This window comes from Capra hircus, chromosome 13 (assembly GCF_001704415.2).
Source record: "Capra hircus breed San Clemente chromosome 13, ASM170441v1, whole genome shotgun sequence".
NCBI lineage: Eukaryota > Metazoa > Chordata > Mammalia > Artiodactyla > Bovidae > Capra > Capra hircus.
In genome coordinates this window covers 76,763,539-76,879,698 of record NC_030820.1, presented here as the reverse complement: position 1 = coordinate 76,879,698, position 116,160 = coordinate 76,763,539, and the positions used below count along the sequence as shown (strand labels likewise).

General features: G+C 43.4%; 2 protein-coding genes across 8 annotated transcripts; one reads left to right on the top strand and one right to left on the bottom strand.

The window, feature by feature from the left end:
* DDX27 (DEAD-box helicase 27) lies at positions 3,244-20,596 on the bottom strand. The gene is made up of 21 exons (XM_005688643.2): positions 20,439-20,596; positions 19,038-19,184; positions 16,979-17,038; positions 16,558-16,723; positions 15,626-15,672; positions 15,404-15,490; positions 14,458-14,563; positions 13,436-13,609; positions 12,622-12,772; positions 11,852-11,951; positions 11,597-11,738; positions 10,601-10,754; positions 9,264-9,345; positions 8,974-9,151; positions 7,301-7,407; positions 7,029-7,131; positions 5,614-5,708; positions 5,394-5,517; positions 4,559-4,646; positions 3,537-3,611; positions 3,244-3,402 (listed from the first exon to the last, which is right to left on the bottom strand). Exons 1-21 carry the CDS (start codon positions 20,529-20,531, stop codon positions 3,384-3,386), a joined length of 2,298 nt encoding a protein of 765 aa, XP_005688700.1. The 5' UTR covers positions 20,532-20,596; the 3' UTR covers positions 3,244-3,383.
* STAU1 (staufen double-stranded RNA binding protein 1) lies at positions 51,707-113,662 on the top strand. Of its 7 annotated transcripts, XR_001919082.1 has the most exons (17): positions 51,707-51,941; positions 61,617-61,687; positions 72,157-72,445; positions 74,098-74,222; positions 77,241-77,397; positions 79,350-79,488; positions 80,713-80,878; positions 92,276-92,374; positions 104,283-104,513; positions 105,627-105,770; positions 107,711-107,857; positions 109,081-109,156; positions 109,357-109,517; positions 109,603-109,676; positions 110,252-110,374; positions 111,145-111,230; positions 112,147-113,662. XR_001919082.1 is itself a non-coding variant. In XM_018058001.1 (16 exons), exons 3-16 carry the CDS (start codon positions 72,241-72,243, stop codon positions 112,160-112,162), a joined length of 2,016 nt encoding a protein of 671 aa, XP_017913490.1. In that variant the 5' UTR covers positions 51,710-51,941; positions 61,617-61,687; positions 72,157-72,240; the 3' UTR covers positions 112,163-113,662. The 7 variants fall into 7 exon arrangements, 6 of the variants coding, with proteins under 6 accessions (XP_017913490.1, XP_017913489.1, XP_017913492.1 ...); XM_018058001.1 differs by having other exon boundaries at positions 51,710-51,941; positions 104,301-104,513; positions 109,357-109,676; XM_018058000.1 differs by having other exon boundaries at positions 51,710-51,941; positions 109,357-109,676.

Genomic DNA, 116,160 nt, shown 5'->3' with positions numbered 1-116,160 from the left:
TGATGGCAAGGCTAATCAGACCTCAGGTTTTCCCCCTGGAATTTCCTGAGCATCCACCCCCTCCCCCCCAAATAAGAATCTGCCTGCTTTTCCACTCTTCTGATATTCTCTGGAAAAAGTCAAATCAGGGCTTTAGTCTGCATTTGAAAGGGATGTTTCAGTTAAAACCCCTCTGATAGCTCTCTAGCTTGCCTAACAGGTTCCCCAGACCTCTTACAGCTTGTGAATTGCTTACAGACCCCCAACCGCGAGAGCCACAAAGCTTGAAAACAATCTTAAAGATACAGAGCCTTTTCTAAAGAGTTTAAAATTATATTGGCAGAGGGTTTTCACTGTTGACTCAATGACTGCTGCCAGGCCTCCATATTCTTTTATCTTTTAGGCACCTGGAAGGATGTTACTCAATGTAAGCAGGATGTAGAAAAAGATACATAGTAGTTTTGATGTTAGCAACACTAGACTTTTGAGTTAATTGCTTCTCTTTTGCTGTAAATAACTGTACTCCCTCTACTTGTTATAAGTTGCTGTATCTTTGCTGTGTAAGAATGTAACTTTATTTAGTACTTTCTGAGAGTGGCACCAGACCTTGGGAAGATCAACACAAATAAGTCTTCTGGTTGACAAACCCTTATCAGAAAAAAGGCTGTAAAATGTTAATTGGCCCTTTTGACTGGAAGATGATGTAAATTACCTAAGACTTGAGTATACAATTAGGTATGCAGAGAAAAGCCTGGTTTTGATAAGAGTCTGGACTGCTAACGCCGCATAACTTTGTGTTACCCATTGATCTCCATGTTTTATCAAAAGTATAAAAGGCCTGAACAATAGAGGACAGAGCCAGTCGCTGGACTGGTTTCCCCCATATCTCTCTCTTTTTCCTCTCTACTTTAACTTCAGGCTGAATTCCCATCTAGGGAATGGAGGCTCACCAAGTCTATTTACCTGCCCTGGCTGTTCAGACCTGCGCGAAAGGGAGCCTAAGGCGAGGCACTCTTAGATATTCAAAAAGCGAGCACCGGTGGCTCGATGTAGATGGTGCAAATTCCTTGTCTGGAATTTTATTGGTCTTCCACGTAATCCAAGTTATTCAGCCCTCTTTCTCCACTTAATTTTCCTACTACACTGTTGTTTCTTAATCTAATCTTTTATCAATAAACAAGTCCTTCCTCGCCAACGCCATCCACCCTTCGAATTCCCTGGATCCACCGGGGCTGGACCCCGGCACATCTATTTCTGCCTTATTGACTATGCCAAAGCCTTTGACTGTGTGGGTCACAATAAACTATGGAAAATTCTGAAAGAGATGGGAATACCAGACCACCTGACCTGCCTCTTGAGAAACCTGTATGCAGGTCAGGAAGCAACAGTTAGAACTGGACATGGAACAACAGACTGGTCCCAAATAGGAAAAGGAGTATGTCAAGGCTGTATATTGTCACCCTGCTTATTTAACTTATATGCCAAGTGCATCATGAGAAAGGCTGGGCTGAAAGAAACAAGCTGGAATCAAGATTGCCAGGAGAAATATGAGTAACCTCAGATATACAGATGACACTACCCTTATGGCAGAAAGTGAAGAGGAACTAAAAAGCCTCTTGAAAGTGAAAGAGGAGAGTGAAAAAGTTGGCTTAAAGCTCAACATTCAGAAAACGAAGATCATGGCATCTGTTCCCATCACTTCATGGGAAATAGATGTGGAAACAGTGTCAGACTTCATTTTTTGGGGCTCCCAAATCACTGCAGATGGTGACTGCAGCCATGAAATTAAGATGCTTACTCCTTGGAAGGAAAGACCAACCTAGATAGATATTCAAAAGCAGAGACATTACTTTGCCAACAAAGGTCCGTCTAGTCAAGGCTATGGTTTTTCTAGTGGTCATGTATGGGAGTTGGACTGTGATGAAAGCTGAGCGCTGAAGAATTGATGCTTTTGAACTGTGGTGTTGGAGAAGACTCTTGAGAGTCCCTTGGACTGCAAGGAGATCAATCCTTGGTGTTCTTTGGAAGGACTGATGCTAAAGCTGAAACTCTAGTACTTCGGCCATCTCATGGGAAGAGTTGACTCATTGGAAAAGACTCTGATGCTGGGAGGGATTGGGGGCAGGAGAAGGGGATGACAGAGGATGAGATGGCTGGATGGCATCACCGACTCGATGGACGTGAGTCTGAGTGAACTCTGGGAGTTGGTGATGGACAGGGAGGCCTGGCGTGCTGCAATTCATGGTGTCAGAGTCGGACACAACTGAGCAACTGAACTGAACAAGCCTTTAAAACGTGCACATTCCTAACAATCTAACTTGGGGTTCTTTCTGTAAGCATGTGAAAACGGTGAGTCTGGGATTTTCCTGGTGGTCCAGTGTTTAAGACTCTGTGCTTCCACTCCATGGGGTCTGGGTTCAATACCTGGTCTCCATCTTGTGTGGGGACCATTATTTACTGAACTGAAACCCTCTGTTGGCAACTTTTAAGTGAAGCCTAAATGAATAGCACTGATCATAATCTAATACTGAGGGTATGTGCTACTGGATAACTAATTATAACTTGAAATTATATATGACAAACTACAATCACAATTTTCCCCTGGCTTCATCTAATTGTCAAAGGGAACTGTGATTCAGAAAAGGAAAAGAACCGTCATTCTACAGGGTACAGGCTGTTTTTTACAACAAAGAGTTAACTTATCTAGTATTCTTTCTGTTCCCCTGAAGCGTTCATCTCTCCAGTACCATTTTCCACATCATTGTAAAGAGTCGGGATATAGGTCCAGATACACCGTGATTTCAAAAACCTGAATTCTCAGCTGGACAATTTTGGGAAGATACTCCATCTTTCTAACCCTCCACTTCTTTATCTACAAAACGGGGATTACAGTACCTGCCTCATAGGAGTGTAGTGAGTTGAATGAGTGCTCTCAGTACATAGAATGCCTGGTGCACAGTTGGGGCTCAATAAATGACATATTTTCATCCTAGGACATTGAAAGAGAACCTCTAGTAAGAGTTTCTCTACTCCACATCCAGCTCCTCTCCAAGCACTGAGATACGTTTAAGTATATATGGCAGTGCCAAGCTAGTAGGTGACATAGACTGTGCTACTGAGGGAAGAAACAGAAAGATGTACAATTAGACTGGTCTCAACGCTTCCCAAAATACTTCCTCCATTTGGTACTTTCTGGAAAGCTAATGAAGAAGGGAGCTGTAAAAAAAAAAAGGGAACCTTGGCTAACAAGGACGCTTAGACCCCTAGCTTTTCCTTTCTTTAATGTACAAATGACAAAGTTTTAAAGAATGTTTTTTACAAAGAGAAGAGAGACCAAGCCAGGATGACTTCCCAGAAGGAAGAGATCTAAGAGCTGCCCGATGAACTTCCTCAGCTCACCACGGCTACTTCCTCCTCTTGTACCTATGAAGAAAATGAGCAGGGTAAATAAATACCAACCCACAAGGCCAGACAGGAAGGAGAAGCTCCTTTCCCAGAAAAGCTTTATTCTCTAACCCCACTTGTAGCCTCCAGCCCTCCAAAACTGTAAACATTACCTGGATTTAGATTTAAAGTTTCCTCCTCGTCTCTGGTGGGGCAAGCCCAATTTTTTTCTTTCTTCAAAGGAGGGGCTGTGAATGAGAAGACAGCAGGATGGTGGACAAGCGGGCAGTGTCTCACCATCCCCCACCACCAGCTCCCACATGGAGCAGCGGCACAACGCAGACACATCTTTAGGGTCCGAGGTTCTAAGTTTGTTTTTCCACCTGATGGTATGTGTTTATCAAAGACAGGACCCAGCTCTAAAGCAAGACTGGAAGAGGCCCTTCCTTCCTGTGTATATAAAAAACTGCTTGCATAACTTAGTCTACCCAGCTGCCAAGCCCAGCCCAGAGGATGTGGGGAGGAACAAAACATTCCAGAGCACACCACAGTCCTCTATTACTCCCCTGAGAGAAGCTATACGTCCAAACCATAATGTGCTATTTTATCTCCAAGGCAGGAGGGCCTTCACACTTCCCTTACTCTCACCCTGGGACACACAGATGAGCTCGGGGAGGGGGTAGATGGGAGCCCTTGAAATTATATATAGGCAGATACTGTGGGTTTGGATTTTTTTTTTTTTTTGGTTTCCCAGTGCATGTAACAGTTAACGTCTATACTATACAAGAATCTACTTAAACTGTGCAATAACATTATGTCTAAAAAACAATGCCCATATCTTAATTTAAAAATACTCTATTGCTGGGAATACCCTAGTGGTGCAGTAATTAGGCCGTGTTGCTTTCACTGCTGGGACCCAGCTTCGATCCTTAGTCAGGGATCTGAGATCCTGCAAGCCATGTGGTGCGGCTAAAAAAACAAATAAAAACTAAATAAAAACAAGAAAACTCTATTGCTAAAAAATAAACGCTAGCCTTCATCTGACGACACAGGGTTGCTGCACTAAGTACAATAAAATGAGGTATGCCTATATTATTAATCTGTAGGTATATGAGAATTAAGAGTGGGGAACAACGGAGAAGATTCATAGCTTTCATCAGAAAACCAAGAGCTCCATGATGACTTAAAACCTTACCCAGCTCGATACTGTTTCAGGGCCTTCTTGCTCGTGTTGGTGAGTTCTTCATCAAATACTGATTTCTTCACCTGCTTCTGCTTCTTTGCTGCACACAGAGAGAATAGGTTAGATAAGGCTTCTTTGTCCCAAGCTCCTAAATCCCCCAATGCTCAAGGTTCGCACTTTAGTGGATGCTCTGGCTTGATGTTTTATTGACATGGAAGTGACACACCAGATCCCAGCAGAAAAGGGAAAAGGAATCAAAATTACCAGGTGTGTGTGGGGGGCGGGGTGGGGGCAGGATGCTTAAGGACTCCAAAGGTGGAATGGACCACCTAAGCATAAAAGTGTCTTCACATCATTCTACCCTGACCCACTCCTCCAACAGCAGCTTGCAGAGATCTAGGCTCCAGAAACAAAAAGTGTTAGTTGGTCAGTAACATCCAACTCTTTGCAGCCCCATGGACTGTAGCCCACCAGGCTCCTCTGTCCATGGGATTCTCCAGGCAAGAATACTAGAGTGGGCTGCCATTCCCTTCTTCAGGGAATCTACCCAGCCCAGGGATCAAACCTGGGTCTCCTGCATTGCAGGTGGATTCTTTACCATCTGAGCCACCAGGGAAGCCCAAGAATGAGAAAGAGTGGGGTTCAAATCCTAGCTGTCCCCACTAACCATGGGGTCACTTCACCACCTGGAGCCAATGAAGGACAGCTGTACATGCAGGCATCTACTCAGTACTCAAAAGATGTGGGCCCTTGTCATCGTCACCCCTCCTGTTTCCTCCCTGACCACAAGCACAGGTTTCAGAGAGATCCCTCCTACCAGCTCCTTCAAGGCTCCCCGCCTACCTACCAGGCGCCCTCACTGGCTCCTCTTCAGGCATTGCTCGGGCCCGCTTGGCTCTGCGGTTCCTCTTGGCCAGCCGCTCTGCAAACATCTGTGCCTTGAGGATTTCAAACTGGGATCTCTCCTCTGCCTGGGGAGAAGGATGACATGTATGTATGGAACAGACGAGGCAGCCCTGACCCAGGTCCCCAGGCAGGGATCAACCTCCAAAAGGGAGGCCACTCACTGTCATCTCCCCCTTTTTTTTGGCTTCCTTCATAAACTTCTTCCTTTTCTTCTTTCCTCTTAAGGCTAAGTCAAACTCCTGCAGAGCCTTGGCAACTAGGATGACAAGAAAGCATGAAATTTCAGGTACTCTTTTATAAAATGTTTTTTTTTTTAAACTCACAGTAAGTAAACATATTTTAAAGTGATACCTTTGAGGGCTTAAAATGAGAAGAACCAACCACTTCTTCTGGTGGTTACCTCCATCTCACTAAATAACATGTTTATTCCACTATTTCTTAATTAATCCACTTGAGACATTCATTATCTATCTGCCTCTTATTATGAAAGACATACACCCCATACCTTCCCACAATACAGTTTTAACCCTATTTATAACAGAGACTTAACATACATACAGACACCTTAATGTTTGGTCCCATCACATAAAGGCAGTGTTTCTTAAATTCCTGGCACAACCTCTTTGGAGGGTAATTGTGCAACCCCTAACAAAATAATAAATACACATACCCTCGGACATACAATTTCACTTCCTAGAACTTACCTTGCAAATCAAATATGCTTGCTTAATTGTGAAATGACATCTCAATAGCTATTCACTTGTTTATAATAGCAAAAGATAGGAAACAATCTCAGTGTCCCTCAGTGGAAAAGTAGTAAACTATAACCCACCCATATGATGGAGAAGACCACAGTCATTAAAAAAAGAAAAGGCGGCTCTGTATGTGCCTATGTAAAATGATCTCTAAACGACAAAATAAGTGGAAAAAACCAAGATGTAGAACAACGTGAATTCATCTGTTTTTAAAAGGGAGAGAGAAAGGAATATATATCTATATATATCTATATATATCTAAATATCCAACTTTTTTTTTTAATTGGGGCAAAATATATATAAACTTTGCCATTTTACCATTCCTTAACGTACAATTCAGTAGGATTAATGACACAATATTGTACAACCATTGCCATCATCTGTTTTTAAAACTTTCATCATCCCAAATGGAACATTAAGGAGCAACTCCTTGCCCACAATGTCTAGTAAGTTCTGTGGCTATGGATTTGCCTCTAGGTACCTCATATAAATGGCATCATAAAGATTTGTCCTTTCATGTCTGGACCACTTCACGTAGCATGTTTTCAAGGTTCATCCTTGCAGCGTGTGCCAGAACTTCATGCTGGCTGAGTAACACCCCACTGTATGCATATACCGCATTTTGTGTACCCACACATCTGCTGATGGACACGGCTGTTTCCACCCTTTGGCCACTGTGAGTAATGCTTCAGTGGGAACACTGGCACACAGGCATCTGTGTGAGCCCGTTTTCAGTTATTTAGGGCGTAGGCCTAGGAGTGGAACCACGGGGCCTGATGGCAACGCCATGTCTGGCTTTTGGAGGAACCTTCCCAACATACTTTTTTCCTTCTTCCTCTCTTCCTTGGTCTGGAACCAGCTCCTCTCAGGCTCAGGGTTTGGGGCCTCCTTCCCTTTCTCCAGGAGCCGCTGTGCTGTGTTGATCTGTGGGGACAGCAGAAGGATGAAACCCACATCTGATAACACAGAACACGGCGACTGCAGGAAGCCACGGCCTGCAAACGCCTGGGGCTGTTGGTACGTTTGGCAGACGCAGCCCGTCGGAAGGCAGACCAGCAGGGGCCTGTGTGGTCTGCTCACTGAGCAGCCTCACCTGGGCTTCGGACTTCTGCATCTCTTTCTCCTCAGCCTCCAACTGCAGAACTGCATACACATCTTTCTCCATTTTCTCAATCTTATCCCGGAATTTGAGGATGACATCTCAAGGGAAAAGAACAAAAAAGATTTTAAAATAAAGATGAATATGGTGTAACTGATTAAAACAATGCAGGGTGGGTATTTAGTGACAAAACTGTGTGACTTCTCTGCCTAATACCTCCCCAAAGGCTTTCTGACGCTCCTGGAATAAAATCTGAATTCCTCAGCATGGCCCTTCCTACCTCTCTGACTTCTGTCTACTGCTTGCTCGCAGGCTCTGGCCCTCTGGCCCTCCTCTTCCACTCACACACCAAGTGTGTCCCTGTCTCTGAGTCTTTGCCCTGGATTTCTCTGCTCGGCACACGCTGTCCCCAGACCACCCCCACCTCATTCTTATCATCCAGGACTCAGCTTAAATGCCATCTGTTCAGAGTCCTTTCCCAACAGCTTTTCAAAAATAGTCACTTCTCCTGATGTTGTCAATCACATCTACTATTGGCTTATTTACTGTGCCTCTTTCTCATCAATGTCAGCTGCTTTGTTTCCTGCTGTATCCCCAATACCTAGAATAAAGAGCAATAGACTGAATGAATCAAGTGAAAAAATTTTTAAATGAAAGGGAAAAAAAAAAGACCCATGAATGGGAAAAAAGGTCTGAAAAGATGTACATCAAATGCTACAAGCAGTAAGCTCTTTCATATGCAATTACATTTTTTAAGACTTTTTTTTTGATGTGGACTATTTTTAAGGTCTATTGAATCTGCTACAATCTTGCTTCTGTTTTATATTTTGGCTTTTGGCTGCAATGCATGTGGGATCCCTGACCAGGGATCAAACTCACACCCCCTACCTTGGAAGGCAGAGTCCTAAGAACTGAACCACTGGGGTGTGTGCGTGTTCAGTCACTTCAGGCATGTCTGACTCTTTGTGATCCATGGACTGCAGCCTGCCAGGCTCCCCTGTCTGTGGAATTCTCCAGTCAAGAATGCTGGAGTGGGTAGCTGTGCCCTCCTCCAGGGGATCTTCCTGACACAAGGATGGAACCTGCGTCTCCTGCATCGCAGGCAGATTCTTTACCACTAAGCCACCTAGGAAGCCTGGACTGCTGGGGAAGTTCTTACAATCACATTTTTACTCTTATTTGATTTACTTTTTTCCAACACTGAATGCGTATTATTTTTGTAACTTAAAAAAAAAATTTGTAAGGATGTACTTTATATGACCCTCACGGATGAGAACAACAAAAAGAATGTTAACTATCCAAAAAGAATGAGTACTGACTTCCTCCTCACTCTCTGGAAGAAGAAGGGACGAAGGGTTAATGGGGGTGGCACCTTAAGAAGAAGCCTTCTCTTCCCAAAGGCTGACAAATGCTGTGAGTAAGCACTTGGGGCACAAGCCTTTCCTCACTCCCTCTCACACACAGAGAGGTGAGTGGAGACCTGCCCAGGACTCCTCAACAACGAAGTGGTGGAGCTAGGATACCGATCTGGCTCCTAACAGCAAAGCACCTGCTCTTACCCATCACCTTCTGTCCCCTGCCGCGCACTCCTCGGTCTGATTGAGGACCCTGCCCGCCCTGCGCCCCACCCTAAGGCATCCTGGGCTGCTGCACCAATGCCTGCTCACCCTGGGGCAGAATGCGGGCCTTCACGGGGGCCTTGGCGGCCTTGACAATTTCCTTCAGCATCTTCCGCTCCTCTTCCCCTACCAGAGAGACCGAGCGCCCGGCCCGGCCAGCACGAGCTGTGCGCCCCACCCGGTGGACGTAATGCTTAATGGTGTTGGGCATGGTGAAGTTGATTACCTGGAAGGCCAAAGCTGAGCATCAGTCAGGTCTGGGAGCTGGCAGGGAGAAGAGGGCACAAGGAGGTAGAAGGATCCCCACCGGAAGCTCAAGGAAAGGGAAGCCTGCTCACCGTTTTGACCCCCTCGATGTCCAGTCCACGGGCTGCTACATCGGTGGCCACAAGGATGTCAATCTGTTCGTCTTTAAAGCGCCTGGAAACAGCCACAAACACATTCCTCTGAATACTCGACCCCAAAGCTCTGCAGGAGCCTGAACCCACAGCGAGAACACAAACCCTTCTGGAGTCAAGCAGCAAAGTACAGACCGTCACGGTGGGGACAGGTCCTAAATGTCAGCCTAACAACACTTATGTGCCCCCCAAACATCCCACAACATACAGCAAACATAGTTTCGTGGATACCACTTTAAACAGAAATTCCTATGAATATGGAAGCTCGGGAACCACAGAGCTAGACTGTAAAAAGTAGCACACGCAATGTCTCAGCATTCAAAGCAGCCTTTAAGAAACAACTCCAGGGCTTCCCTTGTGGTCCGATGGCTAAGACTCTGAGCTCCCAGTGCAGGGGTCCCAGGTTCAATCCTTGGTCAGGGAACTAGATCCCACATGCTGCAATTAAACATAACTGCTGCTGGTAAGTCACTTCAGTCATGTCTGACTCTGTGCAACCCCATAGACGGCAGCCCACCAGGCTCCCCCATCCCTGGGATTCTCCAAGCAAGAACACTGGAGTGGGTTGCCATTTCCTTCTCCAATGCATGAAAGTGGAAAGTGAAAGTGAAGTCGCTCAGTCATGTCCGACTCTTAGTGACCCTATGGACTGCAGCCTACCAGGCTCCTCCACCCATGGGATTTTCCAGGCAAGAGTACTGGAGTGGGGTGCCATTGCCTTCTCTGTAAACATAACTAAGCACAGCCAACTAAGTAAATTAATTTAAAAAAAGAAAAACAACTCTCAACTGCCTATCATAATGAATAGGGACAGGTGGAGTGTTCTAAAGGATACCTCCTTGCCTACCAAGCTGATCCCATTCTGTGGGAATTAAGTAAGAAATCACATGGAAAAGCACAGGGCCTGGCAAAGTAAATGCTCAAGAAATAGCGAATGGATTCGATTCAGGATTTCGCTCTAGCAGACCTGGGGACATCCAGCGCTTTGGAAAGGCTGCAGAGGTCAGAACCTGCTTCTTCCTGAGTCGGAATTTCCTGTGACCCCACTCAGCAGCTCCTAGTTTCTAAGCACTGGGACAAGGGTATCATTTTCTACAAAGTCAAAAGTTCTGATTGTATCTGACACATGACCCTACAATGGTTAGGCTAGAATGTGGGGAACTCTGCTGTGTGCCCTGCCATTACGGTACCATGACCTCTGGGAGTAGTCCCCGACTCTGGAATGAAGACAGCCCTCTCTGAAGGATGGGTGGGAGCCTCAGCCCCGGAGACTTTACCGGAGGGCCTCCAGCCGCTGGGTCTGAGACAGGTTGCCGTGGAGCTCGCCCACCTGCAGCCCCATCAGCCCCAGAAGGATGTGCATGCGGTGGGCCTGCTTCTTGGTCTGGGTGAACAGCATCACATGGTCAGTGAAGGTTCTCATCAACAGAGCTGCCAGGGAGACAAGAGTGAGCCAGCAGCCACCTCCAAGCACGTCCTGCTCCTCGCCCGCAGTGTGGCTGCTGTGCCTGGGGCCACAAAAGCAAGTGAGGGCCCTGCTCTATGGAGCTTCAACTGCAGGACAGAAGCAGGGAAGCCAGCGCCGATTCAGGGCTGGCCTCTCTGAAGAGGTGACGTTAGGCTGAAGGACGGAACAGGGTCATCTACGAGAAGATCTGGGGGAGGATTCCAGGCAGAGGATCAAGAGCAAATGTAAAGGTTCAGTCAAACACAAAAGCTCAGTGGGTTTGTAAAAGCGAAAGCAAGAGGGTATGGCTAGAAAACCATGAGCTAAGGCTCTAAGGCCAGGCAAGCAGGGGCAGGTCCAGAGGATCTTAGAGGACTCGCCAGGGAACATGGATTTCAGATTAAGAGCGATGGGAGACAGCAGAGGGGTTCAAAAGCAAAGGAACTGGGAGAATGCTTGTTAATGATCCCCTTTAATGGTCTGCAGTGTGGAGAAGAGACAGAGTGGAAGCAGACAGCTAGGTAAGAGGCTGCTGCAACAAGCCAGGTGACGTAGTGGCCTGGGCGAAGAGCCAGAGGGACCGCTGGAGGAGGTGTCCAGGAGTTCAGCAGGACATTAGGAAGGCTGGATGGCCGAAGGAAGGTGAAGGGATGAAAGAGAGAGGGGAAGCACGCCTGGTTAAAGTATGGAGCAGACGGCAGGCCCAGGCACAGGACTCGGGGAGACTGGATGGAGGAGGGGGTGCCGCGGGAGAAACCAACCCTTCGGTGTGAAGCTCAGGGGAGCTGAGCACCCCACCCTCCCCAGTCCCACCCCAGGCTTTCACCTGCCACGATGGCTTCCCGGTCCCCTTCCCGGTTAGGCCGGATCCGGATGAACTCCTGCCGCAGGAAGGGGGCCACATCCGTGTTGCTATTCACAAATATCCGGACGGGATTCTTCAAGGAGACAGAGGCCAGATCTTTCACCTGCCAGCCACAAAGACAGGGAGGCTGACTGGTCTGCCAGGGGGCGGGAGGGAGACACTGCCTCAGCCCAGCCCAGGGGCCTCTGTGCTGTCTCTCCATTCCCCACAGCCCACCTCGTCCGTCATTGTGGCTGAGAAAAGCATGGTCTGGCGGTGGTGGGAGCACATTCGGATGATCTCCTTCATCTGCTCCTCAAAGTACTCGTCCAGCATCCTGGCCAACAGGGGAGGGAAGAGGTCAACAAAAATGGGCTGGGCTTGCATCTGTATCGACGAAGCACAGAAAACATAAGACAAGTGATGTTTGCCTATCATTACTAGTTACGTTTCAGGCTCATGTATTTCATTTTATGAGTGTTACTTTATCCTTTTACCAAGATTCACCAAGAATTACCATCTGGCCACATTTGCCTAATCTTTTTTCTTTTGCAGAATCATTTGCTTTTCAGTGGCAGGTATCACAACACTTGACCCCTAAATATTTCAGCACATGTTCCCTAAGGACAAGGATTCTCTCCTATACAGACACAATGAGGCTGCTCGCTGAATCCTCACCAGGCACATGGCACTTTACTGGAGTTACTCCTTGAATCCTCAACACCATGAGGTTGGGTACTTAATCCCCACGTACAAACAAAAAGGATTTGCTTTGAGAATCTAAATAATTGCTTCCCAATCTCAGGAAGTGACAGAACCAGAATCTGACCAGCCTTCCCTCTTAACCATCATGTTACAGAGAGAGAAAGAGAGCCAGATAATCTGGGCGAAGATGGACAAAGGCACAAACATGAACAGCTGAACTGGCGAGAGCCACGTAGGAGCACGTGGAGTGCATGTCCCCATCCAGGGTTGGGGCCCTGGAGACCCTGGCATTTCAGGCGTACCTGTCAGCCTCATCCAAGATGAGCACCTCAATGCTGCTCAGATGGAAGGAAGGACAGTTGTGGAGGTGATCGATGAGCCGGCCTGGTGTGGCGATGAGGATGTCAGGTGCTGCCCGAAGCGCTGCTTCCTGAGACTTCACGTCCAGGCCACCTGCAAAGAGCAGAGCCCACCAGGTGGGCAGCTGAGTCATTACCATAAGGACTCGCTACCTGGAAGGACTGAGCCCTGCCACCCGCCGGGTCTCACGGCAGATGCAGAGCAAAAGGCAGGGAACAAGGCCAGTGGAGGCCCCACCTGCATGGATTTTACAGTACACTGGGAGAGATGGGTTATTTAACTCCAACTGTACTAAATGCAAAAATCAAAAAAAGAGGATGACACAAAGGCACTTCAGAATAAAAGGAACCACAGAATAGAACGAGTCAACCATCAAAGGACTGAGATATGCAGCTGTGAAACCGTCATCTTTCTAAATCACCTGTGACTTCCTACCGCATAAAGAGGGTAAAATGAAGGCTGAGTGACTATCATATAACGTCATCAGAAAAAACCTGCTCCAATTAATATGATTCATTATTCATGTAAGACAAAAATTATATCCCAAATTTGTTGAGTACCAAGAAAAAAAGTGTTCTCAGTATTCTGAAGTTCCATTTTGCAAGGTTCCTCCCTCCCCATCCCCCTCTCTCTACTGTGGCAACGTCAGCAGCCCCATGAAGGTTTTCCTGCACCTGTCACCCTCGGACGGTGGCGCACATCCATTCTTCCCGTGTCAGCCTTCCAGGGGCAAACGGCCCTCAGCCAGACACTCACCCACAGCCAGGCAAGTGGTGATGCTGCAGAACTGAGCCAGCTGCTTGGTGACGGAGTGCACCTGGATGCCCAGTTCTCGGGTGGGAACCAGCACCAGCACGCGGGTCACTGGAGCCTGGCGGGGTTTGTAGATCAGACGCTCCAAGACCGGCAGGGCAAAAGCTGCCGTTTTACCTGGAGAGAAGGGCAGCAGGAACCCAATGAGCAGAAAGATGTGAAATACCTCACAGGTCCAGGTGCTCACCTACGTACAGAGAGCCTACACATCTGCTCAGAGGGAAGTGAAAGAACTTAGTTTTCATAAAACTTTCTCTCTGGTTTTAAAATCACATGGTCAATGTAAAACATCTGGGAAATACAAAAAAAAATTTTTTTAAATCATCCACAGTTCAGCCAACCAGAGGTAAGCACTAACAAAACAGTATCTATATTACCAATCTTTTTTTTAATTAATGGACAGAAATATATATAAAAATACACACTTTAATGCAATAATACTATATATTGTTTAGTAACTTCCCTTTATACATATATTTTCCCATTTCTTTATGTACTCTACTTTTAAATGAGTACATCGTACTCTATTACACAATTATTTCTCCTCTATTCTATGACATGACTATATAATTAACTGCACTAGTCCACAATGTTGTGATAAACATCCCTTTTATAAAATCTTTACTCCGATGACAGGGGCCTATCATGGGAGTGCCAGGAGGTCATGGTCACAGAGACACCCTGCTAGGTTCAAATAAAAATGTCCTTCACCAGAGCCCCTAAAACCTATCACCTGTGACTACCCTATTTGAAAAAAGTAGAGTATTTAAAGAAAGAACAGATATATATAAGCATTGTTTAGAAGGGAAGTTACTATACAGAATATATAGTGTTGTTCCGTTAAAATGTGTGTCTGCATATTTAGCAAAGTGGCCTTGTGGGCAGCCAGCCCCGAGCCTCTTCTCCGTCATGCATCCTCCTCCTGCCTTCCCCTCGCCGCAACCCCAGCTCCCTGCCCTCAGTACCTGTCCCCGTGGCTGCGCAGGCACAGATGTCCTTCCCCAGCAGCCCCACAGGTATGCACGCCTTCTGGATGGGGGTGGGCTGCTTGAAGCCCATGGCTGTGATGGCCTGAAGAAAGAAGGCGGGGCCGGACAGGAGGGGGAGGGGGTCTCAGCGTCAAAGCAACAAGGCAGGTTTCCAGCGGGTTTCAGTCCCTTCCAGCCATTCAGTCCATCGTGCGTGCGTGTGTGTCTGTGTGTGTGTCTGTGTGTGTGTGGCTGTGTCTGTCTATGTGCATGTGTGTGCGTGTCTCTGTGTGTGTGTGTTTCTGTATGTCAATATTCCAGGCACTGAGCACAGAGCAGACAACAAAAGAAACAACCCTGCCCTTAGGAATCTTAGTCTGTGAGAAAAAAACAGGCCCAAACCAAACAGCTGTGATATGAAGAGAAATGCTCTGGGGAAAGCCACAGTGGTCCAGCAGGCCAGGGAGGGCAGCAGGGAAGGGGTGAGAGTGACTTCCAGGAAGGCAGCCAGGGACGGTCTCACTGAGCAGGGTATACTGAGGAGAACCCTGAGAGAAGCGAAGAGCAGCCCAACCAGGTTTTTGGAACCATCTTCCAGGCAGTGGGAACAGCAAGTGCAAAGGCCTTGAGGAAGAAGACGCCTGACCTGTGTGAGGGTCAGTGAGGAGGCCAGCGTGGCCAGAGCAGAATGGCTGCTGGGAAACATCATCAGAGGGGACCAAAAGGGGCAGGGCCGTACGTACAGGCCAGCAGGGGAACCTTTGCGTAAGCGGGCTCTCCAGCAGCCGTGTGGACAAACAGAGTTCAGGGAGGCCACCGACCCAGCTTAGGGCAGAGAGCCCAGTTACGGGGCAACTGGGGAGGCCACTGACCCAGCTTAGGGCAGAGAGCCCAGTTACGGGGCAACCGCAAGAATCCCATGGTTGACGAAAGTAGCCATTACCTTCAGAAGAGGGCGGGAAAGGTTCATGTCCTGGAATGAGAGGTTTTCATCGTACTGAGATGCATCTTCAAAAAATCCTCCTGCTTCCTACACCAGAAAATCAAAAGACAAAGAGAATTCAGCAAAAGGGGCCTAAGAAAACTAAGTGACCTGAAAATCCTTTCAGGATGTAAAATAAGCTCCAAGCTTGTTTTCCAAGGGGTTGTCCAAGCCCATGCTCACCTGTCCTTTCTTCTTTTTCTTCTTCCGCTCCTTTACTTTGAGTGTATCTATGGAGAAAAAGAGAGCAAATAAACAGGGCTCACACCTACTGAACACTCACTCAGCTAGACACTGTCCTAAGTACATTACCTGGACAGACACCTCACTGAAGCCACACAACGACCTGGGGGAGCCGCCATCACCAGCGTCACCTCACAGAAGAGGAGGCTGTGTGGCTGGGAAGGTAAGTCATTCAAACGAAGGAAGCTTACCACGTTCCAAAGACCAGACTCCCAGTCATTGTGCTGTATAATAATGCTTTAGCTTTAGCACCCATTTCTGCAAGAAGTTATTCATGGAGCAGCCACTACATGGGTGGACTCATCTGAGGTGGGAGACCCATCACCCCAAGTAAGTTTGAGTCATAGAAGTGTCAATAGCTGTGTGGGGCTGGAGATGAGGAAAAGAGTGAGCTTGGGACCTCCTTGGCAGCCCAGTGGTTAGAACTCATGCTTTCACTGGGGCCCAGGTTTTATCTCTGATCAGAGAACTAAGATCCTGCCAGCCATGTAGCATGGCCAAAAAAAAAAGAAAAAAAGATTTCCCTGGTGGTCCAGGAATCAAGACTTTGAGCTCTAACCCCCCCTAAAATAATTAATTTTTTTTTTTAAAAAAAGATTGCACTTGCAATACAGAGGGCACAGCTTCCATCTCTGGTCAGGAAAGATCCCACACACCACACGGCATGAGCCAAGAGGGAAAAGGGAGAAGAGTGAGCTCAGTCTGTGAAGTATAGCAGCCCTAATAAAATCCTAAGGAAAAAGAGAAGCTAAAAGAAAGGAGTTCAACATGGAGACATCCTAAATTTAACTGTGCAGAAGGGCACAAAATAATCTACAAAAATTAGGCGAACACTCCGATTTCCTGTCCCCGCTTCTGACAGCACCACCTACCTGCCTTGGTGAGGATGTTCTCATCACCTGATGAGTAGTCAGTCTCTGATTCTTCATCTTCTAAGGCTTCTTCATCTTTTCCTTCAAGGTCTTCCTCCTCCTCTGGTTCAGAGCCCTCCTTTGCTTCTTTCTCCTTCTCTGACTTTCCAGACTTGGCTTCTTTATCCTAGAAAAAGAAACTGTAATAAAGCAAGACGACTACCCACTTTAGGAAAGCAAGAACCTATGAAGAACAAGGTTATGCTCGCCACCCTGGGAGAACACTATGTGGATTCTGAGTGAGTATTAACCACAGACACGTGGAGAAAGCCTGCCTGGACCAGTTGCACTGTGACCTAGGCTCAATGAGAAACAGGGGGGCTGCCCTGAGAGCAACACTCAGGGCTGACCAGCAAAGAGAAATGATGCTTTGCTTACTCACCTCTGTTTTCCTTTTCTTTCGAACTTTCTCAATCTTCTCATCTAATGTTGTGGCAGCCCTCTACAAATAAAAATGAAGAGATAAAAAAGAAACATGCATATGGGAAAGAGACAAAGTAAGCATCTTCCGAGGGTTGGTTTTGAGATGTTTAGTATAAAAAAAGCTTGTCTGTCCTTGGACAGATTGATCAATCTAGATTATTCACAATAAGACAAGCAAACAAAGAAACATTAAATAAATGATCTGTTTGTTTAAAAAAAAAAAACCTTTAAATTACCAGGAACCAATAAAGACATCCACATTCTAGAAACTGTTGACTATTCAGAATGATACAATTACTAAGAGATGTCACATCGTATCTGAATGAAAGCTACTTGGAAAAAACTTTCCCCCTTGCCGACTGAACATAATTTAGCCTATCAAATAAAACACTGAACTCTGAGCCAATTCAGGGAATGATGGATACTGCTAAAACTCTAGAAAGAGTAAGTAATGGCAGGCCCCCCTTTTGCATGCTCAAAGCACCTTAAACTGCTATGGCACTTACCACAACCACAATTAACTGTTCAATTATTTGTCTAGTTATTTTCTATCCTGCTAGAATGTAAGCTCTATAAGACTTAAGAATATAAGTGTTTAATTACATGAATTTCATATGAAAAGAAAAAAAAATCCTTCCAAGATGACTTTGAAAAGGCAATGCTGTTTCATTTCAGTCAGAACAAGGACCAGCAGTTCAGTTCAGTTCAGTCACTCAGTCGTGTCCGACTCTTTGCTACCCCGTGGACTGCAGCACGCCAGGCCTCCCTGTCCATCACCAACTCCCGGGGTTTACTCAAACCTATGTCCATCCAGTGATGCCATCCAACCATTTCATCTCTGTTGTCCCCTTCTCCTCCCACCTTCAATCTTACCCAGGATCAGGGTCTTTTCCAGTCAGTTCTTCACATCAGGAGGCCAAGTATTGGAGTTTCAGCTTTAACATCAGCCCTTCCAATGAATATTCAGGACTGATTTCCTTTAGGATGGACTGGTTAGATCTCTTTTCAGTTCAAGGGACTCTCAAGAGTCTTCTCCAACACCACAGTTCAAAAGCATCAATTCCTTGGCACTCAGCTTTCTTTATAGTCCAACTCTCACATCCATACATGACTACCGGAAAAACCATAGCTTTGACTAGACGGACCTTTGTTGGCAAAGTAGTGTCTCTGCTTTTTAATATGCTATCTAAGTTGGTTATAACTTTTCCTCCAAGGAGCGTCTTTTAATTCCATGGCTGCAGTCGCCATCTGCGGTGATTTTGGAGCCCCAAAAAATAAAGTCTGGCACTGTTTCCATTGTTTCCCCGTCTATTTCCCATGAAGTGATGGGACTGGATGCCATGATCTTAGTTTTCTGAATGTTGAGTTTTAAGCCAATTTTTTCCCTCTCCTCTTTCACTTTCAAGAGGCTCTTTAGTTCTTCTTCACTTTCTGCCACAACGATGGTGTCATCTGCATATCTGAGGTTATTGATATTTCTCCTGGCAGACCAGCAGAGTCTGGATTAAACTGCTCTGAGCAGGCAATAATTCTCTCTGAAGCACATGAAATGGAAAAGAACTTTCAAGCATCTTCTAGCTTGTTAATAACCACATTCAAAGGAAAGCACAGGATTTTGGCAAATAAGCAGATGACAACAACATCTGTGGTGGTTTCGCCTGTGATGTGTGGGAACCAGGAATACTAAACACTAAGGTCACCTGAGATCACCTGACAAGTGACAGAAAGTAACAGTCTCTACGGGACTGCGTCAAGCCTTCAAAAACCCCACTACCAAGGAAATCTGCTGGACTGTTCTTTGTAATAAACTGACATTAAAAAGGTTTCTTTCTAATACTCAAAACAAGGAATGAACATCTAGAAAAGGGACCATTTTAACACAGCTATGTCCATTTTTTAAGTCAATCAATTGATATGTGACATTTGGTATTCCTACAACACTGGACCCTGAAACCCAGTGTCCAACCTTAACTGTGTCTGATTCTCGGCCTGGAACTGCCTATCACTGTCAATCTCACCTTCTTCTTGAGCTGGCTTAGGACATCAGCCATGGCCCAGCTGCCATCGTACATTCCCTCCTTCTCAGTGAAAACAAAGTCAGGGTTGAAATCAGCACTGCGGTTCTTCTGTAAGGCTTTCTGCTTTCTGCCCAACACAATGGGCCCCTGGGAAGAGGGAGAAGAAGGATGACTATGGGACTAAGATGAAAGAACACCAGAAAGAGAAGAAGGAAATGAGGGACTTCCTTGGTGGTCCAGTGGCTAAGACTCCACCCTCCCCATGCAAGGGACCTGGGTTCAATCCCTGGTCAGGGAACTAGATCCCAGATGCAGCAACTAAAAGATCCCTGTGCTATACAGAAGGACCTTTTTGCTTCTCCATCTTATATATATAATAGTTTGCATCTGCTAATCCCAAATTCCTAATCCGTCCTTCCCTGCCACAAGTCTGCTCTCTATATTTGTGTCATATTTTAGATTCCACATGTAAATGATAACTTTTCTCTGACAGTTTTCCATTTGCGAAGTGAAAAGATCATTCTGGCTGCTAAGTGGAAAATACACTGTGGGGGAAGAGGGAGGCAAGAGAAACAGCTAGAGACCAGGTATATTAAGATTGTAGGTAACCAGGTACAAGATGGTAGTGGGCTGGACTAGGGTGGAAGCAGTGCGGACTGAGCCCGGAAGACACTGAAGAGAGACTTCCAAGGTAGCCTACAGAGCACTGGAGGGGAGAGAGGAGAAAGAAGATGCATGACTGCAGGGTTTCTGGTGTGAGATGGAGCAGGTTGGCAGGGTGAGGGAGACCCAAGAGTTCAGCTTTGAAAAAACTGAACCCTTAGAGGCCAAGGGACCCCCAAACGGAGGTGTCAGTAGGCAGATGAAGCCGCAGAGGGGGAAATACTTGAGCTGGATCTTTAAAGGGTGAGCACCTTTCCAGGACACCTATGCCTTTTTAATCGCCATCCTGCCTAAGTCTCTTAACTCCCCATCCATAAGCTTCAGGAGAGCGGTTTCCTTGTCTACCCTGTTCACCGCTACGCCCTGGATGCTCAACACTAGGTGTAGCGCACGTAAATCAGTTCAGTCAGTACTGACTTAATGAATGCATGGTAACACGGCTCCTTGAATAAGAACCAGGACTGACTCCGTCTCTGGATCTCTATGACACAGGCCTGGATTAAACTTCAGTTCAGTGAATGGGTACGAAGCTCATCAAGGCGACACGGAACGGCATGGGCACAGATGAGGAAAGGCTAGTGGCAACCACCGGGGGTCCAGGTGAGGCCCAGGGACACTTGGCAGCCGGGCAGAGGATGCCGAGGACCTGGGGACAGGGACCTGAGGCACGGCGGAGAAGGGAAGCAGTCAAGGACAGCAACTGCCTGCCGCCGCGCTGCCACCCTGATCGGCCCGTACCTCCTCCTCCTCTTCCTCAGAGTCCGTCTCCGGCTCCACATGCACGTCCTCATCTTCACCTATGGTCCCGATGAAGCCCAGTTCCGAGAGCATGGTGCCTCGGCAACCACTTCCGGAAAGCAGCGCGGCGCGCCGGCCGATTCACACACTTCCGCCCCCCTCGGGTCGTCACTGCAAACGTGCTGACGTCACTTCCCCTCGGCCCCCTCCTCTGCCGGTGCCCGCCCAAACTCTGGGAGCGCGCATGCGTTCTTTGCTTGACGAAACGGAGACGCGTAAATTCTGTTTTGTTGGTGCTTGGAAAACGGTGGGGGTGGTTAGAGGCGTGTGTGAGGAGGAAGTCTACAGAGATGCGTGGATAACCCCATATATTTCTGTACAAAGAATTGTGAAAGAAAAGTACGGTAAAACAGCTACTAGTAATTGTCTCTGGGTAGTAGAATTTATAGGTGATTTTTATTTTCGTCTTAGATTTTTTTTTCCCACAATAAGCATTTATTTTCATCAGTTCGGTCGCTCAGTCGTGTCCGACCCTTTGCGACCCCGTGGACTGCTGCACGCCAATCCTCCCTGTCCCTCACCAACTCCAGGAGCTTACTCAAACATGTCTTTTTATTTTCATAAAAAAGAAAAAATTAAGAATAGATCAAATTGCCAACATCCGCTGGATCATGGAAAAAGCAAGAGAGTTCCAGAAAAACATCTATTTCTGCTTTATTGACTATGCCAAAGCCTTTGACTGCGTAGATCACAATAAACTGTGGAAAATTCTGAGAGAGATGGGAATACCAGACCACCTGACCTGCCTCTTGAGAAATCTGTATGCAGGTCAGAAAGCAGCAGTTAGAACTGGACATGGAACAACAGACTGGTTCCAAATAGGAAAAGGAGTATGTCAGGGCTGTATATTGTTACCCTGCTTATTTAACTTATATGCAGAGTACATCATGAGAAACACTGGAGTGGAAGAAGCACAAGCTGGAATGAAGATTGAGGGGAGAAATATCAATAACCTCGGATATGCAGATTACACCACCTTATGGCAGAAAGTGAAGAGGAACTAAAAAGCCTCTTGATGAAAGTGAAAGTGGAGAGTGAAAAAGTTGGCTTAAAGCTCAACATTCAGAAAATGAAGACCATGGCATCCAGTCCCATCACTCCATGGGAAATAGATGGGGAAATAGTGGAAACAGTGTCAGACTTTATTTTGGCGGGCTCCCAAATCACTGCAGATGGTGACTGCAGCCATGAAATTAAAAGCTGCTTACTCCTTGGAAGAAAAGTTATGACCAACCTAGATAGTATATTCAAAAGCAGAGACATTACTTTGTCGACTAAGGTCTGTCTAGTCAAGGCTATGGTTTTTCCTGTGGTCATGTATGGATGTGAGAGTTGGATTGCGAAGAAGGCTGAGCACCGAAGAACTGATGCTTTTGAACTGTGGTGTTGGAGAAGACTCTTGAGAGTCCCCTGGACTGCAAGGAGATCCAACCAATCCATTCTGAAGGAGATCAGCCCTGGGATTTCTTTGGAAGGAATGATGCTAAAGCTGAAGCTCCAGTACTTTGGCCACCTCATGCGAAGAGTTGACTCATTGGAAAAGACTCTGATGCTGGGAGGGATTGGGGGCAGGAGGAGAAGGGGACGACAGAGGATGAGATGGCTGGATGGCTGGAGTCTGAGTGAACTCCGGGAGTTGGTGATGGACAGGGAGGCCTGGCATGCTCTTGATTCATCGGGTCGCAAAGAGTCAGACACAACTGAGCGACTGATCTGAACTGAACACCTATAACATTTACTCTGTACCAAGTACCAATCTAAGCACTTTTACAGGTATCAACTAATCCTCACCACAGTCCTCGAAGAAGGTACAATTACTGTCGCTTTGCCATTTCACAGATGAAGAAACTGAAGGGTCAGAGAGGTTCTCCTCAAGGTCACAGAGCCAGTGAACTAGAGAGCCAGGATTATAATCGAGGCAGGGCTCGAGGGTACTTAGGAAAGAAGATCTCACAATTTACCAAGAAGTTTTCATCTTCTCTGCTTGCGGGTACCTTACTGAATCTTAACTTTACTTAAATACACCTCCTGCATGAAGTCTTCCTGAACTACCCATCCTCCTTCATAGCTATTTGCTGTTTCCATATTAACACTTTCTACTTGCAGCAGAGTAGTAGTTACGGTGTAGAAGTAGGTTCAGTTGTCTTTTTTTTTTTTTTACTTTTTTTTTTTTGGCCACACCTTGTAGCTTGTCAGATCGTAGTTGCTCAACCCAGGATTGAACCCCAGGCCTTCCACCGTGAAAGCATAGGAGTCAACCCACTGGACCACTAGGGAAGTCCTAAGTCCTAAGATTTCCTTCTTTTTAATGGCTGAATAACATTTCATCATGTGTATATACCATGTTTTCTTTCTTCACTCATCCACTGATGGACACTTAGGCTGCTTTCATGTCTTGGCTGTTGTTAATAATGTTGCTATGAATATGGAGGTGCAGATATGGTTTTGAGTTAGTGTTTTCATTTCCTTTGGGTAAATAACTAGAAGTGGAATTGCTGGGTCATACAATTCAGTTCAGTTCAGTCGCTCAGTCATGTCCGACTCTGCAACCCCATGAACTGCAGCAGTTCTGTTTTTAATATTTTGAAGAAACTTCATACTGTTTTCCATAGCAGTTGTACTAATTACATTACCACCAACAGTGAACAAGGATTCCTTATTTTCTCCACAGCTTCACCAACAGTTGTTATTTCTTGCCTTTTTGATGATAGCTATTCTAACAGGTGTGAGGTGATACCACCTTTTGGTTTTGATTTGCATTTTCTTGATGATTAATGATGTTGAACACCTTTTCATGTATGTAACCATTGGCCATCTGTATGTATTCAATGGAAAAAATGTCTATTCAGACCCTCTAACCATTTTAAAATCAGATTTTCTGGGAGTTTGCTATTGAGTTGTGTGAATTCCCTATATACTTTGGGTATTAATTAGACTCTTACTGATATATGATTTGCAAATATTTTCTCCCATTTGGTATGTTGCTTTTTCATTTTGTTGATGGTTTTCTTTGCTGTGCAAAAACTTAAAAAAAAAACACAACTATTTACTTTTGGCTATACTGGGTCTTCATTGCTGCAAGAACTTTTCTCTAGTTTCGGAGAGCAGGGGCTTCTCTTTGTGGTGGTACATGGACTTCTCATCTTCCAGTGAGCTCTCTTATTATGGAGCATGGCCTCTAGGCATGTGGGCTTCAGTAGTTGCAGCCCTCAGCTCCCACACTCTAGAGCACAAGGTCGGTAGTTGTGGCACAGGGGCTTAGTTGCTCCCTGGCATGTGGGATCTTCCTAGACCAGGGATTGAACCCATTTCTCATGAGTTGGCAGGCGGATTATTTAACACTGACCCACCAGGGAAGGCCTGTGCAAATGCTTTTTAAGTTTGATATAGTCCCGCATGTCTGTTTTTGCTTTTACTGTCAAATCTAAAAAATCATCACCAAGACTGATGTCAGGGAGCTTATGGCCTATGTTTTCTTCTGGAGGTTTATGGTTTAGGGTCTTAGATTCAAGCCTTTAATCCATTCTGAGTTAATATTTGTGTGTAGTGTGAGACAGTAGTCCAGTTTCATTATTTTGCAGTTGTTCAGTTTTCTCAATACTATTTATTGAAGAGACTGTCCCTTCCCCATTGTATATTCTTGGCTCCATTGTCATAAAACAATTAACCATATATATTTGTGGCTTTATTTCTGGGCTTTCTATTTGGTTCCATTGATCTATATGTCTTTGTTATATCAATACCATACTGGTTTGGTTACCATAGCTTTGTAATATAATTTTAAAACCAGGAAGCATGATACCTCCAACTTTGTTCTTCTTTCTCAAGATTTCTTTGGCTATTTGGTGGTCTTAAACAATTCTTTATGTTAAATTTTCTGTGTTAAAATAATTAGTATAGTTTCTGTCTTGTAACTGAACTTTGATACATAAGCCTATATATATATAGACAAGTGTACACAATCATGTACATCAGAGTGCTATTTATAAATGTAAAAACTTGTACATGACCCTACTGTGTATCAGTGACAAAATAGTTCACTCAATTGTGGTACATTCTTGCTAAGGAAAACTATAGCCATTAAAAAATATGTCACTCCATTTATGCTAACATAGAATAATACCTAAGATACCATGAGAAAGCAGGTTATAAAACAACATATGTGGTAAGATTCCACGATTAAACAGTTGGTATTTTGTGCTTTTTGCTGCTGGGGATTCACCAGAAGCAGTCAGTGAGATGTTAGGCCCATCAAGGAAGGTTAAATTGAGGAAACTAGAAGAGAAAGCAGCAGAGGTGTGTGGCTTCAAGCTTGTGAGAAGAGTATTGTCTAATGTTTATGTTGGGTTGTAGGTTTTCTAAAACTAGTAAGAGGTGGAAGCTCCTGCTTTGAGTTGAAAATGGACAACTAATCCAATCCCAGAAAGTTGTTTATTGGTCAGTGAAATGATTAAATGTATGTGTCAACTTGAGTGGGCCACAAAATGTCCAGATATTTGATCAAACATTCTAGGTATTTCTGTGAGAGTGTTTTGGGGTGAGATTAACACTTTAATCACTTGATTGAATAAAGCAGATTATCCTCCATAAGGAACCTAATCCAGTCAGTTGAAGGCCTGAATAAAACAAAAGACTGACCCTTCCCTGTTTAAGGTGGAGCTAGTTAGTGGTAAGAACTGGAGATGTCGGTTCCATCCCTGGGTTGGAAAGATCCTCTGGAGTAGGAAATGGCAACCCCACTCCAGAATCCTTACCTGGAAAATTATACGGACAGAGGAGGGCTGCAGTCCATGAGGCTACAAAGACATGACTGAACACCATACCACATCTTAGCGTAAGAGAGAATTCTTCCTGCCTCGGGGCATATGTTGAACTAGAACTGGAATCCTCCTGATTCCAAAACAACTTCCAGCCTTCAGACTCAAACTAGGATATTGGCTCTACAGATTTTGGACTTACTACACATGATTACATGAACCAATTTCTGGTAATCTCTATCTCTCTCCCAGTCTTCTTCTGTCTCTCTATAAAATATCTCTAGATAGATGGATGGATAGATGTATAGGAAGGAAGGAAAGGAAAATATCCTAACCCTTCATCACACCTCTGGAATGCTGCTTCCCTCCCATTGGCCAAAGTTCAGTCTGCTGGCATACCTGCCTGCAAAGAGGCTGGGAAATACAGATTTTATCCTGAGCAACCACATGCCCAACTAAAATTCTGTGGAAGAAATGGACAAGAGTTATTGGGGACAACAGGAAATCTGTCACAGTCAAGAGGTACATACACCCCACTTTATCTCTGGAAGAAGGGTAAAATTACAGGTGAGTTTTAGTTCCTTACAGTTTTTTTGTAATACTTGATGTTTTAATAACTGAACATATATTTATAATTAGAGGAGGGGGGGGAAGCATTGTCACTCTTTTCAGTCTGAGAGTCTGTATTTTATTCAAATACAGTTTGAATAAAAGAAATGGTAGAATGATACCAAGAGGGGCTTACCTAGTGCTCCAGTGGCTTAGACTCCGTGTTCCCAATCTAGGGGGCCCTGGGTTCCATCCCTGGTCAGGGAGCTAGATCCTGTATGCCGCAACTAAGACCCAGCACAGCCAAATAAATAAATGATACCAAGAGCTAAGGCAATCCTTAAAGAAACACATCTGCTTTCAGAAGGTCTTGAGCAGTGTTCCCAAGGCAGTAAAACTTCCCGGGAAATGCCACTTCCTTTAGCAACCCTGTTTGGCTCTCTGTACCTACAGATACTATCTGCATTGACGTGTGTCTTCTTGCCTCTGTCCTGGAAGCATTGTCATCTACACGATCAGATGAGGAAGGCGTGACTCTGGCAGGAAAGAGACCTACCCAGAGTCACGTGGACAAGAAGGGGCGGAAAGTGGGTTTAAAACCAGGTTCTGCTGACTGCTCTCCCCACGCCCTCTGCTGCCTTCATAGAGCTGGAGGGGCTTTTAGAGACCTTCTTGTCCAGTGGTCTCAGCACTGGCAGCACAAGAGAGCCACCTGGAGAATTTAAAATGAAGACACCATTGGGCTTGTCCCTGGCCAGCTAGATGGAGTCTCTGGATGTGGATCTCAAAGTGGGCGGTGGGGGGGGCGGGGGTTCTCCCGGGGTGATTGTGCTATGCAGGTCTCGCTTGTGTCTCTGCACCGCGTATGGTGCCCCCAGGGGCGTAGGCCTCCCTAGATGTGTATTAGCCCAACCCAGGCTGCCTTCACATCTTAATCCCCTGAAATGATTTGCCATGGATAAGATCTGGGTAGATGTGGAAATCTTAACAACCTTGCCCAAGAACGAGCAAGTCCTCTGAAATCCTTGGAAGTCAAAGATTGGCAGTTTGCTGTACTTACCTGTAAAAATCCATCTTGACTCTCACTCCCAACTCTCCCCATCCACACTTAATTTCTTATCTGCTTTCCAAACCAAAGTCTAAGAAGAGCAGACTGGAAAAAGGAAAAAAATTGATTTCTTATTTTTCTCCCTGGGGCTCTAGCATTAGTCCCAGATCTTTCGGTGCATTTAGAAGAACCAAGTGTTTTCTGTCCAATTCAAAGCAGAGAGTTTCCTACCAATGTTATTCTCAGAGAGTTGAAGTGAATGTTCTCAACATTTAGTGTTAAGCAATATTCTACTTCTGAACCGTGGTACCAGCTCAAGATCAGTTTGTTAATGTCATGTTTTTATTAATTCCGCAAGTATTTATTGAGCTCCTGTTTTGCTCTAGCCTCGCTTCTACACACTGGGCACATTGCCCTCTCATTCCTCCTCTCTCCCTCTCATCAGAACCAGCCATTCTCATGAAGTTGAAGTGTAGCCTTCCTAATGGTGCTATCATATCCTCATTGTACAGGTGAAGAAACTGAGACACAGGGAGATGAAAGAAATTGCCCACGGTCACACCCTTGGTAGGTTGTAGAACCAGTTCAGTTCAGTTCAGTCGCTCTGTCCTGTCTGACTCTTTGCAGCCCCATGGACTGCAGCATGCCAGGCCTCCCTGTCCATCACCAACTCCCAGAGTTTACTCAAACTCATGTCCACTGAGTTGGTGATGCCATCCAACCATCTCATCTTCTGTTGTCCCCTTCTCCTTCTGCCTTCAGTCTTTCCCAGCATCAGGGTCTTTTCAAATGAGTCAGCTTTTTGCATCAGGTGGTCAAAGTATTGGAGTTTCAGCTTCAACATCAGTCCTTCCAATGAACATTCAGGACTGATTTCCTCTAGGACGGACTGGTTGGATCGCCTTGCAGTCCAAGGGACTCTCAAGAGTCTTCTCCAACACCACAGTTCAAAAGCATCAATTCTTCAGCACTCAGCTTTCTTTATAGTCCAGTAAAAACAGGTAATAGTAAGATGAAGAAACCAAGGGAGTTTGATAAGGGGACTGTTCCAAAGCATAGAACTGAAGGTGAAGAAAGGCACCAAAAGAAGCTTTATTGGAAATCCTCCCCACACACCCCAGCCCTAGGCACTCACTAGTCTACTCTCTGTCTCTATGAATTTGCCTCTTCTGGAAAATTCATGTAATTGTATAATATTTTGACTGGCTTTTTTCATTAGTTTTTTTTTTTCCCCAGGTTCATCCATGTTGTGGCATGTATCATTACTTCATTCTTTTATACACAGCTCAATAATCCATTGTATAGATATACCAGATTTCATTTATTATCTGTTTTTGTAGGGTGATTTTAATGGTATGTGAATTACATCTCAGTTAAAAATAAAGCAATAGATTATAACCTGTTCAATATAAGAGAAAAATAAATTGAAAGTCTGTATCTGTACAAACTACTGTGCATGAAATAAATTAGGTACAAGGATATATTGTACAGCACAGGGGCTGTAGCCAATATTTTGTAATAACTGTAAATGGAGTATAATTCTGAAACGCTGTGTTTTACACCTGAATCATGAAATATTGTACATCAACTATACCTCAATGAAAAAAATTAAAAAAAAAAAAAAAGTCCGACAAGGAATACAACATTTACCTAACTTCAAAGTGCCTCTCTACAAAATACATGATAAAAAGGAAAAAAGAGTAATTTTACAGATGTGAAGCCCAGCAGATGCTACCTGAATCAAGCGTGCAGAGTGAACACCGTCAGCGAGGCAGCAAATCACAGTGCCATGTCCCCTGGCCAGATGTCGGTGAGAACATTCCATTATTGGTGTTTGATTTTCCTGCCAAAAACCTAGATAGAATCATGAGGAAACCTCAACTAAACCCAGATGGAGGAACGTGTCGCAAAACAGTTCCCCTGCAATCTTCAAATGCGTCAAGGGCAAGAAAGTTGAGGAAAGACTGAAGAACTGTCCCACACTGAAAGAAACAGAACAATCCAAATGCAAAGATCTTCTAGCTGGAAGTTACATTTTTTGGCATATCGGCAAACCTGAAGGGGGTCTGAGGATTAGATGATAGTTCTGTATCATATTAATTTTATTCGGATGTGTGTATCACATAGCAGAAAGTCCTTGTTGTAGGAAATATGCACTAATGTGTTTGGGGATGATGAGGTATCAAGTTATCTTTTACCCTCAGATGGTTCAGGACAAAATATCTGAGCCATATTTGCAACTTTTTCTCTGCAAATCATTGTTTTTAAAAATCCATACACCAGTTTCCACTGACCCTACGTGCCACGACTACTGAAGCCCGGGCACCTAGAGCCCATGTGCTGCAAGCAGAGAAAAGCCCCTGCAGCAGCAAAGACCCAGCGCAGAAAAAGGAAAGGCAAAAATAAATAGATTTTTAAAAAAAGAAGAAAGAAAATCATCCAACCTTACTGTTAAAAAAAATCTGTACACCATTTTCCAATGTGGTTTCATACTCTCTCAATTATTTTAACATTAATCTTCATTTTATAATCTTATATCTCATTGGATATTAATAATATCTACCATTTATGCAGCATTAAATGCTTTATACATGTGTGACAACACGCATGAAAAACCCTATGATTTATCATATCACATAGAGTTCAGAAACCTGCTCTAACTTAAATAAGAAAAGGAATTGACTGGAAGGATGTGAGATATATGGCAGGCTCTGTTGGAAATAGCTCCTCCACTTAATAAAAGTTTGTTGATCTTAGGCAATTGACTTAACTACTCTGTGCCTCAGTTTCAGCATCCATAAAATGGAAGAAATTATAGTACCTACCTCATAAGATTGTTGTCGGGAGTTAATTAGGACATGTAAAGCACTTAAAAGAGTGCCTGACACATAGTGTTCCTCCATAAATATTATTTATTATCATTAGCTGACTTGTCCAAAGAAACCAGTGAATGGCCAGTGCAGGATTTGAACTGAAGTCCATTGGAAACCAAAACCTGAACTTACCAGCGACACCTTGTCCCAACATAACCGAGCTATGATTCCCCCCTCTTCTCCTAAACCTTGATGCAAACTGAAGGATGTTCCTTCTCCCACCCCAGGAGCAGTTACTTCCTTTTGCATTCTCCTAAGCACCTGGAGTAACAGGCAAATTTGGCCTTGGAATGCAGAATGAAGCAGGGCAAAGACTAATAGAGTTTTGCCAAGAAAATTCACTGGTCATAGCAAACACCTTCTTCCAACAACACAAGAGAAGACTCTACACATGGACATCACCAGATGGTCAACACCGAAATCAGATTGATTATATTCTTTGCAGCCAAAGATGGAGACGCTCTATACAGTCAACAAAAACAAGACCAGGAGCGGACTGTGGCTCAGATCATGAACTCCTTATTACCAAATCCAGACTCAAATTGAAGAAAGCAGGGAAAACCGCTAGACCATTCAGGTATGACCTAAATCAAATCCCTTATTATACAGTGGAAGTGAGAAATAGATTTAAGGGCCTAGATCTGATAGAGTGCCTGATGAACTATGGAATGAGGTTCCTGACATTGTACAGGAGACAGGGATCAAGACCATTCCCATGGAAAACAAATGCAAAAAGGCAAAATGGCTGTCTGAGGAGGCCTTACAAATAGCTGTGAAAAGAAGAGAGGCGAAAGACAAAGGAGATAAGGAAAGATATAAGCATTTGAATGCAGAGTTCCAAAGAACAGCAAGAAGAGATAAGAAAGCCTTCTTCAGCGATCAGTGCAAAGAAATAGAGGAAAACAACAGAATGGGAAAGACTAGAGATCTCTTCAAGAAAATTAGAGATTCCAAGGGAACATTTCATGCAAAGATGGGCTCGATAAAGGACAGAAATGGTATGGACCTAACAGAAGCAGAAGATATTAAGAAGAGGTGGCAAGAATACACAGAAGAACTGTACAAAAAAGATCTTCACGACCCGGATAATCACGATGGTGTGATCACTCATCTAGAGCCAGACATCTTGGAATGTGAAGTCAAGTGGGCCTTAGAAAGCATCACTACGAACAAAGCTAGTGGAGGTGATGGAATTCCAGTTGAGCTCTTTCAAATCCTGAAAGATGATGCTGTCAAAGTGCTGCACTCAATAGGCCAGCAAATTTGGAAAACTCAGCGGTGGCCACAGGACTGGAAAAAGTCTGTTTTCATTCCAATCCCAAAGAAAGGCAATGCCAAAGAATGCTCAAACTATCACACAATTGCACTCATCTCACATGCTAGTAAAGTAATGTTCAAAATTCTCCAAGCCAGGCTTCAGCAATACGTGAACTATGAACTTCCTGATGTTCAAGTTGGTTTTAGAAAAGGCAGAGGAACCAGAGATCAAATTGCCAACATCCACTGGATCATGGAAAAAGCAAGAGAGTTCCAGAAAAACATCTATTTCTGCTTTATTGACTATGCCAAAGCCTTTGACTGTGTGGATCACAATAAACTGTGGAAAATTCTGAGAGAGATGGGAATACCAGACCACCTGACCTGCCTCTTGAGAAATCTGTATGCGGGTCAGGAAGCAGCAGTTAGAACTGGACATGGAACAACAGACTGGTTCCAAATAGGAAAAGGAGTATGTCAGGGCTGTATATTGTTACCCTGCTTACTTAACTTCTATGCAGAGTATATCATGAGAAACGCTGGGCTGGAAGAAGCACAAGCTAGAAGATTGCGGGGAGAAATATCAATAACCTCAGATATGCAGATTACACCACCCTTATGGCATAAAGTGAAGAGGAACTAAAAAGCCTCTTGATGAAAGTGAAAGTGGAGAGTGAAACAGTTGGCTTAAAGCTCAACATTCAGAAAACGAAGATCATGGCATCCGGTCCCATCACTCCATGGGAAATAGATGGGGAAACCGTGGAAACAATGTCAGACATTATTTTTTGAGGCTCCCAAATCACTGCAGATGGTGACTGCAGCCATGAAATTAAAAGCTGCTTACTCCTTGGAAGAAAAGTTATGACCAACCTAGATAGTATATTCAAAAGCAGAGACATTACTTTGCCGACTAAGGTCTGTCTAGTCAAGGCTATGGTTTTTCCTGTGGTCATGTATGGATGTGAGAGTTGGACTGTGAAGAAGGCTGAGCACCGAAGAATTGATGCTTTTGAACTGTGGTGTTGGAGAAGACTCTTGAGAGTCCCCTGGACTGCAAGGAGATCCAACCAATCCATTCTGAAGGAGATCAGCCCTGGGATTTCTTTGGAAGGAATGATGCTAAAGCGGAAACTTCAGTACTTTGGCCACCTCATGAGAAGAGCTGACTCATTGGAAAACACTCTGATGCTGGGAGGGATTGGGGGCAGGAGGAGAAGGGGACGACAGAGGATGAGATGGCTGGATGGCATCACTGACTCGATGAACATGAGTCTGAGTGAACTTCGGGAGTTGGTGATGGACAGGGAGGCCTGGCGTGGTGCAATTCATGGTGTCGCAGAGTCGGACAGGACCGAGCGACAGAACTGAACTGAACTGAAGCACTGATAAACAAAAACTTGTCAAGTCAGCTCCACCCTTTCAGAAGGTCTGTCTGTGTCCACACCCTCCAAAAACCTTTGCTTCACTGGTACACTTTGTTTGCCTTGAAAGTGAAAGTGAAGTCATTCTGTCAGGTCTGACTCTGTGACCCCGTGGACTGTAGCCTACCAGGCTCCTCTGTCCATGGGATTCTCCTGGCAAGAATACTGGAGTGGGTTTCCTTCTACAGGGGATCTTCCCGATCCAGGGATCAAACCCAGGTCTCCTGCATTACAGGCAGATGCTTTAACCTCTGAGGCACCAGGGAAGCCTTTGTTTGCCTTGGGTAATGTTATTCTTTTAAGTATGGAGGACATTTAACCTAAGTAATACTGTTCATGATCTTTGATCTAGGCCTGCAACAGTGCAGTGATGAGTAACAAACTTGCTTCATGCAATGTCTGTCTATTACTCTTCCTTCTCATGGGTGTGTGCTAAGTCGCTCCAGTCATGTCTGACTGTCCGCAACCCTGTGGACTGTAGCCCACCAGTCTCCTCTGTCCATGGGATTCTCCAAGCAAGAATACTGGAGAGGGTTGCCATTTCCTCCTCCAGGGAATCTTCCTGATCCAGGGACCAAACCCACAGCCCTTATGTCACCTGAATTGGCAGGTGGGTTTTTTTTACCACTAGCACCACCCAGGAAGCCCCTTCCTGGAAGGTGTAGTATTGATCATGTTTTAAATTTTCTGTATTTTTCTGATGTTTTTATGTCTTAAAAACACGACTTCCTCATGATCCAGGGGTTAACAATCTGCCTGCCAATGTGGGGACATGAGTTCAATCCCTGATCCAGGAAGATCCCATATGGCACAAAGCAACTAAGTCCATGTGCCACAGCTACGGAGCCCGTACTCTAGAGCCTGCAAATGGCAACAGCTGAGTCCATGTGCTGCAGCCAATGAAGCCCTTGAGCCTAGAGCCTGTGCTCTGCAATGAGAGGCCCACACCCTGCAACAGAGTAGTCCCCCCTCACCACAACTAGACAAAGCCTGCACACAGTGAGGAAGACCCAGCATAGCACCCTGCCCCCTCCAAAACAACAACAACAACAACAACAACTTGTTGATAGGGAAGAGACTGCTCCTCCCAGGGCTACTCAATCCTTAGAGATAGCAAAGGTCTCAGCTCAGAGCACATCTTTCATACACAAGCCAATGAACCTCTAGTCTATAACTCTAATCACCTCCTTATCTAACTGGCTTATCAAGTCAATACACTCATCAAACCAATATTTCCCCTACCCTACCTCATCCCAAGCCTAGGTGTAATATTAGGAATGATAGAGAAGTCAATTTTCAAGATCTTTTAATTGACAAAAGCAGTTAGCCAGCCAAAGTGCCTTTCATCTACATGATAATGTGTGGTCTTGCTATAGCAGTAGTTCAAACACAACAGAAGGCGTAAGAACCAAAATTTCTCTGCTTTGTAAATACAATTCTATGATAGGAAAACAATGGTGTGCTTTCTGATAGCTCTAGAGTTTGAGAGCCTGACAATACAGAATTTTTCCCCACCACCAATAGCAAGAAGAAAGAGGAGGAGGGGGAGACAAAGAAAGAGAGAGAAAGGGAAGAAATAAGAGAAAAGTTGGTTCCCCATCTAAGTGTAAGGTTCTAAAGAACAGATTTCCACTCCCCCCATCCCCTCTGCCAGAATAAGACAGAAAAATTCTGTGTTCTGAAGGGACAGTGTTTTCTAACCTGAAGTTCTATACCCAGCCAAATTATCCATGAACTGTGAGGATAGAATGAAGACATTTCCAGACATGTAATCTCTCAAAATCTTCTCTTTCTCAGAAAGTGAATGGAGCATGAGGGAGAGAGCCATGAAAAAAAGGAACTTAGAGAATCCTGGAAACAGGAGACCTAGCTCAGGAAAGAGGCAAAAGGAAGGGCTAGTGCTGCCACTTCTAGCAGGCTAGAGAGGAATCAGTCCCAATCAGAGCAAGAGAACAGAGAAGCATGGGGGAAGTCTCCAAGACAAAGACAAAGAAAAATATTAATAGGCTATCTTATGTATTTTAATCTATTGAGAGGTTTCTACTCCTGTCAGAGACTTTGTGGGTCGACTGGTGATAAGCACATAGAAAACGAAGTGTATCCAATTTGTGGAACAGATGGGACCTCTGAGGTGTAGGCAGGAAAGAAGTTTATTCTTGGATGCAAAGTTTATTCTTCACATCTTCAGATTGTCTCTGGGAAGACAGTTCTTCCCTCATACCCATTTGATAAAGTCTAGGGCAAACCTCACTCTGAGGTAATAAAACTCTCTTCATCACTTAAAACCCCCAAACAGTCTCAGTTCAGTAATTATAATGTCCCCTCTTATGCATTCGGCTGAATCACATGAAATTGTCATTCTTGTGAACATAGGTGGTTGAATACTGGCAGTTTCACTTGATTCACTCTAATGAGTCAAAACTTTCAAATTTATTTAAAATAAAATCATCTCCCCTTCTGTCTCTTTGGACTGGTCACCTGAGGTAAGAAGGGTCAGCCTGGTGGGCTCCTCTGTTTCCCTACCGAGGCCTTCCACCATCCCCCTCCACTCAGGAGTCAGCCTGTGGTGCTTCCAGGAATGAAGAGGGCTGTGGAGGCAAAACAGAAGAGGTGATGTGGCTGCTCTGTGACCTTGGCAGGTGTTCACAAGGAACTCTACCTCTTCCATCTGTGAGGCTCCAGAGACACTCCTCCATCCCACCCACCTACCAGCCTGCACTCTACTCCATGGGTGGGGCCTTGGTCAACCTGAAGACCCCTCGATTTGATGACTGCTTACAATTCTGCCTTTAGCCCCTAGGCATCCAACCTCTTTGGATGGGGTCACCTCACACCACAGGGCAAACCTCTCAAAAAAGATGCAAGCTGGTGTTTCCTCAGCACAGCCCAATCTGGTCCTCAGGACACTGTCCTGCATCCTTGAACACCACTTCCCCATGCCCTCTGCCTCCATCAGAGCAGTCAGCCAGCCTCGGTGCCTTTCGTCTGCGCCTCACAGGCATGAGTCAGACAGCACTCACTGTGTCACCTGGGCTTCCTGAGAGTCATCAAGCTCTTCAAGAGGTCTTACTGAAGTGCCTTTCTTTAGGCTCAAAGAAAAAACATCTTTCTCCTCCCCTCCCCACAAATGAGCAAAAGTATTATCACATCTCATTCTCTCCAAACTTTTTTTTAAAATAACCTCTGGAAATTTCATGCCTCGGTCCTTTCATGCTCTTGAATGGGTAAGGGACCAAAGATAAAAATCAGTTTTTTTTTTTTAATTTAGTAGGTTTAATTTATTATTTTTTTAGAGCAGTTTTAGGTTCACAGTAACATTGATCAAAAGGTAGAGAAATATTCTGTGTATGCTCTGACAGAACAGATACATAGCTTCCTCCACTATCAACGTCTTGTACCAGACTGGTACGTGTGTTACAATCATGAACCTACTTGGGGATTTCCCAGGCAGTCCAGTGGTTAGGACTCTACGCTTCCAATGTAGGAGGCATGGTTCAATCCTAGTTGGGGAACTAAGATCCCTCATGCCACTTGTAGTGACCAAAAATTAACAACAACAAAAACCTACACAGACATTATTATTAAAGTCCATAATTTACATTAGGATTCACTCTTGGTGTTATATATTCTATATAACACCACATGGTATCACATGGTATCTATTTGAAAAGATATATAATGGCATGTATCCACCATTACGGGGCTTCCCTAGTGGCTCAGCTGTAAAGAATCTGCCTGCAATACCGGAGCTGCAGGAGATGTGAGTTCAATCCCTGGGAAGATCCCCTAGAGGAGGTATAGCAATCCACTCCAGTGTTCTTGCCTGGAAAATCCCATAGACAGAAGAGCCTGGTGGGCTACAGTCCATAGTGTCACAAAGAGTCAGACATGGCTGAAGCAACTGAGCACTCGCATCCACCATTATAGTGTCGTGCAGAATAGTTTCACTGCCTGAAAAATCCTCTGTGCTCTTTTTATTCATCCCTCCTTCCCTCCAAGCCCCTGGCAACCATTAATCTTCTTCTAATAGTCTCCATAGTTTTGCATTTTCCAGAATGTCATACAGTTGAAATCTCATAGCATGTAGCTTTTCCAGGTTGGCTTTTTCTCAGTAATTAAGTTTTTGTCATGTCTTTTCATGGATTGATGCCTCATTTCTTGTTAGTGTAGAATAACAGTCCATTGTCTGAATGTACCACAGTTTATCTCTTCACTTACTGGAGGACATGCTTCCACATTTTGGCAATCATGGATAAAGCTGCTGTAACCAGTTTTTAATCACCTCTTTTACAAGTCCCGCCTGGGTGGATTTAACTTTGGAATGGGGAAGCATCAGTTGAAACTGAGACTGAAATAGCTCTCTATTATATCCTGTTACATGAGGAAGTGAAAAATCAAGGCAAATAATAACTTCAGGGAAGGAAATGTATGTAAGAAATGCAATTTAACCATAATACTCTATATAATCAGTGGTGAATACCATTACTTATACAGTCAATAGAAATATTGAGTCAAGAATTATGATAGAAACACATTGGAAGGATGAGAAAAGGAGAAATTTGTGTTGTGGAGTGGGCTGGAATAGGACTAAGAAAACAAAATTCTTTATACCATAGTAAGCAAGCAACAGTAGAAGTCAAACTGAAGAATCAAGAACTCTCTGTACAGGCATGTCATTTAGAAATACAAAGGAAGAGACTTCCCCGGTGGTCCAGTGACTGACGCCACGCTCCCAATGCAGGGGACCAAGATTTAATCCCTGGATGGGAAACCAAATCCTACTTGCCTCAACTAAAAGTCCCGACCACAGCAATGAAAGATCCCAAGTGCCACAACTAAGATCTGGCCCAGCAAAATGAAAGAAAGAAAGAAAGACAAAAGAAGATACCAGAAGAGCTGAAAGAGTTCACAGTGAGTGGGTTGGGGTGTTGTTTCATGATAAGCTTCTTAAAACTATTTGACTCTCAAAACTATGAACATATTACATTGAGTAAGCGATTCAATTTTAAAAACTGTCTGGTAAAGAATCCGCCCGCGACGCGGGAGAGCTAGGTTCAATGCCTGGGTTGGGAAGATCCCCTGGAGAAGGGAAAGGCTACCCACTCCAGTATTTTGGCCTGGAGAATTCAATGGACTACAGTCCATGGGGTTGCAAAGAGTCGGACACAACAGAGCGACTTTCGCTTTCCTTTCAAGTGATTTAATTTTTTTTAAATGGTAATAAAATACAAAAGCTCTCTAGAGACTACGTAATATTTGAGTATAACAAGAGCACTTGTGGGAATCCCCTGGTGGTCCAGTGGTTAAGATTTGGAGCTTTCACTGCCGTGGGCCCAGAGTTCAATCCCTGGTCAGGGAAATAAGATCCCAGAAGTTGAGCATCACAGCCAAAAAGAAAAGTGCCCTTAATGAGAAATTATTTGCACGAAGCCAGAAGTTATTTTGCATGACCAGAAAGCTTTCTAGTGTTACAGAGAAAATTGCTCCCTGTAGCTTTCTGCTTGCAGGATAATATAAAAATACATCATCTTATTTCCAAATAACCTTGAGATAAGCAGTTATCCTACAGGATAACTGTAGGTTCTCCTACAGGATCAATTTAAACTTATATCGTGAGGATCTGTTTTCCCTACTGGATTACTTAATAATAAATCTGAGAGATAAACAGGTTGGCTAAGGCAACAGGGGCTATCTCATTGCCCTAGAAGTAACTCATGATCACTACTTCTCACCTCACTTATCTTGGAGCCCATAACATCCCTATAATGAAACTCAAGCAAGATTTTTTAGGACAGGGACTTCCCTGGAAGTCCAATACTAAGACTCCATGCTCCCAATGCAGAGTTCAGTCCCTGGTCAGAGAATTAGACTCCACACGGTGCAACTAAAAACCCTGCATGCAGCACAGTCAAATAAATAAAAATTTTTTTAAAGATTTTTTAAAAGATTTTTCGGACAACCGGCAAGAGAAAATGACCAAAAGCTGAAAAAGAGAAGTATGTTCTTCATGTAACCTCCATGAGAATAGGGGTCTGTCTTGTTCATTTCAGTATTCTCAGTGTCTGGCTCATAGTTAATGCTCAGTAAATATCTAATTTTGTTTATTTATTTATTGAATAAACAAATCAATGAGTGACCCTACCTCCTCAATTTCCCCAAGGTCTAGGTGCATTGGAAGAAAGTTATATCTACCATAAATCTAGAGAAGTCAACAGGTAAGAGGCCTTAGATAAGGGTACCTCACTGGATGTTTTGTGAAACAGCCAATTACAAGTACTGGAAACGTAAAATCTACCAAGTGCATGAGGAGATACGTGAGGATGTTGACACCAGTATTAGTTATAACAGCAAGAAATGGCACTAACCTAAAAGTCCATCGAGAGAAGCCTGGGTGAATACAAGACGGTATACTCATTTGATGCCTACTCTATAGGAGTGACAATGAACAGAATAAAGCTGTGTGTATAAATATAAATGAACCACTGAAAAATGTAATGCTGAAGGGAAAAAAAGCAACTCATAGGAGAATTCAAAGAGTATGATGCCATTTATATAAGATTTTTAAATATACCCAACAATATTGTTTCCAAAGCCTTCATTTGCAGTGTAAGTATAAAAATGTATGCTGTTGTTGTTTAGTTGCTAAGTCATGTCCAACTCCTTTGTGACCCTGTCGACTGTAGCCTGCCAGGCTCCTCTGCCCATGGGATTTCCCAGGCAAGAATACTAGAGAGGGTTGCCATTTCCTTCTCCAGAGGACCTTCCTGACCTAGGGATCAAACCCCTGTCTCCTGCATTGGCTGGAAGATTCATTACTTCTGAGCCACCATGGAAGCCCCCAAAATGCATGGATATAAGAAATGCTAAATGTTGAGTGAATGAACCTGTGCCCCCTGCTTTCAATTTTATTGATATCTGCTCTTATCTTTGTTATTTCTTTCCTTCTGCTTGCTTTGGGTTTAATTTTATCTTTTTCTACCTTAGGTAGAGACTTAAGAAAGTTTCTTAAGAGACTAGGACTGAGATTTTATGCTGTGCTGAGATAAGCATTCAACACTACAAATTTTCCTCTCAGTTCAGTTCAGTCACTCAGTTGCGTGCGACTCTTTGCGGCCCCGTGGACTGCAGCACGCCAGGCTTCCCTGTCCATCAGCAACTCCCAGAGCCTACTCAAACTCATGTCCATCGAGTCGGTGATGCCATCCAACCATCTCATCCTCTGCTGTCCCTTCTCCTGCCATCAATCTTTCCCAGCATCAGGGTCTTTTCCAATGAGTCAGTTCTTCACATTAGGTGGCCAAAGTATTGGAGTTTCAGCTTCAGCATCAGTCCTTCCAAAGAATATTCAGGACTGATTTCCTTTAGGATGAACTGGTTTGATCTCCTTGCAGTCCAAGAGAACCTCAAGAGTCTTCTCCAACACCACAGTCAAAAGCATCAATTTCTTGGTGCTCAGCTTTCTTTATAGTCCAACTCTCACATCCATACATGACTACTTAGACTAGACGGACCTTTGCTAGCAAAGTAATGTTGGTTTCTTAATACGCTGCCTAGGTTGGTCATAGCTATTCTTCCAAGGAGCAAGCGTCTTTTAATTTCAGGGCTTCAGTCACCATCTGCAGTGATTTTGGAGCTCAAAAAAAACAAAGTCTGTCACTGTTTCCACTGTTTCCACTCTTCCCCCATCTATTTGCCATGAAGCGATGGACCAGATGCCATGATCTTAGTTTTCTGAATGCTGAGTTTTAAGTCAACTTTTTCACTCTCCTCTTTCACTTTCATCAAGAGGCTCTTTAGTTCTTCGCTTTCTGCCATAGGGTGGTCATCTGCATATCTGAAGTTATTGCTCTTTCTCCTGGCAATCTTGATTCCAGCTTGTGCTTCATCCAGCCTGGCATTTTGCATGATGTACTCTGCATATAAGTTAAATAAGCAGGGTGACAATATACAGCCTTGACGTGCTCCTTTCCCAATTTAGAACCAGTCTGTTGTTCCACGTCCAGTTCTAACTTGCTTCTTGACCTGCATACAGATTTCTCAGGAGACAGGTCAGGTGGTCTGGTGTTCCCATCTCTTTAAGAATTTTTCATATTTTGTTGTGATTCACACAGATAGAGTGCCTGAAGAATTTTCCTCTAAGTATTGTTTTAATTGCATTTCCAAATTTTCTGATGTGTTACAATTGCATTTTCATTCAGTTCAAAATACTTTTAGATTTTTCATTCCGATGAGAAACAAATTTACCAACTAGAACGAGTGTTTTTTCTTTTTTCTTTTTAATTTTACTTTAAAGCGAGTGTTTTTATGCAGTTATTTTTGCATTTAACTTTACAGTTACCAGTCCAAACGCCATTTTCCAATGTTATTTAGGTCAGCTGCTTTTTTATCTCACCCCATCCGTGAGATCCATTTGTTATAGTCTTCATCCCATCTTGGAATCTTTGTTGATTTTTAAACATTTCCATATGATAAAGTTCATTCTGTAATGGTTTTTGAAAATGCAGAGTCATCTATCCACCACTCCAGTAGCCTGCAGACGAGTTCAATCACTTAAACACCTAGAAGTTCTTTGCATGTAGCCTTTTGGCCAACTATGTCCTCTTCTCCCAACCCTGGAAACCATTGATCTGTTTTCTGTCCCTATAATTTTGCCTTTCTCGAAATGTCATATGACCGGAAGCAAACATCTGTAGGCTCTTGGGTTTTGTTTTTCTCATCTAAAGAGATACAATTACAATCTAGTTTCATCCTGTTATTTCACACACATGGCTCCTGTTCCTTGTTATTGCTGTGCAGTGTCCCACTGCATGGAGGGACTGCCGTTTGTTTGTCCATTCACCTGCTGAAGGACATCCTGGCTTTACCCAGGATTGACTGTTATGAATAAAGTTACAGTAAACGTTAGTGTAAGGTTTTAATGTCTTTTCAATTCACTTGTATAAATACCTAGAACTAGGATTGCTGGGTTGTATGACAAGTATGTTTAACTTTATAAGAAACTGCAAGCTGTCTTCCCAGTGGCTATACTGTTTTGCATTCCTGTCAGCAATGAATAAGCATTCCTGTTGCTCTGCATTCTTCTATTTGGTGGTGTTGTGCATGTAATAGTATCTCATTGTGTGTGTGTTCTATTTGCATTTCCCTAATGACATATTTTCATGTGTTTATTTGTAGTTCATATGTTTATATGTGTTCATGTGTCCCAGTTCTTTTGACCATTTTTTTCCGCTCGGGTTTATTTTCTTATCATTAAGAGTTCTTATGTATTCTACATACAAATCCTTTATCAGGTATGTGACTTGCAAATACTTTTTTCCATGTCTGTCCTATGTTTTCATTTTCTTTATGGTGTCTTTCATCATTCCTTTTTAAAAAAGAAACCCCTGATTATTATTCCATTGTATAAATTTGTCGTAATTCATTTAGCCAGTCTTTGGTTGATGGACATAGATATTATTTTCAAACTCTTTACATGTTATAAAATTTGCCACACTATGCTGCAACTTATGGGATCTCAGTTCCCCAAACAGGGATGGAATCCAAGCCCTTGGTGTTGAGAGTGCAGTCCTAACCACTGGACCACCAGGGAATTCCTGAAATTCGCCTTTTCTATAATTGAGATGCAGGTCTTTCTTCAGTTTGTCCTTTGCCTTTTTACCTCACATGATTATGTTTTGTATCTTCTTGAAGTCAAATACATTGATCTTTCCCCCTCAGGCTTCTGAATTTTGTGTTATCCTTAAAAGGATCTTCTCCACTTCAAGGTTATAGAAGAATTCTCCCAGGGATTCTGCTGGTATGCACATGGTTTCCTTCTTTTCATTTAAATCTTTGATCCTGGGGATCTCCCTGGTGGTCCAATGGTTAAGAATTAATCCTTCCACTGTAGGGGGCATGGGTTCCATCCCTGGCCTGGGAACTAAGATCCCACATGGGCAAAAACAAAACAAAAATAAACTTTTATCCTTTCAGTGCCAGGTATAAGATGTGAAGTACGGACTTAGTTATTAATATATTTATTTATTTATTCAGCTGCACTGTGTCTTAGTTGTAGCACTCAAGATCTTCAGTTGCGGCATGTGGGATCCAGTTCCCCGTTGCTGTTGTTCAGTCACTAAGTCCTGTCTCTTTGTGACCCCTTAGACTGCAGTGTGCCAGGCTTCCCTATCTTCCACCATCTCCAGGAGTTTGCTCAAATTCATGTCCATTGAGTCAGTATTGCTATCTAACCATCTCATCCTCTGCCGCCTCCACTTCCTCCTGCCTTCAGTCTTTCCCAGCATCAGAGTCTTATCCAATGAGTCGGCTCGTCGCATCAAGTGGCCAAAGTATTGGAGCTTTAGCTTCAAGATCTGTCCTCCCAATGAGTATTCAGAGTTGATTTCTTTTAGGATTGACTAGTTTGATCTCCGTGCAGTCCAAGGGACTCTCAAGAGAGTCTTCTACAGTGTTATAATTTGAAAGAATCAATTCTTCAGCATTCAGCCCTCTTTAAAAAAAATTTTTTTTTTAACTTTTTAATTGGAGGATAATTACTTTACAATACTGTGTTGGTTTCTGCCATACATCAACATGAATCAGCCATAGTATACATATGTCCTCTCCCTCTTGAACCTCCCTCCCATCGGCCTTCTTTGTGGTTCAACTGTCACATTCATACGTGACTACTGGAAAAACGTAGCTTTGACTATATGGACCTTGGCTGGCAAAGTGGTGTCTCTACTTTTTAGTATGCTGTCTAGGTCTGTCATAACTTTCCTTCTAAGGAACAGGTGTCTTCTGATTTAATGTTTGCAGTCACCATCTGCAGTGATTTTGAAGAAAATAAAATCTGTTGCTGCTTCCACTTTTCCCCTTCTATTTGCCGTGAAGTGATGGGACTGGATGCCATGGTCTTCATTTTTTAATGTTCAATTTCAAGCCAGCTTTTTCACTCTCCTCTTTCACCCTCATCAAGAGGTTCTTTAGTTCCTCTTCTCTTTCTGCCATTAGGGTTGTATCATCTGCATATCTGAGGCTGTTGATATTTCTCCTGGCAATCTTGATTCCAGCTTGTGATTCATCCAGCCTGGCATTTCTCATGATGTACTCTGCATAAAAATTAAATAAGAAGGGTGATAATATACAGCCTTGACATACTCCTTTTCCAATTTTGAACCAGTCCCTTGTTCCATGTCCGGTTCTAATGGTTGCTTCTTGACCTGCTTATAGGAGACAGGTAAGGTTGTCTGGTATTCCCGTCTCTTTAAGAATTTTTCAGTTTGTTGTGATCCTCACAGTCAAAGGCTTTAGGATGGTTAATGAAGCAGATGTTTTTTCTGGAATTCTCTTACTTTCTGCATGATCCAGCGAATGTTGGTCATTTTATCTCTGGTTCCTCTGCCTTTCTAAACCCAGCTTGTACATCTATCTGAAAGTTCTCAGTTCACATACTGCTGAAGCCTAACTTGAAGGATTTTGAGCATAACCTTACTAGTATGTGAAATAAGCACAATTGTATGGTAATTTGAACATTCTTTGGCATTACCCATCTTTGGGATTGGAATGAAAACTGACCTTTTCCAGTCCTGTGGCCACTGCTGAGTTTTCCAAAGTTGCTGACATATTGACTGCAGCACTTTAACAACATCATCTTTTAGGATTTGAAATAGCTCAGCTGGAATTCCATCACCTCCACTAACTTTGTTCATACTCATGCTTCCTAAGGCCTATTGGACTTCACAATCCAAGATGTCTGGTTCTAGGTGAATGACCACACCACTGTGGTTATCTGGGTCATTAAGACCTTTTTTGTATAGCTCTGTGTATTTTTGTCACCTCTTTTTAATTGCTTCTGCTTCTGTTAGGTCTTTATCATTCCTGTCCTTTACCCTGCCCATCCTTGCATGAGATGTTCCCTTTATATCTCCAGTTTTCTTGAAGAGATTGCTGGTCTTTCACATTCTATTGTTTTCCTCTATTTCTTTGCATTGTTCACGTAAGAAGGCTTTCTTTTCTCTCCTTGCTGTTCTCTGGAACTCTGTGTTCAGTTGGGTATATCTTTCCCTTTCTCCTTTGCCTTTAGTTTCTCTTCTTTTCTCAGCTATTTGTAAAGCCTCCTCAGATAACACAGGTCAGGTTCCCCAAGTAGGGGTCTGGGTTCTGTCTCCTCACAGTGTGACCTGCCCTTAGCCACCTGACCACCAGGGAAGTCCCTGAAGTATGGATTTAACTCTTTATTTTTTTCTTGAAGACACTACATAGCAGTTTTCTCAAACCACTTGTTGAATGAAATCCATCTTAACCAGTTTGAAATACCACCGTTATTGAATATTAAACACCAACATGAGTTTGGGTCTATCTGGGAATTTCCTTTCTCTTCCACTGATTCATGGAACTTATTAGGTACTAGTACCTAATAGTCTTAATTATAATAATAAAGGCTTTATGATACATTCACTACGTGGTCAGGCATTTTCAGAAATGTTTTCTTGTTGATTTTTCCATAGGAATTTTAGACGTGGTTCATCTAGTTCTAAAACAAAATCCTGTTTGTGTTATTTTGGGGCTCTCATTAAATGTCTATATTATATCTCATTAACCCACTCCAGCGTTCTTGCCTGGAGAATCTCAGGAACGGGGGAGCCTCATGGGCTGCTGTCTATGGGGTCGCACAGAGTCGGACACAACTGAAGCAACTTAGCAGCAGCAGCAACAACCACCCTTATGGCAGAAAGTGAAGAGGAACTAAAGAGCCTCTTGATGTAAGTGAAAGAGGAGAGTGAAAAAGCTGGCCTCAAGCTCAACATTCAGAAAACGAAGATCATGGCATCTGGTCCCATCACTTCATGGGAAATAGATGGGGAAACAGTGGAAACAGTGTCAGACTTTATTTTGGGGGGCTCCAAAATCACTGCAGATGGTGACTGCAGCCATGAAATTAAAAGACATTTACTCCTTGGAAGAAAAGTTATGACCAACCTAGATAGCATATTGAAAAGCAGAGACATTACTTTGCCAACAAAGTTCTGTCTAGTCAAGGCTATGGTTTTTCCAGTGGTCATGTATGGATGTGAGAGTTGAACTGTGAAGAAAGCTGAGTGCTGAAGAATTGATGCTTTTGAACTGTGATGCTGGAGAAGACTCTTGAGAGTCCCTTGGACTGCAAGGAGACGCAACCAGTCCATTTTAAAGGAGATCAGTCCTGGGTATTCTTTGGAAGGACTGATGCTAAAGCTGAAACTCCAGTACTTTGGCCACCTCATGCGAAGAGTTGACTCATTGGAAAAGACTCTGATGCTGGGAGGGATTGGGAGCAAGAGAAGGGGACGACAGAGGATGAGATGGCTGGATGGCATCAGCAACTCGACAGACATGATTTTGAGTAAACTCCGGGAGTTGGTGATGGACAAGGAGGCCTGGCATGCTGCGATTTATGGGGTCACAAAGAGTCGGACATGACTGAGCGACTGAACTGAACTGAACTATCTGATATCTTAATAATGTAGAGTCTTGCTAGCCATGAACATAGCTTATATTTCTATTTGTTGAAGTTTTTCCTGGGTCAGTCTATTAAATTTTTTCCTCACGTAGGTTGTGAATTTTTGTTGTAATGTTTATTCCTAGGAATTAAATAATTCTTGCTTTGGAAATGGGGTCTTTCATTATATCTTTTGTTGCATCCCTCAGCTGTCTGAAATAGCCCTAGGAAATCAGTCTACCATAAATAATCACTCTGACTAGCAAGTAGTTCTCAACCAGTTTCCCCTTGCAACATGTAGTATAGGTGACCTTGACATACGCCATTCAGTCCTACAGGTGTTCCTTGTGTTTTAGAGACTCCAGCAGAGAAAGAAAGACTCTGGTTCTTTAGCAGTTGATGGAAATTTGTATGTATCAGATATTGTGTTGACAGTCAGGGATACCATGGTGACCTAAGTCCCCGCCCTCATGAAAGCGGATCACATGGTCCTAGCCAAACAGAACAAACTCAGAAAATAATTGAATAATTATAAAGGTGCAAAGTTCTGCTAAGGGGCTATAAGATTGGAGCAGTGATAATTGTCAGGTGTTAACATCAATTAACACCCACATTGAAGGCTTCAATTACCTCCCAAATACTGCTCACTCACCTGCCGTGTCTCCAATCCTGACTTTCCTTTAAACTCCATTTCCACTTCTACCTCAGGAGGTAGAGTCTAATTGTCCTAACCCAGTCTGGACTGGCTTGTGTTTTGCTTGTAGCCAATGAGTGCCGAGTGAGTGGGCCAATGAGTGGCCTAAAGCTCAACATTCAGAAAACTAAGATCATGGCATCCAGTCCCATCACTTCATGTCAAATAGATGGGGAAACAGTGGACACAGTGGCTGACTTTATTTTTTGGGGCTCCAAAATCACTCCAGATGGTGATTGCAGCCATAAAATTAAAAGCCGCTTACTCCTTGGAAGGAAAGTTATGACCAACCTAGATAGCATATTAAAAAAACAGAGACATTCCTTTGTCCACAAAGATCCATCTAGTCAAGGCTATGGTTTTTCCAGTAGTCATGTATGAATGTGAGACTTGGACTATAAAGAAAGCTAAGTGCCGAAGAATTGATGCTTTTGAACTGTGATGTTGGAGAAGACTCTTGAGAGTCCCTTGGACTGCAAGGAGATCCAACCAGTCCTTCCTAAAGGAGATCAGTCCTGGGTGATCATTGGAAGGACTGATGTTGAAGCTGAAACTCCAATACTTTGGCCACCTGATGTGAAGAGCTGACTCATTTGAAAAGACCCTGATGCTGGGAAAGATTGAGGGCAGGAGGAGAAGGGGTCGACAGAGGATGAGATGGCTGGATGGCATCACCAACTCAATGGACATGAGTGTGGGTAAATTCCGGGAGTTGGTGATGGACAGGGAGGCCTGGCGTGCTGCGGTTCACAGGGTCACAAAGAGCTGGACACAACTAAGCGACTGAACTGAACTGAATGAGTGCTGAGGAATTGATGCTTTTGAACTGTGGTGCTGGAGAACTCTTGAGAGTTCCTTGGACAGTAAGAAGATCAAACCAGTCAATCCTTAAGAAAACCAACCCTGAATTGGAAAGACTGATGCTGAAGCCGAAGCCCCTATATTTTGGCCACCTGTTGTGAAGAGCCGACTGATTGGAAAAGACTCTGATGCTGGGAAAGATTGAAGGCAGGAGGAGAGGGCAACAACAGAAGATGAGATGGTTGGATGGCATCACTGACTCAGTGGCCATGAATCTGAACAAGCTCTGGGAGATGGTGAAAGACAGGGAAGCCTGGCTTGCTGCAGTCCATGGGGTTGCAAAGAGTCAGACAGGACTAAGCAACTGAACAACAACAAGTGAACTATGGTGGATGTGGTGCTGCGTGCTGTCCAAGGCTCAGCCAGATTAAGAGTGTAGGTCTGCCTTGTTGTTGTTCAGAGCTCTGCCTTGCTCTGTGGGATTCTCTCTCTTTAAGCCTTTAGCTGCCAAGTAAACAGTTTGATCGCCCTGAGGCTGCCATGCTGTGAGGAGCTCAAAGTAGCCCACTGAGAGATCACATGGATGGGCTTTCCAGAGGCCCAGCCGGCACCCAAGCACGGTATCCCCCAGTGGTCCATTCCACACTAGAGATCCCAAATTAGAAGATCCTTGTCAAGCTCTTTCCAAATTCCAGACCCACAGATCTACTAGAGATAAAATGATTGCTGTTCTTTCAAGCTACTAAATTTGGGATCGGTTTGTCTGGCAGCGTAGTAACGGGGCCTGGGCCACGTGTCCCAACACAGGGCTTTGCACATGCTTTCCCTCCTACTTGAAACACTTGCACTGCTTTTGCCTAGTTACCGCCTACGTGTCTCCTTGGATCTTGGTAAAGCTACAACGCTTCTGGAGGCTCCACTCCCCAAACCTTGAAACTGGGATTTCATAATGCCCTCATAACATTGGCACCTGTGGTACTTGTCACAGTTGTACTTAGAGATTCTTTCACTTGTCTTTCTGACAAGTCTTCAGCTCCATAGACCAGCATTCAGTCCATGCAGTTATAATGTCGGCCATGCATTGTAAACTCAAACATCAACAGGAACAGGGGAGTAACAGAAAGGAGAGATGTGGGGAGGGGAGGGGTTGTGGTGAAATGAAAGTACTCATCTCCAGGACACAGTTGCCACTCAGCAGGCTCTGTGCAGCCAAAGCTGCCTCCTTTTTAAAAAATGTATTATTTATTTATTTGGCTGCACTGGGTCTTAGTTGTGACACCTGGAATTTTTAGTTGCAGCATGTAGGATCTAGTTCCTCCACCAGGGATGGAACTTGGGCCCCTGTATATAGTGTGTGGAATTTTAGCCTACTGGACCACTACGGAAGTCCCAAATCTGCCTCATTTTTAAAGAAATGACACAAACCCAGATTATTATGTGAATGTTACAATGACAGCTTCCCTGGTGGCTCAGATGGTAAAGCGTCTGCCTGCAATGCGGGAGACCTGGGTTTGATCCCTGGGTTGGGAAGATTCCCAGGAGAAGGAAATGGCAACCCACTCCAGTACTCTTGCCTGGAATATTCCACAGATGGAGGAGCCCGGTAGGCTACAGTCCACGGGGTTGCAAAGAGTCAGACAGAACTGATCGACTTCACAATGACAGCAACTAATTAAAACTAAAAACCCAGAAGAAAGAAAAGGAGAGAAAAGAAAAACAACAATCACCTGAAGATTTAATACTCCTTATTTTTTTAGAACAACTTTGAACTCTCACTTTGTATAACCAAGGAACTGTATTTAACTGAGGCACAGGTTAGCCGTGGGCTGGCTGGGGTTCAGGAGTAGGTCACTTGGATTTGTTTTTCTCTATTTGTACCTAGAGACTGTCAGTCAAATTCTCTTCCAAGGGCCAGAAGACTTGACTCTTGCCTAACTACTAAAAAAAAAAAATAAAATTATTTTTAGGAATTACTTATTTTTCTTTAGGAAGAAGATGGAAGTGAGGAATTGTGACCATTAAGTTACACTAAATCCTGTGTATTCCTTCCCAGAATTTACATTATATGTATTTGTAATAAGGAATGGGAACTCGCAGAGCTCGTGAAGGTCCTGTGAGAGGTTGATTTTTATCTAAAGATCATATCTATTATTTCACGTATCGGTTAGAAAATAAGAGAAATGAGCTATCAAGCCATGAAAAGATACGGCTTGATATCTTTTCAAGGAATCAAGGAGGATGGAATGCCTGGCCGTCCAGTGGTTATAACTCTGTGCTTTCACTGCAGTGCCCAGGTTCAATCCCTGGCTAGGGAACTAAGATCTCGAAGTCACACAGCACAGCCAAAAAGAAACAAAGAGCAGTTAGTCACCTTCGCTGATCAGAGCAGCATACTTAATTCTTTACAACACTAAGGAGAGTCCTATGAGTCTTTAGATGGGGAAGCTGAGAAAGGGTGTCTTCAAACTACTAATTCTCATGACCCCTAGGTCAAACAGGAACTTGTTCCTATTTAGCTAAGAGGAAAACTGAGGCCCAGCTGTGTTGAGGCCCAAGGCATAGGATAACATCCAAGGACTGCGTTGGGGCTGGGGGATGGGGAAGAGAAATATCCCCCTCAATATACAGAAGGAGGGAAGAAAGCTGAGACTGGAAGTCACGGGCCCATCACCTGGGTCACCAGGGGTGACAGTAAAACGGGTCAAAACGCTACCTTCTACGTTTAAACCTTTGCAGAGATTGTCTGTGCAGAGACCTCAGCACTGGGTTTAGGAAAACCTTTCTGTGCTCCTTTACCCAAGTGAACTATAGGATCCAGATTGCTTGAAAGTTAGCAAGAAAAAAAAAAAATTAACCTTTAGCAGAGGGCTGGACAATATCTCAGTGCTGCTTAGTACTGTCTTACATGGGTACTAAACAGACAGTGAAGTTCCTTTGTTTTCGGTATCCTAAAATTCAGGTTCCTTGTATTTTTTTTTTTAAGACTGCATAAAAGTGCCTTCTTATTTAGCTAATTTATTATTTTATATACAGTTTATAAGTAAGGAAAATAACGAGATAAAAGTCACTTTTTTAGATAAATGGGGAAAAATAATAAAACTTTTAACTCAATATTACTTTCTCATCAACAAGCTGTTATTGCAATTGTTTTTGAATTATTTTCTTTTTTCCCCCTAACTTTAAACTTTTTATTTTGTATTGAGGCATAGCTGATTTAACAATTTTGTGGTAGTTTCAGGCGAACAGCGAAGGGACTCAGCCACATATATACATGTATCCATTCGCCCCCAAACCCTGTCCTCATCCAGGCTGGCAAGTAACATTGAGTAGAATTCCATGTGCTATACATGGAATTCCATACGTAGGTCCTTCCTTGTATTTTATAAGGAGCAAAGTCAGGAGGCTTGCCCCATCCGGAAAAGGGAGTCCTCTATGCCTGGGGCAAGGTCCCAAAGCACTGTTTGGAGCAGCCCCATCAGCCACTTGATATCATGAACTCAGCAAATTAAACTATATTGCCTTGGCAAGAGAGATTGAGCAATAGTTAGATTGAGAGATACTGAGAGAGAGAGAGAAACTATTTTTATTTTTTGAGAAACTATTTTTAAATAGTAAGGACGCAGTCCTAGAATAAGCAAGAGAGAACGTGCCTGGACATCAGCAGTCCCTTCCTTTACTGTTCCCTCAACCTCCAACAACGTGTGCGTGTGCGGTTCTTGACTGCGTCTGATTAAACGTTCCCCATGCGCAAACTTCAACCTCTTATATGTGGGCGGCAAAACACTACTTAGTTCATCTAGAACTCGGCGAAAGAACTAAAAACCCGGCCCTTCTTGCCTTTTAACTCACTATAAAAGTTGGGGCTTTTACTGTGTTTTACTCTCCCTAGAACGTAAGTCCCATGAGGGAAGGGGTTTTTGTCTGATCACCACTATATTCTCAGCCCTCGGAGCAGTGCTCTGCACGTAGCCGGCGTTTCATAAACATTCACGAAACGAGGAATTGAGAGGCGAGAAAGGAGTAACGCAGGTCGGAGGAGACGAAGACGGAAAGGGGAAAAGGGAAGAACGAAGCGGAAGGAGGAAAGAAGGAAGGCCCAGCCTCCGCTCCGCTCCAGCGGACAACCCACGCCTCCCCCCGATCTCCAGAGGACTACAACTCCCAGCAAGGCCCCGGGACCCTGGGGCCGGCCCGGCTCCAGACAGCCCGGCTCCCGTCGTGCCTCACGTGACGGCGGCCGCCGCAGCGCCCGCCGGGACCTGTAGTCTGGGCCGCGGGTGGGGGTGGGGCTGGGCACGGAGACGGGCGGGGGCTGGGAGGGCGGGCGCAGGCCCCTCCCCCGTCACTTCCTGCGGGGCTGCGGGCGCCGGGGCGGCTCTTCAGTGTTTGCGCCGGCGGCGGCCGCGTCTGGTTCGGCTCCCCGCCTCCCTCAGACCCCCCCCCCGGCCCGGCGGCGCCCGCCTCCTTCGCGGCCACTCCGCCTCTCCCAACCCGACGTCCCTTCCTCTGCCCCTTCCTCCTTCCCCTCCTCGCCGCCGCCCAGGACCGCCGGCCGGGGGACGAGCCCGGGGCAGCAGCCAGGTGAGACGGCCGGGCCTGACGGGGCCGCGGGGGCCGGTGGGCCGCGCGCCTGGGGCTTAGGCCGCGGCGGGCCCGCGCGCTCTCGGCCTTGTTCTCCCGCCTCCCCCCGCCCGGGCCTCTTTCTCCCGCCCGCGGGGCCTTCCCGGAGGAGGCGGGCTCTTCCGCGCCCCCCGGCCCCGGGGCTCCCCGCGCGGCCTGGACCCCGGGGCGCCCCCAGCCACTCCGTCCCGCGCTGGGGGGCCCAGAAAACAGGTGCCACGCCACCTTGCCTCATTGCTTTTCCTCGCACGGCGTTGCTGAAGTTATTCTCGAGGCCGGGGCGGGAAGGGTGCGGGGGGGGGTCCCCCTGCTTCCAGTCCCTGGGGGTCCGGGGCACCCAGATCACCTCAGCCGGCTGTGGAGCGTGATGCGAGCGTGGCCCAGGTGTCCGACGCAGGGGGTGGGGGGCAGATCCCAGCACTGTCCCCCTCCCTTCGGCAAGTCGCTGGAAGTCTTTTGTGTTTTGGTTAGTTAAAAAAAGGGGACGAATGCCGTCCCTGCCCTCCGAAGGCTGGTAGGGTTCAGTGAAACGGGGCGTGGGAAGCGCTTATCAGGGTGCCAGACCCACAGCGTGTCCCAATACACCGCCTGCATAGTTTATTAGCGTGATATTAGGGTCTAACTTAATGCGTAGAGATTGGACCAGAGTTGACCTACCTACCCGTTTTGGGTTTCCTTAGAGGCGGAAACGTTTCAGCTTCGTGCCCACCGCCAGCGCCGGGGCATTGTTTTGGGGTGGTCAACTTCTGAAAGGGGCGTCCGTTTCATGGGGACAGTCTGTGAGCCGGCAGTCTGTGAAAGATAAGTGTTGTTATTTCCTTCTCCTCCGCTGAGTCAACTGCAGGATTTTCACCAGTTCCCTCAAGTCTGTGAGCAACCTGTCCTTTTTTTTTTTTTTTTCCTTTGCCCATCATCCGGCTTCTTGTTGTCATTCCATTTCAGGGAAAGTTTCGTTGAGTTTAGCAAACCATTCTGGAGCACTTGCTGTGTTTGTCAGGCTCTGGAGGGAGAGTGTCCGTGTCCGGAGCTGGAAAAATGTCTTGTCTTGTCTTGCCGCTGCATCTCTAACTTTTTTTTTTTCTTACCGCAGCTTTGCTTTTAAGTCCCCTCCGTCCCCGCGGGCCGGCTTTGCTTTTAAGCCCTTGCCCCACCTCCGTGTTGCAGTGTTGCTTCTGTGGACGTTTTCTTCTGTTCGGGCGAAGATGTTTGCTTCCCTCTGTTCTTCCTCTGTTCTCTGGCTGTGGGGACGTTTTTAAGGTCACTCTTGCTCTTCGGCTTGTCGCTTTCATCGTTTAGAGGGTGGTGGAAAAAGAGACCAGATTTTTGGTTGATTTTGGACTTTTCAGGAATCCGTGTGCTTACCAAAGGTAGATTGCACTGCAGCTTGTTGAAGTCAAAACTGAAAATACAATGGGGTGGTGGAGGGAGCTTCAGTCATCCTGGTCACGGGTGGGATTTTTAGTTTTTAATTTTTATTTCTTTTGTTGGTGGTGATTGTTTAGTTGGAGCATAATTGCTTTCCAGCCGTTGTGTTAGTTTGTGCCGTACAACTTTGTGAATCAGCTGTGTGTGTGTATATATCCCTTCCCTCCTTAGCCTCCCTTCCAGCAAGTGGGATTTTTAAAACAGCAGCTTGATTTGAAGATACTGAGTTTTTTAAAATTCTGTTTTCAGTTGTACAGTTGTCCCCTTTATTAAGGAAACTCAGTTTATGGGGGTTCTAACTTAGGGAAGAGTGAGGAAGGTGTGTTTGCTCTGCTGACTGGACCCTCCTATATCATAGGGTTGTTTTAGGTAGTACGTTTCCTTCTGAACTTAAATTCTTTTGATTTACACCCATCTCGCAGTAACACACTGGATGCAAAGTGGCCTCCCGGATTTTGACGTTTTCCTAGAATTTTCCGATAGTCTTACATCCAAGAAATCATTTAAAGTCTTCGGATGACTCTCTAGAAACAAGCTATACAGGCAATACAAAGCATGCTTTCTGCCATATTCAAAATTGTAGTGTTAGGGAAATGACTTTAACCCTGCAGTTGATAATCTAATTAAAAAAACATTTTATTATGGAAAACATACAAAAGTCGAATAGTATAGAGGAGCCCCTGAATTGATCATTCACATTTGATAATTATTAACTCATAGCCAAGGTCAGTCTTGTTTCATGTAGTACCCCCTCCCCCAGACTAGGTTATTTTGAAATAAATCCTGAATATCATACAATTTTACCAGATTGCCCCAGACTGTTAATCTGTCACAAGGTTTACTTTTAGTGGAATCATAGTTCTCATTTGGTTTGTTGGGCTTCTTTATCTCTGTTTATACATGATTACTGTTTATCAGGGGGAAGAAAACTCAACCACCCTCAAAGACCTGTCAGAAATGCTGCCCTGCTAATTTGTGTACAATAGCAACAGTTCTTGAGCTACTAGTGACTGTAATGGAGAAGCAATCATAAATGCATATGTCCCTAATCTTGTTTTGATGGAGTCCTACCTGTTAAACCACTTTTAATGGAGAAAAGCTTTGTGTCAAAAGTTAAAGTACAGTTAATAATTCATTATGAAACCTCCAAAGTTTCTTTACAGTAGTTGTGTAAATATACTGCTATCACCTTAGGTTAAGAATTAAGCAAAGGATATTTTATTTCAAAACTGTTGTGAATTATTTTTTAAAGATGGCCGGCCACTCCCCACAGTCTGCTGTATTTACAAACCAATTTCGTAAGTAAGAATGAGTTCACAGCATGGATATTCATGTTTTTCCTTCTCATCTAAAAAGAGATCTCTCTTAGACTGGAGGTTGACAGGAATATTGTGTTTGTTACTGTTTTGAAATTTCTGGTTATGAACACTTTTCAACTTGTAGACCTGTCATATCATTATTTCAATTGTTCAGATTTACTTTTGAGCTTAATCAGTTAATTTACTTGTTAGTCACTACAACGTGGGAGATGAGCAGGAATATGCCTGCCTCTTAAAATTAGGGAGGGGGGAAAACCCAACCATTTTGCTATCTAAGAAAGGACACAAAATACAGTTTTAAAAAATGCATAGTGCTTCCCAGTAGGCGTTAAGTAAAACTTTTAAATATTTGGAATTGTTAGCGTTTGTTCAGACTAAAGTGCTCGCTTTTAAGATTCGGCCAGAAAGCCTATTTATATACAGATTATCTTAAGTTTAGAAATAAGCGTGACTCATGGAGCTTCCCCCTCCGTGATTCTGAAGTCTAAGCCATTAACAATCTGGATATGATTATTAAACATGAGCTGTAGCATGCTGCTTTATCCAGAGTTTCTCCCAGTAAGACTTGATGATGGGCGGAGGCATAGAGTGGGTCTCAGCTTGTGGGGCAGTTTTCTCTGATGTACTTTGACTGGATGGAGTGAGAAAGAGTGAAATTCACCAGCAGAAAGATGAAACTTTTATGAAAAAGGTATCTTTCTGTAGGATGTCGTATATCAATGCTAGAAGCCTAGTTTATGAATCTCCAAACTGGATCATATTTGATGTTCTACTTAGTAACAAAGAATTGCTCAATTTGGGGAAATATTAATTTCTCTCCCTCAAATGAGAGCTCTTGGAGTTGCTTTATTTCTCTCAGACTAGGATTTGGGGCCTTCGAAATTATTTGGAGAACTTCTGTTTCACTTATGTACGTGTATGTATTATATATGTGTGTTCATTGAATTGTTGTGTAAAATTATTTTTTCAATCAGAAAAGTTCACAAGCAACCGTTGTTATATTGGTGCAGATTCACCTAAAAACAAGTTTAGAGAATTTTATAGCATATTTTTGTTTCACATTAGATCTATAACAGATTGTTTCAGATTAACTTCTTGTGACAGAGACCTTTGTAGTTAAAATGCTTTTGGTGAATTTTCTGTATGGGCTTTTCCTTAAATGCTTGGTTTTGACCAGGTTTTATTTATGCTTTTCCAAAAAATATATACATTTAACCATGAGAAGACATTTTAGTTGCTGTGGTTATTTTTTCCTAACATTTTGTTGTGAAATTTTTCACACATATAACAGAGTTTGAAGAATTTTAGTGTACATCTCTATATTTACCACTTTCTGCCATTACTTTACTATATTTGCTTTATCACGTGCCATTTCTGTCTGTCCATCTCTTTTAATTCATTAATCTGCTTTATTTTCAGTACATTTCCAAGTAAATTATAATATCAGCACACAGCGTGATTATCTACCAGAGTTAATCTTAAATTGAGACAATTCTACAAGGTATTCCTTGATCCTGAAAGCCGAGAGCTTTGCTGACTTCTGTTTCCAACTTTTATTTTAGTTACAGAACTCTTCGCTTTATTTTTTTGGCTGCATCGTGCAGCATGTGCAACTTCCCTGACCAGGGATTGAACCCGTGCCCTCTGCAGTAGAAACCCAGAATCTTAACCTCTGGACCACCAGGAAGTCCCAGAACTTTGCTTTCTACAGGGAATTGTTCTAAGAAATTTTTGCATGAAGATGTGCTTATCCATGTATCAAGTATTATAAAGTTTGAGTAATGTTGATCAGATCCTTTTTTCTCACATAAGGAGATAATAAGATTATAAATATGCAGCTATATTGATCTTAACAAATACTGCCAGATGGATGGCTTGGATATATTTTGCTGACAGCTTCATGCTCTGAACTAAAAAATGCTCTGAACTATCAAAGATAATTATTTATTTTAATAAAATGGTAGAATGAGGAAATTACTGCCAATAGCTTGTTTGTTTTAAATATGTACATTTCCATAGAAGTGAATAAGGCTGATGTAAAGTGATTTGTGTCTCCAGATAAATGGAGGTAGAAGCAAACTCTTCAGACTTAATTATATTTTCTGAAATAACACATGTTCAATTGTTAAAGGAGTATATTCAGGGGACTCCCTCAAAGTATATTTACTGAAAACAAAAGTAGGAAAATCTATCCAAGAATGTATTTGCTTTCAATTAAAAATTGGTCTTCTAAATATTAAATTTGTAGCCCATCTGCTTCTGTTTAAACTGGAATCTAATTTGGAAAAGTGTGATGACTTTGTGAGTTTTTAACGATAATGAAAGCAAAACAGAAAATTGTTTTATCATATAATAGAGGTCATAATTATCCTAGAGGCCTTTTGAAATGTCTGCCGAATTACAAAGTCTAAGAAAACCTATTTAAGTGCCCTGGGGTCTTTTCCCAAAATGAAAATGGTTGCTCATCAGATTGTCTACCTGAGGTATCGGTACAGTTGGTTACCCAGTCAGTGTGGGTTGATTTTAATCAGCATGTTCTCTACTTCCATTTAAATTTTTTTTTTTTACAAGTGGTATGTAATTGTAAGTTTATATTTATAGATGTTTTATGACTGAGGACAGGATCAGTGAATTTGCTGGATAATAATATTTGCTACTATTTATTGAGCTCTTACCATGTGCCAGGTTAGGATTACAGGGAGAGAGTTACTTGATGCAGCAAAGGAATCTGAAAGGTCAGATTGAGTTTATTTAATAATATAAAAGCTGCTCTTCATTGAGCTCTTCTTTTGTGCTAGAAGTTGAAGTGGACATTTTATATTGTATTTCTGATCCTCCTGAGCTGTCTTTGCAGTGAAGGGTTATAATAGCAGAGGTCTGTCCAGGAGGCCCAGTACTGGAGCGGGTCCTGAGCTCTTTCTACTGAGCAACACCGTCTCTAATTCTCAGGTGCTTTTTGTTGAGGATAATTGATTCTGCTGGTCAACAGTGCTGTCTTCCCAATTCTACTCACGGCAGTTAGGATGAATTTTGTTCAGTAAGGCTTTAGACCAATTTGGGAAAAAGTCTGGCTCAGTAATACTCAGTCTTAAATGAATGTTGTGTCATTTCCTTGAAGTAGCTTGGATTTACAGTTTCCTTTTATTTGTTGTGATAGATTGCTCCAGTCAACTTATAAACGGTTAGGCTGATTCAAAGGTTGAGGGTAGGGCTTAGAAGTAAATGGGGAGGAGGAGGTTTCATTAGCCTTTCCCTAAATTATTGCTATAATCTCCCTTCATGAAGTTTATTATAAATGATTGATTAACTGTAGACAAGATTGTTGCTAAGAAAACTAGTTTCTTTAGAGTCATGTTATTCTGCTTTATTGGAAATGAGTTAACTAAGCCTCTAACTTTATAGGGCTGTTGCCCTCTTTGGTTCCCAGCCATTTCTAACATTCATTTCCTGGCTGACGGTACTCAGAATATTTAATGTAACTTTCTATTTGGTATTGGACTGCCTCTTAAACAGTTTCTTTTTCACTTTCTTTGAATCGATGATCCCCTGAATGAGAAGCCTCTTTGGTTCTCCAACTCTGCAGTTGTCATCTCTCACGGCTAGTCTTAAAAGGCTAGATCGGTGAAACTAAGTGTGCCTTTGGTTTTGGGGTTTTAGTGAGATGGTGTTTCCATTCTGTGTTTAATCGCAACCAAGGTGTTGTAAGTGTGTCTCATTAATCAGGAAAAGGTGTTGGAAATAGGTCTTTTCTGGGAAGGGAGTGAGCAGATAATGGTTCTTAAGTGGTTACTGTATTAGCTCCTCTCAGGCAGGAGCTTTGGGATCTACCTAGATCTTGTCTAATTCTCATTATTTTCTTTTTTGAAGTCCATGCTTTCTATAGATTAAAATTAATTGAGGCATGAATTTTCTACCCTTGCGGATTCCATCCTGATACAAATAGGGCCACTGTCTGCCATTGCCTTTGTGGATTTGGTACAAAATGCTAGGTGGTCCTTTCCTCTGTAGCAGAGAATTTATATGTAATAATAAGTCTGATTATTCTTGGAGGCTTATGTTCTTTGTTGTACAATTTAACCTGCTCATTGAAGCTCCATGACACTTTACCTAGATGACAGTCAAATATGGTCAGGTAAATGAGTTTCCTTTTGGTTTGCAGTAGAATGAACCTTTAGAGTCTGGAACAGTTAGAGGATGACTGCTTCAGGGAACTATTTTTCCCTGTTAACTCAGAATTTATTAAACACCAAACAAAAAAGAATAAAAAAATATTTTTTGAAGGGGATGAGGTTGTTTTTAAGTTTGATACAGTCTTTTTTTGCCCTGTTACAAGGGATGTGAGAGCTTAGTTCCCCAACCAGGGATCAAATCCATGCCCCCTGCAGTGAAAGTGTGGACTCTTAACCCCTGGGTCCCCAGGAAAGTCCTATATATTTTTTTCTTTCTCAAATAATGTATCTTAAACATGATTTGTTAGTATTATAATGTTGGTTACTGTGTACCCTAAGAAAATGATGTTTAACAGCTGACTTTGGTGTGACATGTCATCGTTTACAAGCATTTCCCCTACATTACCAGTTAATCTACCGAGGAATAATATGATTATGGTTTATTAATCATATGAAACTGGTGGTAGTAACCCTATCTAACATATTAAAAGGTGGAGCCTACAGAGTTAAGTTGCTCAGGGTGATTCAGCTGAGCACCAAAGTTGGGACCCAGACTCAGATCCCCAGTCAAGAGCTTTCTTGGCCACTCCTTCTGGGTTGGCCTGCCCTCAACGCCTTGAGGATGCACTATCCTTTGTTTACCAAATAAAATTCTGAGCTGTAATCAAGCTGTTAAAAAAAAGTTTTCTGTACCTCACCCAAACAGCCCTGTAATAGCTAGTCCGCCCTTATCCTACAGCAGTGTCTTGCAGCCAAGGTGCCTTTTATGTTTTGTTGTGTCTTCTTTAGTGATGAGGTAATGTGTATTACAAATGATGTTACTACTAATTAAAATGCTACTGTAAATTATTTATTTAAATTTGTGTCGGGTTCAAGGTTGTTCCTATATGAATGTGGAGTCCGTGAGGACAGGAACTTGTGTACTCCTCTCTCCCTGGTGCCCAGAATAGTGCCTACAATGTAGTATAGGTGTTCAGGAATGACTTGTTGAGTGAATACAACAGTGAGTTTAATTCACTCTCTTGCATTCTAGTGTGTTTCTTGAGTGGGAAAGAAAGGGAGTTGGGCTTAACCTATAGTCTTCTCTGCTGCTTCTTGGCGTGAGTGCTATAAACATACACTGATAATAACCATGATGGCTTTGGAAATGGTTGGGGATTTAAAGAAAAAGTTTGCTCATGGAAATGTGAATGTGTCTGTGAATCTCAGCTATCACTTACATGTGTTGAGACATTTGAAATCCAAGTGGTTGTAGACTGCTCCCCCCACCCCCATTTTCCTTGCTGTTAAGTTGTTGGCAGTTGTTTCTCACTGTTTTCTGACTCTATTAATAGCAGGTGTTTTATTCCATTTAAATTTTTAAAAAATTAATTAATTTATTTGGCTGTGCTAAATGTTAGTTGCAGCACGTGGGACCTTTCGTTGAAATGTGTGAATTCCTAGTGAAGGCATGTGGGATCTAGTTCTCCAACCGGGGATCAAACCCAGGGCTCCTGCATTGGGAGCACGGAGTCCCAGCCACTGGACCACCAGGGAAATCCCAAGTTTGGGCTGGAAAACCAAACCTACCAAAAGCATTCAGCATAGATTTAGATGGGCTTGGATCGAGGAAAGCCCCATTGATCAAAGGTGCAGGCTCTGTTAGGTGGGCTCTGCACAGGCCTTTTCAGTTTCCATTCATGCTCGTCTTTGAATGGGCAAGGTTGTGGAACAGTAGGGTTCTAGATTGGAAAATTGTTAGTCTAGTATACTATTTACAGAAAGAACTTGGGTTGTTAAAATGCTGTAGAACATTAGAACTCATGATTGTATTTTTGAAATTAGTTGGACAGCAAAGCTACTTTTTATTGCTTATTAATCACAGCAGTGTGAAATTGAAATGAGCAACATTAAAATTATTTTATTTTGTAAGAATGCAAAAAGCATCTCAAGGTAAGGAATTCTGTTTGTTACTGACTATTGGCCATTTAAAGAGGAGCCGCTAGGTAAATGAGACTTGGGAGTTTGAGAGTTAAACTCTTATGTTACCTGAAATCCAGTTCTAAAGAATGATTATGATTTTAGATTTACTAGAGGTAATGTGTTTTTTCATATTTTGCAGTTTAATATAAGAATACTTGTGTACAGAGTGCCTTTTTGTAAATTTTTCATGTAATTGCATTTGCATCATCAAGCATATGGTAAGGACATTTATGCCCTAAAGTATTTAACCAGTAGTTAAAAGAGGGGGGCTGCAAATTGAAAAATCAGACTTGTGTGGTTGGAAAATATTTTATGTCCAGATCCTTTTTTTCCTTTTCGGCCACACCATGCAGCTTGCAGGATCTTAGATCCCTGGTGAGCAATCGATTGAGCCCGTGCCCTGGGCACTGAAACAGTGGAGCCCCAACTGCCGGACCGCCAGGGAGTTCCCTTGAGTTTCTTTTAAAAAATTAATTTCCGAGGTATTCATAGTTCACTTAGCAGGAAGTAATTAAGACTTGAAAAGGAAATTTCTATTGTCTCTTATGTTTGTGTCTGCAAAGTGCTTTGTACCCAGTTAGTTCCCAGACAGTTGTGTCTCCTAGTAGATGCTACAGTGTGCTGCTGCAAGCCTTGACTTCATGCTTTCAGAAACTTCCCTTCTTGTAAACTTTTAGTCTCCCCCAAACTTCAGCAGTATATATCTTTGTTTTCAGAAAAAGATCGACTCTAGTAAAGTACCATGCTTTCTTATTTTCCAGGAGTTTCCTAACCACGTAACCTCTCAGAACTGAACCAAAACGACATTGTTGCTGAAGCACTTGTTTTTAAGGTATGCATAATTTGGCTCTATAATTTCAGGCTTGTTCATAATCTTTAATGTTTTTGAATTCTTCGGTGATTTATATGGCAAATGGCTTTTACTTCTGGCTATAATATTAGAGAAACAGAAGAAACTTTATGCAGTTTGATTTCTTTTTACTCTTGGGATTTAATTCGAAAGTAAATACAGGGAAAATTGTTGAAATAATGTAAAACCTTCTAGCCAGCCCTACCATATACTTTAAATGTAGAGACATGAAAACTAATCACTGAAGTGGTATTAAACTTAGCATCTTAGTCATAGAAACTTTAGTTTGCCTTTGATTTAAAGATTTATTTAGAGATTTGCCTTTGATTTTTGCTAAACTTGGTTTTCAAGCTGGTGGGACTAATTCCGCATCATTTTCTATTGTGAATGAAAACAAATTCCATTTCTCACTGGCTGCTTTTGATTGTCTCAACCAAAAAAGATTTACAGTAAGTGTGTTCAGGATTTTACAGTCCTTGATCAGTTCAGTCGCTCAGTTGTGTCCGACTCTTTGCGACCCCATGAATCGCAGCACGCCAGACCTCCCTGTCCATCGCCATCTCCCGGAGTTCACTCAGTCTCACGTCCATTGAGTCCGTGATGCCATCCAGCCATCTCATCCTCGGTTGTCCCATTCTTCTCCTGCCCCCAATCCCTCCCAGCATCAGAGTCTTTTCCAGTGAATCAACTCTTTGCATGAGGTGGCCAAAGTACTGGAGCTTCAGCTTTAGCATCATTCCTTCCAAAGAAATCCCAGGGCTGATCTCCTTCAGAATGGATTGGTTGGATCTCCTTGCAGGCCCAGGGACTCTCAACACCACAGTTCAAAAGCATCAATTCTTCGGCGCTCAGCCTTCTTCACAATCCAACTCTCACATCCATACATGGCCACAGGAAAAGCCATAGCCTTGACTAGACGGACCTTAGTTGGCAAAGTAATGTCTCTGCTTTTGAATATACTATCTAGGTTGGTCATAACTTTCCTTCCAAGGAGTAAGCATCTTTTAATTTCATGGCTGCAGCCACCATCTGCAGTGATTTGGGAGCCCCCCAAAATAAAGTCTGACACTGTTTCCCCATCTATTTCCCATGGAGTGATGGGACCAGATGCCATGATCTTCGTTTTCTGAATGTTGAGCTTTAAGCCAACTTTTTCACTCTCCACTTTCACTTTCATCAAGAGGCTTTTTAGCTCCTTTTCACTTTCTGCCATAAGGGTGGTGTAATCTGCATATCTGAGGTTATTGATATTTCTCCCGGCAATCTTGATTCCAGCTTGTGTTTCTTCCACTCCAGTGTTTCTCATGATGTACTCTGCATAGAAGTTAAATAAGCAGGGTGACAATATACAGCCTTAATGTACTCCTTTTCCTATTTGGAACCAGTCTGTTGTTCCATGTCCAGTTCTAACTGTTGCTTCTTGACCTGCATACAGGTTTCTCAAGAGGCAGGTCAGGTGGTCTGGTATTCCCATCTCTCTCAGAATTTTCCACAGTTTATTGTGATCCACACAATCAAAGGCTTTGGCATAGTCAATAAAGCAGAAATAGATGTTTTTCGGGAACTCTCTTGCTTTTTCCATGATCCAGCAGATGTTGGCAATTTGATCTCTGGTTCCTCTGCCTTTTCTAAAACCAGCTTGAACATCAGGAAGTTCACGGTTCATGTATTGCTGCAGCCTGGCTTGGAGAATTTTGAACATTACTAGCATGCGAGATGAGTGCAATTGTGCGATAGTTTGAGCATTCTGTGGCATTGCCTTTCTTTGGAATTGGAATGAAAATGGACCTTTTCCAGTCCTGTGGCCACTGCTGAGTTTTCCAAATTTGCTGGCCTATTGAGTGCAGCACTTTGACAGCATCATCTTTCAGGATTTGAAAGAGCTCCACTGGAATGCCATCACCTCCACTAGCTTTGTTTGTAGTGATGGCTTTCTAAGGCCCACTTGACTTCACATTCCAAGATGTCTGGCTCTAGATGAGTGATCACATCATCATGCTTATCTGGGTCGTGAAGATCTTTTTTGTACAGTTCTTCTGTGTATTCTTGCTACCTCTTAATATCTTCTGCTTCTGTTAGGTCCATACCATTTCTGTCCTTTATCGAGCCCATCTTTGCATGAAATGTTCCCTTGGGATCTCTGATTTTCTTGAAGAGATCTCTAGTCTTTCCCATTCTGTTGTTTTCCTCTATTTCTTTGCACTGATCGCTGAAGAAGGTTTTCTTATCTCTTCTTGCTGTTCTTTGGAACTCTGCATTCAGATGCTTATATCTTTCCTTTTCTCCTTTGCTTTTCGCCTCTCTTCTTTTCACAGCTATTTGTAAGGCCTCCCCAGACAGCCATTTTGCTTTTTTGCATTTCTTTTCCATGGGGATGGTCTTGATCCCTGTCTCCTGTACAATGTCACGAACCTCATTCCATAGTTCATCAGGCACTCTATCTATCAGATCTAGGCCCTTAAATCTATTTCTCACTTCCAGCGTATAATCATAAGGGATTTGATTTAGGTCATACCTGAATGGTCTAGCGGTTTTCCCTATTTTCTTCAATTTAAATCTGGATTTGGTAATAAGGAGTTCATGATCTGAGCCACAGTCAGCTCCTGGTCTTGTTTTTGTTGACTGTATAGACCTTCTCCATCTTTGATCCTTGATCAGGACACTGCAAAACACACTGCAAGCACCGACCCTGCTTGGTGCTCTGTAGCTGTCTCCCTGTAAGAACTGGAAGCCCATCCTCACACCCTCTCTCTGAGGTGGCGATTAGGAGACAAGTGAGCCCTTGCTTTCCTTGGGAATGGGCAAATTGATGCAAAAGAAACTAAGTTATACAAAGCCCAGGGAAAAGGATATATAGGCACTCATCACACTGAATTTGTAAAATGCTTTTCTTTTCAAAGAACTGAGTAACTGTTACAGTGCCTCAGGATTCCTTCAGGGTTGTAGCTTTCAGATCACTACACTGAGGCTTTGTCAAAGAGCCTGTACGTGGTGCTTTGGGCAAACTGAGGCAAGCAAGCAATGGATTGCCAGGAGTTAGACATATAATTGCTGTCTGTAGAACTGAAAGCTACACCTCAAAAGTTTGATCTGATTTAACATTGTTGGTTGCTACTTAGCAGCAAAAGGCTTCCCAGGTGGCTCATTGGTAAAGAATCCACCTACCAATGCAGGTGACGTGGGTTCAATCCCTGGTTGGGAAGGTCCCCTGGAGAAGGAAATGGCAACCCACTCCAGTGTTCTTGCCTGGAAAATTACATGGTCAGAGAAGTCTGGTGGGCTGCAGTCTGTGAAGTTACAAAGAGTTGGACACAGATGAGCACACACTTAACAGCAAGGCTGGTTTCTTAGAAACGTCATGCTTGGCACTGGTCCGTTTTGCCTGAAGATGATGGTAAATGCTGTTGTGTTTCTAGGTAGATGGCACAGGGCTACAGTCTACAATTTCTCTTCTCTGAAAGGAAAAGCCAATTAACAGAGTTGAACCAAGCCCCTTCTTATTCAAGATATGGTACACAGTACTACTCTTAAAAATCTCCGGCGAATCACAGATGGATATTCATTTTGATTTAAAAACATTTCCATTTTGGGAGTGCCCTGGTGGTCCAGTGGTTAGAATTCCTTGCTTTCACTACTGAGGGTCCGGTTCAGTTGCTGGTTGGTGAATTATAGAAGATCCCACAAGTTGCGCTGCATAGCCAAAAAAACATACTGACCTCTCAAACCCACTTCGTATTTACAAAAATAATGTATTTGTGTTATTTTTAAGAGTTTCTTCTAGAAGAAGGGAGATTGGTGGGACGGGGAGCTCTTGATAAGGTTTCAAGCCTAGAAAAGAAAGATTGCAACTTGCTAGGCTGCAGAACAGAGAAGGCAGTGGCACCTGACTCCAGTCCTCTTGCCTGGAAAATCCATGGACGGGGGAGCCTGGTGGGCTGCATTCCATGAGGTCGCTGAGTCAGACACGACTGAGCGACTTCCCTTTCACTTTTCACTTCCATGCGTTGGAGAAGGAAATGGCAACCCACTCCAGTGTTCTTGCCTGGAGAATCCCAGGGACAGGGGAAGCCTGGTGGGCTGCCGTCTATGGGGTCGCACAGAGTCGGACACGACTGAAGCGACTTAGCAGCAGTAGCAGCAGCAGGCTGCAGAAGGAAATCTTTTTTTTTTTTTTTTTTCACTTTAGCATAGGGTATGATGTGCTAGCTTTTCTGTGATAAACAGTTAATAATGAATTCTCTTTTAGGACGTATTTGTTTAAGTGGACTACCCAATGGTTACATTTGTGTGGAAAGAAAGTTGTCCGTTGCCCACGTGGCATCGGGCCAACTGTGTGAGGGACTGCAGTCAGGCTCTTGTATTGGGTGCAGAGGTCTTGACTAGTCTGGGCTTCCAGGCGTTATTTTTGGCTCACTTTATTGTCTTGCAAGTGATTGTGCCTCAGCTTGGCTGTTTGTCCTGTGTCTCTCTCCTGGGCACCAAGTACATTGCCGTCTCTCTTTTTTTCCCCTCTTAAGTAGTTCAGTCATATTTCTTTTGAAGAACCTTTTATTGTTGTGTGATTTGATATATGGGCCTGCTGTTGAACATTATTTGCTTGACATTGACATTGTCTTTTTGGAAATGATTATGTAGGATGGTAATGATTGCCGTGTTTCTGTGCTTCTGGTGCTCTGCCTACGGGTGTTTGGATAACCTTTGGAGTCAGTGAAGTGCTGTGTTTGGGGGGTAGGGGGTGGAGGATGCTTGGGGGGGAGGTGAAGGTAGGGTGAAGTGGTGGTTGGGGGAGTGAGTTCACTTGCAGAAAACTGTATAACCTCATTATAGCTAGAAAGATGTCTGGGAGAAGGATCTTGGAAGTAACATGTTGGATGTAAGGGAATGATGTGGGTATATTAGGTATATTTCAAGACTTTTATAGGAAAAGTGGTTTGTTCCTTAACTTTTTGTTGTTGTTGACAAAGTTTCTCTGAGAGTGAAGCCTCTCAGAAGCTGTGGAGAACAGATTAATAGATGTACAGTTGGTTGCTTAAAGAGCTCTTCTTGTGTCTTTGAGGAAAAGTTTAACAAGTAGTTTCTAGCATTTGAGAATGTACAGTCTGCCATAGAAGAGTTCACATGTAGTAGAGGCTTAATAGATTTTGTTGAATAGTGAATAAATGTATCAAAATTGCTGTTGGTGCTGCTAAAGTTCTGTTATGGTGAAGCACAGATCCTTCATATCTGTGTACCTGTACTGTGTAAGATTTATTAAGTTGGCACAGAAGTAATTGTGGTTTCAGATCATGAATTTTAAATCATTATAACTAGGCTCAAACACATCTTTATTACTCAAAGTAGGGACCATTACAGTCAACATATTTTTGTCAATGAGAAATAAGTTAGTTTATTCCTGTAGCATAAAAATCCTGGCTTCAGGATTCAATGAACTCATGGAAAGCATTTTGTGCCTCCTGGTTGTGGAAGCGTTTTTCCCTGCAAAAAGTTCTCAAGATGCTTGAAGTGGTAATCGTTTGGTGAGAGGTCAGGTGAATATGATGGAGGAGGCAAAACTTTGTAGCCCAATTTGCTCAACTTTTGAAGTGTTGTGCGACATGCGATTGGATGTTGTGGAAAAGAATTGGGCCCTTTGTGTTGACCAATACCAGCTGCGGGCATTGCAGTTTTTGGTGCATCTCATCATTTGCTGAACGTACTTCTCAGATGTAATGATTTTGCCAGGATTCAGAAAGCTATAATGGATCAGCCAGGCAGCAGACCACCAAACGGTGGCCATGACCTTTTCTCTGGTGCAGCTTTGGCTTTGGGAAGTGATGTGGAGCTTCTCAGTCCAGCCACTGAGCTGGTCTTTGCCAGTTGTCATATAAAATGACAACTTTTTTAATGACATTTTTCGTTGCATGTCACAATCTGATCGAGAAATGGTTTGTTGTTGGCGTAGAGCAAGAGAAGGTGACACTTCAGAACGATGATTTTTTTGTGTGATTTCTGGTCAGCCCACAAGGCACCCACTTACTGAATTTTTTCACCCTTCCAATTTGTTTCAAATGCTCAATGGCTGTAGATGGTAGATGTTGGGTTCTTTGCAACCTCTTGTGTAGTTATTAAAGGATCAGCTTTGATGATTGCTCTCAGTTGGTTATTGTCAACTTCTGATGGCCATCCACTACACTCATCTTCAAGGCTCTCATCTCCTTGCAAAACTTCTTGAACTATCACTGCATTGTACGTTCATTAGCAATTCCTGTGCCAAATGCGTTGTTGATGTTGTGAGTTGTCTCCACTGTTTTACAACTCATTTTGAACTTGAATTAAAAACTTACTTGAATTTGTTGTTTGTTTAACATCATTTCCATAGTCTAAATATTAAATAAATAGCAAATAATGTCGTTAGCAAAAAAAAAGTGAGAAATGTGCATTAAAATGATATATTAATACAACATAACCACATTTAAGGATGTATTTCCAGTATCAAATGGCAGAGTTCAACAGGGCAAAATTGCAGTTACGTTTGCACCAACCTAATAATAAAGGCAAGAAGGGGAAATACTTAGTTGCAGTGTTTTGGCTCTTAAAAGCTTGTCCAGAATTGGGATGACTTTTTTCTTTTCTTTTTCTTTCTTTCCTTCCTTTCTTTAAAAAACACATCTTGTTTGGAAACATCACTTACTACAAAGGGGAATGATGTGTTGATTGCACAAAAGTATGGACACTTTATGTTATGTGTTAATCCTGTTGGAAAATGGATATTAGTAATAGAAATGATGTTTCCCCATAATTGCTGAAGTAGGTGTTTCATACTGCAGCAGTTTAGCAGTCTGTTAGTTGAAAGGGATTAGTACTAAGCAGTACTGTAGGTGGTTCTGTAAACTGTTTCTAGAAGGATCTGCCTTTTTGTGTATTGAGTCACTCAGGCTGTGCACTCAGTATGGCCCAGTTTTGGTAGATTCATTGCTGAGTTAGGGATGTGCATTTTGTGCCTGATCACTTTAGCACATCATGTACAATTTTTCAAAATGCTTGTATAATGTGCCCATATTCCCCTTACTGCAACCCATTAAAAAGTACTTGACGCTTGTAAAGTGGAAATTGCCAGGTGAGACTGTTTTTTATGAGATTTTTATGTCGCCAGGCCCAAGTTAGGATCTGGGGGGACTTGGAATTAGGAATTTTTAAAAAGAGGTACCCATAACTCTTGTCATCTCACCACTCACAATGTTGTAGTCCTTTGTTTGCATTCCATAAATTTAGGGTTTGAGAATAGGATGAAAATGGTTTCTTGAGTTGGTATCTCAAGCTCCTCAATTAGGGGAAAAAATCAGGAGATGAACGGTTCTCATCTGTGCTGGAGGCAGGAGGCAAGGAAACAGCACACCACAGGCTTCACGGTCAAGAGTGTTTCCAGCCTCAGGGAAAACTGGAGTCTTTGTGTTTTAAACTTTTCAACCTAATTTTCCTGTGTGTGAAATTCTGTTCTTTTGTAAGAAGACTCTAATAAAGCATTTAAAATCTCTTTTAAGTCCCTAATTTATTTGATGGAAAACAATGCTTAAAGACAAGTGTAAAGGAAAGTGTAAGTTTTCATTTAAGGATTTAATCTCAGGATGGTGTAGTGTTGAGCAAAAGGTTCTTAATTTATGCAGAAATAATATCTCTGAAATTATGTGATTCCCCTTAATGCTTCCATGAACTATATAAATGGCAGTAGTGAAAAGCTTTATTTATAGCTGCCTGACTTTTCTTAGGGGAAGAGCATCTGTTTGGGTAAAATATTAGCATCAGTATTTCAGAGCCTTTTGAGATGAAAAGGGGGTTTTCTTTTCCTCTCTGAGAATATAAGCTCCTTCATACATTAGTAAGATTTTATTCTGTGAATGCACGTATATATGCTAGAAATAGCACCCTTGCTCCTCTACCCACTGGATACCAGTAGGTTCTCCCATTTTCCAGATGCGATGGCCAAATGATGTCTCCAGATATTGTCAGGTGTCCTTGGGGAGCAAAATTGCCTCTTTAAAACTACTTCTTTAGATTATATTTTCAGGCTTAAAGATACATAGAAAAGTTAAATTAGTAAATGACTTAAAATGAGTACTGTGCTGTATTTTTATTGGTCATATTACAAACTAAAAAATTTTAAAATATAGAGCCTTATTGGGGTTTAAAATATTTTCCATCTGCCGTTTTGAACTGCTTATTTCAACCAGTTGTTTGAAAGATATAACTCCTCCAGGTGTACCTGAGGTTAGCATTTTTGGGGCAGTCTTAATTAATATCCTGTTTGTTTCTTATCTCAACTTCTGGCAAACCTATGAATTTATGCCTGTCACTGGAAATGCTGGCAGTGGGCCTACCTTAGAGAAGCTAGCCAACAAAGATCCCTTTGGGCCCCACCCTTTCTAAATTTAGTTCATTCAGTCTCAGACTCTCAAGAGCCACCCAGAGCAGAGTTGGGTTGCTTCCCTGGGTCAGGAAGATGCCCTGGAGAAGGAAATGGCACCCCACTCCATTATTCTTGCCTGGAGAATCCCATGGACAAAGGAGCCTGGTGGGCTGCAGTCCACGGGATCACAAAGAGTCGGACATGACTGAGCGACTTCACTTTCACTTTCTGGGATGCAGATAGACTCTGGAGCAAGCACTGTGCTTTTGGCTTATGTTTGGACCTGTGATCTCTGGTGGTTGTTGTGAAGTTGTGAGTACAACTCTCAGTGGTTTTTTTTTTTTGCAGGGGAGGGTAGAAAAATGCCCTCAGGACAGAGTTGAGAGAGAGGGAGAGAATGAGTAAGAGCAGGAGGGGAAGACTGAAAGAGAAATATTTATATTTTGGCAGCTGATTGAACAATGAAAGGTCATAGCTGCCTTCTAAAAGGTTTTGGACTTGTTGCTTGACACTGGCAACTTGTCTACTAAGACCACTACCCAGATCTTCAGTGGATCTCCTCTGTTATTTTGTTCTGATTTCAAAAGTAGATGGGGAACAACTGTAATGTTGGAGAATTTTGTCGTGTAAGGTAATATTTATACCTGTTACTAACCAAAGTCATAGTTTAGCCAAGGTGCTTTTGTTTCTGATTTTTGCCTTGTTGTGAGTTTTGTAGTCCTTTTTGCTCTCTGCAAAGGGCTTCCCTGGTGGCTTCGATGGTAAAGAGTCTGCCTGCAGTGTGGGAGACCAGGATTTGATCCCTGGGTCAGGAGAAGGAAACGGCAACCCGCTCCAGTATTCTTGCCTGGAAAATCCCACGCACAGGAGCCTGGCAGGCTACAGTCCATGGGGTCATAAAGAGTCGGACATGACGAGCAGCTTCACTTTTTCACTTTGCTCTCCACAAGGGAGGATGTTCCAAGACTTCAAGTAACTTATCTGGTCATTCATCTGTTTGTAGAAGTTTGGCTTTAATTAAAAATCATTTTGAGACTTAAAAAACGAAAGTAACAAATTACTTTATAGTAGAACTTCTAATTTGTTAGTTTGATGGTTTCTGCCTTGCTTGGCTTTTTCTGTTCTTTGTTGCTTAATGGTTATTTTTGAGTAGTTTTGATTTGCTTAAACATTTTCAGCTTTTTGAATGATGGCCATGAAAATGAGCAGAACTGTCCTTATTTTTGACTGGTGAAGAAATTTAAATGTATTTAGAATTAATACCTTTGGAACTTACAAGATACAGTAAAAATCTTCTCTGCTCCCCCCACAAGCCATGCTAGTAAAATCGTCAGCCTGATATCTGTTCCTCTCTTCTGCATCTTCTCCACTTTTGCTTTTAATAATAAACATACTATAGAATGTTCTTTGCTATTCTGAGGATCCATGACCATGGTTGTGGGTGCAACAATTCTTGTTTGGAATCTGTAAATAAAGGAGACTATCTCAAACAAACCTTACAGGAGAACAAAGAGGTCTTTTGTCATCATTAGGAAAAAGAAATGCCAAAAGTGAGGAATTCTTCTCTTTCTTCAGTCAACTTAAAGGAGAGCTCCAAAGGCGCCATTCTGAGCACATGGCCAAAAAAACGGAAGCACTGTTTACATTCACCAGTACTGGTGTTACAGATCCAGTTTACTTTCAGTTTCTTATCATTTTGAGCCCAGAAACCTTTACCATATCCCATATTCAGTGGAAAACCTCTTCATGTTTTTAATTTGATTTTTTAATGTAGGCTATAGTTTATAATTCTTAATATTCAACAATAAGTATTATTATACCTTGCTGATTCTTTTTATAAAATGAACATGCAGGGTATGTGGGTATTGTAAGTATTTTAAAACATTGTGGGGAAAAAAAAACACTGAGAAATTCATAAAGCTAGTGAATCTTACTGTACATCACAGTTACAGACTAAACGGGCTGTTTTCATACTTGAGTAGGTGACACCAGTTTTTGACTGAATATTGGCAATTACATATCTCTTCTATAATTTATCTTTTTATTTTCTTTCCCTTACAACTTTCAGGTAGAACTTTAGACTTCATAGCACTGAATTAACCTGCACTGAAAGCTGTTTACCTGCAGTTGTTCACTTTTGTTGAAAGTGACCATGTCTCAAGTTCAAGTGCAAGTTCAGAACCCATCTGCTGCTCTCTCAGGGAGCCAAATACTGAACAAGAACCAGTCTCTTCTCTCACAGCCTTTGATGAGTATTCCTTCTACTGCTAGCTCTCTGCCCTCTGAAAATGCAGGTAGACCTATTCAAAACTCTGCTTTACCCTCTGCATCTATTACATCCACCAGTGCAGCTGCAGGTAAGCGTATGATCCAAGTGTCTTCTGTTTCAAATGTTTTCTTAGCCTGTTTTCTGACCTGATAAGTAGATTGCAGATACAGGGAGCTCTTGCACATTTACCTTCAAGAAGCAGGAGGAAGTATACCACCCACACTTCTTTATTTATACCAGATATAAAACACACTTGATGATATACTGGCTTGAAAGAGACCTTTTACAGAGTATTTCAAAGTGTAAGGAAGAAAATTAGAAACCAAACTATAAAGCCTACTCTGTTATAAACTGGTAGCTGGCAGAAAAAAAATACCACTTTGGATATTCATTGTTATATGGGAAAATTCTGCTGTTAAAATGATTTCCCAGAACTGATTTGTAGGTGTAAGTACCCTTTTTGGAGGTCTGTAAGATTTATCCCAAGCAAGGGGACTGCCAGATTTTGGGACGCAAAAGAATGTGTTGGCATTTGCTAATTTTTATTTTGACTAAGTAAGTTTAAGTTGCCATCCAGAGGTAGTTGAGAAATCACAGTGAGGGCCAATGAGAAATTGAACCAAGAAGCAGAGATGTTTAAAAAGGAAGCCCTCAAATTTGAATATTAGGAAAACAAAAATGAAAAATATCCATGGGTTAGAAAAGACTTGCAATCCCTGGGGAAATAACCCTTAAAAACAATATTCTGCTCCCCAGTTCTCCCGCTCTCATCCCAAGTTGCAAAGCCAGTTAAAGGGGGTGTCAGCATAGGTGTCTCTGTACTGGAGTCACCTTGTAATAAATGCTTCTCAGCCCTTAGTGCCTGACATCTCCCTTGCATTTCCTCCTCTGTCCTCTCGTTTCCTTTACTTTGTATCTCTCTTCTTAGAGTTTTAGCTTGTCCCACTCAGCTGTGCAGACTCTTATCATGCTGCTACCTCTAGACTTCCTTGGACCAGCTCACCAGATGGCGTTCTTGACTTGTCATAGTCCCCTAGAGGTTCAGTGTTCCCCATATTTGCCGTTTGAATACCATCTTAATAGGAAATGGCACGGACTAGTTCAGTCCTCTGGGATTTAATTGCTTTCTCTTCTAATGTGTTCTTATATCCACATTTTGTTGACTTTATAAAACTCCCATCCTCCAAGACCATTTTATTTTACTTACATAATTATTAAAGATAGGTAAAGTCTGAGGATGGCAGCCTCTGGAGATAAGATGAGAAGATACCCCAGGAAGGAGAAGTTAGCTATTTGGAAAAAGACAGTCGTCGTTTGAGAAATGGTATTGGCATATTGCGTTTTGTGAAATAATGAACAGGGTACAGCTGACAACTGTTGTAGTAACTAATGTGTGTATGTGTCTCTGCTCAAAAGACCTCCTTGTTATTCCCTTGGTTATAATAGCAGTCCTTCATCCGATTTCAAATCCTGCGTGCTTGCCATGGTTTAGTTATTCCTCTGACTTCTATTCTCTCTCTTTTGAAGACACACCCCTTCCTAGGTAACCTGACTTCAACTGGTTCAGAAAAGATCCCAGCTGTGTCTTCAGATATGTGCCCTCAGTGTGGTTTGCAGTTTTGCATCGCTGTTGCTCTAAATCATTAGACGTGGCATTTGTTTTCCCTCTCTTCATAGCCCTGGAGAGCTGCCGTCTCTAACACTGCTAGTTGACGTCAACGCTCTCACATTATTTTTCAGTTCCTCCTAACATGGCACACCCTAAAGAGAAAACCCCAATGTGTCTTGTGAATGAGTTAGCCCGTTTCAACAAGATTCAGCCTGAGTATAAGCTTTTGCGTGAGCAAGGTCCAGCTCACTGTAAGGTAAATATTGTCCATACTGCTTGTGCATTTATAACCCACTAGGAATGTTTTCTTTCTTTTCATACAGTTGCAAGTGGTGCGGTGATTCAAAACACATTTAAACTGCTGAGGTTGTTTTAAAGAGATGCAGAAGTACAGATTTTGGGCGAGTCGCTTCTCTTTTCCATCCTTGCAGAGTGGGTCAAACGAAAGAGATGCTTCTCTGGGGGATATTTGGCTTTTAAAACTTCAGTTAGCATGTGGTTGTTTAGGATTCTGAATCAAGACAAGTCCCAAGCACCTGTGAATGGTTTCCTGTGAGTTTTCTGGGCTCTGGGCCTCCTGGCTGCAGCCTCCGTCTGGCTCCTTTCCTTTTCGTTTGCACGTGCATAGGTACCTTAGGTCTGGGCAGGGCAGGGAGAGGAGGTGAATGGGAAGTCAGTGTTGCTTCTTGTTCAGAATCAGATACAGGGTTTGAATGTGAGAGGTAGAAATTAATCTCCCTGTGAGTGCATGGAATTATCTCTGATTTTAGGTACCCTTGTCACTCTCATCTTAGAGGATGAAAGACTGACTGTAATTTGAATTTTTACTATTTGTTTTTCAGGAGTTCAGACTTTTAAGCTTGCTTGATATCTGTGCTAATGTGCTTGGACCCTAAATGTTTGTGTATCTGGCTTTATCTTTTGCAACTACAGTATGAGAGATAAAGAATTAGGCCTATTTCTGATTCTAGCCTTGAAGTAAGATAATACAGTTTTATAAGGAAGAGTTGTTTGTCTCTTTGTGCCTCAGTTTTCCTGACATGCAAACCTCAAACCTTGAATGATACCAAGTTTCTCTTTTTTCTTGGACTAAAAGTAGCATTGACCGCAATCACGAACAGGCCCCATAGGGGAGTGCATTTTGGTTAGTTGCTTTGGAGTCAGGCAGATCTGGGTTTGAATCTTAGCTTCTTACTAACTTGGTGACCTTGTGTAGGTTACTACTTTTTTTGAAACTCCGTTTCCTCATCTGTAAAATGGAGATAATAGTACTTACCAGATAGGTCTATCGTGAGAATATATGTCAAAGTATGGAGTGCAGTGTCTGGCACGTAGTAAATGCTTGAGAAATGGTAGCTATTACAATTAAGTAATTATACATTTAAGAAAAACAGGAATTTCCCACTCTCATGAAGGTAGTTTTAATATTATTCTAAAGCACAATTATATTTGAAATATTTCTTTACTTTTAGAAGGCAATTAGCCAATTCTCTGGTAACTGTTCTGTTTCTTCTACAGGATGTTTTTTGCAGATCTTAACTTTGGGATTCCCTTTATTAACTGTTTTTGGTATTTTTGGAAATATGTACTGTCTCACTTGAACTTTGGTACCTTTTAGGTAATTTGGCTGTGTGTTCAGTCTGTAGCTGCCTTTTTTTTTTTTTTTTGCCTACAAGTTGTTCAAAGAGAAAAATTTATTCCCTCCTAGATGATTATTAGACTATTTAAAAAGTCAGAGGTCTGGTGTACTTTTAATTCTGTCTGAACCGAGATCTAACTTCACCACTGCCCCTCCGCACAGAAGGCAGCAGCGCCATCGGGACAGTCGTGGAGAAAGGCAAGACTGACCGTGAAATTAACTCTCATCTGTCTTATAGCGTTTTCCCCCTTTGATGTCGTTTCATGAAAGGATCACAAAAATGACTGAGGGGTTGCACAGCGTTGCAGGCTGCTTCTGCTGTCTGACTTCTTGTGCTAGCCAGGGTTTTGCGTTCATGCTATCAGTGCTTTAATGAGTAACTTTATGAACTGCAACATAAATACAGGAGACCCCTAATATTTCAAGGGGGGTGAAGGATTCTTTAATTTTTCGCCCTTTAGTGGAAGTTGTGCACTGAGGGAATCCTGAAGTTAAGACCTACAAGAAAAATCAGCTCTAAAGGCAAGTTGGCCCCATCCCTTGAGGCACCAAATTTAAATGACCTGGACATACTCAAATCACCATTTCTCTTGTGAATTATTTGTAAGTGAAATAAAGTGATAGATTCCGTGATAAAGAAAATCAGAAGAATAAAAACTCCAAAGTAGTGAATCTCAACCATTGAAGTGCATCAGAATGACTTTGGGAGCTTATTAAAAATACACAGGCTCAGGCCTCCCCTCATGCTGTTCTTTTCAGTCAAAACTCCTGGCACGTGTATTTCACCAGGCTTCCTGGGTTAGTCTTCAGATGTACACAAGTGTTAAAGAATCACTGCGCTGTGGTGGGTCCTAGTGTTTTTTTGGATGAATTGTTTGTCCAATTCTGATGGGATTAACATAACCTAACTTTACGAGTAGACACACAAGTTCCCTTTATACTTATAAAGGAAAAAAGAGGCTTATCATTGTCCGCAGTTGTTAAAGGCAAAATTAGCTCTTTTGAATGCTTCCTTAGAATTGAGTTCAGAATGTTGTTAGATCTTTGCTTGCAGTGAATCTCATCTTCTGAAAGGGGGGGGCAGTGTCTGAATAGTACAGTCTTAGGAAAGTAAAAGGTAGCATTGTAATAATGACATTCCCAAATTCATTTGAGGTTTTGGCCTAATGAGGTTGTATTTTCAGACAAGAATCAGTGAACAAATTACAACAAATGCTGTCTTCATTGGTATGAGGTACTATTATGTGTCTAAATTAAGCTTGCTAAACTTCTTCCATGAGAAGAAATGGGAAGACAGTTTTTATTTGGATGGCTTCCAGATAATTAGCATTTAATATTTTAATATATAAGAGAACAGTTTTTAATTTCTGTACTTATACCCATCTTTCAAAAGATGTTTTTTCTTTTTTTTTTTTCAAAAGATGTTTTTTCATGGAGTGCTATGCAGTACAAGTTGACGATGTATGTATCTTTTCATGTTTCTAGAAACAGTGAAAAGGGGGATGAAGGGATAAATTACAGAGATAATGACCAGGCCTTTTAAACCATGACCGTAAATTATGTTCAAGGTCCAAGTGACATATTTTAGTCAACATCAGGTTTCCTGAATTGAGAGCTCACAATTTTCATTTGTAGGTGTTTACAGTACAGCTAACACTTGGAGATCAGCACTGGGAAGCTGAAGGAACTAGTATTAAAAAAGCCCAACACACAGCTGCTGCCAAAGCTTTGGAAGGAACAAAATTTCCTAAACCTATAGTCCGCCCTTTCCGTAGCGAAGGAAGAAATCCAGGTATTATGCGTGGGCCAAGACAGGTTCCTTTCAAAAGTGTGTCTAGAGGTATCCATTTAGTATGTATATGAATTCTTTCTTAACTGACTTGTTGATTTTGAGAGCACAGAGTCTGCACTACCAGTGGCAAATGCTTATCTTTTCGGAATCTTGGCCTTAATCTAAAGCAGTGGTTCCCAATCTACAGCCCCTCGATGCCTGATGATCTGGAGAGGTGGTCACGGGAGGCGGGGCATGTCACCAAACGATTTCGGAGACTTTCAGAAAAGCTTAATGAAAGGAATTTTTTTTTTCTTTTGATAAGGGTTGTATAGATTGTGAGAATGTGGGTTTTATTTAAAATCACTTCAACTTTGTGTGGTAATATTGATTATAACCTGTTGATTGTAACCCCGATTGTCAGTTTTACGTCTCTTGATTGTTAACAAAGATGAGAAAATAGATATTTATTTCTTAAATTCAGATTAATAGATATCTCTTCAGGCAAGGGTCCCAGTTGGGGAGAATACTGTTAAAGAGGAGTGTCCTGTGAAAGCTTGGGGACCACCGACCTGGCAGCTGTAGGTAGTAGTGGCTGTCTAAGGAGAGTCACCTCTCAAGTGTATGAAGTCACCCTGGCCCTTCGCATGCAGGAACGATCTGGGAAGGCCTCGGCCACGCCTTTCTCTTCCTTTCGCTTTCTCTCTGGGATCTTTGCTTCACATTTATACTCTACTGCAGATAAATTTTATGGGTCAGAGCTGCTCTTACTTAAAACACAACTATTTGAATTGTGTAAAAAATATAGTTCATATATTAGCTAAGAAAGAAAAAAAAAGAGCCTAATTATTCATGTGACCCTCTTGACTTGCAGACTCAAAGGTATTCTTATAAGTTTGATTTATGCACTAGATTAGTGAAACCAGTTATGGTACAGAATCAAGGCATTTTTATTTTCCTCTACCTACATCCTAAAGAAGCATTTTCAAGTGGGTTTTTGTGTGCATTTCAATTGAACTTTGCCATTGCTAGTGTTGTTCTGTGTTTGATATGAAGCTGTTGATTGTAAATGTGATTGTGCACTGATGCTAATCTCTCCAGGTCCAATCTTTCCAGGTTGGTTTTCTTTTTAAATGATTTTTAAAGGTTTATGAATCGGATGAACTTAGAGGGGGAAAAAGAGAAGGATGAATGATGAGTATTTTCTAAAATTGATAATTTTGAGGTAACCTAAGATATACCCGTTCCTGTTGTATATGGAAACAGAACTCATTTTTTCTAACAAGTATTACCACGAATCAAATCCCATTATAAATATTAAGAAAGAAAACATCTAAGTATTTTGTGGGTCCCATCTGACTTCTCCAGATAGAATTCACAGTCTTCTCCTCGGCGATTCTGCACCTCCTTACAGCACACGCAGTGTTGTATCAGAGTTCTTGAAGTGTGTCTTGTGTTCTCTGGACTCCTCTGGGACAAGAATTGTGTTTCTCAAGCTCAGCACAGTGCTTTGCCTCCAGATAGTACTGAATAAATGCATTGTCCTATGAAATAATGTGTATGGATGTCCTTCTAAGTGTAAGCCAGTCAGTCAGTACAACCAGTTATATTGGTAGAGTATTGCCAAACAATGAAATGATTTGGACAGTCCTGTGGGATCTTTTAATCATGAAATTTGATGTGTATTGGAACCTGTTTCTGACAACTGATTCTCACTGTTAACATCTTGTGTTACATTGCTGCTCCTCAATAGCCGTTACCGTATATTTTGTGCTGTTGATTGTGTATTAATACCTACAAATCACAGCAGATTCTTGGATTTCCTGACCTGATGCCTAGCAGTGAAGTACTTAGAGCCGTTCATGAAATGCATCATGAGTCCATTAGTAGAAAGCATGCTATTCTTTTTGATTTTAGTGAGTGTCATTCTCATTTCAGGAAGAAAAGTTCTTTGTTTTGATTCTGTGTTGCAGAAAGCATAACCCCTACTGTAGAGCTAAATGCGCTGTGCATGAAACTTGGGAAGAAACCGATGTATAAGCCTGTCGACCCTTACTCTCGGGTGCAGTCCACCTATACCTACAACATGAGAGGAGGTGCTTATCCCCCAAGGTACGTGTCTGTTTTGTTTTAAATCCAGGTGAAAGTATAGTTGCTCTTTCATGTGGAATAGTAAGGTGTATAGATTGTAGAATGCATAATGGTCTGGTCCTCTTTGGCCTGCCAAAGGCCTCCGCCAGTCTGAATTGTCCTGGTGTCACTGGAACTGCATTTTGATGCTCTTCGAACTCCTGTCATTGGAAAGGTCTTGGGCACATTCCTCACAAGCAGTACAGCTCGAGCCCCAAGCAATCTGGTTAAAGACCACCCATGTAACTGCTTTGTGCAGCTGAGTCATATTTGAACATGATTCTTGTGACACCACAATTCTCAGCCCTCAAATTTATTGGTTATTGTTTACTGGGTACTTTCTGACTTTTGAACTTACTTATGTGCTTTGTAAATAGCCTTGGTATACAGGTGCGGAGCAATATTAGTTGAAATCTGAAAGTGCCATGCATTTAAAACCTTCTGCTTGAGGTCTTAAGACACTAGTGGAGAGATTGATGATCAAACTGAAGGTCTTCATTTCCCTGCCCTACGTTGGGGTGGTAGTCAGGTGGAGGCCAAAGCCATTTTAAAAATAGAAACCCGCCTCTGCCAGGCTCTAGGCTGTTGGGATTTCTAGAAATGTGGGTCCAGTCAATTAGTTTAAATATAAATGGATCCAATCGTCTAATTGAAAGACACGAGAGTGGACAACTGAATTTAAAGAAACAAAAGACCCAGCTATATGCAGTCTATAAGAGACTCTGCAGTTTCAGGAGCACACAAACTTTATTCCATACAAATGGAAACTGAAAGAAAGAAGAAATAGCTATATTTATATCAGACAAAATAAAGACTAAAAGACTGGTTAAAAAAGTCCCATTCTTTTCTGGAGACATGAAAGTGTGCATTCCAGGTATGAGAAAGTAGAGCAAGTTAAATTTTCTTTCTTAACCAAAGTCTAATCCATTTTAGATTTTGTAAGTATGGGTTAGCTTTATACATTGAACCCATGTAATTTGTAAGCCAATTTATTTTGTGAAATGTAAACAGTGTTTGCTCATACTGTGTGGCAATTCTAATCGAGCATAAACACATGAAATCTCTGGATGTGCTGATGAGGACTCATTATTGGCGAGCAAACACTGCTGTAATTAGGACCTGTGATGAAGGAAATACCTGGAATTGGTCAGAGATGGTAAGGTGACTTATCTGAGACTAATTTTCCTCATCCCCTTCTATTTTTAGGTACTTTTACCCGTTTCCAGTCCCACCTTTAGTTTATCAAGTTGAACTTTCTGTGGGAGGACAGCAATTTAATGGGAAAGGAAAGACGAGACAGGCTGCAAAACACGATGCTGCTGCGAAAGCCCTGAGGATCCTGCAGAGCGAGCCCCCTCCCGAGAGGCTGGAGGTGAGGTGAAGGCTGAGCTGGGGCCCCTGGAGCTTGGGGTGGAGCGGGAGGGTGGTAGGAAGACATCACTTCAGGTTGGTTTTTCTAAGAGGATGCACGAGAGCTGTGCTTAATGTTTGTTGTTAGATAGCATACAAGCTCTGGTACCCTGAGGGTTTCTTGCCTTTCTTGCCCCTCCACCCACCTGGGAAATTTTAGCAGGAAAGTCAGGTGCCTTCTTGTGCACTCAGCGGCGTGGTTCTGAACATGTTAGAAGGATTGTGACTCACCTGAGTGGTGAAGAGCATGCGATGAACTCTTCGATGCTGAACATTATTCTTGTCATAATCTGTGTTTTATGGTACCAGGTTAGGGGATTTTCTGAAGCCATTTTGACCAGATGTTTTCTTTATTATCTTGAAATGCCTGTTAACCATTTGTGCGTAACGAACTGTCCCAAGACTTCGTGGCTTAAATACCTCCAGGCCTTTATCCTGCTCTCAAGCATGCAGTCCAGGGAGAGCGTGGCATGGAGACCTTATCTCTGCTGCGCACCGCGGTGCTGGAGGGTCTCTTCCAAGGCGGCGCTCTCGCTGGTTGGCTGTGTGTCGTCTGCGATCAAGGAGAGGGCGTTGGTCTTGCAACCTTGGTTCCCCTCCTCTGTGGCCTGAGCACAGACTCTCTATACACTCCTACGGTATGGTGGCTCAGTCCCAGGAGGGCACATTCTGGGAGACAGGAGTTGGAAGCTGCCACCAGTGTCTCAGGGCCCTGGCCTAGAATTCAGCCCAGCACCACTTCTGCCGTATCCTGTAGGTCAAACAGGTGGGGAGCCCTGACTCAAGAAGGAGCTACAGGAGCTCACTTTTATTTATTGATTTAATTTTGTGTTGAGATAAAATTCACATAATTTCATAGTTTTAACTTTTGTAAGTATACAGGTCAGTGACCATTGGTACGTTCACAATGTTGAGAACCCCACCTGTGGATGAGAGGAGTATCAAAGAATTGGGGACTTATTTTTTTTTATTTTTGGTTACAGCGTGCAGCTTGTGGGATTGTTCCCCAACCAGGGATCCAGCCTAGGCCCTGGGCAGTGAGACTCCGGAGCCCCACCCACTGGACCCCCAGGGGACTCCCCTGGGGGCTGTGTTTTAAAATGATCATGATAGGTATAGGATGTTGTGACTAAATAGAAATATATGTTTTAGAACATCACTAAGTCATCACTAAAATGACTCCATGCTATTGCGTGGCCAAAGCATTAGTGGCTGGCTCTGATAAAGCAGTTGGATCACCAAAGGTCCAGGAGAGCCCACTGAGTAGAAAACGTTGTGATTTCATGGTTCTGTTTATCACAGCGTGAAATGCCTCCTGAACATATCCCTTGGAAGCATTTGACTTTTCTTGCTCAAGAAACAAGTTCTCAAACAATCAGAAGATCTTGCACAGAACGTTGGGCCAAATGGGTGATGATAGGTATGAAGCTGGGGGACCTTTCCCAGGGTGCTTGCAGAGGTCTGTTGTGTCCACCTGTTCCCTAGAGTGACCCAGCTCAGGGCAGCACTCTGTGGCTTCATGGCTAGTTGCATGGGAAGGTTTTGTTTTCCTTTTGTTTCGGTGCATTTCCAGCTTGAGTGCAATCACACATTTTAGCAGAGATGTTCTATTTCCAGAGTTCACTGAGGACCAAATGGAAATGGACTATACCTTAGGAGGATTTGCTGAAGTGAAAGGATGAGGTCCTTAGTGGTGAAATTTGTTAAAGTACTGAAAGTAGTGAAATCTGAGTCATTTTTGGAGGCATTGCATTTGTTGGGTTGACTTTGGTGCTAATCTAATTGGAATCAGATGGAGTAGGTATTTCTTGGTTCCTTCCAGCGAGCAGCTGTTAAATGATTACTGAACACTGGTATGTGGGCCGTCTGCTTCGGAATCACTTGAGAACTTAAAAAAAAAAAAAATTCCTTGGCCTAACCCACATGATTCTAGATTCTAATGCAGTAGGCTAAGAGCCATGAATCTGGCTTTTTTTTTTTTTTTCCCCCTGGCCATGCCTCGTGCATTTGGGATCTTAGTTACCTAACCAGGAATTGAACCCATGCTGCCTGCATTGGGAGCACAGAGTCTTAACCACTAAACTGCCAGGAAAGTCTGACTTTTTATGTTTTTATTTTGTTTTTCTTTTCAATGAGCTCTTAGAGTAACTGAAACAGTCAGGGTTTGGGAATCACAGGTCCTAAATATTGTCAGTGCTTCCCAGGCAGTTTTCGGCCTTTGAATCCTCCTTGGAAGTTTGAATGCACTGTATTGCTACAAAGGGAAAGTGCCTGTCAGAGCCTTAGAGTGACCCATTGCCCACTGGAGCAGTTGGTTGCCTCAGGCCTGAGGGCAGAGGCTAGAGCTGCGGACACCCTTTCCTCAGCTCATCTGACTTCTGTAAGCAGCTTGGTTGGGAGTCATGGGCATCATTTGTCCCCTTGTTTCCTCCTCTTTGCCCCTTTTCTAGTTCTGTGTGATTTGAAGTAGAGACAGTTCCCTTAAGAAATGGTGCAAAGACTGGCCCAAACATTGCTTCAGAAATGACATTTTCTTTGAAGTTGTAAGGGAAACACACTTGGCTTTCCACCTGACTGAGCTGTCATTGGTCTACCAGGCCCTCCGGAGAGTGGGCAGCAGGGGAAGAAAGACAGTTTTAAAAGATAGCTTTAATTTTTTGTTCTTAACAAGGAATGCATGTGAACTATAACAATTTTTAACTTCAAAAAAAGAAAAAATAAATTTCCCACTTGAAGGTAGTCACTGTAAACATTTTTGTGGATATCAGGGCATATGTAAGTAAGCACACACATCTATTTCACAAAAATGGGATAATATTGTATGATAACCGCTTTTTCCACCCCCACTGAAGTGCTTATTATGATGTGTTGATGCTATTTACTTAAAATTCCATGGAGGACTCAAATTCAGCATGCCTCTAAGCTACCTTCAACGGCTGCAGAGTGCTCCACTGTGTGAGCATACCAGTTTAGTTTTTCAACAACAGAAGCTTGATTTTTGGGTTGTTTGCAATTTTTCCTGTTACAAAATAGATAGTGAAGAACATCGTTGTCATGAAATCTTTGTGTATGTCTGTGGTTATTTTTGTGAGCCATAGTCCTCAATGTGGAATTGCCTGGTAGTGTATATGGCCAGGTTCCCCACCAGGAAGATGGTACCTCTTTAGGCCTCTGCTAACAGGGCCTGAGGAGCCTGTTTACCCACAGCCTGCCTGCAATTGGAAGTTCTCATTGTAAATAAATTGTCTGTTTTGTTCTTGATAATTTTAGCACTTGTGATTGTGTGGTGAATCAGTTCATCTTCTCTAGAGCATAGCCAATAAAGCCAGCAGTTTCCATCTGTAAGACAGGTGTAGTCTGACCCCTTGACAACAGGCCCTGAGCTCTGCCAGCCCTGCAGGTAAACAGCGCAGTGCCCCTCCCCATGTGGAGCTTGGTTGAATGGAATGTCATCAAAAAGTGCAGCGAATGCTTGGATGAAAGTAGCACGCATCATAAGAGCATAGAGTGTCTTGTTTAGGTTGGAGTACTGATGGTGCCCTGAGGGGCGAGTCATTTAAGCTCAGGATGAAGATGAATAAGAGAACAGGACAAGTACATTCCCAGCAGAGGGAGCAGCTTGTGCAAAGGTCCTGAGTTGGGAAACCAGTTCTTTCTGTTCTGTCTATTCTGTTCTTTTCTTTTCTTTTCTCTTCTATGGTTTGTACTAATAAAAGATGACTTACTCAATGTTGAGGTGTTAGGAGTAAGATCGACATAGCTACAGTGTCTATGGGATAGGGAAAAACAGGAGCTAGCCTCATATGGCCAGTCTTAGGGAAATGGCTAAATATAATAAATGAATACATTTATCCCAGGACTACCAGAGTGTGGTAGATCTGTTTACGTGGACCTGAAAGAAGGCTTATAATCCGTTGAATGGGCGGGGAAGCATGATGCAAAGCTGCTACTGCCAGTGTAGTGCTATTGTTTGAGTTAAGTAAAGGAAGGCGCCAGGTTGGGGGTGGAGTGGGGTGGGGTGGGGTGTGTGTGTGTGTGTGTGTGTGTGTGTGTGTGTGTGTCCATTTGGATGTGCATAGGTTCTATCTTGAAGGTTATATCAAACTTTAAAATTAGTTTTCTCTTGGTGGTAGTGTTAGAAGGCACACTTCTTAAAATTGTAGTGTTTGAAGTTTTCTTTTTTTAAATACTGTGCTGTGCTGTACTTAGTCACTCAGCTGTGTCTGACTCTTTGCGACCCCATGGACTGTCGCCTGCCAGGCTCCTCTGTCCATGGAATTCTCCAGGCAAGAATACTAGAGTGGGTGGCAAGCCCTCCTCCAGGGAATCTCCCCAACCCAGGTCTCCTGTGTTGCAGGCGGATTCTTTACTGTCTGAGCCACCAGGGAAGCCCAAGAATACTGGAGTGGGTAGCCTATCCCTTCTCCAGAGGAACTTCCTGACCCAGCAATCAAACTGGGGTCTCCTGCATTGCAGGCAGATTCTTTACCAACTGAGCTACCAGGGAAGCCCAGTTTTTAAATACTACTTCTGTAAAAATAAATAAATGCAGCTCTTCCTGTTCTTGAGTTCTTATCTTCACTTGAGCCAGGGATGTGTTTAAGTAGGACTAAACTAAAATTGGAGACCTTACTCTTCATTTTACTATCTATACTTCACTATACGCGCAGGGTCCATTGAACCCAATTTTTATTTTTGAGCTTTTTTCTACTTCTGTAAGAATTGATACTACATGACTTTTATTCTTTTTCTAGAGGTTTAAAAGAACAAGGTAAAAATATACTTAATTTTGAAAGTAGAATGATAATTTGTCCTACAATCATGAGGGTCCTTTGGACCCTTTTATAAGTCTTAACATTATGGACTCTTAATTTTCTTGTGTTTTGAAACATTTTGCTGCTTGTCATCCTACATACTATTTCAGCACTATCATATATTCCCAAATCTGTAATAAACAAGACTAAAATAATGAAGAAGTGGAAGAATGATGAAATCCCTCAGTGGATGACACAGGCGTGAACTAACAGTCACTGTTGCCTTGTCTTTAATGTGCTTATTGCATTGCCTAATGCATCCGATTATTTTTCAAGAAAATACAAAAGAAGACTGGAGACACCCGTCTGTTTACTCTGCTTTTAGCTTTTGTTGAACCCTGGTGAGAATTCAGAATTTTTCCATCCCTGCTGGCAAACAAAAGAAAACTGATGGAGGAAGACATTTTCCTTGTTAGACCAATCGGAAGATGAATGCAGAGAGACAGACAGCAGCACTCTGGAATCTCATGGGGACAGGGAGATTGAGTGTGGATGTGACTTGGACTGGGAGGCTTCAGCTGATACCTTAGATAAGTTGGCCCAGACTCAAGAGTCCGCAAGGGTACTGTGTTTCTGTGGTGTATGAAAAAGAGATGTGCATTCTCTCCTGGTCAGTCATTCAACAGGAGGGACTTTTACCACACAGTATTTTATAAGAACTGAACCATCCTGTTTTGACTTCCTAAAAATATTTGTATGACAGACTTCTTGCATATGATTTAGCCACCAGAATTTTCTTGCCACTTAACATCCACAAAATAACTGGATCATGCAGCAGGAGGTGTGTGTGTTGGAAGGAGATTGAAGATACAGTGACAAAAAGATCATTGGGCTGATCCTTCGCTTGGGGTTTATAAACCTGGAAGTGGAAGCAGTTTGTAGTTATGGAGCAAAGGAGATGGCTGTTCTCCCTTCAGCAGTCATGAGTCATTTTCAAAAGTAATATGTTTTGACAATATGACTTCAAGAAGAATCAGAATCATGATAGGCTGGAACCCACGGGAGTGGGTTTGAAGTCTGGCGTCGTTACTGTGGGCTGTGCTCTTAAGTTCAGGCGTGGAGCTGGTGAGCTGTCATTTGTGTTTAGCGTCTTTGCCTGTTTCGGGTTTATTTGCCTTCATTCCTGACTACAAACCTGGAATAAAAAGTTTGTTATTTTAAATTTCTTATTAAAATCTATAATGGAATGATTTTTTTGTTGTGCTTTTATTCTGTATGTTATTTGTAAAATGACTTTATTTAAATATAGAAAAATCTAGAGGGTCCATTGGAGCCAGATGGTAAATGGTGATGATTGTCTTTCCCTGGCATGTTCAGGGTTAAGCATGGTTCAGAGTGTTTTGTTTTCTTTTTTTTTTCTTAATGTTGCCTAGATTTTATTGCTGAGCCATACACTATGGGATTGATGTTAACAGTAATTCCCACTTCCTGAAGGTAAGGCTAAGGGCCTGCTACAGTTTCTTCATCTCACTGGGAATGGTATTTGTGGATTTTTTTTGAGTCATTTGCTGCTTCCCCCATTGCAGCATTTTGTCCAATCCAGATAATATTAAAATTATTTATGTAAAAGAGCAATATAATCTCTCTTCCAGATATATGTATATCTTTGTTTTCTCTTTTGCATTTTTATTTTACTGGCTGCTTTGTCCAATGTGCAGTTCTGTTTGAAGCAGTAGCTTCGAGCTGTGAGTCTCAACTCTGGTCACTAGAGAACTTAAAAAAAAACAAAACAAAACAAAACAAAAAAATATATATATATATATAGAACAGATATCCGGGCCCTACCTGCAGAAATTTGAGTTCACATATCTGGAGCGGGGCTCTGGCATCTGTATTTGTACAGCTCCCAAGTAATTCTGATGCTGCTATGCTTGAGAAACACTGGCTGAGAGTTTAGAATTCAGTAGCAGACTTAGGTAGTTCCCTATAGACTTCGGTGGAACCTCAATATCCTAAATAAAAAAGTAAGTTCATTAGTAGAACTGTCAGTTTGAATTTTAGAGTATTTATAAAGGCAGTCAGTGAAAATGATTTATGTGAATTTTCACAACACCAGATTACCCTATATATTGTTTTTGTCCGTTAACAACAACAAAAAACCCACATGGCTGGGGAAGATCCGGTCCCATTTTAGAGTAGTGGTTAACTTTCCTGTGGGAAGGAGTGTGAGAAGGTCTTCATTGTTTTCCTTATCAAAGGAAAAAAATAATGTCAGTGGTGTTTAGTGTTGCATTTGTTATATCCAGTAGAGTTATGGGTTACATTGTTATTTGTACTTTGCTGTATGAAACAGGTCATAACTAAAAGTAAAAATTAAAAGGAATTGAACTGGTACAATGAACAAACTCAAAATTCTCGAAGCCAGGCTTTAGCAATACGTGAACTATGAACTTCCAGATGTTCAAGCTGGTTTTAGAAAAGGCAGAAGAATCAGAGATCAAATTGCCAACATCGCTGGATCATGGAAAAAGCAAGAGAGTTCCAGAAAAACATCTATTTCTGCTTTATTGACTATGCCAAAGCCTTTGACTGTGTGGATCACAATAAACTGTGGAAAATTCTGAGAGAGATGGGAATACCAGACCACCTGACCTGCCTCTTGAGAAACCTGTATGCAGGTCAGGAAGCAACAGTTAGAACTGGACATGGAACAACAGACTGGTCCCAGATAGGAAAAGGAGTACATCAAGGCTGTATATTGTCACCCTGCTTATTTAACTTATATGCAGAGTACATCATGAAAAATGTTGGGCTGGAAGAAGCACAAGCTGGAATCAAGATTGCCAGGAGAAATATCAGTAACCTCAGATATGCAGATGACACCACCCTTATGGCAGAAAATGAAGAGGAACTAAAGAGCCTCTTGATGAAAGTGAAAAGTGGAGAGTTAAACAGTTGGCTTAATGCTCAACATTCAAAAAACGAAGATCATGGCATCCAGTCCCATCACTTCATGGGAAATAGATGAGGAAACAGTAGAAACAGTGTCAGACTTTATTTTTGGGGGGCTCCCAAATCACTGCAGATGGTAACAGCAGCCATGAAATTAAAAGCTGCTTACTCCTTGGAAGAAAAGTTATGACCAACCTAGACAGCATGTTGAGAAGCAGAGACATTACTTTGCCAACAAAAGTCTGTTTAGTCAAGGCTATGGTTTTTCCAGTGGTCATGTATGGATGTGAGTTGGACTGTGAAGAAAGCTGAGCGCCGAAGAATTGATGCTTTTGAACTGTGGTGTTGGAGAAGACTCTTGAGAGTCCCTTGGACTGCAAGGAGATCCAGCCAGTCCATTCTGAAGATCAGCCCTGGGATTTCTTTGGAAGGACTGATGCTGAAGCTGAAACTCCAATACTTTGGCCACCTCATGTGAAGAGTTGACTCATTGGAAAAGACTCTGATGCTGGGAGGGATTGGGGGCAGGAGAAGGGGACAACAGAGGATGAGATGGCTGGATGGCATCACTGACTCGATGGACGTGAGTCTGAGTGAACTCCGGGAGTTGATGATGGACAGGGAGGTTTGGCGTGCTGCGATTCATGGGGTCACAAAGAGTCAGACACGACTGAGCAACTGAACTGAACTGAACTGAATGAACAAAAGAAAAAGGAAAATTGGGGTTATAAGTCTTGTGTCAACAGCACCTGGTTTATTTCCAGGTTTGGTTCTGGTTGCACCTGAGGAAAACATTCTCATTGACACAGTTATTTATCATGAGAGTATGTAAATAGCTCATGTATTCTTTTAAAAATAGCTCATGTGTTGTAGAAGTCTCTGAACTTTTCAAATAAACAGCTGTCAACAGACGTGGTTGTGCACAAAGAGTTGCCTTAAATACATTCTCGGTGCTGTGTAGCCGTCACCACTGTCTATTTTCAAAACGCTTTCATCACGTCACACACAAACTGCAGGAGTGATGGACACGTTCAGCAGTAACGCTGCCGTTCCCACCCCCTCCCCACCCCTCCACCCCCCGCCGCTGTCTCAGGCCGTGGTAAACCTCTGTCCTGCGTCTGTCTCTGTGCTTACTGTTGTAGATGCCTCGTGTAAGTGTACATTTGTCTTCTGTGTCTGATTTACTTCATTTATCATAATGTTTTCAAGGTTCCTCTGTGTTGTAGCTTGTTTTATAATTCCATTCTCCCCCCCTGCACCCCATTCCTTTTTAAGACTGACCGTTGTATCTGTTTTTTTTGTCCATTCATCTGTTGGTGGATGTTTGTGTGGTTGTCATCTTCTGGCTATTGTGAGTAATACTGCTGTGAACATTGATGTACAAGTATCTGAATGCCTGCTTTTAATTCTTTTGAGTATGGGTTTAGCAGTGAAATTGCTGGATCATATTGTAATCCTATGTTTAAATTTTATAGAAACCCACCATTCTGTTCTCCACAGAGGCCACACCATCTTACATTTTCAATAGAAATGTGCAAAGATTGCAATTTCTGCACAACCTTGACAACACTTACCATTTTCTGTGGCTGTCCTTATGGCTGTGAGGTGTATCTTCTTGTGGTTTTGATTTGCATTTCTCTTTGAGTAGTGATGTTGTGTGTTTGCATATCTCCTTTGGAGAAATGTCTGTTCAAATCCTTTCTCTATTTTGAATTGCATTATTTGTTGTTGTTATAGTTCTTTATGTATTCTGGACATTAATTCTTTATGAAATATGTGATTTGTGAGTATTTTCTTCCATTCTACGGGTTGTCTTTGTTCTCTTGTGTCCTTTCATGTACCAGCGTTTTTTGGTAGTTTTTTTGTACTAAAGTTTTAAACTTTGATGAAGTCAGAATCTACGTATGCTTTTGGTGTTCTATCCAAGAAATCATTCCAAATTCAGTGCATGAAGCTTTGCCCCTGTTTTCTTCTCAAAGTTCTATACTTTTAGCCCTTAAACGTTTAGGTCTTTGACCCATTTTGAGTTAATTTGTGAATGTGGTATGAGGTAAGAGTCCAAGTTCATTTTTTTGTGTGTGTAGATACCTGATTTTCCCAGCACTATTTGTTGAACAGGCTTACTTTTTAAAATGCTTTTTAATAGGTTTGTTTACACCTATTTAAAAAATCAATTTGAAACCAAACCTCTGTGGAAACCTGGAATTCTAAGATACTTTGCTTGGAGATTTATGGCTTTAAAGATTCACTCGTAAAACGGCAGGCCCTCTTTCTCTTTAGGATTTAAACAAGTGTAAAAATGTGTTCAGCTTACCTAAACCATCAGAAATTGCTATGTAAACAGTATATCACCAGGCAGCGAGTGAAATGAAACCGGATGGAAAGAAAATTTTATCACAAAAGGAGAGACAGAATTACATTGTCTGGTTAAATTTATGTTTATAGGAATCTATTCTTAATTTTTAATTTTTTTTTTAATTCAGAGCTTTATTTTATTTATAGCTTGAAATATGGATCCTAGGTTAGGGTTAGACTTTACCTCAGGAAATACACGACAGATCAAATCCGGGATTTTGCTACACATTGCCTGTTCAGTAATTTCATCCACAGGTTCCTGTCATAGAAATTCTGATCTTCAAACTAGGATTTTTACAAGTTCTTTGACTAAAGAATCTCCAGGAATAAGAAAAACACGCGTGCATTGCCCTGTTTTGGGGTCACTGCTGATCTTGTTTTTCACATTATCACCCCTGCACAGTATAGAATCCATGTGGGCCACGTGCACAGAGATCTCTGCCCCTCTCAGTCCAGCCGCTGGAGGACTGCAAATGAACCTTATTACAGAGCTGGAGGCAGCTTTTGTTCAAGGCTAGTGGTGCTAGTGGTAAAGAACCTGCCTGCCTGTGCAGGAGACATAAAAGTCCTGTGTTTGATCCCTGGGCCGGGAAGATCCCTGGGCCGGGAAGACACTGGAGGAGGACATGGCAACCCACCCCAGTATTCTTGCCTGGAGAACCCCATGGACAGAGGAGCCTGGGGGCTGTAGTCCATGGGGTCGCAAAGCGTTGCACACGACTGAAGCGACTGAGCCGGCAGGCAGTTTTGTTGGTTTTCATCTTGTATTTTCGCCAGCAGTAGTGAAGTGTGAGGCCCATAGTGGTTTTATAACTGTTCCACTGCATCTTTTTGTTAAAGTGGTTTCCAGTGACTTTGTCCAAATAAGAAACACACATACCCAGGTGGAGAGACCTCCATTTGTCCTTGCTGTGGCCTACATAGACTGACTGTGCTTGTTTCCAGAGTGTGGCTTGCCTGTCCTCCAGGGGCGGGGGGACAAATCCAGGGGGCTTCGGGAGCCCTGCTCCCTGAGTGGCCGTGGCTCTCAGCATCAGGCTGACTATTTGTAGAGCCCTGTTATGTGTAGATTGTTTATGGTGGATTTATGAGGTACAAACTGACCAAAATTTGATAGGACATTTTTAAACCTTTTAAATCTCACTGACACACGGTGCACATGTGGCTCTGCTCACGGGCTTAGTGCTCAGTCCATAGAGCCTGGGTTCAGTGCTTATAATTTTAAGGGTTAACATCGCAGCTGGGATCTTGACAGCTTTTTAACATGAGTTCACTCTAACCAGTTGTTCTTCCCTTAGGTAAATGGAAGAGAGTCAGAAGAAGAAAATCTCAATAAATCTGAAATAAGCCAAGTGTTTGAGATTGCACTTAAACGGAACTTGCCTGTGAATTTTGAGGTAAGCTTATTTTACGCATCTGTTATACTCTTAGTGTTCATCATCAGAATAGTATTTTTCCTAAACAGTGTTGAAATGACGATCACATACATGCGAATCTTCACATCTAAGATTCAGACTTCATATTAGCAAAACAGTATTTGGTCCTAGGGCAGCCATGAATCTCCAAACAGTCCATAGGTGGCCTCAGTATGTCTGTGAACCTCCTAAAATGGTCTGAAGGGGATCGTGTTTATGTTCCCATGCGTTTTCTTCTGGAGGGAGGGTCCGTTGTCTTCATAAGAGTCTCAGAAGCATATGCTACCCCCCAAATATCATGACTCTGCTTAAGTGTCCAAGTAATTGTTAAAAGAACTTAGGTTTTGTCATTGTGCAGCGTGTGCCTCCCAGTTCGCCCATTTAGTAACCTCAGTCTGTTGTTGGAGACTTTGGTCTAAAAACAGTAATTAACAATTACTAGTTCAAAATGGAAAATAAGATCATTTAGTGTGTGTTTCCTTCAAAGACACAGTGAGTCCAGATAGATTAGGCAGGTTGGGGGAATGTTTTTTATTTTAGGTTTCCCTAGTTTTTGAAAATTCTTTGCAAATTCTTTCGTTTGAGTTCTGTGCTTGGCTATGCAAGGTTGTGTTTTAATAGTTCTTTAAATCAATTATTTGGTTTTTCAAAATTATAAAGCATATATATATTTAGTTTTCCAAAGAGCTTTAAGATCAACATATTAGTTACTTCAGACAAATGAAATTTGAGGTGGGGCATCTGCTTAAATGGAGAAGGAAATGGCAACCTACTCCAGTATTCTTGCCTGGGAAATCCCTTGGACAGAGAAGCCTGGTGGTCTACAAGTCTGTGGGGTCACAGAGTCAGACACAACTGAGCGACTAAACACAGCACATATGCTTAAAACAATTTTAAGTGGTTCATAAGTTCTTTTGCCTATTTCTGTTTTAAAAAGCCTACCTGAAGTTTATTAGCCTGTAAAATACTTAGCTCTGTAGTTTTAGGTAATCCCCAGATTTCATGTCTGACTTGTATAACTTTTATAAGATATTTCCTATTATGTACTATGCCGTAAGCTGGCTCCTGAGTTCAGTCCTTACTCTCTCATTCGAATAGATGATTTCTGACCTAGCTGGCCGTGCTCACCTGCTGCCATGAGGCCCAGATGGGGGTAGGGAGCTGCCCTTGGGTCACAGGGCCACCCCGCATCCCGCGGCAGTACCCCGCCCTGCCGCAGCAGGACCCCGCCCTGCCGCAGCAGGACCAGTGTCTTTTCCCCCCTTCCAGAACACAGCATGCCAGATGGGGCTGGCATTCTTCCTCCCTGGCCCTGCATCCCTTCTAGCCTTTGTCTGTTCTGGGAGGGAGGCAGTGAGACAAGACATTCAGAATAACAGGGCTGTTGCTGGGTGGGAACCAGGTGGGCGCTCCACCTGAGGAAGCCACAAGGTCTCCCTGGGAACCTGTTGTGGAAAAGGGAAGAAACACTTTTTCCCCACACTAGTCCCTGCTGAAGAATTAGTGTGGCACACAAATGGGTGTTTAAAGACGGAGGGAGAGATGCGAAGACCGTGGGGTGGAAGAGGCCTGCCTTTTTAGGTCACGGAAAGGTCACAGAGATGACTGCTGGCCAGGGCCCGAGATCCCGGTGATGCGTCTTGCCTGCTCACACTAATCTCTGCTCTGCCTGAGGGTCCCCGGGCTCCCTGGACCTCAGTCAGGGATTGCCAATTTCTGTTTTTGCTGTGGAATTTGGGGATGAGACTGCCTCTGCCCCACCGCTACTTGTGTTTAGGTTTTCGATTTGGCTTTCAGACTTTGCTGTTCAGGAATAAGTAACATACAGCAGGGAATTGTCAAGTAGTCACAAAAGAAATTGTGGGAATGCCCTCTGGTGGTGACTATCTCTTAATTATTTTAAAACATGACAGTTTGTGTGTACGTGTGGCATTGAGTTTGTTAATATGAGTGCTTTTATTAGTAATTAGCTCTCACGTATCAAATGTTCATGTTAACTTCCATTATTAGGTTGAGCAGAAGCTTCCATTTTTTTCCCACAGTTCTGTCTCTGGCACCTGGAAGATTAGTTGGCATATATTGGATATTGGATGCTCAGGGAACAGTTACTGAGTAACTGAAAAGAACAGTTTGTTTTTTTTTTTTTTTTAACAGCAAGATATGTCATGTTGGAAGTAATAGGAGAAGACAAGAACCATTCATATAATTTTTCGGAAAAGTATAGACCGCTTGCTTTTTGATAAAATTGTTGTAGTTAAAAGTATTGTGCTGATTGACAAGTCCCTGGGAGGCAGTCGTGACTTGAAGGGAAAGTCGCTCAGTCGTGTCCGACTCTTTGCGACCCCATGGACTGTAGCCTACCAGGCTTCTCAGTCCATGGGATTTTCCAGGCAAGAGTACTGGAGTGGGTTGCCATTTCCTTCTCCAGGGCATCTTCCCGACCCAGGGATCGAACCCAGGTCTCCCGCATCGCAGGCAGACGCTTTACCCACTGAGCCACCAGGGAAGCCCAGTCATGACTTGATCCCACTGAATTCAGATGGGCTCGGTGGCAGCCAGTGAGAGTGGAGGGCCCAGGATGGCATGGATTTGACTTGAGCATCGGGGTGGATACTCTTAATTCTCGAGTCCCGTCTGAGGACGTGGAGAGCCCTGCTCAGGGAGGTAGCGCTCGGCAGGTGGGCTGTCAGGGTGGAGGGGCAGCCTGCGGGCGCCCTGGGAGCAGAGCTGTTTGCCGCAGCCTCTTTCATAGGGCAGCGGGCCGCTCCCTGAGCTGAGGTCCCGGCTCTCACCTCGGGACTACAGCGCATGTGGGCTCATACACTTTTCCTCGTCGTCTTTTCCACTTCTTACTTTGAAAGTTTTCAGGCCAGTGGAAAGTGGTAAGGATAGGACTGTGACTGTTGCCTTCACATAGGGCCACCAGCACTTCACAATTCAGCACCTTTGCTTTTCTGGTCTCTAAATGTGCATATTTTTCTGTATTTTATTTAGCTGAATCATTTGAGAGCAAGAAGCAGATATGTGCTTTGACTGCACATATTTCAGTATGTGAAGCTTAAGAGCAAGGACATTATCTTAAATAACTATAATTGTCCACACAGGAAGCGTAACACTGCTGTAATACTGTTACCTGATGTGCATCCTAGATTCATATACTGACATTGTCCCCATGGTGCTCCTTTATTTCCCTGCCTTGAGCCTGGTGCAGGATCACACGCTGTGTTCAGCTGATGTATCTCTTTAGTCTCCTTTAATTTGTTACTCGGCTTTTGTTTGGTCTTTTATGACATTAGTATTTTGAAAAGTCAGTTTTATGTAATGGCCCTAAATTTGGGTTGGTTGGATTTTTTGCTTCATGATTAGTTTCAGTTTATGCTTTTTTTTTTTTTTTAAACAGGAACACTGAAGAACTAATGTCAGTTCTCAGCATTGCGTGGTATCATTAGTGACGCTAATTCCGTTGTCTACACCAGATGTGTGCCCCTCCAAGGAGACTTTCTTTCTCTTTGTAGTTAGCCCATAGCCTGTGGGGAGATGCTTGAGGGCTGTGTATGTCCTTACAGAGTTCCTCAGTGTCTCTAGCAGTCATTGACGATTCTTCCCAGCACCAGATGTCACTGTGGTGGATGTCAAATGTTCATTTTCTGCGTGTCCAAAGAAAATCTCCTCCTGCCTTATGTTATTAATGTGTGTAGTCGCTCAGTCGTGTCTGACTCTTTGCGGCCCATGGACTGCAGCCCCCCAGGCTCCTCTGTCCATGGGGGTTTTCCAGGCAGGAATGCTGGAGTGGGTTGCCGTGCCCTCCTCCAAGGGATCCTCCCAACCCAGGGCTGGGACCCAGGTCTCCCACACTGCAGGTGGATTCTTTACTGGCTGAGCCGCCAGGGAATGGGTTAGTTTATATTAGCAGAGATTCATTCTACATGTCACTCCACTATTCTCGCTTGCCACTTTAATGTTCAGATTGCCCTTCCGACCAGCTCTGGTATGCTTTGGCATGCCTCTCTCAGGTTATTTTTGGGGGGTGAGGGGATGAGGGGTCAGAGTTCTTGAGTATCATTTGCATGAAGTAAAATTGGCCCTGTTTCTGTGTCTAATTGGATGGGTTTTGACAGTGCAGTTGTGGAACTGCTGCCCACTGTGATAAAGAACACCTTTCACGCATCTCCGTCTCCCCTAGTCCCCTAGCGGTCAGTCCCTTCCCTCCATCGTCACCCTTGGGCAGCCGTCGATCTGATGTCTGTCCATGCGTTTTGCTTGTTTCTAAAATATTACATACGTGGAATTATTGAATATACTGCGTTTTTTTGGTCTTTTGGGGCTTTCCCTTTGTCTATTTATTTAACAGGAATGGGTAATAACATTTTGAGAAGCCTGGAAAGAGCACATAAAAATATAAAGCCATCTCAGAAAACACAACCCAGACATGACGTTTCCATAACTATATTATAAATCATAAGAAAGGCCATAGTCCCCGTTCTGTTCCTGCCCTCAGGCCTCTCACGTAACAGATGGCCCACCAGGTACAGTGTTGTCCCTTTAGAAAGTTATAATCCGAAAAGATTACAGATCTCCTGGCAAAAGTATCTAATCGCCTGTTATGCGGCTTCTTTAATGTAGTGTAGACTTTGAGTCCATATGTTTTATGTATCAGTAGTTTATTTCTTATTTCTGAGTAGTATTGCATTGTCTGAATTCACCAGAACTTACTCATCTATTTCCCAGCTGAAGAACATCTTCATGGTTTTTAGTTTTTACTGATTATGATTAAAGCTATCACGTATATACATAATCTCATAATCACTAACAACTGAAAACCATGAAGATGTTCTTCAGCAGGGAAATGGATGAATTCAGTACAGTTCAATCCTTCAGTCATATCCTACTCTTTGCGACCCATGAATTGCAGCATGCCAGGCCTCCCTGTCCATCACCAACTCCCTGATTTCACTCAAACTCATGTCCAGCGAGTCAGTGATGCCATTGAGTCAGTGATGCCATCCAGCCATCTCATCCTCTGTCGTCCCCTTCTCCTCCTGCCCCCAATCCCTCCCAGTATCAGAGTCTTTTCCAGTGAGTCAGCTCTTCGCATGAGGTGGCCAAAGTATTGGAGTTTCAGCTTCAGCATCAGTCCTTCCAAAGAACACCCAGGACTGATCTTTAGAATGGGCTGGTTGGATCTCCTTCCTTGCAGTCCAAGGGACTCTCAAGAGTCTTCTCCAGTACCACAGTTCAAAAGCATCAATTCTTTGGCACTCAGCTTTCTTCACAGTCCAACTCTCACATCCATACATGACCACTGGAAAAACCATAGCCTTGACTAGACAGACCTTAGTCGGCAAAGTAATGTCTCTGCTTTTGAATATCTATCTAGGTTGGTCTTAACTTTCCTTCCAAGGAGTAAGCATCTTTTAATTTCATGGCTGCAGTCACCATCTGCAGTGATTTGGGAGCCCCCCAAAATAAAGTCTAACACTGTTTCCCCATCTGTTTCCCATGAAGTGATGGGACTAGATGCCATGATCTCAGTTTTCTGAATGTTGAGCTTTAGGCCAACTTTGTCACTCTCCACTTTCACTTTCATCAAGAGGCTCTTTAGTTCCTCTTCACTTTCTGCCATAAGGGTGGTGTAATCTGCATATCTGAGGTTATTGATATTTCTCCCGGCAGTCTTGATTCCAGCTTGTGCTTCTTCCACTCCAGCGTTTCTCATGCTGTACTCTGCACATAAGTTAAATAAGCAGGGTGACAAGATACAACCTTGATGTACACCTTTTCCTATTTGGAACCAGTCTGTTGTCCCATGTCCAGGTCTAACTGTTGCTTCCTGACCTGCCCCAGGTTTCTCAAGAGGCAAGTCAGGTGGTCTGGTATTCCCATCTCTTGAAGAATTTTCCACAGTTTATTGTGATCCACACAGTCAAAGGCTTTGAAATAGTCAATAAAGTAGAAATAGATGGAACTCTCTTGCTTTTTCCATGACCCAGCGGATGTTGGCAATTTGATCTCTGGTTCCTCTGCCTTTTCTAAAACCAGCTTGAACATCTGGAAGTTCATAGTTCACGTATTGCTGAAGCCTGGCTTGGAGAATTTTGAGTGTTACTTTACTAGCATGTGAAATGAATGCAATTGTGCGGTAGTTTGAGCATTCTTTTGCATTGCCTTTCTTTGGGATTGGAATGAAAACGGACCTTTTCCAGTCCTGTGGCCACTGCTGAGTTTTCCAAATTTGCTGGCATATTGAGTGCAGCACTTCGACAGCATCATCTTTCAGGATTTGAAATAGCTCAACTGGAATTCCATCACCTCCACTAGCTTTGTTCATAGTGATGCTTTCTAAGGCCCACTTGACTTCACATTCCAGGATGTCTGGCTCTAGGTGAGTAGTGAGTAATCACACCATTGTGATTATCTGGGTCGTGAAGATCTTTTTTGTACAGTTCTTCTGTGTATTCTTGCCACCTCTTCTTAATATCTTCTGCTTCTGTTAGGTCCATACCATTTCTGTCCTTTATCGAGCCCATCTTTGCATGAAATGTTCCCTTGGGATCTCTAATTTTCTTCAAGAGATCTCTAGTCTTTCCCATTCTGTTGTTTTCCTCTATTTCTTTGCATTGATCACTGAGGAAGGCTTTCTTATCTCTCCTTGCTATTCTTTGGAACTCTGCATTCAAAAGGGTATATCTTTTCTTTTCTCCTTTGCTTTCGCCTCTCTTCTTTTCACAGCTATTTGAAGGCCTCCCCAGACAGCCATTCTGCTTTTTTGCATTTCTTTTCCTTGGGAATGGTCTTGATCCTGTCTCCTGTACAATGTCACGAACCTCATTCCATAGTTCATCAGGCACTCTATCTATCAGATCTAGTCCCTTAAATCTATTTCTCACTTCCACTGTATAATCATAAGGAATTTGATTTAGGTCATACCTGAATGGTCTAGTGGTTTTCCCTACTTCAATTTAAGTCTGAATTTGGCAACAAGGAGTTCATGATCTGAGCCACAGTCAGCTCCCAGTCTTGTTTTTGCTGACTGTATAGAGCTTCTCCATCTTTGGCTGCAAAGAATATACTCATTCTGATTTTGGTGTTGACCATCTGGTGATGTCCATGTGTAGAATCTTCTCTTGTGTCATTGGAAGAGGGTGTTTGCTATGACTAGTGTGTTCTCTTGGCAAAACGCTGTTAGCCTTTGCCCTCCTTCACTCCGCATTCCAAGGCCAAATTTGCCTGTTACTCCAGGTATCTCTTGACTTCCTACTTTTGCATTCCAGTCCCCTATAATGAAAAGGACAATTTTTTTGGGTGTTAGTTCTAAAAGGTCTTGTAGGTCCTCATAGAACCGTTCAACTTCAGTTTCTTCAGCATTACTGGTTGGGGCATATACTTGGATTACTGTGATATTGAATGGTTTGCCTTGGAAACAGAGATCATTCTGTTGTTTTTGAGATTGCATCCAAGTCCTGCATTTCCGACTCTTGTTGACCATTATGGCTACTCCATTTCTTCTAAGGGATTTCTGCCCGCAGTAGTAGATATAATGGTCATCTGAGTTAAATTCACCCATTCCAGTCCATTGTAGTTTGCTGATTCCTAGAATGTCGACGTTCACTCTTGCCATTTCCTGTTTGACCACTTCCACTTTGCCTTGATTCATGGACCTGACATTCCAGGTTCCTATGCAATATTGCTCTTTACAGCATCGGACCTTGCTTCTATCACCAGTCATATCCACAACTGGGTATTGTTTTTGCTTTGGCTCCATCCCTTCATTCTTTCTGAAATTATTTCTCCACTGATCTCCAGTAGCATATTGGGGACCTCCCGACCCGTGGAGTTCCCCTTTCAGTGTCCTATCATTTTGCCTTTTCATACTATTTATGGGGTTCTCAAGGCAAGAATACTGAAGTGGTTTGCCATTCCCTTCTCCAGTGGGCCACATTCTGTCAGATCTCTCCACCATGACCCTCCTGTTTGGGTGGCCCCACACGGCATGGCTTAGTTTCATTGAGATAGACAAGGCTCTGGTCTGTGTGATTAGATTGACTAGATTTCTGTGAGTATGGTTTCAGTGTCTCCCCTTTGATGCCGTCTTGCAACACCTACCGTCTTACTTAGTTTTCTCTTACCTTGGATGTGCGGTATCTCTTCACGGCTGCTCCAGCAAAGTGCAGCCGCTGCTCCTTACCTTGGTCGAGGGGTATCTCCTCACGGCTGCCCCTTATGACCTTGAACGTGGAGTGAATAAGTTGTGGTGAATCCAGACAGTGGAATACTACTCAGAAATAAGATGAACTACTGATGCATACAACATGTGGACTCAAAATCGGCACTACATTAAAGCAGCCACATAAAGGGCAACGAGATACTTGTATACATGGCCTTCCCTGACAGCCCAGTTGGTAAAGAATCCACCTGCAATGGAGGAGACTCCAGTTCGATTCCTGGGCCGGGAAGATCTGCTAGAAAAGAGATAGGCTACCCACTCCAGTGTTCTTGGGCTTCCCTTGTGGCTCATCTGGTAAAGAATCCACCTGCAATGTGCGTGACCTGGGTTCAATCCCTGGGTCGGGAAGATTGTTTGGAGGAGGGTTTGGCAACTCGTTCCAATATTCTCGGCTGGAGAATCCCCGTGGACAGAGGAGCCTGGTGGGCTCCAGTCCATGGGGTCGCAAAGAGTCGGGCACGGCTGAGCTAGCGGAAAGCACAGCACTAGCTGTGCATGGGAGCTTCAGTTGTTCTCTAGCACTTAGTGTGGTCGGCTTCTAGTTGGCGCCTAGTCATAACTTTAGGTTTAGTTTGTATCTCCGTGCATACTAGCAGTGCTGAGCATGTTTCATACGCCTGTTTTCCATCTGTACATCTTCTTTGGAAAAGAGTCTGTTCTTCTCTTTTGTCAGGTTTTTGAGTTATTTTTTATTATTGGATTTTATATGTTCTTTATATATTCTGAATACAGTTCTTTTCTCAGATAGGTATTTTCCAAATATTTTCTCCCAGTCTGTGGCTTGTCTTTTCATTTTTAAACAATATTTTCCCAAAAAGCAAAAATAATTTAATTTTCGCGAGGTCTCCTTTGTTAAATTTTTCTTCTGTGGCTTATGGTGGTTGTGATCCATCTGAGATAATTTGCCAAATCTAAGGTCCTTCTCCCTTGTTTTCTTCTAGAAGAGTTGTCTTTTTAGATTAATAGTTCATTTTGACTTATAATTTTTATATGTACCGTGAGGTAATAGGCACGGGTTTTTTTTCTTCCGTGTTTTGTGTTTGGAGGTCTTAATGTCCCTGTGTCCTGGCTCTCAACTCCCCTTTTCCGACTTTGAGAGACCTTCCTTCCTCTGTGATACAACAGTGTTTTCGCCTTACTTGGAACTTTCCCTGTTCTAACTTTGGCTCTGGCAGAAACAGAAATTCTAATACAAATGGTCTCAAGTGTTCTTCCGAGGAGTTCTGGTTCCCTTTAACAGAGTGGCGTGTAGGGGCCGGGCTGAGTGGAGGTCGGCTTGTTGCTGCTGCAGGTCACTGCTTCCAGACCCTGTTAGCAGAAGACAGGTTCACTGTCTACAGAACCACGGGTTCATCCCTCTGATTTCAGTCCGTCATCACAGGCTCTCCCTCGGTTTTATTCCTTCATGTTGGGATCTTTTCCGCTTCCAACAACACCAGTATATTTATCCACACCTTCAACAGCAAGCGTCCTAAGTAAAGTCCAAGTTATCTCTGCACTTTTTATCTGCACACTGAAGGTGTGTCTTCAGAGCATTGCTTTCATGACTTCTTGGATTATTCTTCCTCTATGCTAATAGTCATTACATAGTGAATATAGGTATCTTAAGTGCACAGCCCACTAAAGTTTAGTATGTGTAAAAAAAAAAAAATTCACTACCCAGATCAAGATATGGAACTTTATCATAACCTCTGTAAGTCCCAGTGCCCCATTCCGCGCAGAAACAGCTGCTCTCTGCAGTCTCTGTAGATGTGTTCTCTGTGTTCTTAGACTTCACGTAAATACAGTGTGCTTTGTTTGTTGTTAAGTCCCATACATATGTTTCAGTAGTTTAATGCTGAGTGGTATTCCACTGTATGAATGGAATGGAATGTATCCATTGTTCTATTGATGGACATGGATAGTTGGGAACTACTATAAAAAGGCTGCTAAGTCGTCTTGGGTGCATATGCAGTCAGAGTTGCTAAGTCAGAGGGTAGGTGTTTATGTAAAAATTGTCTATTTCCCAAAGGGATACACTTCTACCACTTGCTCCCTGTCCTTGCCAAGAGTGCCTGTTGAAGTATTTTTTTAATTGAGTATTTGTCTTTTTATTATTGACTTGTAGGATTTCTTTCGGTGTTCTGGGTGTAATTCTTTCGTTTGGTACATATATTGCAAATATTCTCTCCCATACTCCCTTAGTTCCCTTTTTTACCTCTTTTTTTTTCCCCAGATTTTAAACTTTTTCTTTTTTATTGGGGTATGTAGGCAGTTAACACTGTTGTGGTTGTTTCAAGTAAACAGCAAAGGGTCTCAGCCATACATATGCATGTATCCATTCTCCCCCAAACTCCCCCATTTTTACTTTTTAAATGTTATCTTTTGATGAGCAGTATTTTAATTTTGAGGAATTCTAATTTTACTTTATGGTTTGTGTTTTTTGTGTCCAAGAATTCTTTGCCAGCCTCATGGTCATGAAGTTTTCTCTTATGTTTTCTTCTGAAAGCTATTTTATAGTTTTAACTTTCATATTTGGGCCTGTTTTAGCTTAATTTTTGTTTTGGGTAGAATTTGAGATCTTGTTTATTTAGGTGCTCCATTGGCATTAAAAAAAGAGAAGGACGTTGTTTTTGCTTTGATTTGTGTTTGCTGAACATCAAGAGGCTGTATATGTGCAGGTCTCTTTCTGCATTCTGTTTTATTGATCTATTGGTTTATCGCTAAATAATACCATGATATCACAGATTCTGTAACTACAGGAAGTCTTGACATCTGGCATTGTAAGTCTGTTGACTCAGTTGTTCTTTTCAAGGGTATCTTTGCTAATGTAGGTTGGATCTGATTTTTATCTTCCTTCTGTGTGATTATATAATCACTTTAAAATACAGTTAGTTTTCTGTTCATAATCCATTTTAGTATTTTCCCCCATTTCTCTTGACTTATATTTTTAATATGTGTAACAGTAAATGCTCCAAAGTGTCAAAACTACACAAAAAGATACTCAGAAGTGTCCTCTTGTTCCCCTACCTCAGTCCTTCCCCCCAGCTACTGTAGGAAACTGTTTAATTCCATTGGTTTGTGCTTTATCCTTCCTGAGTTTCCTTTTGCGAAAAAAGAAGCATATAAACACATACGTGTGTCTATTTATGTATGTGTGTATGTCTATATAGATTTAATACTCTGCACCGTTTTTTTTTTTTACACTCTTTGCAGTTTGCTTTCTTTACTTACCAAGTGCTAGAAAATCACTTTACGTGTTTGGAGATTTTCTCATTCCTTTTTATAGCTCAGAGCAGCCAGTATTTAATAAGCTCGGTCTTGGCTGGCGGCTCAGAGCAAACATTAAACTTGAACTCTTGGTGCTGCATTTATTTCTGGGCTTTGCTGGGCCAGCTGCCTTGCTGCCGTTTGCAGGGGAGCACGCTAAACTCAGGACCGCCTGTGACCCTGGGTGGTGGGAGTAGAAAATGGTGCCCTGTTCCATGGCTCTTTTGGACTCATCAGACCTGAGAACTTTAACAAGTAGGGGGAGAAAAGAAAAGAGGGGAAAAAAGCTTTCAGAACTGTCCACATTGACACTGCCTTCATCTAGTGAGTCTTGTCCTTAGTCGCCCTTTGCCGGGGTCTCACGCTGAGCAGTGTGCCTTGCAGCCGGTAACGCGTGTCTGTCACGCTTTCACTCAGTCTTTCCCTCCAAAACAGGTTGCCCGGGAGAGCGGCCCACCCCACATGAAGAGCTTTGTGACCAGGGTGTCGGTTGGGGAGTTTGTGGGGGAAGGTGAAGGGAAGAGCAAGAAGATTTCAAAGAAAAATGCTGCTATAGCTGTTCTCGAGGAGCTGAAGAAGTTACCACCCCTGCCTACAGTGGAGCGGGTGAAGCCTAGAATCAAAAAGAAAACAAAATCCATAGTCAGGGTAAGAACGTGCCTGAAAGAAGAGGGCGTTTCCATTGCCTGAAGACAGCTGGGGGTTTGCAAGGCTGGTGAGAGAGGCGGGGCGCCGGCCCGCACACGCCTGCCTCGCTAGTCCTTCCGGGCCGCGCTCCGGGTGCGGACCCTGCGAGGAGCTGTGGTCATCTGCGGGGAGAGGACACCCAGCTGCTTGTCTCGTGCCTGCTGCACGGTTCTGAGTGTGCGGGAGACTCTGGGCGGAGGGGGCCGGGGCGGGCCAGGAGGCAGACGTGTACACCTTCTGCTGGGTTTTTGAGTCATGCTCATGAACCATTCAAAAATTACACTGTCCCTCACCCTCCCAGAAAAGGGACAGGTTCCATTTTGGGACATTTATGAATGCCAGGATCTCTTTTGTTCTGATTGTCCATATAGTTTCATGTTGTGTCAGAATACAAGTTTTTCTCACATTCAACTTAGCATTCTCTGCGTAGGAACGTTAGCACACCGCGGCAGTTTCCTTTGTCTACTTGATATCTCCTCTGGTGGGTGTTACTGGTGAGCAGGTGAGGATTCCCTGGCATGGAAGGTGCCACCAGGAAGTCACTGTGGGAATTTTAGGTTCTTCCACACGGCGTCAGCATTTCCACATTTTTTATATATATATATATGTATATCTATACATATATAAATACATATATATGTATATGTATATGTATATATCTATATCTATACATATATAAATGATTTCTGGATTTTGAGTCATTGTTAAGAAACCTGGAAACCCATCCTGATGGTGTAGGCTTTGGGGTAATTTTAGGAAGAGTCTGATAAATTTTTGTACCTCTTTATTATCATCCATTGACATTTATTGTTCAAAAGCACGTATTACAACGATGCTTGCCTGCTCATGATGAATGGTGATATTGGTTTGCTAAGAAGACCTAAAATCACCTCAGAGCAATCAAAATCATTGAGGCATCTTTCAATGAAAAAAAAAACTTTAAAAAAGATGTCATTAATTCTGAGCCATTAGATCAGCATAGACGTATTCAGCGGTCGTGTCCCTGTCTCTGAATCGGCAAGGTCCTCTCTGTGACTAACTCAGCACATGGTTTCCACCCTGACTGTTCCTCAGCTACAGAGCGGCCCTGAGTATGGCCAGGGGATGAACCCGATCAGCAGACTGGCCCAGATCCAGCAGGCGAAGAAGGAGAAGGAGCCGGAGTACCTGCTGCTCGCTGAGCGGGGCCTTCCTCGACGCAGGGAGTTTGTCATGCAGGTGGGCCAGCCAGGCTGTGGGCGTCCTCCCGTCTCGGCCAGAGGCATTCCAGGGCCGGGCCCCTCCCTCAGGAGGCCAAGCCCAGTGCATTGCCCTGCCACCAAATGTTACTAAGATCACGTTGCTTGCCATAACTTGATGCCCTAACACATGCTGCTGTCTCAACAGGAAGGCGCCTGTTTCTTCTTTGTTACCCCTCGGAGGTTTACGTTGTCTTATAAACTGTGTGAAGGATCTATTCCCGTCCCTCCTGACCCTTCCGTAGGATCTGGGATCTGTGGACTGGAGTTGCGCTTCAGATTGTGCAGAGGGAACAGTTACTGGGACAGCCAGCTGAATTTGTGATGGGAATTTCATAGTGTTTTCTGGTGAAAAACAGAAAACTCTGGGCAGCAGTTTAGAGCTCATAAAGCACCAGCAGTTAGCCTGGTGTCTCACTCCACCATCAGAGGGCAGGAAGAGGGATGATACTGCAGCGTGTTGAGAGGCTCAGTGATTTGCCCAGAATCAGATGGCTGGTGGATGCCAGGTTGGGATTCAACCTCAGAGCTCTATTCAGAGGCCAGGGTTTCCTTAACGTTTGTGACACGGGGCTTTTGGTTTTGGTCTGTCGTCAAGACCAGCTTCCCAGGTGGCCCGGTGGTAAAGAATCCGCCTGCCAATGCAGGAGACGTAGGTTCATTCCTTGGGTCGGGAAGATTCTCTGGAGAAGGAAATGGCAACCCACTCCACTAGTCTCAGCTAGAGAATCCCATGGAGAGGACCCCTGGCAGGCTACAGTCTATGGGGTCACAGAGTCAGACATGACTGAGTGACTTAACACCCAGCCACAAGACCAGCCTGGAGGGGGTGGGGAGCTGTGGCGTGCCGGGTGTTTAACGGCAGCTCTTAGGGGAGGCAGTGTGCTGGGAGGAAGGGTGTGTATGCATACGTCACACGGCCGTGTGTGTGTGTGTGTGTGTGTGTGAGTGAGTGTGAATTGTGCTGGTAGGAAGCATAGCACATGATTTACAGGTGCGGTGCAATACCCTGTTGTACATTTCATACATCTGTGGCTTCAGTGTGATGGTCAGCGTGGCAGTGTCACAGAACGAGAAGTCTTTATTGTTCCCCGGTCCAGCAAGGAGGTTTGCTCACGTCATTGTTGAATGACTGGTATTAGCGTGAGTCCTGATTGCTATTTTTGTTTACATTAACAACAAAGACATATCAGAACTTAACTCATATAAACAATACGAACAGCTTCTTTGCTGTATCATAATTTTCCCAAGACTGGAAGTTTCAGTTTGTTGTGCTGGTTACGTAGTGGCTGCAGGCTTGATGACACTTGAAAGCTTAATCTGCGTTGTTAACCGTCACTTGCCTGTGGTGATAGTTACACAGCTCTGTAAATATACCAAAAATCATTGAATTGTGGAAGTAAAGGAGGTGAGTTGTATGGTATGTAGATTATAACGCGATAAAAAAATATTTTTTTTAGATAGTTAAAAGAATAGGTAAATCAGCAGAGTAACTTGATCCTTGAGAAGCAGAATTGCCGGAGTCTGTGGTGAGAGTGCTCCCTCTGAGCAGGAAAGAGTCGTGTCGCTGCATGTGGACAGTGAATGCACAGCAAGTACAGAGAGCCTCACAAGTGTAGATGATTTTAAACTGGAGTCCAGCTAGAAGTGATGCAGTTTAGGTATTCATTACCTCTGGTGGTTAAAGTAATTTAATTACAAGCTTACATAGTTAGTTTACTAATAACTACCTTTAACCACCAGCTCTCCAACAAATTCCTCAGTATTTCATGATGCGCTTTCGTGGGCTGGTGCAAACCAGCTCCAGGGCAGCACTGTGAAGCCATCCAGGTTCTCATTGTTCTGGATTCTCTTCCATTCCTGGCGGGTCTTTATTCTGAAGGTTTGAGCACTGATCCGAGTCCTGCCTTCCGTACGCAGGTGAAGGTGGGGAACCACACGGCAGAAGGCTCAGGCACCAACAAGAAGGCAGCCAAACGCAACGCGGCGGAGAACATGCTGGAGATCCTCGGTTTCAAAGTCCCCCAGGCCCAGCCCTCCAAACCTGCCCTCAAGTCGGAGGAGAAGGTGCACTCAGGCTCTGTGTCCTCTCTAACTGCAGGATGACCTGCTCACCTCATCCCGGGGGACTCTGGCTCCTCCAGGGCACGGCTGCCTCCTCCTGGCCGTGAAGTAGCCCTGCTGAGCAGGCTCTTAGCCGTTGCACCTTCACAGTGTGCTCGGGAGGTGCATGTCCACGGCTCTGGGCGTGGTGCTGGGTTTAAGTCGTTACTGCGCCAGCATCTCTGTGGTGTGGGATGCTTTGCTGGAGGGCAGCTTGCTCCAAACCAGTGTATGATTCTGTCATTTGTGCTCTTAGAATGAGGCCTCCATAAAAGACTCATCAACCTTAGGCTTTTGTTAGTTGTAGAACAGGCTTTGGTTTTCCTGGGACACGGGGATAGCGTGATGTTAGATCCAGAGCCGAACCATAGTCTCAGTTTGCGGTTTCTTTTTCATTATGAATTGAACTTTAGATAGAAATGATCCCATGTTGAAAATTGCACTTCTGCCGAGGTTGGTAAGCAGGACCCGCAATGAAAGCCGTGGCTGACCTTGTTTCCAGATACTAGATGGTCCTTTTGGGATAAACTTGAAAATACCAGGACTGATTCAGTTCTGTCGGCCAGTGCTGTCAGCAGAGACAGATGGTTGGCATCAGCTGTGGCCACATAGTTAATAGCTGGGACCCCAGGCACTCACCAGAGAGTCTGTAAAGGTCCTGGACTTTGCTTTGAGGGCTTTCATTCCAGAATCTTGCAGGGCCTCGCAGGCACCTTTATCTTCCCAGAAAGGAGACTGCTGTGTTTGGCATCATTTTTACTGTATAATGTTTTCCCCTCTTATTTGTTGCCTTTGATTTGTCACCTTATCCTTTAGTTGGACATTTGCTTGAGGAAATAATCTTTATTTAATTGTTTAGCAACAACCTAAAAGCTTCATTGTTGGTCAGCTCTATCAGTCTGATGTATTCTGGCTCTTTCCCGTTAAGCGTCCCCCCTCTCCTCTCGCGAGCGCGGAGCAGAGGCCCCTCTGTTAGATACTGTTCACGGACAGGCTGACGTGGCTGCATGTGTGCCTGGGGAGGGGCGCTGCTGGGGGCACGTGGCACAGGCCTTCCTGCCTGTGCCCTCTTATTTAAAAGTTAATAAACCAAGAATTGTTGGTTGGAGTTTGTATAGTTTTGGACAGCAGGAACTAATTTTTGAATGGTTTCATTGATGCTCATGGCCTTTTTGTTTTTTTTAAAGACACCTGTAAAGAAACCAGGGGATGGAAGAAAAGTAACCTTTTTTGAACCTGGCTCTGGGGATGAAAATGGGACTAGTAAGTGTGATGTTAACACTGTCCTGATCTGATTGTGCTTCTGGCCTTTGTGTGGTTCCCGGTGGTAGCAGGTACCTGGTGAGCGGGCTACAGAGTTCCTTGTTTGGCTTCACGTTGTCCCTGTGCTGTGCTGAGGGAGGGTCAGGATGGGGCTGTGTAACATTTTTCCAGGCAGTTGATTTGTCTGTGTCCCTCCCCAGGCAATAAAGAAGATGAGTTTAGGATGCCTTATCTTAGTCATCAGCAGCTGCCTGCTGGAATCCTTCCCATGGTGCCCGAGGTTGCCCAGGCAGTAGGAGTCAGTCACGGACATCACACCAAAGATTTCGCCAGGGTAGCTCCGAATCCTGCCAAGGCCACGGTAACTGCCATGATAGCCCGAGAATTGTTGTATGGGGGCACCTCGCCTACAGCCGAGACCATTTTAAAGAGTAACATCTCTTCAGGCCACGCACCCCACGGACCTCTGACGAGACCCTCTGAGCAGCTGGACTATCTCTCCACAGTCCAGGGATTCCAGGTAACCGTTCGGACCGAGCTGTGCAGTCTGTACCTCAGTGCGGTCCTCTCTGGTTTCTCTGAGAATCAAGTACCTTGTTTTTTAAAGCAAGCTCTTTGTCTGGGTGGATGGTTGGGGGCTGCCTGGTAAAGGGTAATTCTGAGGAACGGAGGAGGCATGGGAAATGTTAGAACCCTGGACAGTAAGAGAATATCCTCAACCTTTGGTGAATTTTAAAATTCCAGGGCAGCCATAGTAATGAAGCCGCTAACCCAGTGGTCGTTACAAATGTAGACTTCAGTGAGAACAGATGTGTTGTGCTGGCCCTTTCTAGGGCTAGGAAAGGACACGGGTTCTTCCAGACCAGGGGTTTTGAGTAGATGTCTAGGTTCTTCGGAGATCCTGGAAGCTGAGGCTCTGGTATCATGCCTGCCCCTTCACAGCAGGCCCCACGGATGGCCTTTCGTGCCTGCAGGGCAGGAGTGGGTGTAGACACACCAGGCTGACAGGGACACAGACCCAGAGCCATAGCCCTGCGCCCCCTAGACCTCGCCTCCTCTCCCCGTCCCTTGCCTCAGCTCTCTTTTCTCTTGTAGGTTGAATACAAAGACTTCCCCAAAAACAACAAGAATGAATTTGTATCTCTTATCAACTGTTCCTCTCAGCCGCCCCTGATCAGCCACGGTATCGGGAAGGATGTGGAGTCCTGCCACGACATGGTGCGTCCCCCACGCGGGCCCGGCCCCAGCTTGCCACTGGCCTCAGAGACAGGGAGAGGGTTTCTCCGCAGACTGTGGGGACAGTTGGCTGTTCTGCAGATTTCATATTTCTGAAGACTGCTCCTAGATTACTGGTGTGATGTCTCATTCTGTTTATCAGAACTCAGGGGCTTTGGCCAACCCTCTCCTGCCTTTCCTTGCTGACCTGAGGGGCACCCAGATCTTGAAAGGCTCCAGATACTGAATTTATTTCACCTCTGACCAGAACAAGGAATTGCAGCCCCATGTTCTAGCAGCTTAGAAAGCCTCTCATTTTAATGTTCTGTTCAGATGAAATCGTTACTGTTAAGAAATACTAAAACCAAGAAAAGGAATTGATTAAATTAATAGACATAAACTATGGTCTATTCATCTGATGGAATATAATGCATTCATTATATGTCACTGAGGGGAGTGTATTCTAATGCTAACACAGAAACGTAGGTTTTACATTAAAGTGGGGATATAAAATTTGTACTCTGACCACAGGATGAAAATATTGTAATGTGATACATAATAAAATTAACATAGAGGTTGTGATTCAGTGAAGTAACCATGGATAACTTTTTAAATTTATATTTTTAATTAAAAATGCAAGCGTGAGAGGGTTATTTAGTGGGCCCGTATCTTTTGTTGGGCAGTAGAAGCCCTCGAGTTGCTGTTCAGTGTCGTCGTGTACTAGAGTCCTGAGCGGTGGCCGTGGTTTGACTTTCACTTCTCATTCTCACTAGGCTGCACTGAACATTTTAAAGTTGCTGTCTGAGTTGGACCAACAGAATACGGAGATGCCAAGAACAGGAAATGGACCAATGTCTGTGTGAGTGAGCTGATTTACATGGAAAGGCAGTTCTCTTCCTCATTTGCATTAAATTCAAATTGTCTGCTCAACTTAGTAGTGAAATACTTGTTGACTTAGTCACTTTCTGTCCCTTTCCCCCTGAAAGGTTTCCAAGTTTTGGGCAGAGAGTGCTACCTTAAAAAAAAAAAAAAAGATCTTTGAATAGGTAATACATTCACATGGTGCAAGTCAAAATCATTTTAAAAGGTGCCCACAGTGATGGGTTGATGGGTCTTGCCCTCATGCAGTCCCCAGCTGTGCCGCTGTCTGCCCCACCCGGAGATTGCCTCAGCGTAGGTTTCTTGTGTACCTTTCCTGTATGTTTGTTTTTAATGCAAATACATTTCTTTCCTTACTTTCCTCCTTTTCCTTCTGGAGATAACATGCTATCTGCCTGTTCTCTTCTTTGCTGTTTTCACTTGATTCTATGTGTTAGTTGCTCAGTCATATCCGATTCTTGGTGACCCCATGGATTATATAGCCCACCAGGCTCCTCCATCCATGGAATTCTCCTGGTCAGAATACTGGAGTGGGTAGCCTATCCCTTCTCCAGGGGATGTTCCCAACCCAGGAATCAAACCAGGGTCTCTGGCATTGCAGGCAGATTCTTTACCAAAAGTTTATCAGGGAACCCCAAGAACACAGGAGTGGGTAGCCTATGCCTTCTCCAGGGGATCTCCCCGACCCAGGAATTGAACCCAGGTCTCTGGCATTGCAGGCAGATTCTTTACCAGCTGAGCTAGCAGGGAGGCGCCCTCCAGCCCCCAGTGTGTATCAGTTATAAACTGGGGCCTGAATAGCAGGCTTCTTGATGTCTCCTAGTTCCATTTTTAACGTGGCTTAATTCTCTTAAATTTTAAAACTTAGATCATTTTCATGTTTTTCTTCCTTAAAGGTGTGGGAGGTGCTGAACTTTATCTGGCCATGAATCATTGAAAAATCCCAACATATATACTGAAAATGCTGAAACTGCTTGGAACATTTGGAATTTCTGATACCTCCAGTGGGCTGAGAGACACGATGGGTAAAGGCCTGGAGATGGCAGTGGTGAAGACGGCGGGGCCTGAGGAGGCAGCGGTGTGGCTGCTGGCGCATGGCAGCGCCTGCTGGGGGCCGGGCGGTCTGCAGCCGCCCCTGGCTCCCTTGGGAAACCGCAGGCCTGTGCCCCAGGCACCCTAGTGTTGGTTTTGGTGGGGTTTTTTTGTTTGTTTGTTTTGGGTGTTTTTTTTCTTGCTGTGCGAAAGAAGAAACAGAAAGCACCGCCCCTTCTCAGACTGGCTCACTCAGAACACTTTGGGACAAACCCTGGACACCCGCGCTGGAGAGAGAGGGCTGAAAGCCCCAGAGAAAATCACATATGCTTCCTGCTGGGCCGCAGCTGACCTTCTCGGCACGCTCTGGCCCATGCCTCCCGCGGTACCCACACTGTTGCCACTGCTCTCTTCCAGGAGAGATACATATTCTTAGTTTCATTATTTTCTTTTGATTGAAATGACACTATATAAATTTTCATTTGAGAGTTTCTCAATTGTATCTAGTTACATAGCACAGTTTAGAAGCTTGTCTGAGACTGACTTTATCAGTAATCTAACCGGCAAAGATCATATCCATGTGTATGTGGTTATACATTTTTATTTCATTGGACTTAACCCAGGACCATTTCAGTGATGCAAATTGTGTGCCCTCTGGTTTAGCTGAAACAGTCCTGGCTTTGAGGAAACCTTGATGAAGTCTCCCACAGTGGTATAAATTGGACAACTTAGGAATTTGAAACTTTAACTGATCATTTGGTTCCTTTTCTATTTTATTTTTTTGTTAATGCACCAGGATTTCAATGAACTTTGATCTTTGTTTTAAAGAAAATTGTGTGTATATAATACAACTCTTGAGGACACACAGCTCTCACTACACTACAGGATATGGTCTCCGTGTAGCACATATACAACTGCAGATTGATCTTCCGTGAGTGCTTTATACTGTTGATTACATCTCCATGAGGGCTGGAAAGAATGGCCCATGTTTATCTCTCCAACTGTTGCTTCTGAAGTCGTGTTGCTGTGCACAGAGATGTGTGCGGCGAGGTCCCGCATAACAGCCCACATGACAAGCACGGTAGCCTTGCGAGTTAAGTACTGCTTGGATTCGTTGTTTACGCTGGAATTTTTTCTCCCCATGGAATGTAAGTAAAACTTAGTGTTTGTCACCAATAAATGGTAATACTAAATTTTTTTTTCGTTAATTTATTCTCAAATGCCACTACTGCTAGGTTGGTCCTTCCCAACCTGCCCCCAACCCCTTTTTTATTTTTAAGAGAAAAACTTTGTAATGCTTGTGATTTCATTTGGGCAAAATTCTGAAGATCTGAAATAACTTTATATCAAACCATTGATCAATAAACAGCTACTAATGAACGTGTCGTCCTGTCGAGCAGTAACTGAAGAAGTAAGGGAAGATGTGACATGGCATGAAGTATGGTGCTGGGGGCAGAGCTGCCAGCGAGGGGGCGTGTGGAGCTTGTTGCTAGTGGGCTGTTGGGTTGATCTGTCTGTATGTACACACACACCTGCCAAGCCATGTATCTGTTTAAAAGCCATGCGTTTGTACTGATGCCTTCGGCACCTCGGCATTCTCCAGCCTTCCCTGCTGCGTGTGTTTTTATTTATTTGGCTGCTTTGGGTCGTGCAGGATCTTTCACTGTGTCGTTTGGACTCTGGTGAGAGCTGTTGTGGGCTTAGTTGCTCCCGAGCCTGTGGGGTCTTAGTTCCCCAATCAGGGATTGAACCTGTGTCCCCTACATGGCAAGTTGGAGTCTTAACCACTGGACTGCCAGGTAAGTCCCTTGGCTGATTTTTCAACTGTGTATTGCCTCCAGCTGCCAAAGTCTTGCGCAGGAAATGGCCTAAAAGATTTTTTCTGTGCATGTCCCCCGGCCCAGGTCCTGTATGCCGAGCATATGCTCACTGGGTGGACTTAGAACGCGTACGTGAAAACGCCTCTCTGGATTGTAATCATAATTTTGTTAACCGGCTCCTTGGATTCATGGACAAGGATAATGTAAACCAGGCTGAATCCAGCTAAGAAACCTGGGAATGCTCACTTTCCACAGCCCAGGGACCGTGACTTCCGGAATGGTGGATGGCTAAGGAGGGGTTAGGTCTAGACTGTGTTGGCAGCCAGTTAAGTGTGCCCGAGATCCCCAACGCCAGAGTGGGCCCAGATCCGGCCCGGTTCTCTCTGCAGTGGTTTGTCATCGCTCCCCTCAGCCAGGCAGCATCTTCCCGAGGCCCTGGTTGAGGGACAGCCCGGGAGATGGTGTTCTGTGTGGCCGAGTCTTCTGTGCTGTGAAGGGCGCCTATAACTAGATGACCTCGTGAAGGGCCCAGATGTTTTAACGGGTGGACGCTGACCCGGAAGCAGCTCCCCAGTGTGCAGGGCTGGTACTGCTTAGTCAGCACCTTCCGCTGTTCCTGCAGCCCAGGCGCTGATGCTGTTTCGTGGAGCCCCCCCTCTCGGGGGCCGAGGCATCGGCCGATTCCCTACTGGACTCCCAGAGCCTTCCTGCCACCTCCCAGGTGCTCCCTCATTCCGCCCTCCTGTCACGCGCTCATGGCTCTCAGGGACGCAGACCCTCGTCTACTTCTGAGCCTCTCCCAAGAAACGGCCATGAAAGCAATAGTTCTGTCCGTCTCAGCTCGGTGGGAGGGGATGGGCAACTTCTGGAAGAGGCCCCAGGCCTGCAGCTATGTCGGCCACAGCCGCGGTGTCTGCCGCCCTTTATGCAAAACTGAAGCTGATCATTCCGTGTCTTTGAGGTACGATCCCTTCTCCCTTTCGAGCCCATAATATGTTGAGACGCTGACCGTGTTCACGGCTTTTGCCGTGCCCGCTTGTCTCCGATTCACTTCTACTTTACTTCATCCAGTCCTTGTTCAGCTGCTTGAGCGTGAGCAGCCGCTCCCAGGGGAGACTGTTTCGAGGCTGCTGGGTGCCATTCTCAGAGGTTCTGTCACAGGAGGAGGCCTGGGTTTGAGAAGCGTTTCTAATAAGGTCCCAGGTAATGTACAGGTACTTCTGGAACTAGTGTCCTGAGCAGCAAAACCATGATGACCTTGCTAGTGATTTTTATCCTGATACAAAACACGACTCTAAACGGTAGATGATTCTTGGATGGCACCCCCAAATGCCGCGAATTATGGCGAGACGTGGTACCTTTGACTAAAAGGACAGATGGCTTTGGCTTCACTGTTGTGGGCTCCGCAGGCCACTGCCCTGGCCCGTCTGTCCCTGGGACTGGAGGCAGTGTTCTCAACTGCCTGTTGGGATGGGGGCTTGGAAGGCTCAGCCAGCAGCAGTTGGCTTCGTTTGTCCCCCCCAAGCCCTCACCCCCGGCTTCTTGTTGGGAAGGTTTCCCTGCAGGGACCTCTTCCAGCCTGAGACCTAGAGTCCTGACAGCCACGGCTCAGAGTGGGACTGTCGGCCTTCCGAGGACACCCTCTGCTTTGAGTGGCGGGACCCGGTGGGAGCTAGGTTCCTCCCCGCTGCTCTGGGGACCCTTTAGGATCCTTAGGGGACATCTCCTGAGAAACCCAGTTTCCTGGAGCAGCATTTCCCTCTCTAGACTCCAAAGGGTTGACTCTCAACTGCTTCCCCACCTCTTCAGTCCTCCCTTTCGCGTCAGGTCTGGGCAGCTTTTCCCTGACCTGTCAAGTGGCTACTCTGCTCCTCCTTCCATGTTATCACATTTTGCTCCCACATCTTCCACTTTGAGGGAGAAAGTGGACTTTTCTAACTTTTAAAGAAGTCTCATATCACACAGCAACCCCAGAGAAGGGTGGCTGGATGAGGGCGGCAGCCTGCCCAGGGGCAGCGTGTTCGTCTGTTACCTCATTCTTAGCTCAGAGAGGATCCA

What these genes read in the sequence shown, in the direction of transcription:
- DDX27 (XM_005688643.2), bottom strand. Translation starts at nt 20,531, where the DNA reads ATGCTCTCGGAACTGGGCTTCATCGGGACCATAGGTGAAGATGAGGAC. An exon ending in TAAGCCAGCTCAAGAAGAAG is followed by an intron (nt 17,039 to 19,037) that starts GTGAGATTGACA and finishes TTTTATTTGTAG; the next exon opens with AGGGCTGCCACAACATTAGA. An exon ending in CTGCGCAGCCACGGGGACAG is followed by an intron (nt 13,610 to 14,457) that starts GTACTGAGGGCA and finishes CCTTCTCTCCAG; the next exon opens with GTAAAACGGCAGCTTTTGCC.
- STAU1 (XM_018058000.1), top strand. Translation starts at nt 72,241, where the DNA reads ATGTCTCAAGTTCAAGTGCAAGTTCAGAACCCATCTGCTGCTCTCTCA. An exon ending in ATCCACCAGTGCAGCTGCAG is followed by an intron (nt 72,446 to 74,097) that starts GTAAGCGTATGA and finishes ATTATTTTTCAG; the next exon opens with TTCCTCCTAACATGGCACAC. An exon ending in TAGCGAAGGAAGAAATCCAG is followed by an intron (nt 77,398 to 79,349) that starts GTATTATGCGTG and finishes TCTGTGTTGCAG; the next exon opens with AAAGCATAACCCCTACTGTA.